The sequence below is a fragment of the Paroedura picta genome, chromosome 5 (assembly GCF_049243985.1).
Source record: "Paroedura picta isolate Pp20150507F chromosome 5, Ppicta_v3.0, whole genome shotgun sequence".
Lineage (NCBI taxonomy): Eukaryota > Metazoa > Chordata > Lepidosauria > Squamata > Gekkonidae > Paroedura > Paroedura picta.
This window is the reverse complement of record NC_135373.1, coordinates 16,394,835-16,536,315: the sequence shown is the minus strand read 5'-3', so window position 1 is coordinate 16,536,315 and position 141,481 is coordinate 16,394,835. Positions and strand designations below refer to the sequence as shown.

Sequence of the window (141,481 nt, the reverse complement as noted above, 5' to 3'; positions counted from 1 at the left end):
CACGGCGAGCCGGCTCCTGGGGCCAAGAGAACACTTTTTGTGTCTTCGGGGAGGGGGGGCCGCCTCAGGCCTTCTCTTGGCCCCGGGAGCTGCCTCGCCATGGCAAGGCGGCTCCTGGGGCCGAGAGAATGCTTTTTGCGTCTTCGGGGAGGGGGGGCGGGAGCTGGCCTTCTCTCGGCCCCAGGAGTTGCCTCGCTGCGCCGAGGCGGCTCCCAGGGCTGAGAAAACGCTTTTTGCGTCTTCAGGGACTTCTGCGTCTTTTTGCATCTTCCACCCTGTTGCCCCTGCATCTCACACCCCCAGGAAGCCTTTCCTCGGGGCTGGCCTCTAGCGTCCCTTTTATTTAATGATAAAAGGGGCTTTAATTCTAGTTCCAGAATAATTTATAGAATTATAACTACACACAAGCGTTCCAAGGTCCCAGGTTCAATCCCTGGCAGCATCTCCTGTTAAGAAGGACCAGGTAGGAGGTGATGGGAAAGACCTCTGCCAGAGACCCTGGAGAGCAGCTGCCAGTCAGAGCAGACAACACCTTGAGAGCTTTAAGCCCTTTGGGTTCAATTTTCTTTCCACAGCTAAAAATCTTCCACATATGATTAGTTCAAGCTACTGAGTGGGAGGGAAGGGGAGGAGCTGATCCCATGCCCAGTGAGGGCAGTTCTCCTGCCCACAGAAGAGGGTGTGGGATGCCCCATGCCTTTGTCCGAATGGTGGGATCCCTAATGCACTGCAGGAAATGTTGAGATTTGCAGGGGCCAGCAGTGGGGCCAAGCAGGAGGAGATATGAGCTGAGATAGTTCAGGTCACTCCTCAGCAATGAGACCAGAGTCAGCAGCTTCATAAGGTTGGGCGGGATCCCATTACCTTTGCAAGGCACTTGGCTCCCTCCCTGTAAGGCTGAAAGCTGCCATACCTCTGGCCTCTGGCCATTGCAGGGGTGGCAGTGCTGAGCAGCAGACACCTTTCCAGTGGGGCAGTGCCCCAGTGCCTGATGGGATTAGACACCTTTGACGCCTTTGGAGAGCCCAGTGACTGTATATAACCCTGGGGTTGTTTCCACACAGTGCTCACATCAGACCACACAAAGAGGAGTCAGGCTGCAAAGGAAAGAAGTAAGAAGGACTTGCCCAAAGGGGAAATGTGGGCAGAGTTTAGATATGGGAAGAGTTGTGAAGCACCAGGATGCCTAAAAGAAGAAAACAGTTTTATTATGAAGAAAAACACCTCTGAATAGAAAGAGCATGGGGGGGGGGGAGAGAGAGAAACCTGACTGTCTAACTGCTGTGTTGTCTTCATTCAGTCTATTGAGGAAGCAAGCAGAGAGGAACTGTGTTGGAATTTCAATCAGTGAGTAATTTGGTGGAGTCAGCCTTGAAGGGCTGTTGTTAAGCTCTCTAAGCCACTGAGCTGTACCTAAGTGCTCACTGGTGGCATCAAGTAGTCATTGGTGAAATTGCAGTGGAAATTCCCCAATAGATGTCTGGAGAGTCCTCTTCCTGCTTCTCCAGAAAGTGTTTTGCTTCTTCAGTGTTTGCTTTGGTTAAGCAAGCAAGCAGCCACCATTTTACACTCTCTGCTCTCTCTACCTGCTGATTTATAGGCATGTAGTCTGCTTGCGGCCCAGCCACAAAGGCTGGCAATGTGGGGGGTTTTGTAACTACTTTTTAACTTTTGTAAATAATCTTCCTTGTAAAGGTTACTCTCTTTTAAACCTCAAAACATTGTGAGTTTAGATCTATGCTTCGTCCACAAAGATAACTAATAACTGCATACTTTTAAACGCTCTGTTACTCTACAGCCCTATTTCTCTGGAGGGACACAGGACCAAGCCAAGTTCAAAAGTCCCAACAAGCTAATCTAACTCCACCCGCGCAAGTTTATATGTAGCTTAGGGTGACTTAAAACATCCATAATAATAGATCTAAAACGTTTGCACATTAAAATTTAAAAACAAACATTAAACATTAGAGCAGTTTATATTTAAAAACTTAGGAGTGTGCAGACTTCGTTTCCACGGGTTATGCCAGTGGGATTTGGGAATGTAGTGGCTAATGGGTTTGCCAACTGCACATCTCCTTCAGTGACTCCTGTAGGATTTTCATGATATACACAATGTTGCATGTTCAGCAGGAAGGAGGCCAGGCCGTCTGGCTCTGTGTAACCTTTAACCAATGGGAGGACGTGGAGGCTAATGAGAATCTCGAAGTTCAAGATTTTGCTCTTTGGCACAGAAACAAATTTGCCTCGGATTCCAGCTTGGAGCTCTGTGCAAAGCCTTTCCACCAGCCACGTACTGGGTGTCATCTTCTCCCCTCATGCAAAAGGCTTGCTGACATTGTTCCATGAGACAGAGATCATGCAGAACTCTTGAAAAATTACGGGGTGTCCTTTGAAGACATGTGATTGTATTGTCCCAGGTACCTTTAAATAAGAACTAGATGCATCCAAGGATAGGGCCACCAGCTCTGGGTTGGGAAACACCAGGAGAATATGGGGACGGAGCCCAAGCTGGGTTGGGTTTAAGAGGGGAAGGGACCTCAGTGGAGTCGGATGCTATGGAGTCCACCTTCCAAAGCAGGCATTTTCTCCAGGTCTTTGGCCCAACCCAGCAGAGAATCTTACATTTTGTATGATGCAGGTCGATGTTTCACTGGATTCTAATTCAAAGGTGAGGAAAGAGCTAGAGAGAGCACACATTCAAAGGACTAAGCCTGGACAGAAGACCACCAAGAGGTGATATGATCGCCACATAGAAGATGAAGCAGAGTTGTATTCTGTTGCCCCAGAGGGTTGAATGAGAACATATGGGCTGAAATTAGGGACGTGCGCCTTGGCAGATTGTGGGTGGGTGGGTGGGCAGGAAGGGAGTATGTACATTTTTGACTCTTGAGGCCCTTTCCTGCATTCTGGAGCTACATCCTGCAAGGGGCTTTCCTAGCCTCCAAGGAAAAGGTACTTAACCCCAGGTAACCCTATTGTTCTCTGAGCAGATTCAGGAACTCCCCTGTGTCTCTATTTCTTCTGCAGTAAAAATATTAAAAAATATTTTTCTCTCAGTGTGATTAATTGGGGGGCTAAGCTAATTAGGCCATTTGGCTATCGGGTTTGGTCCTGAGTGCCCTCTTAGGGAGGAATTGGGCTTGACATCTATGCACTGCTCAAGGCGCCCAGACATCATTTTGTCTGTAGCTGTGGTTTTTGGGTTCTGGACCAACTCCTCCCTGACCCAGGCAATGCTGTCCTTATGAAAAACATTTCAAGGCTTGAGCAGAAAAAAGTGGTCTCTGCTCCCATGGGTGAGTCCATTCGAGGGGCGGGGGGAGAAAGCAGGGCTGGCCAGTGCCATTGCTAGAAGGTGGCTTTATTAAGTCCCCCCAAAGGGTTCAGGGCAGGCAGAGTAGCGTCACCTGCCCTGTTCAGGAACTCTGAGGGGCTTTTTGCACGCCTTCAAAATAGCACAATGGTTGCCAATTGAAAACGCTACTGATTTGCTATTTTGCACAACGTCGTCGACAATCTACCACACACCTGAAACCAATCTGCAAAAAGCGCTTCCTTGTAGAGCTTTCAGGGAAATCCCCAAAAGTGGATTCACCCTCCGGAAAGCGATACAGTCCTGCAACCAATCTGCAACACTAGCGAAAAAGACCTGTGCGTTAACATTGTTGCGGTTTCTACAAAGTCCCTCCCCTTGGCTCTCTTCTCTGATCTTCCGGCGAAGCGATCGCCATTTTTTTTTCTCCGAGCGAGCGGGGATAAACGCACCAGCGAGCCTCTTTCTGTTTAGAGGCTTCCCTGGCTTCCGTCCCTCCCCTTTAGTCACTAAGCACAAACCACAGAAAAGCACGTTTGCTGAATTATTTTCCCTTTATTTTTTACACATTCATTCAGCCGAAAATCGGGCCCATGAGAGGGGGGGGGATTTTTTTTTTCACTCGGAGGAAGCGTGGCAACGATCAAACGATCAAACGACAGCTCAAACACACCAGGCAGCTGGATGGGTCTCTCCGTTGCAATGAATCTACACAGATTCGTTGCTATGGGTCTGTTTTTTTAAAAAAAAACCTTTCTTAAAGGGAAAGGGGCTGTTTGGGAGCATGCTAACGGCTGCCCATTGGCTGCTTGACGGCCAGGGGCGGGACGAGCTTGGCAATAGCGCTTCCTTTCTAGCGATTTCTGCCGAGACCGGAAGCCTGTGGGAAACGCTACAAAACGCAACTGATTCCACTACAAAGGCAGGTATGCATAACGACGAATTCCACTACTTTAAATGGCGATTTTTCATTCAGTGACCAATTTGCAACAAAGATCCCGGTGCGTAAAGCCCCCGAGACAGCACTGTTGGTGGGCAGGCCAATGGATAGTGCCAGCCGCCCACTGGGGAAGTGAATGCGTGTGTGAATCTGCTCTCCCTGTCTATGAGTGTGAGTTCTGTTCTTGAGTGAGTGTATGGGATAATATAAGGCTCTCCTTCTTGGAAGGGGGCAACAGCCACAGATACAAAGTGTGATATGAAAACGGGGCCCAGAGAAACACCCCTCCCCTAAGAGGAGGGAAAGAGGTCTGCTGATAAAAGATGGCAAGTTCTTTTGAAATTAAATTGGTGTTGAAACTGATGCTTTATGGTAAACAAAATTAAGAAATGAACTGATCAGTTATTGTCACTGGGAACTGGCCAAGTTTTCAGTTGTAATGTGTTCTTTTGATATGACTGCTGTTTTGTTGAAGGCATCTGAAAGGACCATCATCAACGGCGGAGCATTGAAAGCTGATATATGGGAGGTACCTTGCCAAGTTCACTCGCTGTAGGGGCAAGACTGATGTGCTTGGGTGACACGGCTGATGTGAGGGTGAAGGCCTGCAGGATGGTGGTGAAGAAGAGGAACAGCTCCATGCGGGCTAGCCCTTCGCCCAGGCAAACGCGCTTCCCTGGGGGGAGAGAAGCCAATCAAGAAAAATCATGGGCATTTTCAGAATGAGCACAGCTGCAGAGGGAGGGAAGAGGAGGCTGGCCTCTGTAGGGCAAGAAGATGGGACATAAGGGCATGAGAGAAGCCATGTTGGATCAGGCCAGTGGCCCTTCCAGGCCAATTTTCTGTGTTGCACAGTGACCAAGCCCAGAGGCCATTGGGAGGTTCGTCCAGCAGGGCCAGAACTCCAGAAGCCCTCCCAATGTGGGCCCCCAAGGACCAAAAATATACCTTGTTGCTAATAGCCACTGCTGGGCCTTTGCTTTATATGTTTAAGGGGCTGCAAGATGACCAGAAGAAAAGGGGTGAGAATCCTTGCTCCCTGCCCCCTCCCTCCTGCCCCCCACCCCCTCACCTGCTGGCATGAGTGCTGGTGGGGGCGGGGCCAGCTCAGCACGACACAGTGCTGTGCGTTGCTGGGCTGGGGTTGCCCCCACCATGCCTCCGAGGCCTCTCCTGCCCTCTGGAGAGCAGGGGCAGCCTCGGGAGACTGACGGGAGTGGCTCCAGCACAGCAATGCACAGCACTGTTTCATGCTGGGCAGGGCCAACCTCTGCCAGTCTCCGGAGAATGGCCCTGCTCTCCAGAGGGCAGGAGTGGCCTTGGAAAACTGGCAGCGGCGGTGACGACATCATGGCACCGCTGCCATGATCCATCTACTGGTGCAGTCCTTGGGGGCGGGACTATGGACGCCATGTCCGTAGACCTCCGTTGGAGGGAGCACGCCAGTAGATGTTCCACATCAAAATCATATTTGCCTTTTTAGTATTTTTAGTTACTGCTTGATTCCAAAGACACAGTTAAAAAGAGGCCGATGGAGCATTTAGCAAATTCTTCCTTTCTTCCACCTGTGCCAGTTGAGTGTCGTGATTAAGAGTGGTGGCCTCTAATCTGGCAAGCTGGGTTTGATTCCCCACTTCTCCTCCTCCACATGCAGCCAGATGGGTGACCTTGTGCTCACCACAGCCCTGATAAAGCTGTTCTGACTCTGCAGTAATATCAGGGCTCTCTCAGCCTCACCTGCCTCACAGGGTGTCTGTTGTGGGGAGAGGAAAGGGAAGGTGATTGTAAGCTGCCTTGAGACTCCTTCAGGTAGAGAAAATCAGAATACAATAAACCAGATCTGCGTTTTATTCTCCTTCCTTGTTAGGTGTGGCCTCAGTTATGACAACGGCTGCAGCACTGGCCCATGTGGGAAGAAGAGATGAGAGCCCCTCCTGCTGGCCTGCCTTTGGGGAACAGAAGTCCCCTCCTCACCTGCTGAGAACGGCATGAATGCATCCACCTTCTGAAAGCGGCCTCTGGCATCCAGGAACCTCCCGGGGTCAAAGTCGTGGGGGTTGGAGTGCTGCTCTGGGTCATAGTGCACAGTGGTGAGCAGCGGGTAGACAGATGTTCCCTGGAGAAGGCAGAGCAGCTGTTGGCAGCAGGAGGGGGCAGAGGGAAGCACAAAAAGCAAGGCACAGTGGGTGCCTGCATTCACCACCAAAGGCTGGTTAAACTGTCACCTATGGATGGAGCATCTCTGTGAACTGAGCTTCTAGGGAGTTATTTGGGATTTTCAGTGAATAACTTGCTTTCAGGGGAAAGTTGTGCTCAAGTCATGGTTGATTTACAGCGACCCTGTAGGGTTATCAAGACAAAGGTGGTCTTAGCATTGTCATCTCCATTTAGCAATGCTGGACATCCTTCGTGGTCTTCCTTCCAAGTGCCAACCCAGGCCCTAGAATCATAGAGTGGAAGAGACCTCCAGGGTCATCTAGTCCAAACCCTGCACAATGCAGGAACTCACAACTACCTGCCCACCCACAGTGACCCCAATTTCATGCCCAAGTGATCCCTCCACCAAAAATCTCCAGAATCCAGACTGGCCTGGAGGGAATTCATCTACCATCCCACAGTAGTGATCAGCAATTCCCTGGGCATGCAAGGAGGGGCCACAGGGGTTAAACACTGGCATATCCCTTCCTGCCCACCCACTCCCCCACAATCTGCCTAAGGTCATAAAATCAGCATTTCATCTGCTGAACTTCTGAGATTTGACAACATTGGGCTAGCCCGGGCCATTCAGGTCAGGGCAAGAGATGTTCATAGGTGATTTACTATTGCCTGCCTCTGTGCAATGAGTCTGGACCTCCTTGGTGGTCTCCGACCGAAAAACTAACCAAGGCTGGCCCAACTTACCTCCCAAGATATGATGAGTTCAACCTAGTCTGGGCCATTCCGATCAGGGCGACTGGCTTCAGGTGCTCTAAACTCCTGTGAGGCTCCAGGTACCACTTACCTGATAAAGAACTGAGGACAGGGAATGAAGGATTTGCCCACCAGACCATCCACTAAGTCCAGAACTGAGGGGGAGATGATTCCAACATGAGTTCCCACCTTTCCCCAACTGAAATGTAGGGAGCCTTGCAGAGGTTAAGCAGCTGGATTGTGACCTCCCTGTTCTTGAGGGGGACCCTCACCTTAGGGATGATGTATCCCCTGAAGTGGGTGTCACAGGTGACTCTGTGAGGAAGGCTCATGGGGAGGATATCGCCGAACCTCTGGATTTCGTGCAAGACGGCCTCCGTGTAAGGCATTTTGCTCCTGTCTTCGCCAGCTGGTGGCCGATCTCGTCCAACCACTCGCTCAATTTCCTCGTGGATCTTTTCTGGGGGAACCGACAGTCGTGGTTTAAGGATTCATGGAGCCCATATCACCAGAGCCAATTTAAGGATCTGTGGGGCCGTAGCAGAGCACAATTGGTGTTGTTTCTTGTGCTGCAACAGCAGGGAACCCTTACTAGGGATAGCTGGAAGAGACAGCTTCTTTCTTTGTTGTTGTTCTTGCATCTCGCAAGCCGCATAAGTATGAAACCCCCCCTGACAATCACAGTGTGAAGGCCTCCTAACCATACAGCACCGTGGAACCCCTGGTACTGCGGGGCCCGTAGGACGTGTTACAGATGTCAGAGATTAGAAAGGGAAGGTTGGTGCACTCAAAATCAGGAGTGGGCACCTGATTTTAGCACCTGTCTCCTGGGACTCTTGGAGTCAGTACAAAACAGGGATGTGCACCTCAACTTTGCTTGGTTGCCTCAGCAATTACCAAAGCCTGAGGCGGGGCATAGGAGGCCAGCACCACGGAGAGCAGATGCCACCCCCCCTCCTCTCCATGCCATGGTGCTGGCCTCCTATGCCCCTGGCTTGGGCTTCAGTGATCGCCGAGCTGGCCAAGCCGAGCCGAGGTGCACATCCCTAGAACAAAACACCTTTTATATTTGGTTTTAGCTTCTGAAAAACTGAGAAACAATACTTTTTGAAACTCTTTGCCTTAGCCCCCCCAGCCCCCCACATTGGCATGTGAGCATACACATCCTATGCAAAGTTTCATGCTATTTCTCAAAAACAACCAGTTCTCATGGACGAGACACAAGGACCTTTCATACTGCAGGAGGATGACTAAGCCACAAGGGGGCACCCCCAGATAGCAGAATGCAGTGTTTGGAAGGACAGACTAGAATCATAGAATCATAGAGTTGGAAGGGACCACACAGGCCATCTAGTCCAACCCCCTGCTCAACGCAGGATCAGCCCAAAGCATCCTAAAGCATCCAAGAAAAGTGTGTATCCAACCTAAAAACACCAGGCCCCTTCAAAGAAGACTACCTTCTTTCCACACTAGAATCTCTGTCTGGGACAAGACAACATGGGCAGGCTGCAAGAGTTGGCTCCACCCCTGATTAAAATTGCGGGTTGCAATGTGCTGTCAGCCAAATCTATAAACCACGGGAACTCAGAAGCCCTTTGAAGGGGCCCGGTGTTTTTAGTGGGGCGCAAATATCCCAAGCCCCATCGCCTGAAGTGACCCCATTAATCCATTTCAGGGAAAGTTCATTCCCACCACTTGGCACCAGAGGTCTTTTGGCCAGGAGAACGTGGGACTGAATCGAGGCTGCTTGGCATGTTACTGAGTCAGAGGGGTCCCCCAAAGTGCTTTCCCTTACCTTGTATGTGCGGGTATTTCAGCAAGACGAGGAACCCGTATCTCAGGGTGGTGCTGACCGTCTCCGTCCCAGCAAAGAATAAATTGAACGTGGACATCACCAAATTCTCCAGGCAGAATTCCGTCTTTGGATTATTTTTTTCCTGTCAAGAGTTAAATAAGGAGGGAGGGTCTGTGGCTCAGTGAAAGAGCCTCTGCTTTGGGTGCAGGTCCCAGGTTAAATCCCCAGCTTCACCAGTTTAAAATGCTGGTACTGGTGAAGGAGGCGCAGAAGTAAGATGTGGGAGCCAGCCAATCAATCTATCAATCATTTACCATCTCCATTGTGGGGAAAGAGCAACAGGGAAAGTGGGCTCCAGTGAGGTCTATAGATATTCCGCAGGGCCTGCAAAAGGGAACTCTTCCACCAGGCATTTGGTTGAGGCCAACCGGAATCAGCAACACCTGCTGGGCCCCTGAACCTGCCTCTCAGGAATCCATATACCTGAACTGAACCATGGACCTGATTGTTATTGTGGTAATCTGTTATCTGTTTTAGTTCTTGTTGTTAACATTGTTGTACTGTATTATATTTTATCTGATGTAGAAACAAAATTCAATGTATTGTTTATGTTCCATGTGCCTGAGCCTCTGGGGCGGGCGGTATATGAATGTAATAAAAATGTCAGCAGGCATTTGAACTTCTGGGACAGGCCACATAATCCCTGGGGACCTCTCATGGAACCCCAGGGTTCCCCACAACCCTGGTTGGGAATCTGCTTTGGTGGCTACAGAAGGAAGATGCCTTCTCCCGGCTTGCTTTGTAGAGGGCCATCAGATGTGTAGTCTCCGCTGTGTGCGGCTCGCAGTTGCTCTGGCGGGGACTCGGAGGGATCAATCAGCAGGCGCTTTGCGCCTGCCGATTGGTCCCTCCCGTAGTCTGTCCAGAGGAAGGGGCCAATCGGCACCCTTCCTCATCACAGACACATCCCGCCTCCCAAGCCCTTATCCTTTTATTTAGTCCGTGGCGCCCGTGGAGCTGCGGGCTGTATTAAGATGCTCCCTTCAAAGTGGGCTCAGAGCAGTTTACAATAAATAATATAAATACAGATAAAACCAATACCTCTCTCCCCACCGACTAGATATCCTCCATTGGGCTGATAAGACTGGAGGATCTAAAACAAGGGGGGGGCATGTCCTTACCATGTCCTGACCTCCGGCACAGGCCTAGCAGAAGAGGGCTGTTTTGCAGGCCTTGTGGAACTTTTGACAGCACTACCGGGTTCAAATGTTGACTGGCAACTCTGCCAGGTTGTAGCAAGGGCCGAAGAAGCCCTGGTTCTGGTTGTGGCCATGTATTTGGGGCATGTTTGTTGTTTGCAGAATGCAATGCTTTCTGGGGACATATTGGGAGAGGAGGTTCCTCAGGTATAGAAGGCCCAGTCTGCATAGGGCCTTTAAGGTCAATACCAAAACCTTGAACCTGATCTGGAATTTTACCAGAAGCCAATGCAGCTGCTGGAGGGCAGGCTGAGTAGATCCCTCCATGGGGTCCCTGTGAGGTCCCATGCAGCTGCATTCTGCACCCACTGCAATCTCTGGGTCAGGTCCAAGTATAGACCTGCATAGAGCGAGTTGCAGTAATCTAGCCTGGAGGTGACCGTTGCATAGAACACTGTGGTTAAATCTCCCAGGGCCAAAAAGGGCAATAGCAGCTTTGCCTGGTACAGATGGTAAAATGTCTGGCACGCTACGTTCTTGACCTATTCCCTCATCGATAAGGGGGAGGCAAAGGTCGCCCCCAAACTCTGAAGCTGATAATTGCAGTTCATCAAAGCAGGGGAGATGAGCGTCCTCCACTGGCTCCTTCTTCCCCAGCCACAGGACCTCCATCTTCAAAGAGGTTGGGCTTCAGGTGGCTCTGTTGGAGCCATCCTGCCACGGCCTCCAGACGGTAGCTGGCAGGATCCAATGGACCAAGTGATTTTTCTTTCAGTAGAGGCCAGACCACTGCCTCCTTTAGCCTCGCCAGGGACAGGTTTACAGTCTCTTGGGGAGGTCTACCGATCCTCTTGTTGCCCGTTTTCACAAGCCACAAGGGGTCTAGAGCAGGGGTAGTCAACCTGTGGTCCTCCAGATGTCCATGGGCTACAATTCCCATGAGCCCCTGCCAGCGTTTGCTGGCAGGGGCTCATGGGAATTGTAGTCCATGGACATCTGGAGGACCACAGGTTGGCTACCCTTGGTCTAGAGGACACGTGGTCGGCCTCATTGAAGCTTGCGCTCTGCCCTCTTCAGTCTGGGTGAGGCACCTGAAACTGTAGAAATCAAACCCCGGAGTTGTCTCAACATTTTGGGAAAGGTTGTAGTGGAACATGAAGATCTTATCCGCAAAAAAAAAATTGTGTCCATTTTGAATGACTCTCTTTTAGGGCTGTAAGCAATCAAATTCTTTGAAGCAGTTGAGCTGGGGAATGAGCTAGCGATTCTCCATGGCAGGACATTTTGGGAGGTTATTCGTTCATAGGGTCCCCATAAGTTGGAAGCAAATTGACGGCACATATCACACAAAGAGCTATCATTCTTTGACAAAATGGAGGGGGAATAGATACCTTGATGGCAGCACCAGAGGGACAAACACTAACCATGGGGCTCCAAGCACCGGGGGCGGGGGGGAGAGGAGGAGGGGAGTACATTATTTGATTTGCTATCCTCCTCCATTCATTTGCTGGTTAATGACTTACCTGCTCCATCTTCACCAAAAAGCAGTCGATGTAATTTTGGGGCATGCTGGGATCCAGCGAGGCCTTCTGGATCTCGATTCTTTCCAGAATGAAGTTGATAATTTCTTGGGAGCATTTGCTGCCCCTGTGGTGAATCCCTGGAATTTTCTCCATGAGCTCCGGGAACATGTTGTACAGCTGTGGGTGGGGAAAGATGGCAATGGGCCATCAGGGCTTCTTTGCGGAGTGGTCCCAGAAGGTTCCAATTCCCAAGAGAGGCCGGGACTGAAAGGCCTTCTGCACAAGCTCCCTGGAACAATTGTCTCCACTATTCCTTCCTGCAATCTCAGCTCAGCTCAAAACAGTTCCCGGAGTGACAGAGCTCCGCCAACCCACCTTTTCCTCCAGTCACTCCTATTTATGGATCCTGAGTTGGGCCCCCAGATCCAGCCAGTCTGTAGACAGACTGCAGGAGCTGCTAAGAACAGCAGAGTCAGCTGGTGGTTTGGGGTCAAACCCAGCCTTCCAGATCTCAGTTCTTTCTTTCCTACCCTTATGCATCATTCTGAGTGGCTTTGCTTGGGAGGGGGACCACTAATAAAAGCTCACAAACAACAGGGGACAGAAGTCCCTCTTCTTCCTCTCTCCCACCTCCACATCACCCTGAGCTACTGATTTGGCGGCCAGCATCACAGATGAAGGAGGGGGAGAGAGCTCTGGCCAGTTATGGGTACAGGAATAAGGAATCAGCTAAGCATTTCTGTGTTGGAGTGAGCAACTCCTATGACTGCGCACTGGGGGGGGGGGCGCATAGGTGTTGACTCCTCTATAGGTGTTGACTCCTTGAATGGGATGCCACTTGAATGTCAGTGCTTGCTTAAGTAGTTTGCTGTTAAGTTTAGGCTTCAGCTGTAGGCCAGGCTGAACAGCTCTGTTTTGCAAACCCTGCAGAATGACCTTAGGTTCTTCAGGGCTCTGATCTTGCAAGGTTGAGTGTTCCACCAGGCTGGGGCTGAAAAGTCCCCGGCCCTGGTTGAGGCCAGTTGTAATCATTGTCCTCTCTTTCCATGGCCTTCCATGGAGACACCTGTCTGCAAGTCTCTCCTGCACAGACAGTGCCCTTATACTCACGGTGCTGGACAAGCTGGCCATTTGTGAGAAGGATCAGGCTTCTCTCTCTCCTGTTGGCTGCAACTTGAATGTAATGGGGTCTGCTTGAATAAATGGAAGGTTTTGCCTTTTGGGGCATTATCCTTCCTGAGAGACTGATTTACTGCACTAAGGATCATGCCTCTGTGACTGCAGAGTGCCTGCTGCATTCACCAAACACTGATGATTCTGGCACAAATTAGTAGCAGGGAAAAGCAGGGTTTGGTTATGGGGGGCTGCCCCACCAGCCTCACCTGAGCCATGGGCGAGCTAGCCACACGGAACCGTTCTGTTATCAGCCTGTTCAATATGAGGAATTTCTCATCATCATATTCAAAGCGATCCCCAAACACTACAGAGCAGATGATGTTGGATACGGCGCGGCTAATGATGAAGATTGGGTCAAAGGGCCTCTCTGGTAGGGGGAGAAAGAAGCCATGTCCGCAGGAGGAAAGGCATGTCCGCTGCTACCATTATACCCCACCCTCAGTGCCATGGCTTTCCCCAAAGATTCTTGGGATTTGTTCTTTTGTCTCAGTGCTGCTGAGCATTCTCTGCTAGCTCCTTTCCCCAAACCACATTCCCTGTGCACAAAGAATGCTTCTGTCTGTGGAGTAGGTGTGTTCTAACAGTGCAATCCTGGGATCACTTTCCTATAAGCAAGCCCTGCTGCCCCACTAAATGCAGCTGCTTAGGATTGCCTTCTAAACCTTCCCCAGAGAGTGGGGGTGGGGAGAGAGGACATGGAGTTCCGCTTACCTTCAGTTTTATGGAGCTCCTCCACTAGGTATTGGGCTTCTGCCTGGATCTGCTCCTCGATAGATCGTTTCCCCATCCCAAAATTCCTCAGTGTGTGGAGAGAGAAGCGGCGGAGTTGTTTCCACCGGTCCCCATTGGCAAATACAACCCCTGGTAGGAAGAATCCACAACAACTTCAATCGTGGGGCCTCAAGTGGGAGCAGAGGGCCCCCAAAAACATCTCGGTTGTGAATCATTGTAAACTCAACATGATCAACTCATGAGATCCCAGAAGACTGCGAGGAAAACCTAGAATGTGTCCAGCAGGGGGGGACCTCTAGTATTTTTTCTGACCTTTCATAAAATTCACATAGTTAAACAGTATCCTTTAAATTCTTGCATTTAAATGTACAGAGAAATATGCTCCACCTCAATGTTTCATTTACTGTAATATTCTCTGCAGAATGATGGTTGGAAGAAGGGAGAGGGGTGCAGTCTGAACAAGACCTTGGGGTACAGGTGGACTGTGAGCTGAATATGAGCAGTCAGTGTGATGCAGCAACAAAAAAGGCTAATGTTGTTTTGGGATGTATCATCAGAGGCATAATCTCTGAATCAGACGATGCCAGAGTCGCACTGCAAACCTCACTGGTCAGGCTGAACTTGAAGTTTTATGTGCAGTTCTGGAGGCCTCATTTGAAAAAAGAATCTGGGCAGAAGGGAGCAAATGCAGAGGAGGACGATTAGGATGAACCAGGGCCGGGAGACCAAGAAGCCTTACCAGGAAAGGCTGAGGTATATGAGGATGATGTCCCACCTGGTGAAGAGGAGGCCGAGGGGGCACATGCTTGCTCTCTTGAAGTACATGAGTAGACAGTACAGACCTTGATGGACCAAGAGTCGGGTCCCATAAAAGGCAGCTTCATACACGTTTTCTTTTTTTTCTTTTTTTCTTTTTTTTTTTTGGGGGGGGGGTGTTTGGAGTCCTAATAGATTTTGTATGGATTTGAGTCTCATTCATCAGACACCTGAAATGCATCTTCTGCACAAAACATTTCCAAGCTATGGTTTAGTAGAATGAAGAGATCTGAAGTTAACGTTTTTCTAGTGCATGACATTTAAGGAAATCTTCCTAACAGGGAATCAGCCAGGCACTGAAGGCAGAAAGACCTTGAAGCAATCAAGCACCTTCCTTCTGAGGATTTCACTGTAACCTCCCCTTCTGCCCCCCCTCCCCGAATATCTGGGTGGGTGGGGCCCAGAGCCACAGAGCTCCCTCACCATGCTCCTTGAAATCCTTGGAGAAGGCGGGCAGCTGTGCACGCCCACTGAACTCCTCTGCCCGCTCCACCAGGGCCTCCTTCACCACTTGGTAGCTGCACAGGACCACGACACGCTGCGGTCCCAGATACACGGTGAACACCGGGCCATATTCCTCGCTCATCTGCCCAGAGAAAAGCATCAGTCCATAACAGGGATGCCCATGTTCAGGAATCCCCCACAAGTCCAGTTTCTCTCTAGACTACAGAGATCCGGTCCGCTGGAGGAAATGGCTGCTTGGGAGGGTGGGCTCTTTGACACTGCTTGGTCATTCTTGTGATGTTAGACCTGTCAGCCATGTTTGACATGGTCAACTACAAGCTCTTGGCCCACTGCCTCTCTGCAATGGGGATACATGGGACAGCCCTCCAGTAGCTGCTCTCCTTCCTGCAGAACCGGACATGGAGCATTGCAGTGGGGAGGCTGGCCCTAGGGAGGATCGCCTGGCCTCGACTAGGGCCAGGGCCTTTTTGGTTCTGGCCTTGACCTGGTGGAATGAACTCCTAGAAGAGCTGAGGGCCCTGCAGGAGCCTTTACTGTTCCGCATGGCCTGCAAGATGGAGCTCTTCCGCCAGGTCTTTGGTTGAGATCAGGGGGCGGGGGATCAGAGGGGCCCCTCCAAGCCAAGCTAGCATAGTCATCTATGTACCTGGATTGTGGCACCCCCTTAATTCTCCCCTAAAGCACAATGGGGGAGGGGGGCTTGGATTTGGGGGGGGTCGGGGTTGGGACTTTGCCACTGGATTGTTTAGTACTGAGGGGGCTGAGTAGAATTTTAACTTTTAACCTTATATTTGTGGGAGTTTATATGAACGCATAACATCATCTTATGAAACTCACTGTGAGATGACTGCTGATAGCGGCAGGCAATACATCCAGTAATAATAATAACAACAACAGCAACAACAACAGCAACAACTGTGCCCCACTGTGCCTCCCCAGGCTCCAACTCCAAACTCTCTGGGAATTTCCTGGTCTGGGTCTGGAAACTTGGGTTGGGCGCTTTGGTGCCTGAAGCGGCCGGTCGACCCCAGCATGGCAAGTGCCGTGCTGCGGGGGGGGGGGGGGGAGGGGGAGGCACAGGCATCAGCCGCACCGGGAGAGACTGGCTGCTTCGGGCGCCAAAGCGCCTAACCCTACTAGCAACCCTAGCCCCTAGGTGTCCTGAAGTTTCTACCTGTCTCAAAGGGCGAGACGCAGGGGTAGTCAAACTGCGGCCCTCCAGATGTCCATGGACTACAATCCCCATGAGCCCCTGCCCCTGCTGGCAAGGGCTCATGGGGATTGTATTCCATGGACACCTGGAGGGCCGCAGTTTGACTACCCCTGGGCAAGAGGCACAGCCACCCTGGACTCCCGTAATAAAAATTGAGTCCAGTGGCACTTGTGACAACCACAAAGATTTATTGAAGGTATGCATGCGCAAGAAAGCTCACACATAGAATAAATTTTTGTGGGTCTCAAATTTTGTTGTGGTACTTCAAGCTATCCACTTGAAGCTGGACTTCCTTGGTGGTCCCCCATTCAAATATTAACGGGGCTGACCAAATTTGGAATACATTTTAAAATTCCGGTTATAATTGCCAATGTACTTAGCACGCTGTGTATATTTATGGGAGGGAAGAGGTGAGATCAAAAATGGATGCTTAACAGCTTTCTGCTTTTTCAAGAGCCCCTCAAAATCAAAAAGTGGAAAAGTTCGAAACATTCATGTATGGATTTCAAATTTCCATCCCAAATTCATTCTTTCTTTCTTTCTTTCTTTCTTTCTTTCTTTCTTTCTTTCTTTCTTTCTTTCTTTCTTTCTTTCTTTCTACCCACCCACCCACTCACCCACCCACTAAGTCTTTATACTACAGACATCAGTTCCTCTTGAGAAAATGGCAGCTTGTACCCCACTGATGTCCTTCCTTAAACTCCCTTGACTCTACCTTCTTGAAAAAAATCTCCAGGCGTTTCCCAGACTGGAGTTGGCAACCTACCCTGGGCCCAGGAGCTTGCAGGCTCAGCGTTTGGCCTGGCAAAGGAAGGGGACAGACTCACCTTCATTAGGGACTTGATCACATTCTTGCGGCCCACTTGGAGGAAGTTCCCCAGGAGGGGGAGCGGGGTGGGCCCAGGGGGGAGGGGGAGGCCTTTGCTCCCAGCACCCTTCCTCCTCAAGATGAGAAGGGCACAGCAGACGATGAGGAGCAGCAACAAGACGAGCAGCGTCTCCATGGGGAGTGCCGGATGCTTCAGCGAGACTCTCGCGTGGGGCCAGAGAGGGAGGCTTTATAACGTCTGTGAGGTCTTACTTGTGGCATTCCTCACTACAGAGGGCAAGTTATCTGGTAACTTACAACTGGGCTGGGCTCCCAAACAATTCTCATGCTCTGCCGCTTTCTGGGGAAAAGGTGATCTGGATCCGGGCTGACAAAGTGTGGCCGCTTACAGGCCGTCCCTTTAGCTGTTAATGCGAATGTGAAGACTGGCGATCCTGCCAAGGAAAAAGAAGGCCCTGTGAAGAGACCAGACTGTGCCAAGGGGGTTAGGGAAGGAAGGGATCGTATGTCCATTCAAGGGGAGTAGGATTCCCAGTGGTCTGTCAACATGCGGACCTGTGATGAGATGGTCTCACGGTCAGGGATGAAGGTGAAAATCCAGCCATTTTGGAAGCAGAATCAAAACATGAGAGATGTTGAGGGAAGACATTTCAAATTATCATAAATGTGCCTTGTTAGGTACGGTCCCTAAATTCCTGGAAGCCAAATAGAGGAATTCATTCATTCATTCATTCATTCATTCATTCATTAATTCATTCATTCATTCATTCATTCATTCATTCATTCATTCACTTACTAGAGGCCAAGCCCATTGCATGCAGTAATATAACGGACGCTAGATTGGGGGGGGTGAGAACTCTGTGGATGGTTTCTGTCACCCCCCCCCCCCCAGGACCTGGAAAGGCTGCAGGCTGCAGGCCCCCAGGAAGGGAACTCATCAGCAGGGGCAGCTCTCATGCAGCAGAGATCTGAGGGAAGTTGAAAGAGAAGGGAATGGTCAGGGGTGGGGGACGGAAGGTGATTGGCTGGCCACTGGATAGACAGGCAAGCTGGTTGGAGGAGGAGGCACTCAGGGGCGGGACAGCTGCCCTGAGTGGGTGTTAAGTGCTGAGTGGCACTTAAGCCATGAGACCAGCTTCACCTCCAAGCCCTTACCAGAAATATATTATGTGGAACAGATTGTTTGATTTATAGACCAGTGGTCCCCAACCTTTTTTCGGCTGGGGACCGGCAGGGCAACTGCCCCACCGCGCAGCGCGGCCCTGATTCCCTCTCCCCCCCCTCCCGCAGTAAGAAGCTTCCCAGGCCGCAAGCTTGCGGCCTGGGAAGTTTTTTACTGCGGGGGGGGGGGGGGCGGGGAGAGGGAACCGCGGCCCGGTGCCATGGCCTTCATGGCCCGGCACCGGGCTGCGGACCGCAGGTTGGGGACCACTGTTATCGACTACCCCTCTCTACATGCAGGCTGGCGGCAGTTTACACTAGGAACTGAATTGGGGCTGCTAGAGCAATTTGGCCACAGAATCATTTTCTCAAGATGAACTCATCCCTGTTGCCCAGAGGTCAGTTACTTACTTACTTACTTACTTACTTACTTACTTACTTACTTACTTACTTACTTACTTACTTACTTACTTACTTACATATGTATGTACACCTTTATTGGCATTGCATGAGAGAGAAGATACATTCAATACAATTACAGGGCAATATGATCTGAGGAGGGCAGGATTCCTATGTTTAATGGAGAACCAGAGGTAGAATCATAGAATCATAGAATCTTAGAATCATAGAATCATAGAGTTGGAAGGGGCCATACAGGCCATCTAGTCCAACCCCCTGCTCAACGCAGGATTAGCCCTAAGCATCCTAAAGCATCCAAGAAAAGTGTGTATCCAACCTTTGCTTGAAGACTGCCAGTGAGGGGGAGCTCACCACCTCCTTAGGCAACCTATTCCACTGCTGAACTACTCTGACTGTGAAATTTTTTTCCCCTGAAATCTAGCCTACAACGTTGTACTTGTAGTTTAAACCAGTGGTCCCCAACCTTTTAATCACCGGGGACCGGTCAACGCTTGATAATTGTACTGAGGCCCGGGAGGGGGGGGATAGTCTTTTGCCGAGGGACGCCGCCACTGCCTGAGCCCCTGCTCCACTTGCTTTCTTGTTGGCGCCCCTGACTTCCCACTGCCCACTGGGGGGGGCGCTGCCAGCAGCAGCTGTGCAGTGCCACGCTGAGAGCACCAAAGGCGAGCTGGGGACAGAGTGGCAGGGCAGCCCCCCAGGCAGCAGCCAGGGAGGACAAGGAGCTGCGGCCTGCTACCAACTGATCTACGGACCGGTGCTGGTCCCTGGACTGGGGGTTGGAGACCACTGGTTTAAACCCATTGCTGCGTGTCCTTTCCTCTGCAGCCAACGGGAACAGCATCCTGCCCTCCTCCAAGTAACAACCTTTCAAATACTTAAAGAGGGCTATCATGTCCCCTCTCAACCTCCTTTTCTCCAGGCTGAACATTCCCAAGTCCCTCAACCTATCTTCATAGGGCTTGGTCCCTTGGCCCCAGATCATCCTCGTCGCTCTCCTCTGTACCCTTTCAATTTTATCTACGTCCTTCTTGAAGTGAGGCCTCCAGAACTGCACACAGTACTCCAGGTGGGGTCTGACCAGAGCCGTATACAATGGGACTATGGCATCTTGTGATTTTGATGTGATGCCCCTGTTGATACAGCCCCAAATGGCATTTGCCTTTTTTACCGCTGTATCACACTGCCTGCTCATGTTTAGCTTACAATCCACAAGTACCCCAAGGTCTCATTCAAACACAATGTTACCTAGAAGCGTATCCCCCATCCAGTAGGCATGCTTTTCATTTTTCTGACCCAGATGCAGAACTTTACACTTATCTTTATTAAATTGCATCTTATTCCCATTTGCCCATTTTTCCACTGTGTTCAGATCTCGTTGAACTCTGTCTCTATCTTCCGGAGTATTTGCCAGTCCTCCCAATTTGGTGTCATCTGCAAACTTGATGAGTAGTCCCTCCACCCCCTCATCTACATCATTAATAAATATGTTAAAAAGTACCGGGCCGAGCACCGAGCCCTGAGGTACCCCGCTACTCACCTCCCTCCAGTCTGATGAAACATCAGTTATCTTCCCAGAAGATCTCCTGTCACTACCAGGAGGCTGGCAACCAGGGTGGGAGTGGGTTGAATCCAGGACTCGTGAGCCTCTTTTGTAATGCCAGGGGCGTGGCAGCATGCCAAGGCTGGGATCAGGTGCCAGTCTCCACAGGGCAAGGGGAACCTGGCAGAGGAAGTCGATGTGCCAACTTTTAAGCAGGCAGAGCTGCAGGAAACCTTTCACACCTGCTCCCTGTCTCAACCCCTGAGAAGCAAAGCCAAACAGCCTGCAGGGAGAGTTGTGATTTTATGGCTTAATTAAAAGCACACTGCTCAGGAGCAAGCCACACCACCCGTGCATGTGCAATGGGGTCTGGAATTTTGGTGAGGAAGGCAGGTGATAGAGAAAGTAAATAAAGTGAAATAAAATAAACAAAATCTTACTAGGGGTAATTTGATTTCAAGGAGCAGCCCAAGAGAAGGCTCCCCGAACTAAAAGGGGGGTGCTTCTTTTCCTGGTGGAAACCACACAGACACACACACAGACACACAGATGCATACACCTGTGCAACTGGTTTAGCTTTTGCCAAGCAGCAGGCAGGCATGTGTATGACTCTTTGCTCGAGCTAAAGTGTGTGTGTGTGTGTGTGTGTGTGTGTGTGTGTGTGTGTGTGTGTGTGTGTGTGTGTGTGTGTGTGAGGGGGGTCAGAAGAGGGGGGTCAGAAGAATCAACCCGCCTTCCCCAATGCTGATCCTTTCACAGCTGAAAAATTCTGCTCTAGAGATCTCTTGCGAGGGAACAAGTAAGCGCAAGTCTTCCTGCTAGGGATGCTAGCCTTGAGACTGCAGAGATCAGCTCCCCCAGAGAGAAAATGGCTGCTTTGAAGGGTGGGCTCCATAGCATTACTTTCCCAGCACCATCCCCAAAGTCCCCCAGTATTTCCCAACCCAGAGCTGGCAACCCAGTTCTTTGACCCTTTACCACCTCAGTCTTGCCACCATGCGCAATATAGTTGTTCATTATGCTTGGGCATTTGCTCTGGCTCATATTAGCACTAACCCTACTGAAGAATTGCAAGGAGGGTTTTGTAACATCCCATATTCAGAATCTCTTTGTTCGTGTGGCCTGGGTAAAACTGATATGTTATCTCAGATAATTTTATATCAGGTGTGGCAGAACAGACATAGCATGTCTAAGATGGTGGAGGTTTAAGTGGTACAAAGAACCACCAGCAGCATCCAAAGTTATCAACTATTTATTAAAATAGGGTAGGAATCTGCTGGTTGTCCTGGGCCCCCGGGATATTCACTTGGCCCTGGCCCCAACCTGGTGGAAGAGCTAAGGGCCCTGACAGAGCTAACTAGGTTCCACGTTGCCTGCAAGACTGAGCTCTTCCACCAGGCATTTGGTTGAGGCCGGGGGGCAGGGGGTTGACAGGAGTTACGATCTGGGGGTCCTGCATTATCTAGACCCAGATTTACACCATTAAGATATTCATGATATTTGTCCTTTGTTGGAATCAACTGAGTTGGGTTGGGGAATATCGATTTATACCATCATCTTTATAGCTATTTTGATATTGTGATCAATGTTATCTATGTTTTAATGGGATTTTATGCTATATTGTTTTATTCTGTAAGCAGCCTCAAGGCAACATTGTTGTGAGAGGTGGGGTATAAATTTAAAATAAATAAATAAATAAATATTAAAAAGAAAATGTCCACAAGAATACTTTTAGCACAGCATCAGACTGAGCAACGGATCAAAAAATGGCTAAAATGGAATTCCTCCATCCTTCTCTCTCTACATGCCTTTCAAATTTTAGAATATAGGATACGCTCCTTAGCTTAGGAAATTACAGATTTCTACAGTTTTCTTTACTTTGAAGTTTTCATAAACTGTTCAGGTTGCCATATGGCTCTGGAAGATACAGACAGAGTTCAACGAGATCTGAACACAATGGGGAAATGGGCAAATGAGAACAAGATGCAATTTAATAAAGATAAGTGTAAAGTTCTGCATCTGGGTCAGATAAATGAAAAGCATGCCTACTGGATGGGGGATAAGCTTCTAGGTAACACTGTGTGTGAACGAGACCTTGGAGTACTTGTGGATTGTAAACTAAACATGAGCAGGCAGTGTGATGCAGCGGTAAAAAAGGCAAATGCCATTTGGGGCTGTATCAACAGGGGCATCACATCAAAGTCACAAGATGTCATAGTCCCATTGTATACGGCACTGGTCAGACCACACCTGGAGTACCCTCCTCCCTGGCCAGCAGGCCTCGACGTACAGCTGGGTTGGAATACGCAACATCTTTTTAGTAGCTAGTTGGTGTGCTCCTTTTCATATCAAACCGTACCATCCAGTTTTTCAGAAGTTTAGCCTCTGTATCATCAAAAGCAGTCCCGAGTGAAGAAAAAGCGTCTGTTCTGAAGAAAGGGAAACAAGATCAGTCCATGGCTTGTTTTGATGTCCCTTTGAACAGAAGGGGCATTTCAGAAAGCGGCTCCCTGACCTTCCTACCAGGGGTTTGATCAGGGCTTGGCCGGCTTATCCTGCACAGTCTGGCTCTATGGCCAAGCACTTGCTGCATGAGCGGAATAGGCCCCAATCCCTGCCACCTTTCTGGGGACTGATCTTTCTCTCCCCCAAGAATGTGGAGACTTTCTTCCTGGTAGAGTGGACAGCTCCTTGGGCCAAAGAACTGACTCCTTAGATTTCAGTTGCCCATTTCTGAGAAAAATATCTGAATCTTTCCAACTTTACAAAGCATTAATTCTCCAGGAGCAGCCCAGGAGCAGCCTTTCCAGCTGCTGAGCCCTTTTCCTCCCCTGCAGCACTGAGAAACGCCCAAAACTGGGATTGCTCTTCTTAGGACAGCCAGATGTGCACGTTCCAGGAAAGCAGATTTGATTTCTAAGAACTAGGCTGAGGGAGATTGGCTGAGCATCAAGAAATGCCTCTGCCTTGGATCTGAAGCTTTGACAGATAACAGTCAGTGCCTTTCCCACACCTGTGCGGCCATCTTTAGGGAAAAGAACAGAAGCGACCCTCAGGGATGAGGTTGGGGTGTGAGATCCCTGGAGTTCCCAGCCATGGTGGGGTTGGGGACAGAGGGTGGGGCGAGGGTTGACCGCTTCTGGGCAGGTTTGGATATTTCCAGAGTATGGGTGTGCGATTTGATTTGGATAAGATGAATCAATGCTGAATCAGAGGTGCCTAAATCAATTACCCCTCTGTTGAACAATCATCACACCAACTTGGAAAATGCCAAGCAGTTAATGGAAGGTGGAAACCCGCAATTTGCAGTGCTGGTAGTAAAGTTCCTTGCTATAGCTTGTAAAACCCACTGACTGATAGTGAATCCAGGGCTGGGATAAAAATGATATAATTTTAAACTTACCTAACAGTTGCATGGTTTTTATATTAAACAGAGTTTGCTATAGTTCTCTAACACTGTAATTTAAATCTTTGATTACTCGATCTTATTGGTCTATGACCATATTATAAATATCTATCTGTCTAATCACACATCCCATCAGTTTTAATCAGCCGATTCAAAGCTGCCTGGATCAATTCAGATGTGATTCAGCTGAAGAGCCACCAAGTAGCTTAGTTGTGACAGAAACTCAGCTGTTTTGTGTGTTCTTTAAATATCCCTGGACACCCTTCCTGGGTAGTGTAGAGTCAGTTCTGCACTAGGGTTGTGCGCCGCGTTGTCGGAATTGACTGCTCCAGGCCGCTGCAGCCAGAGCCTCACCGCGGGGAGGGGGGGGAGGGAGGGGGCCTGGCTGCGCACCCTCCCCCCCACGGTGAGGCGCTGGCTGCGGTGGCCCAGAGTGGCCAATTCGGACAACGTGGCGCAGAACCCTATTCTGCACTGCCCGGGTGGGGCCAAGGGAAGGAAGGGCATGCCAAACAGCTGCGTCTTTGGGCCTGCACAACAGAGCTGTTCCACCTGGCCTATGTTTGAGGCCAGAGAGAATATTGGGGAAACATGACCTCCCTGCTCAAAACCTCAGTCTGCTCAGGACATCATCAGAAGAGAGGGGGCTGCTTTAGAATGATCTATTTTAAATTGAATGTACAGTATTGGTGATATTAATGCTTAAATTGAATTATTGTTTATTGTATATGTTGCTACCCACCCTGAACCTTCAAGGTAGGGCGGGTTATAAATACAAAAATTATTTATTATTTTTGCTATTGTTGCTATTGTTATTTTTATGGTGCTGCTGGACTCCGATCTAGCCACTCTACTGAAAAGCAACATGGATTCCCATGACAGCAATTCCTAGGAGAAAATGGCTGCTTTGGAGGGTGGGCCAAAACAGCATCACAGCCCCATGGATCTCCCTCCCTAGCCCCCAGATCTCCATGAATTTCCCCAGTCCAGATTTGTTAACTCTAGTCTATGGGTCAATAATCCCAAAAATGGCAGGGGAGGAGTTAAATACTCCTCTCCATGCCAAATGGCCCCAATCCAGATCTGGTTCCCAGGTGGCTGCTGGGAGGACTCAGAGGTCCAATCCAGGCTGTGCTAGCAGTTGAAAGGTTAACCCTGAGTGGGAAAGATGGCCCTGCAGATATACCAAGATAGAGAATATCTCCCCACTGCTTGTTTGTTTATTTATTACTGAGATTTATAAGCCGCCCCTCTTGAGCCCGCCATCTTTGGGTGACATACAACGTTGTAGATATAAACCAATAAAAGAGAGCCAGTTTGGTGTCGTGGTTAGGAGTGCGGACTTCTAATCTGGCGAGCCAGGTTCGATTCTGCGCTCCCCCACATGCAGCCAGCTGGGTGACCTTGGGCTTGTCACAGCACTGATAAAACTGTTCTGACCGGGCAGTGATATCAGGGCTCTCTCAGCCTCACCCACCTCGCAGGATGTGTGTTGTGGGGAGTGGAAAGGGAAGGCAAATGTAAGCCACTTTGAGACTTCTTTGGGTAGAGAAAAGGGGCATATAAGAACCAACTCTTCTTCTTCTAAAATACATAAATGCAGTAAATAGCAAAAAAAGCTACTTAAGCTAACTGTAAATATTCTATTCTACGGTCTTATGTGTCCTCCATGGACACTGTCTTAATCCACAAAGTTATCACGTTTTTAAAAGATAGCGATTCCATTTTGAAAAAGGTATGTTTTGAAGATAGTTATGTTTTGAAGAACTTAACGCAGCACCTGGATGGATTCCACTGGGAAGAGCCAGGGGAGTGACCCTCCCTGTTCTTGTTGACCAGAACTTGCCCAAACAAATTTGGAAGAACTAGAAATCTTCAGACAGTTGGGTAGTGTAAAGTTCGCTAACAAAAAGAGATACGATGTTGCAAGGAGCTGGTATTTGACCAAGTAAAGTTATTTGCCAAACAAACTTGCAAAATAATCAAACAGCCTTGCAAAATTCTCTGCTTAGTCATTTCTGGGCTTTTTCAAATTGGTCCAAGACAGCCTGGAGATTCTGTTTCACAACAAAAGAGAGCAAAGATCAGCCCCATCTGTGCCCAACCCCCAATGGGGGGGGGGATTTCTGCCAATCTTGTGTTAGTTTTGTGAATCCTTTTTCCTTCATAACTCAAAGGTAGACCAAGAGTCCTGTTCCTCAAACTAAGGGTTTCCTGTGATCCTCATTGACAGTTCTAAGAAGGATTTTTTGTTTGGAGAAGTCGCAGGTGAAAGTCACCATCCATGATCGCACTGGAACTTTAAACACCAAAAGCAATTACTGGGAAGGTGGGGAGCAAAGGCCAGTCCAAAAATAAGACCTACCTGCTGCAGAGGTAAAAAGGCTGAAGTCCTTGGAAACCATCCTGGTGTTGGAACTTGTCTTGCTATGTTGGCATCCAGCCCAAAGTTCAAAGATCCAGCTGGAAATTATTACTGCAAGCCAAGTCATGTACTGTTCCTCTTCTACTTGGTGCAGTGGTTAAGAGCGGCAGCCTCTCATATGGAAAGCCAGGTTTGATTTCCCTGGTCCTCCTCCACATGCAGCCAGCCAGCTGGATGAACTCGAGCCAGTCCCAGTTCTCTCTGAACTCTCTCAGCCCTGCCTCACAGGGTGTCTGTGGTAGGGAGAGGAAAGATAGGCAGTTGTAAGCTGCTTTGAGACTCCTCCAAGTAGGGAAAAGCAGGATACAAAAATTTAGCTCCTCTTCTCTCCCCCCCCTCCCCCAAGACCTCAGGATGGTAGTCTCAGGACTTGGCTAAAACTGGCAGACAGACAGATTGGTGTCTGGCTCCTGTTGCGTTTTGGGACTGAAGGAGCAGGAAATTCTCATTCGTATAGAAATAGCTGCATCCCATATTTGCTGGCAGTCCAATGTGTTACTAAAAAGCCTGAGGTGCAGGTAAGCAGTTCCCTTGTCCCCGTCCCCCCACTTACAACTGGCCACCTTGCAAGGTGCTCGATAGTAAACCTTTTGTCTTACTCTGGCCAGAAGAAAAGATTCTGGAGAACAGTACAAATAACAACCAAAATAAGAACCTGTGTTGCCTCTAGACATCAACATGGAATAAAGTTCATGCAGAGAAGTTTGTGTAGTAAAGTGTCTTCTTCTATTCTGATAAGCCTCCGATGACTGGAGTACAAATGCATGCTGTGGGAAGTAAGACTCCCAAGGTCACATATTATTGGTAAAGATTGCTTTTGGAGAACAATTCACAAAATTAGGCTGTGTCTGAAGAAGAATTCGAAACAGAGACCCATTCTGTTTATTTTAGCTAGAGACATTTGTGTAACTCCTCTTCTCTTTATCCTTTAGCTCAAGGGTAGTCAAACTGCGGCCCTCCAGATGTCCATGGACTACAATTCCCAGGAGCCCCCTGCCAGCATTCGCTGGCAGGGGGCTCCTGGGAATTGTAGTCCATGGACATCTGGAGGGCCGCAGTTTGACTACCCCTGCTTTAGCTGGTGATTGGTGGAGCAGGCTATCCTCTCAGCCAATAGGCTTCTGTAGGTGCTACCAGATTTTTTTGCGTGTAACTAAGTGTTAGAGTGTTTGTTGTGTATGCGAGCACATGGGTGATCCTACTGAGGACCGAGCACATGGGCCGAGGGAGGGTCAGGTACACTTAGAGTGCGTCTGTACTCACATTTTTTCCACTGTAAATCTTGCCAAATTCTGGTTGATTTGAACCCATATCTACAGCCTTGCCCTTATGCATTTGCAGTGTCCCAATTTTCAGCCTCCTGCCTGCTTGATTGGAGGGTGGGGGGTTGGGTGAAGCTTCAGCCAGCATTAAAGGAGCACAAGGCTGGAGAATGCTTCATTTCCTGCCTTTTGACTCCCGACAATACAGCCAGAGGAAGCCAGCAGAGGGGTAAGTGGAGCATGAGGCTGCTTGTTCATCTTTCTTTTTCTGTAAGAGTGGGGGGAGGGGAGGCAGCAGCCTCACAGAGAACAAGAAGGGGAAAGTAAATCTCCGCTCAGAGAAGTGTGGACTGTTGGAGTGCAGTCACTTTAAAACAGATCCCAAAATGAGGACAAAAATAAGTCTTGTGATGGAATGGCAACCGGGAACCATGCAGTCTTTGAACTGATGCCCTGACCAATCAGCAGCAGACTGCTTTCCTACATCAGCATTGGAGTCACGGGACAGGAAGTTAATCTGGCAAAACACAGAACATCTACACTTAATACTGGGGCTCTCTGAGTGTTCCTCAAATGTTTTTTTTTTTTTTTACCAGAAATGCACTTACATACATATGCTGTGACACGAGAGGTGGTAAAGTAGCGAAATGGATCGTTTGACAATGTTTATGAGATGATAAAAAGCCCAGTGCAGACTCAGCCCTGTTCTCTAAGCATCGCAGCCACCATGACAGCCCATCGGTTTGAGTCACTCAAGGGGTCTGTGCCAATGGTTACCCACCCTGGTTCTTACAGTGTATATAAGTTGGGGTCTTCGGGGGAGGGTTAGCAGAGTGAAGTCTTGGTGCTGCTTGTATCATGTACGTTCACAATTAAAGACAGCTGCAATGATTCCAAAGTCATGTGGATCTGGAACCCACATATTTTCAGGGTACATGAAACACAAAAGTGGGGACTATAAGTGGGTTGGGGGTTTTTAGTTGATGCTTTAGGAATATTATCGTGATTATTTTTGTAATTTTAACCTGTGTTTAAATTGTTGTTAGCTGCCATGAGCTGGCCAGTCCAAGAGCGGTGTCATACAATTCATAAAAATACATAATAAATAAATGATGGGTATCCATTGATAGTTGGTGACTATGACCACATCCTGTGGCAATGAGTTCCACAAACTCACTATATGCTGTGAAGAAATACTGCCTTTTTTAGTTCCTGAATCTTCTGGTTCTAGACCTTCTTCCTTTGTCACTGCTATTTGACAAAGCTCCACATCCTCCCCGTCCTGAAAACATCCACTCAGGAAGAGGCGTTGGCCCTGTATCTTCAGGATAGCAAGAATTCAGTGAGCTTTTCAACAATCGCCTTATCGTCCTTTAGTGCTTCTTTAATTCCATTGTCATCCAGTGGTCCACCTCCTTCCCTAGCTGGTTTCCTGCTCTGAAAGTAAAGAATTGCCCATTGTTGGTCTCCATGCTGTTAGCGGCATATTTTATCAAAGCCCTGTTTTGTATCCCTGATTGTCAGCTTGCTTTTCCTTCGTGTCAGTTTGTGGTCATTTTTGTTTGTCTCCTTCCAGGTTACAAAGGAAGCTTTTTTTTTCCTGCTTGTTAATCATGCTGGTGACCCCTTCAACTCTGAACTATCTTTCCTGACCTGTGCTATACAGTATGAAGGTTTTGAGAACCCCCTAGGGCTTTTCAAGAGATTTGACACTCTTGTTCCTTTCAACTTCTTTTTTTACCAGATTTCTTATCTTGGAGAAGTTCCTTGCAGTTCAGCTTCCAGAAGAGACTGGAAAGGGAAATTGCTGAATTACAATTCTCAAAGCAATGGAATCCTTAGGACTCAACAGGGATATTGGTTTCTTATCTCACTACAAGCCACATCCAGCCCTTATATCTGCATTCCTCCCAGGAGGGCCATACATCCTCTTTATGTGATGTGGAGACAAGGCTCACAAAACGGAGTCCAAAGGATCGTGTCAATACCCACTTCAAATGGTCGATGATTGACCAAGCCTTCCATTCCTAGTGTTTAATTATTGACATCTCGATTTCCAGAACTGAAGAAGTAGAATTCTGGCAGCTGTTTGTACATTAATTCTGCTTCTTGCATTGATCCCAAGTTCCTTTAGGCCTCCTTCCAAGAGAAGCTGGAGATAGATTATTAAAGGTAAAGGTAAAGGTAAAGGTATCCCCTGTGCAAGCACCGAGTCATGTCTGACCCTTGGGGTGACGCCCTCTAGCGTTTTCATGGCAGACTCAATACGGGGTGGTTTGCCAGTGCCTTCCCCAGTCATTACCGTTTACCCCCCAGCAAGCTGGGTACTCATTTTACCGACCTCGGAAGGATGGGAGGCTGAGTCAACCTTGAGCCGGCGGCTGGGATTGAACTCCCAGCCTCATGAGCTGAGCTTTCAGACTGCATGTCTGCTGCCTTACCACTCTGTGCCACAAGAGGCTCTATTATTATAGATCAGGGGTAGTCAAACTGCGGCCCTCCAGATGTCCATGGACTACAATTCCTAGGAGCCCCTGCCAGCATTCGCTGGCAGGGGCTCCTGGGAATTGTAGTCCATGGACATCTGGAGGGCCGCAGTTTGACTACCCGTTATAGATTATTGGAGATAGACTATTCGTAGCCTCCATTACTCCCCCCCCCTGTTCCCCATCCCTCCCATACAAACTGGAGATTCAGAAACAGACAGAAAACATGTATCAGAACTGTTCTTGACCACGATCCCAGGAAATCAACAATTACAACAGGACACACATTTCCATCCAGGCATAATTTATGACCAAGGCACGGTCATAGTTTGTGATATTTACTTACCTTTCCCTTTCTTCATTTTTCTCAATGTTGCCTGTCAAAGGACAGAATTGTTTTTACCCCCAAAAGGGACATTCTGAAACATTTTTCTAAGGGGCCCTCTCGGACCTTGCGATCCCAAACCATCTGGTTCCATTCCAGCCTGTTCGGCAGCCAGTTTGGTGGCATTTTAGAAAATTAAGGAGGAATTTCTTCTTTTGGGGGTTCATGACTGTCTTGTTGCAGGGGTGGAGATGCCAGTTGTCACATCAATGGGAAAATACCCCTAGTCCAAAGTGGATTGGGTTCCCACTAAACTCTGAACATGACAATGTTGTCACCCACCCCATTTCATGGGTGGGCTCTTTTCCAGAGGTTTTGTTCTATCTATTCTATCTATTCCAAGGAGCACGTTGATGCCAATCCCCCTGGCAATAATTATTTTTCAGGACTATTGTAACAACAGCAACATGCTGGGTGTGTTGCCAGAGCGGGAAATGGATTGCCCTGGGGAGCCCCTCACCCTGTCTGACTCGTGGAACAAAATTGGCTGGATGCTCAGAAAAACAATTCTGCAGAAAGATTCTACCCCTGAACACAGGAATGGTCTTGTCCAAGCCCCAGAAGTCAAGTGGGGAGTTGCAAACGCTTGCCGCTGAGGTTGTTGGACGACAGTTCACATGATACCATTTGTTTGCCAAGTGGGTTGAGACAAGCTGGTGCCAGTTTATTTCCCTAGTCCTCTTAACTCTCTTTCTCTCTCTGTAGCTGCCTGTTCAGCAGAAGATCAGCAACTGCCCAGCAAGTCTTGTACCTGCTGCACGGAGACGGCGTTCCCCACCACGATGGACTTCAGTGGCTCCTTCACCCTTCTGTTGGCCACCGTCATCTCCTGCCTCTTCTTCCTCACCTTCTCTTCAAAGAAGAAGTTCCACAGCCTCCCCCCGGGGCCCACTCCACTCCCGTTCATTGGCAACATGCTCCAGGTGGACGTGAAGGAGCTGATCAACTCCCTGAGAGAAGTGAGGAGAGGCTCTAGGCCCCTGGGGCCCCGGCGGTGGGAGGTTTAGCTTGGGGGCCCGGATCGGGCTTGGAGGCGATGGAGTGTCAGATGGCATCTTGGAGCAAGGCTGGCTCACAGAATCTCCTCTTGAGATTCGTGGTCCACTTGGGAAAGGAGGGGAGAGTGATGGAGATCAAGAGTGCCTCTGTGCACATGCAGAATCTCGCAGCTTTACTACAGGACAATCAGACCCCCAACTCATCTGGCATTAGGGAGCAGGACTGACCTCCAGCACCTTTCTTTTCTTTCTCATTCATTTTTTTTTCGGCTTCAGGGACAAACAGAAGGAGACAGAGGGACTCCTCCTGTCCAAAGAGATCCCTGGAGGTCTCCTTCTCATGCTGCCAAGGACAGGTCACTGGGCTGAAATCCAAAGGGGGTCAGGTGGGGACAGAGATCTGTGTTGTCTGCCTCCAGGAGGAAGTCCAGAGTGGAGACTCTCTAGAACAGGGGTAGTCAACCTGTGGTCCTCCAGATGTCCATGGACTACAATTCCCATGAGCCCCTGCCAGCAAATGGTGGCAGGGGCTCATGGGAATTGTAGTCCATGCACATCTGGAGGACCACAGGTTGACTACCCCTGCTCTAGAACACAGCCTTCTTTTTGGCCCACTCGGCATGATTTTATTTATGCCACAGGCTGTCTTGGCATTAGTAAGCCATTTACAGGCAAGGGCCAAGGGCTGCAGAACTCTTGAGGAAAAAAAATCTCCTTTGCTTGAAGGGGAGTCGAGGGCACAGGCAGCCCCCACCCCCACCCCCACCCCCACCCCCACCCCCACAGAAGCAGCAGAAGCACAGGGCTTTCAATCTGAATGCTCTGAAGCCAGGCAGTTTAAGTATCTGAGCTGTTCATTACAGGTGGGAGGCAGTGTTGGTCTGAAGCTGCCCCACAAAGCTCAAATCCAGGGGGAACTGGAAGACCAACCAAGTTTTATTCTGGGTACAAACCAGTAGCCTCTATGGGAACAGTTATTATATCGCCATCTTTGTAAATCAGCATTGTTTTATGGGGTTTTAATGGGGGATTTTTATGGTTTTAATGTATTGATTTATATTTGAAATGTTGTAAACCGCCAAGAGCCGGTTCTCTGAGAGCGGCAGTCATACAATTTTAATTAATAACAATAATAACAATAATAATAAAGTAATTAGAAGCCACTGCCCTTAAATGCTATACTACAAGAGCCAGCATAGCGGCTTCTAATCTGGTGAGCCAAGTTTGATTCCCTGGTCCTCCTCCGCATGGTCTAGTCCCAGTCCTGTTAGAGCTGTTTTCACAAAGCAGCCTCCCTCAGAGCTCTCTCAGCCCCACATACTTCCCCCTCCTCCTCCTCCTCCCTCCTCCTCCTCCTCCTCTCCTTCTTCTTCTTCTTCTTCTTCTTCTTCTTCTTCTTCTTCTTCTTCTTCTTCTTCTTCTTCTTCTTCTTCTTCTTCTTCTTCTTCTTCTTCTTCGGGGTGCCACAGAGTCTACCCTCCACAGCAGCCATTTTTTCCAGGAGATCTCCATAACCTGGAGATTGGTAGTAATTCTGGGAAATCTCCAGGCCCTACCTGAAGATTGGTAGTAATTCTGGGAAATCTCCAGGCCCTACCTGAAGGTTGGCAGCCCTAAGCTGCTCACATTTATTTGCTTTTCAATCTGTTTTGTGCAGTCAACTGCACTTGTGTGTTCTTACACGCTAAGCCTGCCAGCCTCCAGGTAGGACAGAGAGATCTCCTGGAATTGCAACTCATTTCCGGGGCACAAAGCTCCCTGGAAGGGCTACTTTGGAGTGTGGACGGTATTCCCCACTGAGAACCCTGCCTTGCCCCAAACCGGGAAGGTCCTAACCTGAAGCTGATAACTGCAGCACACATACACACAGACAGACACACACATAAAAACCCTTCCAAAATCCTGATTTATGGAAAACCTGCCTTTCCTTCCTTCCAGCTCAGCAAGACATATGGCCCGATGTACACGTTCTACCTGGGCTCCCGGCCCTGCGTGGTCCTCTCTGGCTACCAGGTGCTGAAGGAGGCTTTGATTGACAAGGCAGAAGAATTCAGCGGCCGCGGAGACTTCCCTGCAGTCCAGATGTGGAGCAAAGGCAACGGTGAGCCGTACACAGAATCAGACGCTCGGGCCATCAGAATCTGTATCACCTACTGAGGCTGGCAGCTGCTCTACGGGGTCTCAGGAAGAGAGAGGCATTTCCCACCACCTGCTCCCTGAGACTTGAACTGGAAATGCCGGGGATTGAACCTGGAACCTTCTGCCTACCAAGTGCATGACACAGTGGGCCACAGCCCCTCCTGAAGGCTGCTGGGGAAAGACACACATTCCACACCCTCTGCCCCAGTTTCATAAGAGTTGTGTGTAGCAGCTCAGTCGGGAAGGAAGGGCACTCTGTGTATGTTCAAGGGAAATCTCCACTGTGTTCCTGGAGCTGAGCCTCAGCACAGAACAGCAGGTGGAGGGAGGAACCTACAGAAGCCTTGCCAACCTCCAGGCAGGACCTGGAACTCTCATGAAATGACACTAGACTAAAGTGATCAGTTCCTTTGTTGAAAATACCTGATTTGGAGGGTGGCTGGGGCATTGTTCTCTATTGAGATCCCTCCCCTACATCTTCAGGAATTTCCCAGCCCAAAGTTGGCAGTCCTAGCCTGGGGGAGGGGACACTGGAGCTGGCCTGGCCGAGCTTGTCCACACTCTAGCACAGGGGTAGTCAAACTGCGGCCCTCCAGATGTCCATGGACTACAATTCCCAGGAGCCCCCTGCCAGCGAACGCTGGCAGGGGGCTCCTGGGAATCGTAGTCCATGGACATCTGGAGGGCCGCAGTTTGACTACCCCTGCTCTAGCAGCAGTTGGGGGGGAGGGTTGGTGCTTCTTGAATTGTACAGGAATTGGGTCATTTGGGCTTAGAGTTGGCAGGTTGATTTGAGCAGCCCACAGGGAATTGTGTGTGTGTGGGGGGGGGGAGGTTGCTTTCCAAGGTGCTGATATCAGGGGAAGTGACATAGGGAGAGATACTTTGGGGCAAAACTCTCTGGTAGAATTTCTTCAAACCATGTAGTCTACTCTGTCCCCAACAATCCCAGCTTGCTGGCATTTGGGTGATATCAGCTCATCTGTTAAGGAGCAACATTCTTCTGAATTTGGGTGAGTTCTGGGAGGAGTAAGGGGGGGGCAAGGTGCATCTTGAAAGCAGAGGACCCCTCCCCAGTCCAGTCAATCTGGCAACACTCTTAGGCCTGTTTGGGGTTGTGCAATGTGGGTGAAATAGAGTCCTAGATGCAGCTGCACATGCATCAGAGGCCTCCTGGCGAGCTTCTGTCCAGAGCCATTCTCCAGACGGACCCTTGTCTCCCGTGGCCCCCAGGCTCTTGCCAGGGCCGTGGCTGCTGGCTACAGCTGACCCTTGGCCTCCCCTTGCTCTCTCCCCAGGGATTGTCTACGGCACAGGGGAGTGTTGGAGGCAGCTGCGCCGATTTGCCATCACCACCTTCAAGAACTTTGGCATGGGGAAGCGGTCCATTGAGGAGCGGATCAAAGAGGAGGCCCAGATCCTGGTGGAGGAGCTCCGCAAGACCCAAGGTTGGCCTGGGGCGGGGCTGGGGAGATTTAGACTACCCACATTCCTCCGTGTCCTCTTCTCCTGATGGACCAAGCACTCCTGCACAGGGAGAACTGCCTGCCTGCAGAATTGCCTTCATGGGTGGGGCTGCTGCCTCTGTTTATTACTCCAGATCAGTGATCACAGGAAAGATTCACTTGCTGAATTCAAAGCTGTTGGTCGAGACATTGAAGCCAGGCCAGAAAACCGGGCAGCTGCTCTGACAGACCAGCCTTCAGAGGCTTTGCCAGACAGGAAGAAGTGCTCTCTGTGCCTCTCGTATGAACTGGGAGGCCTCAAAAGAGGAGGAAGTAATGGCTTCTCCTTCCAGCCAGGCCCCAGGTGCTCACTCGGTGGAGGCAGTCCAGGGAAGGGCCTTCTCAGTCATGGCACCAATGCTCTGAAATACAGATGGGGGGAACCTTTGGAAAATGTCCCCCCCTGTTGGTTTGGAGTTTGGTTAATATTGAGCAGAGACAGCTTGTCCAGAAATGTATCCACCATGAACAACAACGAAGTTCATGGAAAATTTGTCCTGGTTCACCTGCTACAAACTTCACTTCATGAACCACAAACAAGACAGAGTTCATTATGAATTGCCAATTCTTGCCCATCCCTCCTCTGGGACTTCATCTGTCCCCTTCTATAGCCCCCTTCTGCCAGTGAGTGCTTCATTTTGCTTTCCCCCAATGATCCCTGTGGTGTTTTCATTGCTTTACCTTTTTTGAATTGTTTGAATGAAGCATGTTTTGGTGGGCCTTGACTTGATCATGCATGATTTAAATGTTTAGGTGCCTAGCAAGGGTGGAAAGGCAGGATACAAATATTGTAATTATACTGATAATCCCTGCATGAGGATCATCTCCCCCCCCCCTCTGCTGCCTCTTGGTGTGTTCACAGGCAAGCCCTTTGACCCCACCTTCTTCCTGAGTTGCGCCGGCTCCAACATCATCTGCTCCCTGGTTTTCGGAAGCCGCTTTGAATACACGGACAAGAAATTCCTCATGTTGATGGACCTCATCAATAAAAACTGGAAGCTCATGAGCTCCACCTGGGGGCAAGTGAGTCCAAGATGGGGAGGGTGGGGACTTGGGGCTCCCACCTCCAGGAATGCCTCTATAGAAGAACTGCAATGGAGGGAAACACAATCTCTGCCACTTCTTGCCTCCCTGCAGTGCTGGACATTCAGCAGAATGGCGCAACCCAGATGCTGTGGGAAATGCATTCTCAAGTATGCAATAACTAGTAGAACCACAGTGTTCAGGGGCAGTGTGTCTCTGAATACCACTGGGGGCAAACAAACAGTAGGGGAGGCTTGTTACCTGTTACCAGTTACCTGCAGCCATTGAGTTGCCTGCTGGGTGAACAAAAGGCCTCAGCTGTCCTACTTGGTCAGATCCAGGGGGAGCTTGTCTAGCTGCCTTGAGACTCAAACACTCAGACTGGGAATGGTCCCTAATTAGGGTTGCCAACTTTGGGTTGGGAGTGGGGGTGGTTTGGGGAGCGGTGGGGAGGGGTCTCAGCAGGGTCTAGTATCATATCGTCCACCCTCCAAAGCAGCAACTGATCCCTGTAGTAAAGCTTCTTAAACTGTGGATCACAGCACCATTCAGGGTTGCGTAACTGAATGTGGGGGTTGTGAATCCTGTTGACTTCTAGCCAGTATGCAACTCCCACAAGGGAGTAACAGTGACTGTTGCCCTTGTGTGTCTGCTTCTTGCCCACTGCTTCCCATGTTCTGCCACCTGATTTGGTTCCTGAGCTGGCTGCAGACTTCCCTCCTTGCTCCTGAGCTGTTTTGTGCTAGCTTCTTCTCAAGCCCCCAGGCTTCTGTGCCACACTTGAATGCATCGTCTTGTAAATAGAGTGCTTGTGGTAGTGGGGAGGGGGGGGGAGAGGCAGGGAATATATTGAGGGAAGATACTCTGGAGAGCCTGCAGGAGTTTGCCTTCATCTCCTTCTCCCCTTGGGCTTGCCACGACACTGATAAAGCTGTTCTGACCAAGCAGTAATATCAGGGCTCTCTCAGCCTCACCTCCCACCCAGGATGTGTGTTGTGGGGAGAGGAAAGGGAAGGTGAATGTAAGCCGCTTTGAGACTCCTCTGGGTAGAGAAAAGTGGCATACAAGAAACCAATTCTTCTTCTTGTTCTTCTTCAGTAATATCAGGGCTCTCTCAGCCCCACCTCCCTCACAGGGTGTCTGTTGTGGGGACAGGAAAGGGAAGGCAAATGTAAGCTGTTTTGAGACTTCTTTGTAGAGAGAAAAACGGCATATAAGAACCAACTCTTCTTCTTCTTCCCCCTCCTCCTTCTCCTCCTATTTTTTAAAAGGGTGTACACCAACCTGTGCTGCACTGCATATTCCTCTATAAACTCTTTTCTAGTTCCTGGTTGAGAATTAGAGATCCCAGGTGGGACCTGAGGATCCCTTGGAATGTTAGCTCATCTCCTGACTAAAGCATTCGGTTTGATTGGTATGCCTATTTTACATGCTTATATACTTGGGGTCATGAAAAAATTTCTCAGGCAAGAAGGGGTCCTGAGAAGGAAAAGTTTAAGAACCCCTTGTCTAGAGATCTGTAGAAACAGTGGAAGACTTTTCCTGTGACCCATGACTTCCTCCCCCTTCTGCTGCAGATGCTCTTCACCTTCCCTGAGATCATGAAGTACATCCCAGGGCCCCACCGCCAGATCTACCAGAACTACCTGAAGCTGGCAGAGTTTGTGGGTGAGCGGCTGGAGATGAACAGGCAGACGCTGGACCCAAACAACCTGAGAGACTTCATTGACTGCTTCCTCATCAAAATCCAGCAGGTACCCTTCTGCTGCACCAAGCTCAGACGCATCCCTGACAGTGGACTTTTGCTCCTCATGAGTAGATCTGGGAAGGGGCCATGAGAGCCAAAGCAAGAAGGTGAGATTGCCCAGCATCTCAACCAGCCTCCAGTTCCCAAGATCCTTTGTGGGGTCAAGCCATGGCAGTGAGACTGGTATAAAACCAGGGGGGAATGTGGCCTACATCTGTCCGGGTGCCAAGAGCTGTAAAATTTGCAGTGCTTCCCAGCACATCAGTATTTGAGGGGCCGTCAGGAAGCAAGTCAAGACCCTAAAGGAGTGCTCCCCCAACAAGGAATGGTGGTCCCCGCCCCAGGTTATATTACAGTTCAGTTTGAGCCTGTCTTGCACCAGAAATCGGGTAGGTCCCTAAAATTCCAGAGACCAGGTAACTGGGTTGCAGTGCGCAGAGTACTAGATCTGAATCTCCTTGCACAACCCCCACCCCCCATGATCATTTTGTCAGCCTTGGCAAGACTGGCTTCCCAGCATGGATAAGCAGAGTTCCACATCTGTGTTTCATCCCCTTTTCAGGAGAAGAACAATCCCAACACCTATTTCAATGAGGACACCATGTCCAAGACCACAGTGAACCTCTTCTTTGCCGGAACGGAGACTGTCAGCTCCACCCTGAAGTACGGGCTCCGAATCCTCCTGAGGCACCCTGAAGTGGAAGGTGACTGGGGATGGGGTGGTGGTGACTGCCCTTGGAGAGTGAGGGGCCGGTTCTTCTGTGATGTTTGGTAGCTGAGGGGCAATGTGGGAAAAAGGGAATGGGGAGGGGGCAAATGAGCTGTGTGCAGCATCAAGGGATGGAACATGTTGCATGCTGTTGGTAGAAAGCACTTTCAAGTCGGAGCTGATTTACGGCAACCCCTTGTGAGATCTTCAAGGCAAGAAATGTTCAGAGGTGGTTTTGTCATTGCATGTCTTCATGTTGTGACCCTCAACTTATTTGGTGGTCTAGCATCCAAGTACTAAGCAGGGTAGGCCCTGCTTAGCTTCTGAGATCTGATGGGTTAAGTCTAGCTAGGGTGTTTTCTGCATTCACAGTTTAATTTTGATTCTTACTGAATTGAAGCGGTATCTCCTTAAACCGCATGCTGTTCACATCTGTTCCTGTACTCTGCGCCTATTTTATTGCTTGAATTTTCTCCTACAAATCTCAGAGTTTAAATCTGCACACTAATAAGAAAAAAGGATTGCCAGGATTTCCCCCCCCCTTTTTTTTTTGTATGAGCTGTTGATGGGTCTCTCTTGCTTGGTTTCCAGCAAGAGCAGGGCTTCACCTTCAGGCTTTGCATTTTAATACATTTTAGTGCTTCCTTTATTTTATATCAACTTTTATGCTGTAGAAGCATTTGTTTCTGCTTTACCAACCCCCTTATGTGATAAGCATTAATATCAGAAGAAGTAAAGACGAGCTGTCCTTGCACGTGCTTTACATAGTGTGTGTGTGGGGGGGGGGGGGAGAAACACTTGCCAGGGCTCTTTTCTTCTGCCATTCCCCACAGCAGGTCCAGTTGGTGTGGTCCCTCCAGGGTCACTGCCACCTGTTCCTGGCCACCCCTGCATCCTCCAGCCCTTGACAGCCTCTCTTCTTTGTTACAGAAAAACTCCATGAGGAAATTGACCAGGTCATCGGGCTGAACCGCAGCCCCTGCATGGAGGACAGGCAGAAGATGCCCTACACGGATGCTGTCATCCATGAGATCCAGCGCTTTGCTGACATCGTCCCCATGGGGGTGCCCCACACGGTCACACGGGACATCGAATTCCGTGGATATGTCCTCCCCAAGGTCGCTATAAATTTGGAGCTCATTCACAGATTCAGGACAGTAGTGTTCAGATCATAGGACTCCCCATGCTAATCCCAGCTGCCCACTTCTTGGCCCACCCCAGGAAGGACATGGAAGGGGTATTTTTTAAAAAGCAAATCATGCTGGTCATCTCTGGGGGTTTTGTAGGATTTGGTTGACCCCCCATGGGAGGGGGTGGTTTGACCCCCATGGGCCTTTGGGCAGAGCCTCTGTACTGACCGCCTTGCTCTTATCCCAGGACCTGAACATAATCCCGCTGCTCTGCACATCTCAGTTTGACCCAACACAGTTCAAGAATCCAAACTCCTTTGACCCGACTCACTTCCTGGATGAGAACGGACGGTTCAAGAAGAATGACGCCTTCATGGCTTTCTCGGCAGGTAGGAACAAAGGGAGGTGGGGTAGACCACTGCCAGAGGGGCTAGAGTATGTTCGGGGCTCCTGGACTGTGCTGATCTGCCTCCCCTTCTGCCAGCCATTCACTCAACGCCAGTCCAGGACAATTTTCTCAAGCCAAGTAAGGCCCACCCTTTGCCTCCTGGGCTGACCCTTTTGCTTGCCAGCCCCAAACCCATGGGAAGAGGTTATTGCTCAGGGGAAGAGCCTCTCTTGGCATGCAGAAGGTCCCAGGTTCAATCCCCAGCAGCATCTCCAGTAGAAAGGAGAGGGCAGGAGGGGATGGGAAAGACCTCAGCCTGATACCTTGGAGAGCGGCTTCCAGTCTGAGTAGACAGAGCTGACCTTGATGGACATTGCAGGTTCATGTGTGTTCCTGTTTTTGGAGGGTCAATGGCTCTGTCCCTCTCCTTCCCCTGCAGGAAAACGGGTCTGCCTGGGAGAAGGCCTGGCGCTCATGGAGCTCTTCATCTTCCTCACCACCATCTTGCAGAACTTCAAGCTGAAGCCCCTGATGGCCCCCAAGGACATCGACATCACCCCAGAATCTACAGGACTGGGGAGCATCCCTCGACCCTACCAGTTCTGCCTCCTCCCCCGGTGAAACCGGGCCTGGCCACCCACCACCCCTCACTGGGGCATGACAAAGCCTGGCCCACACTGTGGGAATGAAGGGGTGGGGGGTGAGGAGGGAGAAGGCAGCTGGGGGGTCCACACAGAACAGGCTCCAGGCCAGCTTGGCAGGGAGGCAGTTTTCTAACCAAGCACTCGGCTGGCTGCGCTGATCATCTGTGGACATGCCACTGTGATCTGGCACCTGCAGCCTAAAGGGACATCCTGCCTCCTCCACACTCTGTCCTCTCCTTCGGTGGCCATGCGCTCTGGTTACTCTGACCCCAGAACCTCCTTGCCCCCACGCCCATGTTAATCCCACACATTTCTGCTCCTCCTGGCTTTTCCACCGTGCTGAGGGAGGAGTCCTCCCCATTAACCTCTCCTTTCTTTTTTGAAAAATATTTATCAAGAGCCCTTTGTAGAGAAAAATAATAAAAGCTAAGATAAAGAAATAAAAGAGGGGTGGGGGGGGTACAAAACCAAAAAGACAGGGGGAAAAAGAAATATACAAAAATATGAAGAAAAGGCTTCCAGTTTTCTCTACAACAAATACAAATAAATACAAATAAAGTTATGAACTTAGATTCATTATAGTGGAAAGGGGCCATGCAGGCCATCTAGTCCCACCCCCTGCTCTGTACAGGATTAGCCTGAAGCACCCAGCATCTTGAAGGCTGCCAGTGAGGGGGAGCTCCCCACCTTCTTACGCAATCCATTCCATGGCTGAACTACTCTGACTGGAAAATTTTTTCCTGATATCTAGCTGATATAATTCTCCACGTAGCTTAAAGCCATTGCTGCAGGTCCTGCCCACAGGAACCTTTCCCTGCTCTCCTCCAAGTGACAACCCTTCAAATATTTAAAAACAGCAACTCTGTCCCCTCTCAGCCTCCTCTTCTCCAGGCTGAACATTCCCAAGTCCCTCAGCCTTTCCTCACAGGGCTCGGACCCCAGGCTCCAGATCAGTGGTAGCCAAACTGCGGCCCTCCAGATGTCCATGGACTACAATTCCCATGAGCCCCTGCCAGCATTCGCTGGCAGGGGCTCATGGGAATTGTAGTCCATGGACATCTGGAGGGCCGCAGTTTGACTACCCCTGGTCCAGATCATCCTCATCGCTCTCCTCTGAACCCCCTCAGTTCTGTCCACATCGTTTTGGAATGACTTGTCACTGTCTTTTTAATTACAGAAGGAGAAAGGGATCTCTTTTTTCCTGTTATCAAATCCCGCCCCGCATAATCATCAACCCCCCAGGTCATCCGTTCACGTTTGGTTTCCTTTTTGTGCAAAAAGTCTATAAGGGCTCTCCAAGTTGCAATGAAAGTAGATATTCTCTTTTCTCTGATCAAAGAAGTAAGTTGAGCCAGCTCTGCAAGTTCCATCATGTTTGCCAGCCGCTCCCCTGTTGTGGGGAATGTTGGACTTTTCCACGTTTGAGCACAGAATAACCTTGCTGCAGTTGTCCGGCTCTTTTTCCTGGTTGTCTGCCCATTGATCCCAAAAGAACAGCCTCTGGATTCATTTATCCATTAGTCTTTAGAATCTTCTGGATTAATGCTTGGGCCAATTTTGAGTCCAGGGGCACCTTTAAGACCAACAAAGTTTTATTCAAGGTATGAGCTTCCATGTGCATGCATGCTTCCTTGGATTAATGAATGCATTTGCATTTTAAAAATGGCTTTATTACATGGCCATCATAAATGGTAAAATGTCCCTTTGTGTGGCCTGCCTGCTCCTTCCCACGTCCCTGGCCTGCTCTATGGCGGTCTTCTCTGTCCTGCAAGAGGATGGTGTGCGGAGGAGCCAGAGTACCCCTTTAGGCTGGGGGGGGGGGTCGCTGCAACGAAGCCTGCCCCTCCGCCCCATACCAGATCACAGGCAATCAGTACAGCCCCACAGACAGTGCAGCCAGCAGAGAATTTCAAGATTCCCCCCCCCCGGATCCTGTCTTACTACTTTCCCATCAGTGCCTCTTGCATCCCCCTCAACTATGGCCTTAGATGCCCTGCAGCCCCCTCCCCCCACCAGCTCCCCTGCCTTCAGGCTCCAGGAGGTATCTACTGCTGCTTCTTATCTCCAGGTTGTGCGGTGCTCCCCCCTCCCAGAATGCCTCTGTGATGCCACCCACCCCTTTCCATTTCTTCCTGAAAGCCCACCTTCTCCATGTAGTTTTGGCCTCGTCCCCTGATCTGCAACTCCAGCCAAGGTTTAAGGATGTATGAATGTGGTCCCCTTCTCTTTCCACTTCCCTCAGGTCCCCTTCTCTTCCTTCCTGACATACATGTTGTTGGTATTTGTTTGCAAGTGCCTTGGGGCAGAGACTTCACTGTTTTTGCCGTCACTCTGTTCAGCCCCGATGTACTCTTATGGTACTGTACGAGTAATGCAAAAATCATACCTGTTTGCACGGGATGCTTCACTCCAGCATGGGTTTGCCTGCCTGAGGATAACGTCTGTTCAGAGTCCATTGAGGATTTTTTGGAGGGTCCGACTTCAGAGCAGCCCCCAGCAGGGGGTAATGTATACCCCTGATGCAAGGTCACTAGAAATTCAAAGGAGCTGCCAATGCATGCAGTGTCCAGAAGGGGGCACCAGAGGACCACTTGGTTCAGCCTATTGGAAGATGCTCAGAATTGCCCGCACCCGCCAGCTAGGGATGCCAGCATCCAGGTGAGATCTGGAGATCCCCCAGACTTACTGCTTATCCCCAGACTACAAATGCTAGTTCCCCTGGAGAAAACTGATGCTTTAGAGTGTGGACTCTATGATATGGAACCCCATTGCGATCCCTGCCCTCCCCAGGGTTCATTCCCAAATCTCCAAGGGTTTCCTAACCTGAATCTGACCCCAAACCCCTCCCCACCCCCCATTGCTGTCGGGGGTGGTGGTGGTCTAGCAACCTTACTGCTGGGGAGTTTCCTACAAAGTCAGGGCTGGATCCAGCACCATTCCCTGGCTGCAAACCTGCTCTCTGCAGTGTTGGGATTAGGGATGTGCACCTTGGCTCGGCCACCTCGGCAATCTCCGAAGCAGGGCGTAGGAGGCCAACTCCATGGTGCAGAGAGGAGGGGCAGTGGTGGCATGCCAGCCGGCGGCAGCACACAGACGCAGATGTGCCTGCATGTAGTCAGCAGCTGATGCGCTGTTGCCACCGCTTCCCCTGATCTAAGCGCCATGGCACTGGCCTCCAACATGCCGCCTTGGGCTTTGGTGTTTGCTGAGGTGGCCGAGCTGAGAGGAGGCGCACATCCCTAGTTGGGAAAGGCAGTGCCTGGTGTGCAAAGAAGGGAAGAAGGCCCTGCAGGAAGCTGCAAGAAGACCACGAGGCAGGATAGTGAGGACAGCACCTTCCCCCTCTTGTTAAGTTTCCTTCCTTGTCTGTCTCCAGCTTGCTCCTCGTGCGGCAATAGCCTGGAAGTCTCTCTCTCCCAGCTTTTGATGAAGCTAGGGCCTTATCTCTGTCTGTTCTTCACTATCAAGGATGTTAGTTCCTGAATAAAGTGGTATCTATGATTTAATCACGTTGTGCACCTTTGCTGTATTAATTACTCAGCCAACCAATGGCCCAAGGACACCTTGAGCAAAAGATACTGGAGAACGCAGTACAGCAAGCAACTGGAACAAGAACCTGTGTGGGCTCTAAACATCAACATGAAATAAAGTTCGTGCGGAGAAACTTGTGTAAGATGTCTCACCCACCCCTATCACTAGCTTCTGTCTCAGTCTGGGTTTTCTGCGTCCACTCCCAGGTAAGAGAAAGGGAATCACATCTCATCATTTTGGGGAGGTTCATAGAACTGGAAATGACACCAGTGGTCATCTAGCCCAACCCCCTGCATAACAGAGGAAGTTCACAGCTAAATACACACACTGCCCCTTTGACCGCCCACTGTCCCCAGTGGAAGGCAAGAAAACCACCAGGATCCTGGTCCAATTTGGCCTGGAGAAAAGTCTCTTTGTCCCCAAAGTGGCATGGAAGAAAGTGCCATGAGAGCCGAGTGTTGGCTCACCCCTTCCTGCCCTTCTCTCATGACTGGCCCAAGTTCACAGAATTGGCAGGGCTCTCAGACAGGCCATGTGGTTACAGCTTAGAAACCTCAAAAGAAAGACACCCACCATCTTTTACAGAAGGTTGCTCTGCAGCCAATCCAGATAAATCAGTTCTACAAGATAACACGTTTCACAATAGAGAACAAGCATGCAAGTCAACCTGCAAGTAATCCCACATGTCCTTCCTGGAAAGGGAATCTGAAAGCCTGTTCTTGCACCCGGCAGCATGGTCAAACTTGATGTTGAACGCCTGTATCTTGTAAGGCCAGGAGCAGAGTTGTCCTCTCTTGCCCCAGAGGGTTGGTCCAGAACCAATGAGTTGAAATTAACTCAAAAGAATTTTCGCCTAAACATCCGGGAGAAGTTTCTACAGTTAGAGCGGTTCCTCAGTGGAACAGGCTTCCTCGGGAGGTGGTGGGTTCTCCTTCTTTGAAAGGTTTTAAGCATTCGCTGGCAGGGGCTCCTGGGAATTGTAGTCCACGGGCATCTGGAGGGCCGCAGTTTGACTACCCCTGGACAAGAGAGTCATCTGACAGAAGTGCTGATTTTATGAACTTAGGCAGATTGTGAGTGGGTGGGCAGGTAGTTGTGAGTTCCTGCATTGTGCAAGGGGTTGGACTAGCTGACCCTGGAGGTCCCTTCCAACTCTATGGTTCTATGATTTTAACCATCTTGGAAGGTTGCTGTTTATGTTCTTTGCAGTTTACAGGCATAGCAGAGAAGTGTAGTCAACTAAGAGGGTGAACTCTTGCCCCCACATAGAAAGAAGAGGAGGAAGAGAAGAAGACAAAATACACAAAAGAGTCCCAAAGTGACTTGCAAACAACTTTCCCTTTCTCCTTGCACAGCAGGCACCTTGGGAGATAGAATTGGCCAGAAGGGCGAAGCTTACAAGTCTAATGAACAGGCGCCCTGCAGGGAAATTCCAGGAACTCTGGAGCTATTACACTGATTATTTAGGTCAGGGGTGGTCAAACTGTGGCCCTCCAGATGTCCATGAACTACAATTCCCATGAGCCTCTGCCAGCGTTCGCTGGCTTCCTCGGGAGGTGGTGGGTTCTCCTTCTTTGAAAGGTTTTAAGCATTCGCTGGCAGGGGCTCATGGGAATTGTAGTTCATGGACATCTGGAGGGCCACAGTTTGACTATCCCTGATTTAGGTAGTTAGTTACTAAATGCATTAAAGGAAGGCAAGGCGTAATTGTAAACTATGTTATATGTATCTTTGTTTTCAGTTCTTTCCTTTTATATGTAAACCTCAATGAATGCTGGTTCACCATCACTTAAAAAAATAAAAAGAAAACCTACAGGGTCGCTGTCAGTCAGCTGTGACTTGCCTGTATACCAGTAACACCACCCCTGCAAGGTCAGCTCAAGCCAAGCCCTGCCGGGGCACGGGGGAAGCCCACCAACGCATCCGGAGCTTCCTGCAGCTTGGTTTTATTTTCCATAGAGAAACTCAGAGGGGGACAAAAGAATGATCAACATGTAAAAAAATGCAAATCGATTCACACTGGGGAGGAGGAGCAGCTCCTCGGGACAAGTCGTGGGCGGAATGACATGCAGCCTCATGGATGAGTGGCCCATGGGTCCCGGACGGGCGTGCTCTCTGCATGCCATCCCCAGCCACCCATTGCCACCCAATCTTCTGGAGCCAGGCAAGCCCTTGCCAAGTTCTTGAGCAACATGCACAGGCTGCTCTGCCAGGGAGCAGCTACTGGGCTGGCACCAGAGGCGTTGGCATGAAGGAGCACAGATCTCCTCTTTGGGAGAAAGTATTTACAAAGCGGCCCCTTCGGTTTACAAAAGCTCATGTTTATGTGGGGCGAGGCAATGCTCCAGCCAAGAATGCTGCTGGGAAGGAGAGGGGAGGCTGGGGGCAAACAGCACCTGGAATGACACCAACTTCTGGGCAAGAGCCTTGTGTGCTCAAAGCCAGCACAGGCATCCGGCTGCCTCCAAGGCCTTCCGGGCATCATTTGAGGGTTTGTTTTGCTTACTTTGTTAAAAATATTTCCATGCTTCCCTGAGGCAGATTAGAAACCCAAGAAGGGAATATCACAACTGAAAACAACGTAAAAGTTACAAATCAAACCCCCAAACCTCCCAGCAAACAGATCACCCAACAGAGAAGGCCTGGACTCTCTGGGCTGTTAGAGATCAGAGGAAGCAATACAGAGAAACCTTCTGAAAGGAGAAGTTCTGAGCTGGTTGGGAAACTGAATCTGCTGAGGATCTTTTGATGCTGGCATCTTATATGTTTATTTTACTTGGGCAATCCCTGGTCTGCCTCCACAGAGCACCTGTGGCCTCACCATTGGGAGTTTCTCTGGAGCAGATGAGGCTGGTGGCTTTGGAGGCTGAGCCCCCTGGAATGACCGTGTGAGCACTGTCAACTCTCATGGGCAGCTCTTCTCCAGCTCTTCTGGAGCCAAGAAAGCGACCTCCTCACCTGGCTCCTGTGCTGCACTGAACCCAAGGCCTCCCACGCCACTGGGTGTGCTATGGCCATGACTCCCCCTCTGGCCTCCTTCGTTCTTTTTTAAATTATTATTTGCTGGAAATACCAGCATTTATCAATTTTAATTTGAACTCTGGAGCTGGAGAAGACTCTTGCGAGTCCCTTGGACTGCAAGGCGAACAAACCGGTCAGTCCTAGAGGAGATCAGCCCTGACTGCTCCTTAGAAGGCCAGATCCTGAAGATGAAACTCAAATACTTTGGCCACCTCATGAGAAGGAAGGACTCCCTGGAGAAGAGCCTAATGCTGGGAGCGACTGAGGGCAAAAGAAGAAGGGGACGACAGAGAATGAGGTGGCTGGATGCAGTCACAGAAGCAGTTGGTGAAAACTTAAATGGACTTCGAGGAATGGTAGAGGACAGGAGGGCCTGGAGGATCATTGCCCATGGGGTCGTGATGGGTCGGACACGACTTCGCAACTAACAACAACAACAACATCAATTTTAAAACATGATAGGAAGGAAGGAAGAAAATAATAGGATACAAAAATAGTGAACTTCCATAGAGTTATATCAGGGCCTTATTCAAATAATACATATATTTACTAACTACTTATATGGTCTGTATAATAATACCATATCTCTTTGCATTCTTCTTCTTCTGGTCTGCCATTGACTAGGTTGGTTAGCTTTGCCATTTTAGATAGCAATGGCAGAATGGCCTCTGTCATTCTGAGCCTGCATGGCGTGGCCTTCCATTCTCCCCTTTGCTTAGCACAGGGGTAGTCAAACTGCGGCCCTCCAGATGTCCATGGACTACAATTCCCAGGAACCCCTGCCAGCGCTGGCAGGGGTTCCTGGGAATTGTAGTCCATGGACATCTGGAGGGCCGCAGTTTGACTACCCCAGGCTTAGCACATTCGCCTTGAATTCTCATCCCTGAGTTTCCCAACATCGTATCTGTACAAAATCCCAGAGTGCAACGTTATCTAGAGGAAGGAACTATCAGGCTGAAGCACAAGTTATTAAAATAATTTATCGGTTTACTTTGCAGTTTTCCTGTGTATGTTTTGGAGCTGATTCATGCAGAAAACTCCAAGGGAATTTCTGGCCCTCCTCCTAGAACACAAAACTGCTCAAGGCGCACTTAAGCTATCACCTTTTGCAGCCAAAGAGAGCTCTAAAATAACAAGCAAAACTGGATTCACTTTAATCCCATTAAATATAAAAGACAAACTCTAGCAGCCCCTTTATCAGAGAAGTCTGCATTTTTACTATCCAGGGAGAGATGAGGTAGTAGGTAGGTAGTTAGATGGGTAGAGGGATAGATGGGTAGATGACAGACAAAGAGAAAGACGGATGGACAGATGGACAGATAGATGGAGGGAGGGAGGGAGGGATATGCATGCTAACCTTATTTAGCTTGTGTATACACATTCCTCACAATTTATTTTATTTGGGACCATAAGGTGAGGTTAGTGATATGTAATGAAATTTGGGTTTAATTCCCTGGTCTCGGGATGAGATAGTTTCCAGGGCAGCATCTCATTTGCAGGAATGTTTCACACTTGGATGGAGACAGATGGGGCCGGCAGCAAATGGTGGGGTGGGAGCCGTTGATCACTGGCATAGACAGGTTTATTTCTCCTATGTTTTTGTGAACTAGAACTGAATTGGGGGGTGGGGGTGGCAGTGCTCCAGCTCCTCGCCTCTCTCCCAGCCAGGAGGATGGGATGCCTTCCGCCATAGAATCTCCTGGGAGGTGACTCTAGGGGGACTCAATGGGCGTCCGCCTCCATTGGTGTCCTCTGGCCACTTGGCCCTGGGCCCTTGGCCTCCTAGCAGGGTAGGCCATGTCCAGTTAATGGCCGGTCTCATTAGTGAGACCCCCTACCCCAGGGAGTCCCATTCGCAGACGGGCTTCCTGCCAACAGGCTCCCTACCTGGCATAACCTGTGACTACGACGAAGAAAAATTTTCAACAAGGGGGGGAAGGGAGGGTAGCTGTCTGGGCAGTGTGGAGAGGAGAAAAGGGGTGGGTTACTCGTACTTGGCCTATTTAAGCCCAGCCGCACCACCCCTGTCCGACGAGCCATGCTGCTCCCGGTCGCTCCTGCGGCATCAACAGCGGCCACACTTAGACATCCCAGTTGGCTCCTCGCCAACAGGCTCCCTACCTGGCATAACCCACCACTGAACAGGAACCGGTGGTCCCTGTTCCCGCCAACCCTCGGACAAAACTTGTAACAAACCCACCTGAACAGGTGGACCCCATCAGGCCGGAAAAGGAACAGTGAGCAAAAAGTAATGTTGGTAATGTGCAAAATAACCGCACCCCGCAGTGACAACACCGTCTTCTTGGCGGCCTTGTTCGCGTTTTGCTTGGCCCAGTTCACCCTGTCGGGTCGCCTAGCATTCCACCAAGAAAGTCTGTCCAACATCTCGGACCATAGCAAGATGGTGTTTGGAAGGCATTGTCACAAGATAGTCAAGTCCTCTGCTATGGAGGCACTCAGCTGTCTTCCGGTCATTGTCAGCCAATCATTCTTCCACAGATGGATCAACAGGAAGTCCGGGACGCGTGAAGATGGATGTCATCGGCCACTACATGTAGCAAGGATGACCAGAGTAGTCCCCATCGTCCGGACCAGGTAATCCTGCAGACAGCATCCAATCCAATGTCCGACCCCCAACTGGTTGATGCGGCATGCCTTCCAGCCCAAAAAGGTATGCTGTGTCCCACAACGGCAACAGCCACAGCCGATGGTCCTCCACCTGAAAGAACCATATGTTGAGCAGCGTGTTGAAGGCAAATGTACAAATGTACAACATGGCCACCTCCTCACCCCTCCACCTCCCAGGCCTCCAGAACATTGAACAGGTAGGAACTTTCGGGGTAGGAACTGCAAATCAGGGCAAGGTATTCAGTGAACCCATTCAGCTAATTGAGCATTGTGGATGGAACTGTCTCCCTCGACCTACGATGACGACTCACCAGAGGGAAGGCTGTGTTGCAATGAGCGCCACCGTTTGTGCGCCTTCCGCCGCCTTCCGCTGTGACCCGCCATACAGAGTTGGTGCTCCCCGTCAGACTGACCGAGAATGAGGCGTTGGAATGAGCTGGATTGCGCCGACGGGGTCGGCTGCCCTTGATTAGGGCCATGGCCTTGCGACCGGGGGACCCAGTCTCTGTGGTGGGGCGAGGCCCCACCAAGCCCAACCGCCCGCCTCCCCTCCGTGGTGGGGTATGGTCCATGGCCTCGGTCTGGCCCGCCCCCACCCTGTCCCTCGATGAGGCCACCACCCCGGGGCCCTCCCCGCTGCTTGGAGCACCCTTTTGCCGCCACATGACCTGGCTATTTTGTGGGTGTTGGTCCCTCCTGGCTACCTACCTCCCCCTCTCTCTCCTCCTTTTTTTTTTTATACCAGGTGAAGTGAGCTCCCGAAGCACCATGGGCCTCCCTGGCTCCCAGATCCTACCTAGCTGCACAGCCCGATCAGCAAGCTGTCCGGGCGGCATGGAGAGGAGAAAAGGGGCACGTTGCTCGTGCTCGGCCTATTTAAGGCCAGCCGCCCTGCCACTCTCCGACGAACCGCGGCGTGGCCCGATGACGAGGCTGGGTTCTGCACCGCTCCCGGGCATCCCCATGGCATCAATGGCAGCCGCGCTTATTCGCGGCCACTATATCTCTTCAGGGAGCTCGTTCCACCAGGTGCGGGCCAGGACAGAGAAATCTCTGGTCCTGGGTGATGTCTGACATGCTTCTTTGGGGCCAGGGATCACTAGCCAGTTGGAGGTGGCAGAGGACAGGGCTCTCTGGGGGGGGGGGGGTAGGCAGTGAGGCGGTCTCTCAGGTACACTGGGGCCAGCCCACATATGGCCTTGAAGTTGATAACCAAAACCTTAAGATTGATCCAGAATTCAACTGGAGACCCATTGCAGAGCCATTGCAGTTGTTGGAGACTGGACTGGATGTGGTGATCCCATGAGGATTTTGCCTGCAGCATTCTGGACCAGCTGCAGTTTCTGGATCAGGGTTAAAGGTAGGCCTGCGTAGAGCAAGTTGCAGTTTTCATAAGGTGAAAGCCAAGATGCTTCCCTTGTCAGATTCCCCGTTGACTCTCCCAATAAAAACATTTGGCATAGTAGGGCTCCCAACCCATATAGCCTAAACATACCCCAGTTAAAGAAGGCAAATCTTCTGTTTTTCCCCAAGCAAAAGGCAGGCTCCTCTGGTCATGTGAAAAGCACGCAGAGCATCTTGCACCCAGGTGTATATTACATCATTCACATCTGGCCAACCAAAGCCTGTATAATTTCACCTCCCCCTTTCTCATGAGTTCATCCTCTGGGAAAGAATGTACTAATTAGACTACACCATACAGAAAGAAAAAAAACTGGTTGCAAACAGTTACACAATCACCTTCCCTTCCTCTCCCCACAATAGACACCCTATTAGGTTGATGAGGCTGAGAGAGAGCTCTGATAGTACTGTTTGGCCAGAATAACACTATCAGGGCTGTGACAAGCTCAAAGTCACCCAGGTGGCTGCAGGTGGAGGAGTAGGGATTCAAAACTGGCTCACCCTATTAGAAGCCGCACGGCTACTCACTTGAATCTACTCAATTTAGAACCTAAAAGTAGCTGTTGTATTACAAAGAAACTTCAAAAACAGGCTAGAAAGGGAGATTGCAGAAATCCAAGTTATCACAACACTCAATACTCAACAAGGACCAAGGTTTTTTATCTCACTATGCAGGCTAACCTTATGTAACTTGTGTATCCACATTCCTCACAATTTATTTTAATTGGGATTATGTGACTGTTATTACAAAACTCAATACTATGACATACCCAGGACTCAATAGAGACAAAGGCTTTTTTTATTCATGCTAACCTTGTTCAACTTGTGTATCCATATTCCTCACTATGTATTTTATTTGTGACTAGCAAGAAAGCCCATTGCAACCAGGAATGCAATGGGCGCTAGGACCCAGGGGACACCAGGAGGTGCTTTTTTTTTCTGCTGCTTGGAGCTGGGAAAGGCTCCTACAGGGTTTTGTTTTCTGCTGCTTGGATCTGCGAAAGGCTCCTACAGGGTTTTTTTTTCTGCTGCTTGGAGCTGTGAAAGGCTCCTGCAGGGTTTTTTTTTTCTGCTAGCTCTCGTGGGCGTGCCGGCTTGGAGCTCCTACAGGGGTTTTTTTTCCTGCTGCTTGGAGCTGGGAAAGGCTCCTTCAGGGTTTTGTTTTCTGCTGCTTGGATCTGCGAAAGGCTCCTACAGGGTTTTTTTTTTCTGCTGCTTGGATCTGCGAAAGGCTCCTACAGGGTTTTTTTTCCTGCTGCTTGGAGCTGTGAAAGGCTCCTGCAGGGTTTTTTTTTTCTGCTAGCTCTCGTGGGCGTGCCGGCTTGGAGCTCCTACAGGGGTTTTTTTTTCTGCTGCTTGGAGCTGGGAAAGGCTCCTTCAGGGTTTTGTTTGTGCTGCTTGGATCTGCGAAAGGCTCCTACAGGGTTTTTTTTTTCCTGCTGCCTCTCGTCGGCGCGGCGGCTTGGAGCTCCTACAGGGTTTTTTTTTTCTGCTGCCTCTCGTCGCGCTAGCGGCGAAAGGCTCCTCCGGGGGTGTTTCTTTTTTTTCTGCAGCTTCTCGGCGGCTGGAGTCTTGTGTTGTGTTTGCGGCGGGGGCTTCCTTGGGGCCGGCCTGACGCGGTGAGAGACGCTTCGCGCCTCTCACCGCGTCAGGCCGGGAGCAACTGCAAGCCGCGCTGAGCGCGGCTCGCAGTTGCTGGGGCTGGGAATCGGAGGGACCAATCGGCAGGCGCTTCGCGCCTGCCGTTTGGTCCCTCCGGTTGTCTGTCATGAGGAAGGGTCCAATCCGGACCCTTCCTCATCCCGGACACATCCCGCCCCAGAACCCCTTACTGTTTTATTTAGTCCGTGGCGCCCGCGGCGCCACGGGCGGTGTACAGATAATACGACTGTAAGATATGGCATTGTAATGGAATTTTGAGTTGGACTCCCTGGCCTTGGGAAGTGACCAACAATTCCCGGGGAGGAATGTCTCACAGTTGTATGGAGCAAGCAACATATGGAGTGGTGATAGCCTTTGATCTCTAATATAAAGTGACCAGAACCTAGGGAACCTAAAGCGGGACGTGCCGCCGCCGCCGGAAAAGCCTCTTGGGTGTCAAAGTGGGCGTTTTCTCCCCCGAAAAGAGGCGTCCTCAAGCCCCTCCCAAACATGCGCTTCTTCCTCACCAGGCCTTGCCGCAATGGGGGCGAGCAGATGCGGCGTCTCCGCCCCCTCCTTCCCCCCAGCAGCGCCCTGTCTGCTTAGGCCGCAACCCCCACACACACACACACACACCGCCCAACATCCACGTGGGTCATTTCAGCTGTGCGGGTGATAATACTGCCTGGCCCTGGATGACGAGGCAGAGGCGGAAGTGGCGGTGCCACTCCACTGAGACCCTGGGGCTCTGTGGCTCATTACCTTGCCCGAGCCAGCATGGCTGACCGGGGAACGCGGGGCCCAGTGAGCAACGAAGGGAGAGGAGGGAGGCGGGAAAGCACGATGGGTGGGGAGAAGCAGCGGGCACGAGCGCGCTCCCCCTCAGTTGGCAGCAACGGCGACTTCTTGTCTGCCTCCTCAGGCAAAGCAGCGGCGGCTCTTGCTTTCTCACATGGGGGGAGCCTGGCGACAACAGCGGCAGCCCTGCCTGTGCGGAACCTGCCTCCCCCCCTCCCTGACTGGCCTCAAGAAGGGCAGCGACAGTGGCGGACCCTCCCTTCCCCTGAGTCAGGTTGGCGGCGGTGGCGGCCCGGGAAGAACCCAGCGGATGAATCCATGGGAAGGGAAGGCGCGAGCAGGCAGCAGCAGAACAGCGGGCCCCGGCAGTAATGGCTGCGCTGCGCAAGCCCCGCCCCAGAGCCCGGCTGTCAGGATCAGTCCCTGTTCTCTGCCATGATTTCTGTCCAGTGATCCTGTCTGACTCCATCTTGGTTGTTGTATGTGTTCTGTCCTTGTCTCCTATTTAGCCACAAAGTTCCCATGTAACCAAAACCTCTGCTTGTAGTTTTCCCTTTGATTCCTCTGCTTTGATCCCTGCCTTTTGGTTATTCCCCCCCTACTGTGAAACATTGTTGCAAGGTTCCTGCGGTTCCTGTAAACAGCTTATCAGCTAGCCTGAGGCGCCGGCTTGACCAAGGCAGCGCTAACTTCAACACCTTTGGCAGGAAGCCTGGGATGGCACCTGGGTGAGGTTTCCCCCCCTCCCTTGGGAACGCTCAAGCTTTGGGCAGGAGAAAAGTATTGATAAGTGCCTGCTTTTCTTGCATTGAACAGATTTGACTTCTAACGTTTTAGTGACTTGATCTACTTCCAATTAAAGCTTTCTTATTACAGAAGTTTTGTTGTGAGTTTTGTCAGTGCTTGACACCGGCCCGACTACTTGGCTCCTAAGCCAGGCCTGACTACTCGGCTGCCTGCTCAGCTGCCTGCTCGGCTGCCGCGCGGCAAAAATATATTTTTCCTTTTTCTCTCTATATAAAAATTAAAAAATTATATATATTTTAAAAATTAACTAAAAAAAATTGGAACGCTGCGGGACAACAGGAAAATGCTGAGGGACATGGGGGAAATGCCCCCCAAATGCGGGACTGTCCCACCAAAAGCGGAACATCTGGTCACCTTAGTCCAATAGCAACATTTTGGTTTCTCTTTGTAAAGTACACTGAATTCTAAGGGATTGATTGTGTGTTTTGACAAAGGATTATCATTGGCTGTATTTGGTTGTGACACAGATGTAACGTACTGATTTTTGCTGTATATTGTGATGTAAGAAGATCATAGTCTGATGAACGGTGCTTGCACTCAAAAGCTCACGCCTTGAATAAATCTTTGTTGGTCTTAAAGGTGCTACTGGACTCTGATTTTATTATGACTGGATTAGGTGCAAGATGCAGAGGGGTAGAAGAAATCAGCATTTGCCATGAGACAATTCAGTCCAGGAGGATACATGGTTTTTGCCGTTGGAGACACCAGGTGAGAGAGAGAGAGAGAGAGAGAGAGAGACATGGCTTTGTTCATAGTGTATCCCTGGGACCTAAGCCAGGTGTGGTTCTATGTGGATACCAGACTGTGAAGGAGGCCCTGGTGGACCAAGGAGAAGATTTCAGTAGGTCTGGGGACTTCCCAGCAATAACTCAATTTGTTCAAGGGGTGTGTAACAGGATCTACCTGTTTGTCAGCTTTCTGTCATGGCCATTTGGTACTATTTTTTGTAAGGTATTGATGAGTTGCAAATTGTAGCCTGTTGGTGCCAATTGTCACTGGTTCATGGGGGGGGGGGGAAGTAGGCCTGAGAATGTGAGCCACTGAGACTCCTTCTGGCAGTGAAAAGTGAGGGGGAAACCAACTCTTCTTTTTCTAATGTCATTTAGCACCACTTCTGAACCTGTTACTTCTTCATCTTTAAATAAAAGCTGTTCATTTTGAGTGGGACATCTGCAATCCCATGACCACTATTTCTAGCCCATTTAAGGCCAAAAGCTTACACAGGTGATGTTGCAGGCAGGTGTGAGGGGCCTCAACCCTCTCCCCACTTCTCTCACTCTCCTCACTTATTGGTGTAGCCATTTCTCTGACCCCTCCTCCTAAAAATGTAGGCAGCTGTGGCTGACCTCCATCGTCTGCAGGGAATGGGGCCTTCATGCCAATGTGGAGTGTATGTGATGCTCCCTCTGTCAACTGTCAATGGATTTCCAAAGAAACAACAGATGGCAGCAGCTTCCCATTTACACTGGATCCTTCAGCTCAGCATTGCAGAGAGAAACAGACTGCTGGGGGTATATTTATTTCTACTCTGAGAGGCATTTAATAATATAAAATATGTTGCCAAGTAAGTACAACAGTTACTGATGGGAAACGATTCAGGTATGGGGAGGGTTTGTATGGTTTATTGGTTAATATGGCAAGAGTAAGGTTTTGTTTTCCACATGCGTAGTTATGGATACAAAAAACAGAAAACTCCCACACCATTCTTGCTCCTGCTTCCAATCAAAGAGCTGAAAAACAGGACTTTCAAACTGCTAAATGGTGCACAGCTAGGTCCTTATTCCAACTTCGCATTACTGGAATCTGTACAATCCAAATTCCTAAGAGCAGCCATCAAAGTCCCGAGATGTGTTTCCAATGCCACCTTGCGACTTGAGACCGGCCTTGTGAAGGTGGAGGCAAGAGTATGGTTAAGCATTCTCTATTACTGGCTTAAGATCTCCTTTTTTCCCTGTGGATTAGCTTCTTTGATATTGAAGGATGACTTCCAGTCTTCAGGGAAACTATCTGCGAGGGGGGAAATTGCAGCCTTGGGATTTTCTCCAGAATTTCTGGTTCAGATGGCCTATGACCAAGCTAAAGAGGTTATCAAACAGCGAGTAGTGGATATAGAATGCCAACATGACCAAGCAAATACCTCTGCCTTCATTGTTAGTGAAGGCAATTGGTATGTCACAGCTCCCTTGGCTTATTTGACGAATCTTGAAGTGCCTAATCACCAGAGGGCCTTCCCTTTAGCTCGCTGCAATGCCCTTCCCTCAGCTGTCCTTGAAGGGTGACACAAGAAAATTCCCTATGGTGAAAGGAAGTGCCCCTGTGGAAACATTGAAACATATCCTTTTGCATTGTCACTTATAGACCCATTATGCACGGGGGTTTTAGCGCACATTCGGGGTGGAATGGCGGCGACTAAAATCACCGATAACGCACGGAGCCGGCTGCAACTGGCCACAGCTTCGGTGCATGCCGCCGAAAAAGCCGCGTCAGTGAAACGCGGAAGAAAGCGCAGCTTCCGGGTGACCGGGGCGCAACCAGAAGCGGCGCCCGGATCGCCGCGTGCATAATCGGTTACTCTGGGTTTTGCCGCCGTCGCGCCCCGCCCCATACATAACCGGTATGCGTCGCGTCTTCCCCCTCCGCGTTTTCCATGTGACCCGAAATCGCCGTTTCGGCGGCCGTGCATAATGGGCCTATATGACATTTGTTCCATATTTATCACACCATGGTTACATAGAATCCCAGGGCGTTCAGGACAATCCTATATCTCCCTGCTGCTCACAGACACAAACTGCTCCATCACATAGAGTGTCACCAGGGTGTAAACTGCACGGAGCTTTTATTCCAACCCCAGGTCGATTCAGTCCCTGCCCTCTACACAGAATGCGATTTCTGTTTTGATTTGGGGCGATTTAAAATTTCCTTCTGCAGCAAGAAGGATAGATCCGGAGTGACCCTACCTTTAGTTTGCGATATCTTAGAGTGCTTTTAATCCTGAATATATTATAAAATCGCATTGTTTTGAATCTGGGCTCTCCTCCGTGGTAGAGGACCCGTGATTGGCTACAGGTGGTCATGTGACAAATCTGCCTTAAAGGAGCCCCTAATTTCTCTCAACTTCTGTCTTTTTTTTCTGCCTTCTTCGATCTTTCCCCTCACCCCGCCCTTCAAGAAAAGAAAGTATTTTTTTCCTCCCTCCTCTGACTTCTTCGATCCCCTCCTTCAAGAAAACAAAGAAAGAGTCTCCATTTGCCTCCCCCCCCTCTTCGGAGCCTCCCTAACCACGTGCAGAAGACTTTCCTGTTTCAACGGGGAGGAGGGGGGGAGAGGAAGACTCGAGTTCAAAGCGATCTGGGCCTAGTCTGCATACAATAGATAATGCACTTTCAATGTGCTTTCACGGCTGGATTTTCCTGTGCGGAACAGGAAAATCTACTTCTAAAGTGTATTGAAAGTGCATTCTCTCTTGCATGCAGACTAGGCCCTGAATTCAACAGGATTGACAATGGAATAAACAAAGTGCAGACTCTGCCCAGGTTTTGTGGTGCAGCCATAAATAGGCGGTGGAAGTTGACTAAAACTTAACAGACCCTGAGAACAATTAGAAAAACTTACCTATATTTCCATTTCCATTTAGTTTTAAATTGTATTTTAGCAGACTCATAGTCTAAGTAACATAATGCTATTCTATGAGTAAAACCATGTTTTAGCCATATTATTTCTGTAACCGTGAAATAGTTTTGATTTTGCTGGTCTATGACCATAATAAAGATATATGTATATGGACTTTCAAAGAATGCTTTGAGTTCTCACCTTTTGCAGCTGAAGAGAAATATAAAACAATCAAAGCAGAATCCTCATTGTCTATGATCTGTGTCCGAAATGAAGATAAGTTTGACTCTGGCATTGCAGAATAATAAAGCTTCTTTTTATTCATATAATTTTATTTTCAATCAGCTAGTAAAGCCAAAACAGGTTGCAGTTATACAATATCCCACTTTCTATTTCTTCCTCAGTGGCTTATACTTAATTATCAAACATAGAATCAATGAATATCATGTGATTCAATCAAAACTAGAACTTTCAAAATTAAACATACAAAGTATCAGATATAAAATGTAAAATCCCCACCTTCATAATATTTCATTAAGTTCCAACTCTGTTCAATCTATCTCTGCTTTTCTAAAATAAAAATACAGATAAACCAATCTTATACATTTCCCTCTCATCTTACTTTTTTCTTAATAACAAACTAGCAAAGTCTATTTCTTTATAATATTTATAGTTACCTTAGAATATACCTTGGCACTTTAAGTGGAGGATCCGTCAAAAATTCTGTTATTGGGTCCTCATTAACAGCTAGCAAAATTCAGAATAAATATTTTCTTGACCGAAAGTTCCATGAAAGACAGGTAAAGAGAATTTAACATGTAATTAAAGGGCCAGTTCATAGGAAACATGATAAATCCCAAAAAGTGTTCAAACAAGGGTTGTGTGATTTGGCCGCTGTAGTGGCTGTTCCTGCCTGTCACAGCCAGCACCACTGCGTGGGGGGGGGGGGAGAAGGTGCCGGTGCACCAGCACGCCGGCGTCCACGCCTCTCCCTCTGCGGTGTGGGGCGGGAATGGCCGCTTCGGTGGCCGCATCGCACAATCCTAGATCAAACCATGTTTGCCTATAGTATTAAGTGCAAAAATATAAAAACTCTACCTCTGTAGTTGTAATCTATTCATCTCTATTCTTTGATGTGTCTGTTTATTCAATTGTTCTATTCCAAAAAACCACAAATCTCCTGGGCTATGTCTGTGGCAATCAAAGTTATTCATAAGTGGGGCGTCGCTCACTGAATTTTGTAAGCAGGACAAGTGCTCACACTCACTCTGGATGAAATACCTACATAAATGAGCTGACATGGTCATATTACACAATACATTACATTTCTTGACAAACAGCTTATAAAGCTGTTAACTTGGTCCATAAATCCATTCTTGGGGTTAATAAGCCTCTTCATGTGGGTAATGGAGCCCCCAGTGGGGATTGGGATCATTTTGCATTTTTAAATGGAAAGAAATCGAAAGTGCATCTCCACGCAGCCTATATAAACGAATATATTAAGAATGACCGCATTCCAATAGAGCTGCATATACTAAAATATGCGATCTGAAGAGAAACCAGAGTATTAGAAGGGACATTTGCCAAGATTCTTTTCGAAAATAGACTATGTCCCTGTGAATTAAACACTCCTGACACCACGCAACGTATTTTACTGGTTTGTCCCTTGTTTATTGTCCAGCAAAGGCATATTATACCTTTTATAATATGCCAATTCAAAAGACCTGATCTGCCAATTTTTACTGAGTGATAAGGATGCCAATGTCATCTTTATTATGGCTGAATTTCTGTCTTCAGTTTTTAAACTTAAACTGACTGATGTATCCTCGCTATCTCTATTTATTTTGCTAATCTGCTTTATGCCGATAAAGGTATTGTGTGTGAGTGTATTCAAAAATATCCGACTTTGTTCACTGATAACAAAATATTTAAACAAAAGTAGACAGTGATATTCTTCGTTTCGGCTTTCTCCAGATTGACAGACTTTCTGTTATTTCACTATGATCTGTGTCCATTAGTCTCTTCATCCTGATAAAGGAATAGCTGGAGGAATTCGGGAAGTTGGGAAAAGACCATTTCAGAGGCATTTGAAGCTCTCAGTCAAGGAGAGAAGAGATGGGGAAGAATGACAGGACCAAGTCTTTTCCTGACACAGGAGAAATAGCTAACTAAAGGACAGGATTCTGCATTGTTTGAGTTACCAGCTAAGAACTAGATGCTGGCCATGGCATCTCTGCCTTCAGACATCAGGTGGTAGTTGCTGTATTACACACATGCAAAGGAACACGTTCCCCATGCCATGATTATTCCCTCCCCCATGGAATATGACCCCAGTTCCCAAGGATAAACTAGGCTGGGAAGAATAGACAGTTGTGGACAAGAAAGGCACCCCTTCACCTTCTCTATCCCATTTTCGCAAATGATATCTTCAGCGGGGGATGGCACGGAATTTAAATGGGTGTGGGATCGCTATTAAGCCAATCGAGATTGGTGAGAGGTCGATTTCCTCAGGTGGAACCACGGGCTGGAGGATGAAATGCTGCACAAGAATGGTGAGGAAGAGGAAAATCTCCATGCGAGCCAAGGGCTCTCCAAGACACACACGTTTCCCTGTGAAGTGCAGGAGAAGGAAGAAACATTTTAGGAGGGAGAGCCATTGAACCTCCTTACTCTCTCCAGTTCTCTGTGCCTGGATTATGTGAAGTCCATTCCACAGTACTCCACAAAAAAAGTACTTCCTTTTCTACGTGGTCATTTCTTGCTTCAAATGAGCTTTACACGACAGTTGGAAGAAAAATATATGAACAGTACTTTGAACAGTGGTAAGGTCTTTATTAACCCAGCCATATACCTCAGCACGTCGGGCCCAAGCCCACATAAATGTGGAGGATTAAAGAAAGTCCTGGCAACCTACCTTGTAAAATAAATTGCCAACAAAATCCTATGTTACAGCTCTCAAATGATTTTGATATGGTGCCCAGTGGTGAACCCTTCAGACCCTAAGGGCTTGCAGCAAGTAGTCCTGGATTTTATGATGTGCCTGGGGCAAATCCAGCAGGAAGCCCAGGTGCTGATGCTGCCAATGGTGAAAGCAAGGGTCTGTGCTTTGTGAAGATGAACCAATGTTAGAGGACTGGCTCAAGAAAAAATGGAAATTGTCAAAAGAGAAATGGTCAGGTTGAACATTGACCTCCTTGGCATCAGTGAATTACATTGCACAGATTATGGCTTCATTCAATTCAAGAATTTTACTATCTACTATTCAAGACACAATGCCATAAAAAGGGACGCCATGGCTACACTGAAAGCCAAACATTTCTTGGGCAGTGGAAAGTTTTTCAATGATCAATGATTGCATCATGACAATTTGAATATGTGCCAAGCCAATATTTATGTATTTATTTATTGAATTTCTATACCACCCACCCATAAGGCTCAGCATGGTTTTCATAAAACATCATGAATATACATAGAAATCTAGTGGCAGCAACATAACTGTGGTTCCAAAACTGAACATAACAAATTATAACAAAATACTATAACAGACTCACTCTCAACTTTTAACATGAACACGCATGGGTCATATCATGGAGGGGGTGTTTGGGGGACCAACAGATGTTGTTGAGTCGGCCAGCCTCAACCAATTGCCTGGTGGAGGAGCTCCCTTTTACATGCCCTTCAGAATTGTGGTGGTTCTGTCAGGTTTGTTAGAAAACCCTGTCATAAATTAGCCTGAGTTTCTCCATGACAGTTAGATTGACCTTTGCCGCTTGGTGCCTGGGAGCTCCAGGCCCCTATATCATGCATGCTTGTTAAAAGTGAAACTATGTTTATGTAGCCATTATCTCTGGAAGCTATGAATGTTCTTTTCTTTGAAACCTCTCGGCTGGGCCTGCTTCTGGTAACCATAACACCTTATCTAAGCCTGAAGACAGCCAAGGACATGTGAAAGTAACACTGTTTTTTAATTGTATCTGTCTCCTCTTTCTTCCTCCCCTCCCTTGGGAACTTTCAAGTTTTGGGCGGGAGAACTGTATTGATAAGGTGAAGCAAATCTGTCCTCAGGCAGATTTGACTTCTCTAGTCTAGGTGTATGAAGTACTTCTCAATAAAACTTTCTATTTCTAAGAAGTTGGTTGTGAGTCCTTGCAACGTCTGACATTAAGTCAAATCTCACAACACCTTTCGCCTGCCAATATGCAGGACGAAGGTAATATCTATACTGAGCAGGAAGAGGGTCTGGATTGGGACTACTCTCAGGGCGAAGTGGCTGTAGCGGGCTCATTTAGCTCAGGAATGGCCAAAGCCCTGGGGGAAGCGACTCCGGGCCACTCCGAGTTCCTGGAAAGGCACATCACCGAACGCAGGCATCTGTCAAAGTATGACCACCTGACAGGTGATTAGCTGTGGCCTGAGCAACTGCCCGCGGGGGTCTCAAGTCGAGGATTGGCGACCACCCTCGAGGTGCAGGTGTTGCAGCAGAGGATCAGCAGGGTGACCAACTGGTTGCATGCGGTATCGGGAGAACTGGCTCCGGAGTCGCAGCGCGAGGCAAGGCGCCTGCTGCGAGAACTGCAAGCGGACTTCCACGAACCAGGCGGCCAGCGTGCGGGAGACCTCCCAACCTTGAGGGAGCGCGAGGTGGCGGCGATGGATGCCGCGGCCGAGGCCGAAGCCGCCGCCCTGGTGGCGGCGAGGGCAGCAGCTCATTCGTCGGGCGAAGAAGAAGACGACCTTGGGGCGGCTGCTGCCGGGAGAAGAGCGGAACCCCTGGTGCCGGTTCAGGCTGTGGTCCAGGCAGGTGCAGATGGAGCCAGAGCCGTTGGAGTGCAAGTAGCAGCAGCAGCAGCAGCAGCCGACGGAGCGGCGGCGGCTGGTGGCGCAGCGGCGGCGGCTGGAGCAGCGGCAGGAGTCGGTCGCGGGGTGCGCCCACGACCCCGAGGAGCGCGGGTTCCGGTGGATTGGGGCCCAGGTCGCCTGCCTCCCCATCTGAGGGGGGTCGAGATGCGGAGCACCTACAAGTTTAAGGCCCGTTTCTCGGGTGACTCGTCGGCTTTTCCTTCTTTCCTGGTCCACCTCCAAGCTTACATGATGGACATGGGTTTTACTTTCCATGATGATGCCGAGCGCATTCGTTTCGTGGGAGAGTGCCTAGATGGAGAGGCGGGGAAGTGGTTCATGGATCTCTACCGTTACAACCCGAGAGCCATTCGAAACTACAATCACTTCCTGAGAACCATGCGCCTGATGTACGTGGAGCCCTTTGAGAAGGAGACGGCGGAAAAGCAACTCAAGGCCCTGAAACAAGGGACAATGACTGTGGCCGAGTACGCCCGAGAATTCAAAAAATTATCGGCGGCCGTTCCGGATTGGACGGAACCCCAGAGGGTGCATGCCTTCGTGGGGGGCCTCTCCGGAAACCTGTCCAGCAAGTGCCTCCTCCTAGACGACCCGTTGACTGTGCTGCGCTGGGTACAGCTGGCGGGAGAAATGGAAAGCCGTCTTGAACGGGCCGCTGAGTACAGTGGAATCAAGGAAAAGGTGGGGGGAAAGACCTCCACCCCGAAGAAACCCAAACCCAAAGCTAAACTGGATCCCAGCGAGCGCACTCGCCGCATGGAGAAAGGATTATGTTTGGGCTGCGGCCAGACCGGCCACTTCCTTGCCCAGTGTCCAGCAAAAGCTGGGGCGGGAAGTTCAGCGAGCACCAAACCAACGGGTGGAGCACCAGCCAAGGCATCGACAATGAAGAAAGCGGCCCCAAAGAAGACCGCCAAGTCCCTGCTCGCCCCGGCTGGGGCAGCGACTGTGGTGGAGGAATATAGTGGCAGTAGCCAGGAGGAGGAACTGCAATCCGGAGAGCAGTCGGGAAACGACGACGACCTCCTGTAAAGGCGCCCTGCCAGCAGGTCTCCGGCAGGGGCAAACGAGCAGTGAGTGACTCTTCCCTGGTTCTCTTACCCGCTACTCTCACAGAACCCAGCTCAGGGAAAAAATTGGGAGTACGATGCATAGTGGACTCGGGCTGTACCAAAACTCTGGTGAGCCCAGCACTGGCTGAGACTTTGGGGGTAGGGAAGGTGCCTCTGAGGAAGCCCCTACCCATCACTCAGTTGGATGGGAAATGTGTCCCGGGGGGGGAGGCGACAGTGAAAACGCTCCCTATGGACTTGGACATTGATAAACATTGGGAGCAGATCCAACCCCTGGTGGCACCTCATTCCACGTTCCCGTGTGTGTTGGGGCTGGACTGGCTGCGCGAACACGACCCCACGGTGAAGTGGAAAAAGGGGACAGTAAAGTTTTCGTCCCCGGGTTGCAAGCAGCACTTACGACCCCTATCCGCCTCGGGCTGCCAGACGATGGCCACGGTGGCGGAGGCGGGGACACTAGCCCTCCCATGGGAGTATCGTGAGTTTGAGGATGTGTTTGCTGAGACCGAATGCAATCAGTTGCCTCCCCATCGAAAGACAGACTGTGCAATTGAACTGAAAAAGGGAGAGCTGCTTCCTAAAGCCAAATTGTACTCTATGAGCCCGAGGGAAATGAAGGAGCTCCGGGAGTTCCTGGACAAAAATTTAGCCAGGGGATTTATTAGACCGGCCACTTCTCCCCTGGCCGCCCCAGTACTCTTCGTGAAAAAGAAGGATGGGTCCCTTCGCCTCTGCACGGATTACCGGGGGCTGAATGCTGTTTCCACTTGTAATGCCTACCCTTTGTCGTTGATTAAGGATCTGTTGGGGCATTTGGGGAGGGCCCGGATTTTTACAAAACTGGACTTGAGGGAAGCTTACTACAGGGTCCGCATAAAAAGGGGGCACGAGTATGATTTTTCATCTGCCCATTCCTCCAGCTTAATCAGTAAGTACTTACTGTACAGTTTTGCTGCTATGTCCAACAAACTAATAGGCCTATAGTTATTTGGAGCTGATTTGTCCCCTTTTTTGTAAATGGGCACAACAATGCTAAGTTTCCATCCAGGGGGGATTTGGCCTGTATTGTTAATTTGCGAGAAGGTTTTTGCTAATATAGGAGACCACCATGATGGAAAGGCTTTATAAAGATCTGTAGGGATCAGATCTTCCCCTGGGGACTTACCAGATGTCAATGAGGAGATCAGGCCTTTGATTTCAGCCCCTGAAACTGTGGGCCAAACTGGAAGATCTGTTAGATCAGGAGGGATATGTTGTAAATGTGACATGGCTGTTGGGGGTGAAGCCAAATGGGCTCCAAAGACCTTGCTAAAATGCAGGGCCCAATCTTTACCTGGTATTCGAGCCTCCAGATGATGGGACCAGGTGTTTAAACTATTGGAGACTAGTGCCCAAAAGCGTGAGTCATTTTTCTCAGAAACCGCCCGATCTAATTCTTTCCATAAGGATTTGGCAAGTTCAAGCTTTTTTTGTTTAATTAATTTTTTGTATTGTGATCTTAAATACAAAAGTTGGGGCATCCAGAACTCATTAGTATTACTCCTTGCTTTCCTCATGGTGTGGGTTATATATTTTTTGAGAGTTTTACACTCTTGGTCAAACCAACCATTATTTGAATATGGTGAAGGTTTGATTGGTCTGTTATTAACAAGAAACGGCTTTAGAAGAGTAGTAATAGCTTCCCAGATTTGGATAGCATCATTATCTGACTGAAGGATAGCATGCCTCAAAGATTCTGTTTCTGGGTTTGCAAAAAATTGGAAGAATTTGGATTGAAGCTGGTCAGACCATTTGAGTCTCCTAGAACATGGTAAACCTGCTAATTCAGAAACTGGTTTCAAGATTTTACTGCCAGTAGTTTTAAGTGTTAGTCTTAGAATAGGCTCTGGGGGCACGAGTACCTGACGGCATTCAACACCCCCTTGGGCCAGTTTGAATACATTGTCATGCTGTTCGGCCTCGCCGGCGCTCCGGGCGTGTTCATGAACATGATTAATGAAATTATGCATGATTTATTGTATCAGGGGGTATCAGGGGGTGCCGGTCTACATTGATGATATTTTGGTGTATTCTGACAACCTGGAGGAACACGCGAAGTTAGTCCAGGAGGTGCTCAGCCGGCTGCGGAAGCACCAACTGTTTGCCAAGCTATCGAAATGCGAGTTCCACCGGGAGGCGGTGGAGTTTCTCGGATTCCGGGTGTCCAGGGCTGGGATTGAAATGGACCCGGGCAAAGTCCAGGACTTGTTGGCCTGGGAACCGCCCAGGACAAGGAGGCAACTTCAAAGTTTCTTAGGCTTCGCAAACTTTTATAGAACTTTCATTCCCAATTTTGCCAAGGTGGCATTGCCCTTGACGGACTTGTTAAAAACAAAAGATGGGGGTAAAGCGGCGAATCGGCCGGGCACCCCGCTCCAGTGGTCCCCCCTTTGCCAGGAGGCTTTTGAGCGTTTAAAACGCCTTTTTACGTCTGAACCGGTGTTGGCGCATGCTGACCCATCCAAGCAATTCACAGTGCAAGTAGATTCGTCGGATGTGGCAATGGGGGCCGTGATCCTGCAAGAGGGGGAAGACGGGAAGCTGCACCCCCTAGCCTACCTGTCTAAAAAGTTTTCGGGGGCAGAGCGTAACTGGGCAATTTGGGAAAAGGAGGCAGCTGCAGTGAAATTGGCTCTTGCTACATGGAGGCATTGGCTAGAAGGGTCTTCCGTCCCGTTTGTGGTTTGGACGGACCATAAAAATCTCCAAGCACTCAAGCAGCCTCGCTCCTTGTCAGCCAAGCAAATGCGGTGGGCGGAGTTTTTCTCCCGGTTCAACTTTTCTCTAAAGCATCTGCCAGGCAAAATGAATTTTTTGGCGGACGCCCTTTCTCGCTTGCCCCAGTACAACAGCAAACGAGACCCATTGGTGGACACGGTGTTCACGCCCACCCAGCTGGGATTGGCTGCCGTGACGCGTAGTCAAACAAAAGGGGGGAGCCCGGTCCCCGGTGGGTGGGTTCAGAAGGAGGTCCTACAAGACACTGAATTTGTTTCCCTTCGCCCCGCCCTGGTCGACAAGGGGGGCCTGTTTTTCAAAGACGAGCGCCTCTACGTTCTGGCAGCGGGGCGCGGAGAAGTTTTGAAATTGTGCCACTATGCAAAGACTGCAGGGCATTTCGGCTTTGTAAAAACCCTGCACCTGATCAGAAGACACTACTGGTGGCCAACGTTGAGAGGGGATGTGGAGAAATATGTGCAAGGCTGTCCCACCTGCCTTGTTTCCAAACCTCCAGGGGGAAAGAAACGAGGGTTACTGCAGCCCCTGCCCACCCCTTCCTGCCCCTGGTCCGATGTGACAATGGACTTTTTCACTGACTTGCCTCCCAGCCAGGGTAAAACTGTGGTTTGGGTGGTAGTGGATGCGTTTTCAAAGCAAGCTCATTTCATCCCCTGCGTGGGTCTGCCCTCGGCGGCCAAACTGGCCTCTATGTTCGTGACTCACATAGTCCGACTACATGGTATCCCTAGGAGACTGCTCACGGATCGTGGCCCCCAGTTCATTGCCAAGTTCTGGTGGGAGTTTTTGAAGCTGCTGGGGGTGGAACAAGCCCTGACCTCTGGCTATCACCCTGAGTCCAATGGACAAACGGAACGGGTGAACCAAATTCTTGAACAATATCTACGTTGTTTTATTAACCACCAACAAACTGATTGGGTCGCCCTCTTGCCCCTGGCTGAGTTTGCTTACAACAACGGGGTGCATGCTTCCACTGGGGTATCTCCCTTTAAGGTGGTGTATGGAACTGACCTTATTGCTGCACCTACCTGGGAACTGGTTTCCACTGAAGCTCCTGATGTCACTAAATGGGCTAAGAATATTAGTGCAGCTTGGCCAGCCATTGTCTCTAGCCTCGAGGAAGCAAAACAAGCGTATAAGGCCCAGGCAGACAAAAAACGTGCGCCTGCACCAACCTGGAAGTTGGGAGACCTCGCCTATCTCTCCACAAAAAACCTACGTTGTCAGCAAAAGTCTAAAAAATTGGGTCCCAAATTTGTGGGAATTACCCCATTGTAAAAGTGATCAATGATGTAACTGTTGAATTGGGTTTGCCGAAAACTTACAGGAATGTGCATCCGGTTTTTCATTCCAGCCTGCTGAGGCGCTCCCCCTTGCCGGATGTGTGGCACCCTCCGCTCTCAACGCCAGTGCCAGTCTTTATTGACAAGGACACCCACTACGAAGTCAACCAAATCTTAGACTCTCGTTTGCACAAAGGCCGGCTCCAGTACTTGGTGGATTGGAAAGATTTCCCTTCGGGGGAAAGGGAGTGGGTTGATGCGGGGAATGTGAAAGCCCCTCGCCTTCTCCGTGCATTCCATCGAGCTTTCCCATTGTGCCCAGGGCCGGTGGATGCGGGGTAATGGAGGGAAGTCTGTTTTAATGCGGAGGGATGTCAGGTTTGTTAGAAAACCCTGTCATAAATTAGCCTGAGTTTCTCCATGACAGTTAGATTGACCTTTGCCGCTTGGTGCCTGGGAGCTCCAGGCCCCTATATCATGCATGCTTGTTAAAAGTGAAACTATGTTTATGTAGCCATTATCTCTGGAAGCTATGAATGTTCCTTTCTTTGAAGCCTCTTGGCTGGGCCTGCTTCTGGTAACCATAACACCTTATCTAAGCCTGAAGACAGCCAAGGACATGTGAAAGTAACACTGTTTTTTAATTGTATCTGTCTCCTCTTTCTTCCTCCCCTCCCTTGGGAACTTTCAAGTTTTGGGCGGGAGAACTGTATTGATAAGGTGAAGCAAATCTGTCCTCAGGCTGATTTGACTTCTCTAGTCTAGGTGTATGAAGTACTTCTCAATAAAACTTTCTATTTCTAAGAAGTTGGTTGTGAGTCCTTGCAACGTCTGACAGGTTCCAGAAAAGCCCTGATATCTTTGGGGAGCTCGTTCCACCAGGAGGGAGCCAGGACTGAGAAGGCTCTGGCCCTGGTTGAGTTCTGGTGTGCTTCTTTGGGGCCAGGGATCACCACCCAATTGACGGTGGCAGAGCATAGGGCTCTTTGGGGGGTATAGGCAGGGAGATGGTCTCTCAAGTACACTGGGCCCACAGATGGCCTTGAATGTGGTTACCAAAACCTTAAGCCTGATCCAGAATTCAACTGGGAGCCTAAGGGGTTGTTGAAGTGCAGGCTGGATTTGGGATCTCCATGGTGTGTTTGTGAGGATGTTGGCCACAGCATTTTAGACCAGTTACAATTTCTGGACCAAGGCTAAGGGCAGGCCTGCATAGAGCAAGTTGCAGAAGTCCAGTCTAGAGGTGACTGTTGCATGGATCACTGTGGCTAGGTCTTCTGGGGCAAAGTAGGGTGGTAGAAGACCTGCCATGCTACTCTCATGATGTGCTTCCTCGCTTAATCCATTCCTACCCTGCCACAGGACCTCTGTCTTTGAAAGGTTGAGCTTCAGAAGACTTTGTTTGAGACACCTCATCATTCCCTCTAGGCATCTGGCTAAGGATTCTGGGGGAGAACCAGGATGGTAATCCATCAGGAGGAAGAGCTGGGTGTCATCTGTGGATTGGTGGCAAGCCACCCCAAACCTCTATACCAGCTGAGCAAGAAGGTGCATGACAGTGTTAAATAAGTATAGGAGAGAGGACTGCTCCCTGTGGGACTCCACGTGTGAGCTGATGACAGCTAGATACTCTCTCTCCTGTTGCTATCCTCTGTCTGTGACCCCGGAGGAAGGAAGTCAGCCATTTGAGGGCTGTCCCGTTTCCTAGAGTTGGCAAGGTGGTTAGCTCAGAGCTCATGATTGATTGTGCCAAACGCTGCTGACAGATTTAATAGTACAGGTGGCGCCGACCCACCTCGGTCCAGCTGGCGGCATAGAGCATCTATCAGGGTGACTAGTGCTGTCTCTACCCCACGGCCAGGCCGGAAACCTGACTGAAGTGCCTGAAGTTTCCTCCTGGAATTCTGATACTTGGTCTGCAGCAGCCCTTTGAACCAACTTCCCCAGAAATGCTAAGTGAGAGAGGGGGGGGGGGTGTTGTCAGGCCCCTGTAGGTCCAGAGATAATTTTTTCAGCAATGGGCATGCTACTGCACCTTTTAATCCAACCAGGAATCCTCCCATTGGGGGGAGAGGTTGATTACTTCCTTGAGGGGGGGCCCTATTCTTATGTCCATTGATTTTAGTAGTCATGATGGGCATGGGTCTAGTGGGCAAGTGGTTGACCTCACTGATATAAGCATCCTGTCCATTTCAGCTAATGAGAGTCATCTGAAGTAACTCAGTGTTCTCTCCAGAGATGGCCAAGGGGCCTGTAGTTCACTTTCAGTGTCCAAGGCAGGAGGGAGGGTGCAGCGGAGAGTCCAGATTTTGTTTGAGAAATTACTTGCAAAACCCTCACAGCTAATATCTAATTAGCTATTGTTTTGGTGCTCTTCATTGAGAGAAGTGAGGGACTGAACTATCTTTTCCCTCTTAATAAAACAGTAAGGGGTGTTGGGGTGGGCTCAGTCCGTGATGAGGAAGGGCAACAATTGGTCCCATGGCCGTGGACTGACAAGCGGAGGGGCCAATCGGAAGGCGCGAAGCACCTTCCAATTGGCCCCTTACCAGGACAAACCAAAATTCTATCCAGCCAGGGGCAATCTGGAGAAAGGGCTGCCAGTTTTCTCTTGACCACCAAAGGGAGAGGAGGTCAGTAGGCCTGCCAAGGGGAATGAGAACAGAGGCTGCACCAGCCCTTTTCACTCCAAGGCTGTCCTAACTGTCATGTCCAACTGCAAATTGCCTCAGAACCCTGACAGAGCTGGCTGGAGGCTACAGAGTGCTCCCCCTCCCCTCCCTCCCTTCAGGCCTGCTGCGAAGGAGCCTCTGACAGCCCCTGACTGAGGGGAGGGAAGTATTTCCAAGAGCAATGCAGGGGAGCCTGAGGGCCTTCCTTTTGAGGGGGGGGACTATCCCCTTCTGCCAAACAGTTGGCTGACAGGGAGGCCACAGAAAAGCCCCTTCTCACTTAAAATACTGCTCTGGCCGGGGGTTAGACACAGCCAAGCCATGTGTCTTTCTTCTTTGCAACTCTCTGCAGGTTTGAGGCCACTGCACAGCGTTATTCTGCAGATGAAACTGGGTTTTTTTTGTCTCCTGTTTCATCTGCACAACAACCCTGTGCAGTAGCCCTCAAGACTTTCAATTCAACAACAACCTGTGTGGGAAGCCTTAAATGTTTCTTCTCTACCACAACCCTCTCCAAAGTAGCCCTTTCTGCTTGGTGAGCTGATCTTTATACTCTGCGGGTGAGCTGTAATTCCAGGAGCTCTCCAGGCCCCACCTGGAGGTTGGCTACCCCAGGGTTAGAAATATTCCTGGAGGTTTGGAGGTGGGACTTCAAAATCGTACAATGCCTCAGAGTCCAGCCTTCAAATGAGCCAATTTTGCCTGCAGTTGGGAGGGAGTGGTGCAGGGGTGTCCCTCCTGGGCTATGGGCTATGGCCAGCCCTTATCAGCAACTGTTTGTATTCTGGGGCGCAGACAGGCAGACCAGCATCAGTCCTGTGAGTCTGGAAAGTGCAGGAAGATCTAAATAAATACTTACAGCCTGAAACTGTAAATAGTGAGAGGGAGAGGAAGGAAAGATGATTGGAAAATGCTTTGAGACACCTGAGGCCTGCTGGGTCACTGCGGCCCATTCCCAGTTCTCTCAGACCTCTCACAACCCTACATACCTCACAGGTTGACTATTGTGGAGAGACGAATGGAAAAGGTGTTTGTGAACCGCTTTGAGACTCCTTCGGGTAGTAAGCAAGAGGGTACAAAAATCCGTTCTTCTAAGGAGCAACCATGAAAGAAGCATGTGGGCACATAACATTTTATCAACAGTGAAAAAATGGAAAAGTAGGAACAGGGTGGACACCTGTGTACTGTCACTACCCCATGTGTATTAGGGCAGAGGGGCATTTCAGTGTCTGTGGCCTAATTCACACAAGAAGGGAAATGACACAGAACTGGGGGGAATTGGATGCCATGTAATCTTCCCCTAAGAAGAGTCTCCAGTCTGATTTTCCCTTCACATGTCTGAGGACATGGCTCTGGAAGGCTCATCTGTAACCACTATGCCACAATTCCCAAAGGTCAGTCCTCTCCCACACTCAACGAACATTTCACACCACAGGTTCTTGACACCCACATCTCCACACCCATGCCCTCATTTGCCACCACGCCACCACAACCTCCCACACAACACACACATTCAACCGCATGCCCTTACAGACTGGACAACTCCTCCCCTTCCTCTTCCCACTGCCAAGCTCTAGCACCCATTGTATTCTTGGATACAACGGGCTTTGCCCCTAGTCCTAAATAATTGTGCTGGGCATGAGTGCACAGATGCAATGGAAGTCGAGTAAAATTTTATTCCACTGACTTCACCGCCGTGTCATAGGCTTTCAACTTAATTCTATGAGATTTTCTCGATTCTTCATCACAAGTCTTCCTTGAAACTCTCTCTAGTCATCTCAGTTTCCATTTCTTCTTGCGGAGGTCCTCAGTATACCAAGGGGCCTGTTTGAGATGGGGGCAGAGAGGATGCCTGGGAGCTATCTCATCAATGGTGTCTAGCATTCTGTCATGCCAGTCGGTGACCAGACCATTTAGAGAAGTAGCAGAAGGCATTGGGTTCCACAGAGCACTCAAGAATCCAGTTGGATCCATGAGTCTTTGCGGGTGAGCTAAAATTTCCTTGGTGCCCAACTGAGGGGGTGGTGGCAGACTTAGCCAAGCCTTCAGGGCTTAGTGGTCTGGCCATGGCATGGCATAAGCTGTGACCAGATCCACATTCAGCACTGCTCTGAAAATGAGGTCTAGGGTATGGCCTGCTTGGTGGGTAGGGTCAACAACAAATTGTGAGAATCCTAGTGTCACTGTAGCTGACACTACCTCCAGACTATTTCCGGAGGGTGGCAGCTCTGCATGGACATTAAAGTCCCCCAGGATATCACAGTTGTTCAACAATTATGACAACTGATGCAACAGGGACAAAAATTGAAGACTTTTATACCACCATTCAAGAGACTTTAAAACAAGTACCCTAGAAAGTTATCATTTACATAATGGGTCACTATAATGTAAAAGATGGCAAACATGCTAAGAGAGACATTTCTGGCAAATTTTGACCTGGAGAAAGGAATGATACAGGTGATCATCTGGCACAATTCTCTCATCAAAATTGGTTTTGCACCATGATCACTTGATTCAAACAGCATAAATGCCATGGGACATGATCAGAGTGGACACCATCCACAAGTCTGCACAGCTGAGGGAGGTGTTGCAGGATTGGGGATCATGGCAACAGCTGTGCCATGGGATGGCCAGGAGTCAGACACAACTGAATGGCTGACAACAAGTACAAAATCTTTAATTCCCTGCCCCACCACCCCAAAACTCCAGCACACCCTGAGCGATTTTATTTACGAGCACCCTTCAAACAACTTCAGACTCACCAACACCAAAGGGCATAAAAGCTTCATTGCGGATGAAGCTTCCCTTCTTGTCCAGGAAATTGTTAGGATCAAACACTTCTAGGTCTTTGAACTTGGTGATGTCTCTATGCACCGAAGATAGAAAAGAAATGACACCGGTACCCTGGTTGGAAGGGAAAGTGAGTAGAATGCTGATTAGCAGAGGATTGCCGTCATGTTTGGAGGGCTCATCTGGAATCTTTGAAAACCGTGTTGCCTTTTCATCTTCTATCCATAGGCCTGAGATAGGCCCCAATTCTAACCCTAGCTATGGTAAAATGGTACAGCCATAGGCAGCCTCTTGGCCCCACAGTATGCTAGCTAGCATCCTTATGAGTGACTTGGAAAAACACTAGCTAAACTCCTACACATTCACACAAACTTTTTATATACTGATATACTTGTGATATACTGATGACCACTGTCTGGACACATGGTAATAAGCCCTGGACATAACCCACCAATTATTCAATAACTTTCACCCCATCGTTACCCTGATAATGAATGTGAAATTATGGATTGATTTGATTTTTAGCCTGCCTCTTTCAAACAACTCAAAGCAGATTATATCAGAATAAAACGCAGTAAATCTCCTTCCCCATAAAACAAAAAACAACTAGAAGGCCAAAAACTGTCCCTTACCCCACAGGGTGGTCACAAGATGGGACAGCACAATTTGAGGGGTGGCCCCTACATCTTAGTCAGGCCACAACCAAGGACCTGACAGAAGAGCTCCATTTCACAGGCCCTCAGGCTCTTTGACATCTGGGCCTTCAACTCTCCCAGGAGCTCATTCCACCTGGTCAGAGCCAGGACTGAAAAGGCTCTAACCCTGTTCAAAGACAGGTGTATTTCTCTGGGGCCAGATTAGCTCCTGCAGATCGAAGTGCCCTGTGGGGAGCTTAAGCAGATAAGCGGCACCAGCTGTAGTTTCCAGCTCAAGGACAGGGTAGGCCAGCGTAGAGTAAGTTACAGAAGTCCAGTCTAGAGGTGACTGTCACATGGATCACTATGGCTAGATAGTCCTGAGGCAGGAAATGTGCAAGTAGCCTTGCCTGGTGAAGATGGTAAAACAGCATGCAAGCTACTCCTGTGACCTGGGTCTCCATAGAAAGGGAGGCATCCAGAATCACCCCCAAGTTCCTTGTTGTGGGCGCAATGGTAAGCTGTGCTCCAGCAAAGGAGGGAAGACACGCTTCCTCTCCTGCCCTTTTCCTGCTCAGCCACGGGACCTCCATCTTGGAGGGGTGAGTTTCAGGCAACTCTGCTCTAACCATTCAACAATGGCTTCCAAACATCTGGCAAATCTTTCTGGGGGGGGAGAGGTTAGGGGAATCATCCACGAGGAGATAGAGCTGGGTGTCATCTGCATATTAATGTCGCCCCAGCCCGTAACTCCATCTGTCCAAGGGGCACATAAAGATGTTAAATAATGTGGGGGAGAGTACCACCCCCTGCGGGATCCCACAAAGAAGTCAATAGAGGTGCGATAAAATCTCCTCCACAGCCACCCTCTGTATCCAGTTCTGGAAGAAGGAGCACAGGAATTGAAGGACTGTCCCCTGAATCTCAGCCCTGGAGAAGTGGTGGGCCAATAACCCATGGGTGACCACATCAAATGCAGTCAACAGATTGAGCATCATAAGTATGACCAAACTGCCTTGATACAGCTGGTGTGAAAGATCATCCACCAAGGTGACCAACATGGTCTCCACCCCATTGACAGGGTTGCCACATTGAACATAATTCCCCTCAGAAGAGGAGGAGAAGTAGGAATTGAGCAGTTTCCCACTACTTGTGGTCCAGCCTGTATGTGTAACTACGTACAGCTTTTCTCTTCCCCAAGATCATAAAGTCCAAAATCACATGGTCACTACTACCAAGCATGCCCACAACTTTTACCTCGTCTACCAGTTCTTCCCTATTGGTAAGAATGAAGTATAAAATAGCATACCCCCTGGTTGCCTCTTCTACTTTCTGGGAAATAGATTTGTCAGCAAGCCAAGTAAAGCATTTTTCCACAAAAAAAACTCCATTGTAAACAAATCGCAAAACTTCTGCCAACCTCCAGCAACAATCGGAATTTTATAATGCTTAGGGGGAAATCCAGAAAAGTAGATTCCCCCCGAAAAAAACACTACACTTCTGAGCACAAGCCACAACATATCAGCGAAAGACATGTGCATTCTCAAAATAGGGGTAGAAAGGATGTCCCTCCTGAGCTCTCGCGCCCGAGTTTCAAGAAACTTGATCACAATTTTTTCCCCTTAAACGGGCGAAAGTAATAAATAAGCGAGGCTTCTTCGGCTGAAGTCCCTCCACAGAAGTGCTTAACAGTAAAACAAAGCTCCCTTCTGCAATTGTCTTTAAAGTTTCTGAGCACAATACAGCCCCCTGTTCGACACTGCCCGTAATTTCGGCCAGAAATTGCACACATCAGGGGGGATTTTTTTTTTACTTGAAGAGCGTGTAAACGATTAAGCGCCAGCTCCTACGCCAGCGAAAAAGGTCTTTCTGAGACACTGAAAGAACAAATATTCGTTGCTACTGGTGTTTTCAGGTTAAAAAAAACAGTTTTTAAAGGGAAAGGGGCTTTTCTGGAGCATGAACACAACAGTTCATTGGCCGTTCTGTTTGACTGATGAGCAGAAAAATATCGGCTCCTTCATTGCAATTCCGGTGAGACCAGAAACCTGTGGGGAATGAATAGACCGCTACTGGGACTTCAATATTCCGCTAGAATTGAAGGTGTGCGGAATGATGAAATTCCACTATTAAATATAGCGTCTCTGCATACTGCAAACATCTAGCAACATTGGTCCCAATTTATACTTATTACAAGTATAATTATTCCTCTGGCAGGAAGACAAATATTCCACAACTGTTACATGTGGCTGCAGCATCTCCTTCTCTATCCAGTTGGCAAAGTTTTCATGCAACTCTGCTGCGGTAAAGGACTTCCCAGGAGCCCAGGAAGATCCCCAGGCTAGGAGGCACAGAGTAATCCCCCTTCAGCCCGCACCAAAGGCTCATGCCTCTGGCAAGGAGGAGCCCTTCGGCAGAAAGAGACACCGCACAGCAGGGGCGGGGCTTGCACTCACCCCCAGGCAATCCCTCCCACGATCAGCCCCAATCCAGATAACAAGAGGCAAACCAGAGACCAACAGTCCCAAACAGAACTCAACAGAAACCATTCTCTGGCAGACTACAAAAAACCCTCTCCACTCTCCAACACTTCCCCCCCCCCATGCACACACACAGCTTCTCATGAGTTAGGAAAGGTCAGCAGCAGCTCACCTATGTGCTCCTTCCCTCTGCCCAGCTGACTCAGGCATCAAGAATGACAAAACTGAGAAACCTATGGGGCTGGTTTCACACCAATGGTGCCACTCTATGCCACCACCAGTGTGTTGGAGTGAAGCAACATGCTCCATCAATTTTTGTGTCCCCATGAGCACACTTTTGAGCAGCAGACCCGGTCTTCTCCCAAAATGTGTCCCCATGAGGGATATAGATGCAGCAGAAAGTTTCTGCCCCGGGAGTGGGGGGGTGCATGACAATGGGATTATGTGAGAACTAGATTAAAAGCCCATTGTATCTGTGAATACAATGTGTGCTAGCATCCCCTCTCCTCCCCCCAGTCCCCGGGCAGCCGTCCTGGCAGGCCCCCCCACCCCAAAAAGGCTTGCTGCTGTATCGCGTGGCCCAAGGAGCAGGGCCGTCGTATCTCACCCGCGGAGGGCCTGCTCCTTTGCCCGTGCCGAAGACTCCCCCTCCCCGGCCGCCTCCTCCCTGACTCCCCACCCTCACCACGGCACAAGGAGCAGGGCCGCTGCATCTCTGACGCGGCGGGCCTGCTCCTTGGCCTACACCGAAGCCTCCCCCCATCCCTCCTCCCGAGTCCTCAGCCTTGGCGGGCCCAAGGAGCAGGGCCTGCTGCTTTGGCCACGCCGAATCTTCCCCCCTGCCCCCTTCCCCCCGGGGCCAAGGGGCCAATTGGGAGCAGCGCACTTCACAGCTCCCGTTTGGTCCCTTCGAGTTTTTATCCCGGACTTGCCCCACCCCTTTCTCCTCCCACCGACCCCTTATGGCTTTATTTTTACCGCTCCCAGAGCAATCCCACCTTTCTTAAAAAAAAAAAAAAAGCCGCAGTCCACCCCACGGTGCCAAGAAGCATTGCAAACCCAACTGGGCCCCCCCCCCGCCTTCTTGCCTTCCCATTTATACAGGCCTCTGCCAGGCTAGGCCCCATTGGCTGCTGCAGTGAAAAGGGGAATGCAGGTTCTTCTGTGTTCCCTTCATGCAGGGAAACTGAGGGTCTGATCTGTGCCAGGCCTGGAAGGGGTCCAGCCCATTGGTGACATCATGTGGAAGCAGCGATTAGTCCAATTACATATAAATGCCCTCTCAGCTTTTTCTGCCTATGCAGAATCAGCCTTGGAGAATAAAAAACTACATCCCAGGGCACTCAACGGGGGAATTCAAAGCAGCTGTTTTATTTCAAAGAAATTTCAGAAACAGAGAGGAGTGGGAGATGGCTGAATAAAAGTGTTACTAAGTTTCTCAATTCTCACTTTTACCCAGGAATAAACTTTGCTGAACTTAGAGGGCCATCTGCATTCTGACTCTCATTAGCCCTTTCTGGCTAACTGATCCCCCCAACACACACCTGTATGGAAGACATGAGGCAGCATATTTGAATCTATCTGAAGAAGTGTATATGCACTTAATAGCTTATACTTTTTAGGTCTTAAAAGTGCCTGACAACACAAACTTGGTTCTGTAATCCTTTTGAACTTTCCTAGCAATTTGTCCACCCTAACAATCTTTTATGGCATTTCTGCACATCAACAAAAATGGTGATATGCCAGCTGAATGTCATAGCCCTAAAGATTATTGTGTCTCCAATCCCCTGCTCACCTTTTTGCTATCTGACTTTCATCTGCAGCCTTTTCACCATTCTCCTGCTCCACTAGTGCTGATGGAAATGGCGGAAGAGAGCAACGTGCTTTACACACGGCTCTCTGCTGCCTGTCAATCAATCCAGGCAGCCAATCCTCTTTCTCCATGTTTTAAAGGTCCTGTGATACATGCTAATCTTTTTTTGAAATTCATAGTTCTCCGTATAAACGCCTATGCATATAACTTAAAAATTAAACTTATTCCTGAAATGGGGGAGGGGGACTTTAGAGATACATGCTTTGCGTTACAATTTGGGGGAGGGAATTATTTCTGGCATTGGCTGCACACTTGTCTGCCTATTTGTTACTCAAGGATGTTAGACCTTTAAAAAAAATTCCCATGTCCAGGAACAAGGGAGAGGGAGGCAGAACAAGAGCAGGATGAGGCAGGCACCTTTAGCATGTTTGAACCTCCATACCTTCCCTATGCTGGTTGCTCTCCCTTAGCTTACGCTAAATAGGTTGGTGTATCCACTTTATGTTATTCCCCAACTAGCACTTTAAAATGGAGGATGTAGCAAGTTGGTTACTGCCCAGTCGCTGGATGTTGGCGAAGTCATATGGAGGGGCCAGAATATAATGACTACATAAGGTAAGCATTTCACTACATTTAACGGGTCTGGAAATGCCCTTAGTTTTTCTACCAACCATTCATCCACCCAAAACAGGGCACTTAATTTGGTTCTGGGTCTTTGTCCCCAAACTTTATGTCTAAAAACCAGAGAGATTTCTTTTTCCTGCTCTTCTGTAGAGAGGAAGCTGTAATTCTCTTCCCGGAGCACACAGACATGCTAGGATGTGCAGCACACTGTAAACAGAGAGAGCTTTAAAAAGACAAGGTGTGATTTCCTGGTTTCTTCTTTTAATCAAATGCATACCTTTACAGGGACCCCAGTTGAAACTGGACAATGAACTGGTTCAGCTGAAATTGTCAACAATATTTGAAATTGTAACTTCATACGTTCTGAGTATGCAGATACAACCTACAAGATTTGTGACACTGAAACCAGGACTAGGGCTGGTCCATTGCTGAAGGGATAAGACTGCGTGACCATGACAATTAGGAAGGGGTCTGCAAAAATTTAACAACCAATAATGCTATGCAAGTTTAACAGCTGCCAGTTCTCCATCTGCTCTTTCCTGAGACCTTGCCAAAAAAAGTGCTTGTTTGGGGGGTTAAGATGCCCAATCCTCATGTACCTTAGGGATCATGTAGCCACGGTAGTGAGTATCAGTTGTAACAGCACGGGGGAGCCCCATAGGCACGATATCACTGAACCGCTGGATCTCGTGGATCAAGGCGTTAGTGTAAGGCATCTGCATCCGATCCTCAAACAATGGACTACGATGAGGGCCAACAACCCGGTTGATCTCTTCATAGACCTTGGCTGTGTACAAGCAGAGGACAGAGTGTCAATGGAACATGGTAGAGTACAACAATATCTAGAGTTGGTCCACATCATGGCCCGCACGAGAGAGGTCATGATTCGGGACAGAGAAAGATAAATCTTGAGATTGTGATATGACCAATATTTGAGAGTTACAACTAGCTTGCAGAGAAAATGTCCAGCACAATTCCTTCCTCAAAACCCTTTGCAATCCTTTGAATTTGTACTGTCCACGTATCACACTTTACTGGAGAATATTAAATTTGGAGCAAATTCTTGCAAAACCCCAAGAGTGCAATTTGGAAATTTTCAGTGGGGGGTGGTCTCAAAGTACCTTTCCACCCCCAAAACAGCTGAGAGGCAGGGTTCTGACCCACCCCATAAAACACTTACATGAGCCAAAGAGGAGCCAGGACCTGTCATGGGGAGGCCCACTTGGTTCCACACCAAATTCCTTATGATCGTTGAATTGTTTAAATAGTGAAGTCCAACCTAGGGTTGTGTGATTTGGCCACCAAAGCAGACGTTCCCACCTGTAGCAGCCAGTGCCGTGCTGCATGCAGGGAGACGCTCACACACAGGCACAGAACTCCATGCATGCATGTGTGTATTGCCCGGTGCGCCAGCGCCCGCACCTCCCCCTCCCTGGAGGGGGGGCTCCAGCACAGCGCTGGCTGCTACAGGTGAGAACAGCCACTTTGGTGGCTGGATTCCACAACCGTAGTCCAACCATTCTCTGATGAGCAATTGATGAATATGAAGAAAAAAGCCATCAGTCACCTGAGAGTGTGATTGATGCCCCATAATTCTTTTGTCATCACAAGGTCATGGCTCAGTAGGAGAGGACTGCCTTTTAATGAAAAACGATGTAGGGTCCATCTCCAACCCCTCCTGTTAGGATGTAGGGTCCATCTCCAACCCCTCCCGTTAGGAAACGTTTCATAGATTTATGCTGGAAAAGACTTCCATGGAGAGTCAGAAGGTCAAGAACTCAGATAGAGGGATCAATGGCACATAACTGAACCTTCACACACACAAATAAACAACATTCCCATCTCACCCTGCACTTCAGGGTACTTCATGAGGATGAGGATCCCATAGAGGAGAGTGGTGGTACTTGTCTCAGACCCTCCAAGGAAAAGCATGTGAGCGGTCTTCAGAAGAGAGTTCATGTGGAAGTAAGTGAAGGGATCCTCCTTTTCCTGTGAGACCAGAGGAAGAGAGAACAACCTTTACCTGTGCAGTGAGATGGAGGCTGCAACATGCCTCCAGGAATACGCATTCAGGACCATATATGCCACTGGGTTCTAGAAACACATCAAGCATTTGACCCTCAGGTATGACTTTGGGAAGAACCCTTTGCATTCCTGTGTGAAAATCAAGTTCACACTAGCAAAGCAGCAATTAAAACTGAAGCATAGGCAAATGTCACATAAAAACAGATATGTTCAGTTCCTGCCTTGTCTGCAAGGGTGACAGCAGAGATCACTCATTATCAAAGCAGTGGAAACCAATGTTGGAAGGGACTCAGACCCCCTCCCTTTAGACCCACCTGGGGATTCCAGCCTTCACTCATTCCTGCCAATCTGAAATTATTCAGAAAATATTCATTAACCTGAAAGGGGAGTTCAGTCCTTGAACATAACCTGATCCCCTCTCTGCACCTGCTGCATTTTCAGAAGGAAGCAGTCGATGAAATCGCGAGGGAAGTCGGGGTCCAGGGTCTCCTGGTGCATCTTGACCATCTCCAGAATTAATAAGTTCATCTCCTCATAATTCTTGAACAATCTGTTGTGAGGTCCAGGCAGATAAGACATGATACCATGGAACATATTATATACCTGTAAAGAGGAACAAACCATCTTGCTCCATACCATATGGATACCAGAAGTCATGTGGATGCTCTCTACACTGTGATAGAACCCATGGGCCAGGAGGAGGGAAGGTGAAGTACCACCCCCATGGCTATCAGGTTCCCACTCCTTGTTACTGAGAGGGCACTTTCTCAACACGTGTGAGCAAAAAAAGAGCAATCTAAGCAAGAACTAGTGTCTTCAATCTACATCCCTCAGACATCCTTCTCCGCCTGTGTTGTTCAACATATTTATAACAGAGGCCCCAGGCCAGATCCTTGGGGTACTCCACTTGTCACTCTTTTCCAAGAAGATGCTGAACCATTAACAAGTACCCTCTGGGTACAATTTGTCAACCAGTTATTGATCCACCTGACCGCATTTTACCAACTTGTGAACAAGAATATCATGTGGAACCTTATCAAAAGCTTTACTGAAATCCAGATAAACTATGTCCACGGCATTCTTCTGATCCAGCAAGGTAGTCACTTTCTCGAAAAAAGAAATAAGTTTGGTCTGATATGACTTGTTCTTGTGAAACCCATGCTGAGTCTTAGAAATCACAGCTCTAAGTTCCAGCTGCTCAAGGACCGAGTGCTTGATTATTTGTCCCAAAATTTTGCCAGCTACCGATGTCAAGCTGATGGTTGATAATTACCCGGATACTCTTTTTCCCCTTTCTTGAAGATGGGGACAACATTAGCCCACCTCCAATTGTCTGGCCCGCCTCCAATTGTCTAATCTCCTTTAGAAAACTTTGACTGAGCAGGTGCAGAGGCCCCTTCTTTTCCTGCATTCAGCCAGTCTTATTTCAAAGGGTGTTTTGGTTTAGAGCAAGCTGCTCTGCAGAGCTTGCTGCATTGTTTTTGTCTTACTGATGATTTGTTTTACTGTACTGTATGGCTGTGCAGCCTGTAGACTGGTTAGTTACTGTGAATCTTAGAAGCTAAAGCAAGATAGAAACATTTTCAACAAATATGTACATGAGACTCCTATGATAGTTGTTTGCTGTTCTAACTTTCTGCTTTTTCAAGTTATCCTCACCCAACATTCACACACCCTTTGTGGGGTCCAGGCAGGTAAGACATGATACCAGAGAACATGTTATATACCTGTAAAGAGGAACAAGTCATCTTGCTCCATACCGCTGTGTTGTGGATACAAAAAATATGGATGCTTTCTGCAGTGTGAGGGAACCCTTGGGCCAGGAGGAGGGAACATGAAGTATTGTCCCATGGCCATCAGTTACCCACTCCTTGTTACTTTCTCTTCACATGTGAGCAACAAAATGTTATCTAAGACAGGAACCAGCCTCTGAACATTAGCATTCCATTTTGAGCTTGAGGGGTCTCTTGTCCAAGCAATTGTCTAATCTCCAGTTCATACCATCTCATCATTACTCACGTGTATCCATGAGCTGCTTAAGTGGTGGAACTCATTATTCAACAGGCCAACCAAAGAAAGGAATTTGTTGTCCTTGTAATCAAACCGATCCCCCAAAATGATGGAACAAATGATGTTGGTGACTGCACAGCCAATGAGGAAAGTGGGGTCAATGGGGGTCGCTGGGGAAGCACCAAAAGACACAGAGTAGGTGAGGAAGCCCATGCAATGGTTCAGCGAGAACTTTACTTGTCAAGACTGAAGCAGTCATAAAGTTGCCCAAATTGTGAAGGATGTTAAGCATTTTAAGTTATCCTGGTTGGCTATGAAAGCACTAGTTAATTTATTAAATCAACTAAGCAATCTGCTTAGAATGTCCTTAAAGACCGATTAAGGGAGGTCATCTAGACTCTACAAAGGAAACAATGTACCTGACAGAAAAATCCTGCCCATTGTATGAGGGAAAGAATCTATCAATGATGTCTTAGGTTAACTTGAAAAAAGAGCTTTTTCCTATGATGTGCAGGACTCAAGGTAACCCCCTGGCTGCTGGATTCTGATCCTATAGAGTTTTCAAGCAGCTTCCAAAACAACCCAGTATCCCATGGAGAATTCTGGTATGACTTGTCCAGCCAAAAAGGTGGTAAGATTGGAGTACTGATATGCACTCTGTGTGGGGATATCCTTGAAGACTGAAGGAACTGAGAATGAAGGAATCAAATTAAACAAATGCCTGTGAAAAATAATAGATATTCTTGTGACATTGCTATATGTTTGATAGAAAGTAGCCTCTGAGAGATACTGTGTTAGGTGATTCACCTCTTGAGCAGCCCCCCCCCCTCTCACACACACATCCTCTCTGTGTCTAAGTAAGAGACTTAGGTAAACATGAGCCCCAGGGGGCTGGAGTCTTTCACTGATAAGATAGTGGTTCATTAAACAGATCTTAACTCAAACAGAAGATGTCAGAATGATATGCAGGTAGATTAATGATATTATATTGTTGTTGTTAGGTGCGAAGTCGTGTCCGACTCATCGTGACCCCATGAACAATGATCCTCCAGGCCTTCCTGTCCTATACCATTCCCCGGAGTCTCTTTAAGTTTGCACCTACTGCTTCAGTAACTCCATCCAGCCACCTCATTCTCTTCTTCTTTTGTCCCCTTCTTCTTTTGCCCTCAATCTCTCCCAGCATTAGGCTCTTCTCCAAGGAGTCCTTCCTTCTCATGAGGTGGCCAAAGTATTTGAGTTTCATCTTCAGGATCTGGCCTTCTAAGGAGCAGTCAGGGCTGATATCCTCTAAGACTGACCGGTTTGTTCACCTTCCAGTCCAAGGGACTCACAAGAGCACCAAAGTTCAAAAGCCTCAATTCTTTGACGCTCGGCCTTCCTTATGGTCCAACTTACGGGCCACACATTGCAACTGGGAAGACCATAGCCTTGACTAAACACACTTTTGTTGGCAGGGTGATGTTTCTGCTTTTTAGGATGCTGTCTAGATTTGCCATAGCTTTCCTCCCCAGGAGCAAGCGTCTTTTAATTTCTTAGCTGCAGTCCCCATCTGCAGTGATCTTGGAGCCCAGGAAAATAAAATCTGTCACTATCTCCATTTCTTTCCCATCTATTTGCCAAGAATTGAGAGGGACAGATGCCATGATCTTTGTTTTCTTGATGTTGAGTTTCAAGCCAACTTTTGCACTCTCCTCCTTCACCCGCATCAACAGGCTCTTTAGTTCCTCTTCACTAGAGTGAAGATACCACTAGAGTGGTATCATCTGCATATCTGAGGTTGTTGATATTTCTCCCTGCAATCTTGATCCCAATTTGTGACTCCTCTAATCCCACCTTCCTCATGATGTGCTCCGCATACAAGTTAAATAGGCAAGGTGACAGTATACAGACTTGCCGAACTCCTTTCTCAATTTTGAACCAATCAGTGTTTCCATGCTCGGTTCTCACTGTTGCTGATATTATATTTTACTAGTAAAAAAAGCCCATTTTATTTCTTAATAAAATGGGCGCTAGACTGACCTTGTGGCGGCTCCGCGGGAGTGGGAGCGGATGTCTTCTGGGCTTGTCGGCGCCCAGGAGAAGGCTTGCAAGCCTCCCCGCCCCCCGAGGCTCTCTCGAGCCGTCTCCCAAGCGGCGGAGCGGCCTCGCTGCGTCTACGACGCTGCGAGGCCACTCCGCCGGCCGACAGAAGGCTTCCTGTCCCCCCCCCACCTGAGGCTCTCTGGAGCCTTCTGCGGCCGACAGAAGGCTTCCCGTCCCCCCCCCACCCGAGGCTCTCTGGAGCCTTCTGCTGGCCGGCGGAGCGGCCTCGCAGTGTCTATGACGCTGCGAGGCCGCTCCACCGGCCAAGAGAAGGCTTCCCGGGCCACCCCCCAGCCGAGGCTCTCACCAGCCGCTCCGCCATTTTCCCTGAGCGAGTGAAGCAGGCAATGAGGAGCCGCGATTCGCACGGCTCCCCATTGGCTGCTTGGGGCGGGATTGACACTCGGAGGGGCCAATCAGGAGCCGCTTCGCGGCTCCTGATTGGCCCTCCTAGTTTTTATCCTGGACCGGTCCCGCCCTAACTCCTCCCCACTACCCCTTACTCTTTTATTCAGTCCGTGGCGCCTGTGGCGCCACGGGCTGTGTACAGATAGTAAATAGTAATGTTAGGAAAAGATTGATAATGTCATAGGTTATAATAAAATAAATGCTTGTACCAGTAGAAGATAGATGATGTAAATATATTACCAGAAAAGCAGTGAAAGATCTGGTTTATGTCAGGACTCATGTTATGCTTTATGGTGTATGTTCTAATCCTGTTTGACTCATGTTATGATTATATATATATGCTATATATGCTATATAAGCTGTATAGGTATAGGTAAAGGTCAAGGTATCCCCTGTACAGGCACCGGGTCATGTCTGACCCTTGGGGTGATGCCCTCTAGTGTTTTCATGGCAAACTCAATACGGGGTGGTTTGCCAGTGCCTTCATTACTGTTTACCCCCCCCCCCAGCAAGTGGGTACTCATTTTACTGACCTTGGAAGGATGGAAGGCTGAGTCAACCTTGAGCCAGCTGCTGGGATTGAACTCCCAGCCTCATGGTCAGAGCTTCAGACTGCATGTATGCTGCCTTAGCACTCTGCGCCACAAGAGGCTCATATAGAGACAGGGGCAACTGAGAATGGTCTGCCCACATTCTCTCCAATCTCTTGATGAAAGAATGTCTCCTTTATAGTTCTTGGCCAATAAACCATATTGCTTTTCTGAGACCTTCCCTCCTTCCTGATTGGGATTTGGGAAGACAGAGGGGCACAACAAGACCTTGGTGTAAACTGCACGGAGCTTTTATTCCAGCCCCAGATCGATTCAGTCCCTGCCCTCTACACAGAATGCGATTTCCGTTTGGATTTGGGGCGATTTTAATTTTCCTTCTGCAGCAAGAAGGATTGATTCGGAGTGACTCTACCTTTAGCGTGCCATATCTCAGAGTGCTGAAAATCCTCAATATTCATTTGGGAAAGAAAGCTCCGTGGTAGAGAACCTCTGATAGGCCACACCTGGTCTTGTGACATGCTTGCCTTAAAGGAGAAGCCCCTAATTTCTCTCAACTTCTGTCGGTCCTGGATTTTTCCTCCCTCCTCTGCCTTTTTCGATCCTCTCCCCACCCCTCCAAGAACAGGAAGAGGCTCCGTGCCTGGCTCCTCTTCCCCCCCCCCTTCAAGAAAAGAAAGAAAGAGGCTTGGCTTCCTCCCCCCTTCTGAGCCTCTCTAACCACGTGCAGAAGACTTTCCTGTTTCAATGGGGGGGGGGAGAAAGAATCGAGTTCAAAGCGATCTGAATTCAACAGGATTGACAATGGAATAAAGAAAGTAAGTGCAGACTCTGCCCTTGTTTCATTCTGGGCTCCATTCAACAAACTGGCTGTCCCCTTTAAAGCCTGAGTGTCTCTTGTCATGTATTCCAATTACTGTAAAGTGCCATGCACCCAAGCTGCATTCCTCAGACGGCCTTCTCCTTATAATGCCCTCTCTCAGGATGGCTTATCTGGCTGCAGTCAGGTTGTGGCCCTCTTCTGTGGCCAGGCCAATCCTTTGGAACATTTTGACCGAGCAAGTGGGGAGGCCCCTTCCTTTCCTGCATTCATTGCATTGTATGAGTTTGCAGCCTGAAGACTGGATAGTTGCCGTGAAGCTTAGAAGCCAAGGCGAGATCAAAACATTTTCAACAAATATGTACATGAGACACCTATGATAATCATTTGCTGTTCTAACTTGCTGCTACTTCAAGTTATCCCCACCCAACATGCACACACCCTTGGTCTTGGCAAGCTCTTCCACCATGCATAGGGCCTCCTCTTGGATCCGTTCCTCAATGCTGCGCCGGCCCATCCCAAATTCACGCAACGTCTGCACAGCAAAACACCGCAACTTCTTCCATTTTTCACCATTCGAAAAAGCAGTCCCTGTGAGGACACAAAATGGAGGCTTTGGACGAATTATGTTAAAAGGAAATTCGAACCTCACAGGACCATGAGAGGATCCTAGGGAGACAAACAGATCTTCTCTCTTCCAGGGAGGAAGCCAAGATGCTCACCATCCCCTTGAGTGAAGTCAGTCAATGCTGGATACTCCATACGTCCACAGAATTCCTCGCCGTGGTCCACCAGGGCCTCCTTCACAACCTGGTATCCGCACAACACGACAACAGGCTGGGAACCCAGATATATGGTGTAAATGGAGCCATATCTCTCTCTCAGCTGGAGATACATAAGGAAATGGATGTTGTCCATCCCTTCTCTAACCATGATGTTCAGACTTATGCAAAACAACATGCACGGCCAGAAATCATTAAATAGTACAAGACACCCCAGAGGAACAATTTCCATCAGGCCCTCTTCAGAATAGATTTTCCTTAGCATCTTCCTACAACATATTCTATCTCCTGATTCTTGCTAGGAAAACACATTATGACCCCACCTCCAGAGTGTGTCTCTTCCCTTTTTGCCCCCTCCCCAACATACATCCACAAAGCCATTTCATGCAAAGGCCCATCTTACCGCCATCAGGGACTTGGGCAGATTCTTACGATCCAGCTGTAACAAGTTGCCCACGATGGGGAGCGGGTGAGGTCCGGGGGGCAAGCGCCCCTTTGTGCCCTGTTCCTTCCAATTCCAAAAGAGGATTAAGCAAGAAATGCAGATGACCAGAAGGGCTGCTGTAACCACACTCCACTCCATGCCAGCTACCCTGAAGAGCTCCCAGTTAAATCCTCCAACATCAGCCTCTCTCACTTCTTCCCTGTCAGGATTAAGGAATGGTAATCAGGCTGTGCTTGCTTCCCAGCCAGAAATGGATACAATCCAGAAGCAAGTCCTAGAAACAGGGCAGAGCCAAGTATCTGGTGATGAAAGAGGAGCCTTCATGAAAGGAGGAGCTGGGATGGTCCCGCACCCTTTTTATGAAATGTGCTTTCTCCTGGGTTGTTATCTACTCCATGTACCAAACAGAAGTCATCCCCCTGAGGCTGATTTCAGAGCTGAGCAGGGAAGCAGGGAGTTGTGGAGGAGGCTGGACATCAGTTCCTGACAGGCCTGGGGTGGGAAATCCTGCTGCAGCTGCATGAACCTGAGCCATCCATCTCAGAGGGAGACCAGTGCACTCCTAGGACCTTGACAGCAGTAGCCTTCAAGGGAATGCTGAGAACAATGGCTGCTCGATCTGGCCCAACAGCACCTAGAACCTCCATATCTTAATCGGGACAAAATGCCACCAGAGCTGGAGGTCCTAGTTGAGCCCATGAATGGGATCGTGCAAGGGGAGCCACATATCAAAAAACCTCAGCGCTCAAATAACTCAAGTAACATATTTGTTAGACAGGCATAATAAGTTAATGAGAGCAGTGGTTGAAGGGCTGCACAAAGATATTCTAGATATTTAAAAAGAAGTAATAGATTCTAAGAAAGAGCTTTCAGACATAATTGATGATGTTAAGAAATCAGTGGACTCTAATATGAAGCGAATTGAAGAAGATCATATTAAAGTGCAAAAAGTGGAAACAGAAATAACTGAATTCGGGGATTGGAAATTGGCAGCTGAAGAGAAATTTGAGATTTAGGAGATCCAAACAAGAGCAAGAAATATTAGGATCAGTGGGGCTTCAGAGAAATCTGGCAAACTTAGCCTTTTCATCCCTGGCTCCTACCTGATGGAATGAGCTCCCAGAAGAGCTGCGGGCCCTGCGGGAGCTTTCAACATTCTGCAGGACCTGTAAAATGGAGCTTTTTCACCAGTACGGACAGGGAGATCTGTATGGACCCCCTTTCAGGAGGTTTTGTGATGGTTTGCAAGTGACATCTGCACCCTCCTCCCTCCCACTCCACTTTGAGATGCTACTGGGGGGAACTGAGAATAGTGAGAGGTTTTGTTTTTCTACTGTACCTCCTCTTTTTTGATTTTGTTTAATGATTGTGATTTTATGCCTGGGGTTTTAATTGTGGGTTCTTTGGGGTTTTTACTCAGATGTTTGTAACCTGCCACGAGCCATCAGGGAGTGGTGAGCAATAAATCAAATTATTATTACTACTACTACTACTACTAATAATAATAATAAGAAGAAGAATGTTTCTATCTACCTTTTTCAACATAATGTAGTATTTCTTTAAAGTTGGTTCCTACAAGGATACTAACAAAATTAGTCTTCAGCAAGCAGCCTATATATGAAAACAGATATATACATTTTATATTTTAAAAATTTAACATCAAAAAAGTAATTTGTTAAAGAACATATACAAAATCTCCATACCTTATATTCAAATTCTCTTTTATATTTAATATTTACTACAGGGGTAGTCAAACTGCGGCCCTCCAGATGTCCATGGACTACAATTCCCAGAAGCCCCTGCCAGCATTCGCCGGCAGGGGCTTCTGGGAATTGTAGTCCATGGACATCTGTAGGGCCGCAGTTTGACTACTCCTGATTTACTATTTCACAGCAATGGGTCTACTAATATAAATGGTCCAACAAGGTAACCATCCTATAGGAAATCTTATGAGTGCCCCAAAAGCATCTAGGCACCCACTATATTTATAAAACAACAGGTTAACTCATTAAGGACATTATTAAACTGTCTACATCAATCCTGATACATATCTTTATTTATGACTCATTAGGTACATTGTTTAATTAGTTACACTGGGAACACATACCATTTTACTATGACTCATAGGTCCATTGTTTAATAAACTGCAGCTGCTCTCTGTCAGGATCAACAGATTACTGCCATGATTTAATATGCTTAGCCTTTGTGTAGCCATATCTGTCTGTCTGCATTTTAGCCCTGACCTGTCTGCTACCAATTTATCATGGAACAGGGATAGACAACTTGTGGTCCTCCAGACATCCATGGACTACAATTCCCATGAGCCCCTGCCAGCAAATTGGCAGGGGCTCATGGGAATTGTAGTCCATGGACGTCTGGAGGACCACAGGTTGACTACCCCTGTCATAGAAGTAGTAACACTGGGCGCTCCAAAGCCAATGCTAGGCATGTTATCATTTATTGGATGCTTTCCCGGATGGCACCTGGACTTAACTGTCTATTATGTCTTTATGTGTGAGAATCTGGGTTGGGCGGGAAAGTTGAGGGGAATAAGAGCTGCATTTTTGAATTGTCACGTCAGATTTGGCTTTGTTTCCTCCTGGATAGATCTGCTGAAATAAACTCTTTCTTTATTAAGAAGCTGCTTGATTTCAAGTCTGTCATCCTGATACTCTCATAGAAATTCCTCTCAAAGTCTTTTAAAGGAGTATTCTCCACTTAATTCTAATTATAAACAAAAATCAACTATAAAAAACATGTTTGTTCCAACAAATGATTTAGTTCCTCAGGTTGTAAAGTTTTTAAATTAAAGATCCATTCAGCTTCCTTCTGGAAAAGAAATCTAGTAATATTAGAACACCCTAATCCCTGATCCTATATATGTCCAATTGCTATGTATCTCAAATCATTCTTTGAATGGTTCATCCTTATTCACTGTTGTTCCTCTATATATTTATGAAACAGCCTAGGGGTGGGACGTGTCCGGCTGTCCAAGCTGGAATAGGGCCAATCAGGGTGCAGCCAGCTTTGCCCTGATTGGCCCTGCCCTTGCAGCTCCTGCCCTCCATCCTTGGACTGTAACCTCTTTGATCCAGAAGCAGGTAAGGGGAGAGGCCCTGGGCAAACAATCGTGGTGAAGGGCCTCCTAACAAGGGCCTCTTGTCCTGCTAGGCTGGGCCTGCTTCGCGCCTTCCGATTGGCCCCTCCGCTTGTCAGTCCACGGCCATGGGACCAATTGTTGCCCTTCCTCATCACGGACTGAGCCCACCCCAACACCCCTTACTGTTTTATTAAGAGGGAAAAGATAGTTCAGTCCCTCACTTCTATCAATGAAGAGCACCAAAACAATAGCTAATTAGATATTTGCTGTGAGGGTTTTGCAAGTAATTTCTCAAACAAAATCTGGACTCTCCGCTGCACCCTCCCTCCTGCCTTGGACACTGAAAGTGAACTACAGGCCCCTTGGCCATCTCTGGAGAGAACACTGAGGGCCATTTCGCACGGCTTCAAAGTAGCAGGATGGTTGCCAATTGGAAACGCTACAAATTTGCCATAACCCACGACGTCGTACACAATCTGCAACAGTCCTGCAACCGACCCGCAAAAAGCGCTTCGTTGTAGCGCTTCTAGGGGAATCCAGAAAAGTGGATTCACCCTCCGGATAGCGATACACTCCTGCAACCAATCTGCGACAATAGCGCCACAGACTTGTGCGTTACCATTGTTGCGGTTTCTTCAAAGTCCCTCCTCCCGAGCCTTTCCTCCTAACTTCCGGCGAACTGTCCGCCATTTTTTTTTCTCCGAGCGAGCGGGGATCTACAAGGCAACGAGACAGCGACTGGCTTTCAAGCACGATCACTTTCTGAAATTCTGCACGGACACCACAAGAGTTTTTCAAAAGCACAGTGGCACACACCGTCACGTTCCAAACATTTGCCCTAAGCTTAAAACCCCGTCTACCTTCGGCCAGTACTAGCGGAGTCAACGTACGGGGAGCATTTAAAAAAACTTTCCTCTGAGCGTGCCAACGAACGTTCGCTGCTCGCAGTCTCCTGTTTAGATTAGTGGGGTTCAATAGATATGATTCGAGGTGATACCATGAGGGGCGGTTTATGTGTAGTGGGTCTTTGTGTGGTTCCGGGTGCGTGGTTGTGCTTGGGTGCGGACAACCCCTTCCATCGGCGGCTAGACCTCCGGCAAGCGGAGTCGCCGTCCGCCGTTCATTTTTAAAAACTTTCCGCTGAGCGTGCCAACGAACGTTCACCGCTCGCAGTCTCCAGTTTAGCTTAGAGGGGTTCAATACAAATGATTCTAGCATGACGGGCGGTTTATGTGTAGTGGGTCTTTGTGTGGTTCCGGGTGCGTGGTTGTGCTTGGGTGCGGACAACCCCTTCCATCGGCGGCTAGACCTCCGGCAAGCGGAGTCGCCGTCCGCCGTTCATTTTAAAAAACTGTCCGCTGAGCGTGACAACGAACGTTCGGCAGTTACATGTCATTGATTTATGCTTTGGTTGGTGAATATTATTGGGGAACTGTCGCGTACCGCTGCAATTGCTCTCGGTTTTACACCGGCATGCGTTTTTGTAATGGCGGACCTTTCACTAAAATGGCTCCCGCTGCATGTTCAAACTGCTCTTCCCGCGTGTGGACGAATCAGCGCATGCGAGAAGTCAAACAAAAGGCGCTAATCTGGCCATTAGGAGCAGATCCTGTTCCCGCGCGAGGAGTTTTGAACGTGACATGTGACCTAATGTGGCCAATGTGCGTGTCCCCTACTGCCCTCTACCAATCAGGAGCCGGCTAGTCCCTTTGTCTTTGTGTGCGGGAAGGTATATGATCCGTTGCACCCTGCACCTCGCACCACCATTTTGCTCAGCTACTAGCGAAAGCACCATGGAATCCTCTTCGCAAGCCTCGTCCGTCCCTGCAACCGGCCGTGGCCCAACTTGGAGGGACGCGGAGATCAGGGACCTGATCGCGATTTTCTCGGAAGAGAAAATCCAGGACGCCTTCCAGTCCTCTCACAGGAATAGGGAGGTCTTCGAGCAAGTGGCCATAAAGATGCGTGCCCTGGGCCACAACAGGACCGGCCTTGAATGCCGGTCCAAAACTAAAACAATGAGGGCGGAGTACATGCGTGCCGTGAACCATAATAAGGGTTCCGGCAACGAAAAGGTGACCTGCCCCTACTTCGAGGAGCAGCGCCAGCTGTACGGCGACGGGGAAGGAGCCGGCAGGCCGAAGCGCGTCGGGAGGAGCCTTAAGGTGGTTCGGAAGCCGGCTGCCCCGGTCGAGGAACCACCCGCTGAGGAGGATCCCGGCGAGGGCACCTCGTCCAGCTTTCGGCCTCCACCCCCCGTCCAGCAACGACCAGCGGAATTGGTAACGGTGGACCTGATGGCCATCGCTCCTGGGGAGCCAGAGGAGGTTCCTGAGCAAACGCCCCTTGCCTCCGGTAAGTAATTTTCTTTTTATTTTATATTTCATTTTGAGCAAATGTTTGTTCTGACGTTTAGGCATCGTTTTCTCGTGTGTTCGTTGCAACGCATAATATGCTAGGATGTTTGTGGATTGCTTTGGGTGGCTTTTTAAAACGGTTGTGTTTAACCAACAACCCAAACAGTTTTGCAGCATGCCTCAGCCATAGGCCTTCTGCAGCGCTCTAGCCACTACTTTGGGACCTTGATGTGTGGTTCAGGTTGTATGCTTGCTCCTTTTTCACTATTGTATGCCTTGTGTTCGTTGCAACGCATGCTATGCTTGGATGTTTGTGGATTGCTTTGGGTGGCTTTTTAAAACGGTTGTGTTTAACCAACAACCCAAACAGTTTTGCTGCATGCCTCAGCCATAGGCCTTCTGCAGTGCTTTAGCCACTACTTTGGGACCTTGATGTGTGGTTCAGGTTGTATGCTTGCTCCTTTCTCACTATTTTCTGCTCTTGTCCACAGAGACACAGATGCCTGGGACGGTGGTCCTCGAGTCCCCTGCAGCGGTGGCAGAGGACAGTGATTCTGGGGCGTCCACAAATGTTGGTAAGTATCAGTTGCAATAAGGGGGGGGGGGTTAACTGCTTTGTGCTTTTCTGTTTGTGCAGGGCAGCAGCACTGCCAAGAGACAGAAGAGAGTCCCTCAACGTTGCTGCTTTAGGGTTTGAAGCTTGCTTTGCCACACTTTGGTCCTAAATCATGTTCTTTTTTCCCTTTTTTCAGATTTCATACCCGGGACGCAGGAGGAGGAGGAGCGTGGGGTGGCTGGACCTCCTGCCGTGCGCAGGCGTATACAGATACAAGATGGTGAGCGTGCATGAACTGTTCCTTTCGAGCCATGGCTGCAGGGCAATGTCTGTGTGCAATAACTGTGTGCTTCCTTTTCATTTTTGTGCTCCCCTGGCATTGTTCTGAGTCTTGGTTTAACATGTAACCAAGAAAGGCCACCATGGGCAAACAAACAATAACCATGTGCTCCCCTGGCATAGTTTTGAGTCTTGGTTTAACAATATGTAACCAAGAAAGGCCACCATGTGCACCAGGGTGGGTTTTGACTGTCTCGATGTTACTAACAGTTCTGTTTCTCTTTTTTTGCCAACAGAGGTCCTTTCAGAAGACGACGAGCCAGCTGGCTCACCACCCAGGGGTGCTCTCCAAGCTGAGGAGAGGCTGGCCAGGGAACGCGGCAGGCTGCGGCGCGTCTCCGTCCTGACTAGTGTGGGAGAAAGGATCCTGGAGCACTGCCAGGAGGAGTCCAGGCGTGCCGCTGCCGCAGACCAGGCGATGCTCTCCCTCGTGGCCCAGGAGGGCAAAAAATTCCGTGCCATCCTTAGAGACTCGAACAACTCACTACGCGAAAGCGTGGAGGAGGTTCGACTGATAAGGAGGCTGATGGAGAGGGCGGTCGCGGTTATGGAGGCGGCCACCCCTCCTCAGATTACAGTGCACGTCCCCCCCCCACCCACACCCCCCCCACCACCTCCAGCACCCACCCCACCCACCCCCTCTCAGAATGCCTCGACCCAAACGAGAAGGAGGACTGTTCTCGGGAAGAGAGTCGTTAAACCCGCGGACAAGTTCTCCCCCTCCTAGTTTGGGCCAGTTTGTCTAGTTATCTGTGTTTGCTGTTGTCTGTTAAATAAAGTTTATGTTTTTGACTCTGTCTCTGTGTACCCTCTCTAGTGATTGTGCCTATTCTGGCACCGTTGTGTGGGTTGGAGGTTGGAGGGTGTTTTAAAGGTTAAAGGTGTTTTAGGAGTTTGGGGTGAAAGGTGTGCGAGTGTAAGGAGTCACACTGGAGTCTTTTTCAGGAAATTTACAATAACATTTTATTTTCAGAAACAGTTCAACAGGGGAAAAAAACAAGGGAATGTAACTTGGACCCCCCCCCCCACCACCACCACCCTCCAAGAAAGCCAACTTTTTTTTAACAAATTCAAATATTTAACAGGGATAGAAAAATGGGCAAAGTAACTGGGAACCCCCCCAACACCCCCCACCCCAAAACACAAAAAGAAAACAAAACTTAGGTCCCACTGCTCCCCTCCCCAGCCCCTTCCATCTCCCTCACTCTCCTGCACAACCGTCCCATGGTCCCCCTAACTTTGCGGCGGAAGAGGTCTTCGTCCTCCTTCTTCTTAACTGTGTGGGGAGGGAGAAAAAGTACACATTAGTGCCACACATATTTTCCAATTTTTTTAGTTTACATGCATACACTTTTGAGTGGCCTTAGCCACTGTGTGAGAAGAGTTGGGCAGTGGGGAACATAACCTACGTTCTTCCGCCTCCCTCCGCTGCCTTTGCTGCTCAATCTCCCCTTTCAGCTCTGCCACTTCTGCCTCCAAGGAAGTCACCCTGGCCTCCATGGCACGCAGCCTTGCCTCCATAGTTTCTGCTATAGAAACCAAAAAAGAATTTGATCACACTTCAAATGGAAGCATCACATCAGGCTCCCATATGGCTCCATGGGGGTACACACACATGGGTCTCCCTCACAGACATAAAACTCTCACCTGCAGCCTGTCCTGAGGTGGAAGGTCCCTCTTCCTCCCCCTCCTCACGCTCAGGTGCTTTTGCCATCTTGGATGGTGATTGTGTGGCTGGGCAAAGAAAAAGAGAAATCATAAGTAAAAGCACACAAACCAGAGATGAAACACAGCTGGTGGACACACCACAGTTAGAGTCAAAGCGCATAACCAAAGTGGTTCTACACAGTACTGGCGGGCTAAGTCAGAGGGGGTTGACAGCATCTAAATACTTTCTCGAATTTCATTGGGGACAGTAGGGGAAAGAGGCAGCTAGTCATGCCATGCATGTTTAAGGGCAAAACACAACGAGGGCAGCACTTACCCATATGCCTCCTCATTTCCAGGGGGGGCTTCCCAGCCTTCTCCCATATTTTCACCATCTGGTCGTGGAAGACCGTCCTCCCACTTGGCTGCGGGACCCCCCCCCCACTGTTCCAGACTGTTGAGGAAGTCCAGCTTCACCCTCTTAAATTTTGTCCGGACCTGCTCCCAGGTCCGGACATAGCCCCTCTCCCTCAGCTTTGATGCCAACACCAGGTAAGCACCCTTGGTGTGGCAGTGGGTGCTGGCCATAAGGCGGCCAACACTTTTCGATTGGAGCACCAGCTCCAGAAGTGCCTCAGCCTCGGCGCGCTGCCAGAAGGAGCCCTTCCGTGGCTTCGGCATCTTCGGAATGACGGTTAGGGAACGAACGTGCGTTGCTCCGATCGACCACCCCTCTATTTTAAATGTATCAAAGCTGCCCACCAATAAAATTATTCCTTGGAACATAAGTGGATTGATCCTCCGGTTTGACAGGGGTCGCCAATACTTCCTGGCTACCCGCCTCCCCGAACTTTCCCCGTTCAGCGCTTCCGTATTGTGTGTGTCAATTTCAGTGGGGAGTTAGCATTTAGCGCTGTCAAAGTGCTTTTGGACCAGAGAATCCCCGTTTTTTTGCTGGCTAAGTACACAAACCGCACAAGACAAGGTTAAACAAAGAACACAAAACTTTATTCAACAACAGAGTAGGAAAAACAATTAAACACGCCTCCTGTTTCTGTAGATGTGGGTGGCTATGGCGTCCCGAACCTTGCACCCCTCCGCATAGATCCTTTTTCTCCTTGCTTCAGGGATGTCTTGAGTGTCCTCAAGGACTACAGGATCAGGTTCATCCACAGGGAAGGGGATGTTATGTCCCTTGTCCTCGCATATGTTGTGCAAAATGACACACGCGATGATCAGCGGAGTCACATTGTCTATATGCACATGGAGTCGGGACATCAGGCAACGGAACCGGGACTTCAGACGTCCAAAGGCACGCTCCACTACATTCCTTGCCCGGGAGTGACTGAGGTTGTAGTGGCTCTGCACGTCTGTCCTTGGCCGCTTGTAGGGAGTCATGAGCCAGCGTCGTAATGGGTAGGCTCCGTCACCGAGCACCAACGCCGGCACACGCACGCCCTCAATGGTGGCGGTGGGGTTTCCTGGAACAAAGACCCCTTCGTCCATGGCTTTCCTGAGGTTCGATTCCCTGAAAACAAGGGCATCATGCCTCCTGCCACTCCACCCCACCTCGGCATCGATAAACCGGCCGGAGAAGTCCACAGTTCCTTGCAGGAGAACAGAACAAAAGTCCTTCCTGTTCCCGTACTCCTTTATGCTTCCCCCGGGGGCACGGAGAGGGATGTGGCTTCCATCGACGGCCGCAAAACAATGCGGGAATCCAAGCCTGGCAAACCCGTCCATACTCTGGAATAAGGGAAAGAAAAGAATATAAGCCATGGCATGTCAGCGTGGGGTGTATCGCGTCTTCGTTGCTGACCTGTCAAACAAGAAAAAAAATTTAAAGGGCAAAGGGGATCGAATGACACTCACCGCTCCAAGCCGGTCTCCGAGGCACACGACTTTGCTGAACAATTCCGCCTCCATGGCGAGGCAGAACTCCTTAAGGATATCGCCAACCGTTGTGACTCCGAGTCCGAATTGCTGGGCTACTGTCCGGAAGTACTGAGGGGTGGCCAAGTACCACAATGCGACCGCCACCCTTTTTTCCACTGGCACGGGGCGCCGCATGCCAGTGACTTGCCTCTCCATGCGTCCACGTAGAGCCTCCACGAGTTCAAAAAATGTCCCCCTAGACATTCTAAAGTTGGCAATCCAGTGGTCATCATCCCAGCGAGCCCACACAAAATTTTCCCACCAGTCAGAGGATCTTTCGTCCGCCCAGAACCGGGGGGGGAACCGGACCTCTGCCAGAGCTTGCCAGTGCCTCTTTGCCGCCATGGTTGCCCGTTGAGAACGTCTTGTACTGCTGGTCATCGCTCTGGCAATACGTTCTCGGTATTCCTCTGAAGCAGCCCTCCTATGCTGCACAGTGGTGCGGATACGCTGGACCACCGCAAGCATCTGAGCCAACAATTGAACAATAATCCTCTCCATTTCAACGTTAACCTGTGCTGCGGGCAGTAGGCTACGCAAACAAAGAGAGGCCGACCGCGTGTCTGCCCAGGTGCATATAAGCAGGTAACCTGTGGGCGTGTACTGTGGGCGGGGATTAACCTATCAAACATATCAATGCATCAACCTCTGGTTCATAGAAAACAATAGAAAACACGTTCCAAGGGCGCCAATGATTTGACGATAACGCGTTGCTACGGGTTTCCCTGGGTTTTTTTTAAAAAAAGGGAACCCTGACAAGTCCGGCTTTAGGGTCGAGGTCAAAGGTGTGCCCGCAGTTTGATTGACGGGCACGGGAGGCCAGAAGCGCTAAAAAGGGACCTCCTTTGTAGCGAAAAGACGGAGAACCGGAAGCCTGTGGGTTACGAAAGTGACGAGAAGTGAAAGTGCTAAATTCCGCAAAAACCGCAGCTGTGCGTTACGGGCACAGCTAGTTACATTTCGCTAGTTGAAGTAGCGATTTCGCTAACAGCAACCAAATAGCAACTTTGAGCTCTGTGCGAAATGGCCCTGAGTTACTTCAGATGACTCTCATTAGCTGAAATGGACAGGATGCTTACATCAGTGAGGTCAACCACTTGCCCACTAGACCCATGCCCATCATGACTACTAAAATCAAAGGACATAAGAATAGGGCCCCCCCTCAAGGAAGTAATCAACCTCTCCCCCCAATGGGAGGATTCCTGGTTGGATTAAAAGGTGCAGTGGCATGCCCATTGCTGAAAAAATTATCTCTGGACCTACAGGGGCCTGACAACCCTCCCCCCCTCTCACTTAGCATTTCTGGGGAAGTTGGTTCAAAGGGCTGCTGAAGACCAAGTATCAGAATTCCAGGAGGAAACTTCAGGCACTTCAGTCAGGTTTCCGGCCTGGCCATGGGGTAGAGACAGCACTAGTCACCCTGATAGATGCTCTCTGCCGCCAGCTGGACCGAGGTGGGTCGGCGCCACCTGTACTATTAAATCTGTCAGCAGCGTTTGACACAATCAATCATGAGCTCTGAGCTAACCACCTTGCCAACTCTAGGAAACGGGACAGCCCTCAAATGGCTGACTTCCTTCCCCTGGGGTCACAGACAGAGGATAGCAACAGGAGAGAGAGTATCTAGCTGTCATCAGCTCACACGTGGAGTCCCACAGGGAGCAGTCCTCTCTCCTTATTTAACACTGTCATGCACCTTCTTGCTCAGCTGGTATAGAGGTTTGGGGTGGCTTGCCACCAATCCGCAGATGACACCCAGCTCTTCCTCCTGATGGATTACCATCCTGGTTCTCCCCCAGAATCCTTAGCCAGATGCCTGGAAGGAATGATGAGGTGTCTCAAACAAAGTCGTCTGAAGCTCAACCTTTCAAAGACAGAGGTCCTGTGGCAGGGTAGGAATGGATTAAGCGAGGAAGCACATCTACCCAACCTGGATGGAGTTCAGATTTTGATAGCTCACTCTGCCTGAAACCTGGGTGTGATCCTTGATGCCTCCCTTTCCATGGAGGCACAGGTCATGAGAGTAGCATGGCAGGTCTTCTACCACCTACAGCAAGCCAAGCTACTAGCACCCTACTTTGCCCCAGAAGACTTAGCCACAGTGATCCATGCAACAGTCACCTCTAGACTGGACTTCTGCAACTTGCTCTATGCAGGCCTGCCCTTAACCTTGATCCAGAAATTGTAACTGGTCTAAAATGCTGGTCTAAAACACACCAATGGTGATCCCAAATCCAGCCTGCACTTCAACAACCCCTTAGGCTTCCAGTTGAATTCTGGATCAGACTTAAGGTTTTGGTAACCACATTCAAGGCCATCTGTGGGCCCAGTGTACTTGAGAGACCATCTCCCTGCCTATACCCCCCAAAGAGCCCTATGCTCTGCCACCGCCAATTGGGTGGTGATACCTGGCCCCAAAGAAGCACACCGGAACTCAACCAGGGCCAGAGCCTTCTCAGTCCTGGCTCCCTCCTGGTGGAACGAGCTCCCCAAAGAGATCAGGGCTTTTCTGGTACCACCACAATTCTGAAGGGCATGTAAAAGGGAGCTCCTCCACCAGGCAATTGGTTGAGGCTGGCCGACTCAACAACATCTGTTGGTCCCCCAAACACCCCCTCCATGATATGACCCATGCGTGTTCATGTTAAAAGTTGAGAGTGAGTCTGTTATAGTATTTTGTTATAATTTGTTATGTTCAGTTTTGGAACCACAGTTATGTTGCTGCCACTAGATTTCTATGTATATTCATGATGTTTTATGAAAACCATGCTGAGCCTTATGGGTGGGTGGTATAGAAATTCAATAAATAAATACATCAATATTGGCTTGGCACAAATTCAAATTGTCATGATGCAATCATTGATCATTGAAAAACTTTCCACTGCCCAAGAAATGTTTGGCTTTCAGTGTAGCCATGGCGTTCCTTTATATGGCATTGTGTCTTGAATAGTAGATAGTAAAATTCTTGAATTGAATGAAGCCATAATCTGTGCAATGTAATTCACTGATGCCAAGGAGGTCAATGTTCAACCTGACCATTTCTCTTTTGACAATTTCCATTTTTTCTTGAGCCAGTCCTCTACCATTGGTTCATCTTCACAAAGCACAGACCCTTGCTTTCACCATTGGCAGCATCAGCACCTGGGCTTCCTGCTGGATTTGCCCCAGGCACATCATAAAATCCAGGACTACTTGCTGCAGGCCCTTAGGGTCTGAAGGGTTCACCATTGGGCACCATATCAAAATCATTTGAGAGCTGTAACATAGGATTTTGTTGGCAATTTAAGGACTGCTAAGAAGCTGACTAGCTGACTGCTAAGGAGCTCTGTCCCACCCCTGCTAATGAGCTGCCCAGCCCCCACCCGCCCCACTTGATCTGGCTGCAAGCTGCTGCCCAAAGCCACCTTAAGCTGCCTGGCCAGGGGTCAGGGGAGGGGGCCCTTTCAAGGCCCGTTCTTAGGAATGGGCTTTGAAGCTAGTTTCCTCATAATGTTGTTTGAAGGGAGCTGTCATGATGCTGTGTTTTAATCTTGACACATGGTCAAGGGCGTCTTCAAGGGATGTGAAGACATAACCACATAACATTTAAAACATGTGCATCTGATCAAATAGATCAGTGGTTCTCAACCTTCCTAATGCCAAGACCCTTTAATACAGTTCCTCATGTTGCGGTGACCCCCAACCATAAAATTATGCAAGTGTTCATTCACAGAAATTAAACCAAAACTGACCAATGGCATTAAGATTCATTTTTCATGATGGTATATAAATTGTTTTTTCCCCTCTTGTCCCACCATGCTGATCTCACTCTTTTCCACTGCTCTAGACAGATGAATGCTCTATCTTGATCTACCCCACAAGTCTGCTGTGTGGATGGTGCCCACCCCAGCCAAGCTGCTTGCCCTGCCACGATGCCTCTGAAATAATCATTCGACCCCCAAAGGGGTGCTGACACCCAGGTTGAGAACCAGTGAAATAGATGATTTGGGATGTATTACAGTTCATGAATCTATTAAGGTTAATTTCAAAATAATTTATATGAATAGTATTACTTTTGACTTCCTCCATAAAATTAAGTTTGGCATGAACCACATTTAGAACTACCTACTGGCAAACCACAATCTTTAACCACTCCTGCGGTTAAATAAAAGGGTAAGGCCACCTGGGGAGGAGTTAGGGCGGGCCCTGTCCAGGATAAAAACTCAGAGGGCCCAATCAGGAGCCGCAAAGCAGCTCCTGATTGGGCTCTCCGAGTGTCCATCCAGGGCCAAGCAGCCAATGGGGAGGCGCGTCAAGCGCCTTCCTATTGGCCCCTCACCAGGACAGACCAAAATTCCATTCACTCAGCCCAGTCCGGCTGCCAGTCTGCTCCTGACCACCGCAGGGAGAGAAGGTCAGCAGGGCTGTCAAGGGGGATGAGAACAGAGGCTTGGACAGGCTGCACCAGCCCTTTTCGCCCCAAGGCTGTCCTAACTGTCATGTCCAACTGTAAATTGCCTCAGAACTCTGACAGAGCTGGCTGGAGGCTGCAGAGTGCTCTCCCCCCCCCCTTCGGGCCTGCTGCAAAGGAACTTCTGACAGACCCTGACTGAGGGGAGGGAGGCCTTTCCAAGATCAATGCAGGGGAGCCTGAGGGCATTCATTTTGACGTTGGGGAACTTTCCCCTTCTGCCAAACAGTTGGCTGACAGGGAGGCCATAGAAAAGCGCCTTCTCACTTAAAATACTGCTCTGGCCAGGGGTTAGATACAGCCAAGCCATGTGTCTTTCTTCTTTGCAACTCTCTGCAGATTTGAGGCCACTGCACAGCATTATTCTGCAGAGGAAACTGGCTCTTTTGTCTCCTGTTTCATCTGCACAACAACCCTGTACAGTAGGCCTCAAGTCTTTCAATTCTACAACAACCTTTGTGGGAAGCCTCAATTCAACAACAACCTGTGTGGGAAGCCTTCTTCTCTACCACAACCCTGTCCAAAGTAGCCCTTTCTGCCTGGGGAGCTGATCTTTATACTCTGCAGGTGAGCTGTAATTCCAGGAGCTCTCCAGGCCACACCTGTGGGTTGGCTACCCCTGGGTTGGAAATATTCCTGGAGGTTTGGAGGTAGGACTTCAAAATCATACAATGCCTTCAAATGAGCCATTTTTGTCTGCAGTTGGTAGGGAGTGGTGCAGGAGTGTCCCTCCTGGCCTATGGGTTATGGTCAGCCCTTACCAGCAACTGTTTGTATTCTGGGGCGCAGACAAGCAGACCATAGTAACTGAAATGACTTATTGGCCTGGCAAATAAAAAAAAAACAGTATAAAAAAACTTACTAAGGTCAAGACTGCTAAGGTCAAGACTGCTGTGCACAGAGAGTCTTCCTCTTAGGGTTGCAAGCTTCCCTGTTAAGCTCGCTACCCCACCTCCCTCATGTGGAATCTGCTATGGGGGGAGAAAGGGAAGACAATTGGAAATTACTTTCGGACACCTGAGGTCTGCTGGGTCACTGTGGCCCATTCCCAGTTCTCTCAGATCTCTCACAACCCCACATACCTCACAGGTTGACTATTGTGGAGAGACGAATGGAAACCACTTTGAGACTCCTTTGGGTAGTAAGCAATAGGGTACAAAAATCCGTTCTTCTAAGGAGCAACCATGAAAGAAGCATGTGGGCACATAACATTTTACCAACAGTGAAAACATGGGAGACAGAAGGAACAGGGTGGACACCTGTGTACTGTGACTACCCCATGTGTATTAGGGCAGAGGGGCATTTCGGTGAATGTGGCCTAATTCACACAAGAAGGGAAATGACACAGAACTTGGGGGAATTGGTTGCCATGTAATCTTCCCCTAAGAAGAGTCTCCAGTCTGATTTTCCCTTCACATATCTGAAGACATGGCTCTGGAAAGCTCATCTGTAACCACTATGCCACAATCCCCAAAGGTCAGTCCTCTCCCACACTCAACGAACATTCCAAACCACAGGTTCTTGACACCCACATCTCCACACCCATGCCCTCATTTGCCACCACGCCACCACAACCTCCCACACAACACACACATTCAACCACATGCCCTTACAGACTGGACAACTCCTCCCCTTCCTCTTCCCACTGCCTAGCTGTAGCGCCCGTTGTATTCTTGGAGACAACGGGTTTTGCCCCTAGTTATTAATAAGCTGGGTGACCTTGGGCTTGCCACAGCACTGATAAAGCTGTTCAGACCAAGCAGTCATATCATGCTCTCTCTCAGCCTCACCTAACTCACAGGGTGTCTGTTGTGGGGAGAGGAAAGGGAAGGCGAATGTAAGCCACTTTGAGACTCCTAAAAGTCAAGAAAAGCAGCACATAAGAGCCAACTCTTCTTCTTCTTCTTAATGGCAGGGCTCTCTCAGCCTCCCCTGCCTTACAGGGTGTCTGTTGTGGGGAGAGGAAAGGGAAGGCAAATGAAAGCTGCTTGGAGATTCCACCAGGGGGTCCTGCTCCCAAAGAGGGTCCCACAATTCCCTCTTTGGGAGCCCCTAGGATGGGACCCGGTGCAATCTTCTTGAAACCTGCAGGGCAGCTCAGGGAGGCATTAAAAGCACTCTAAGATATTGCACAATAAAGGTAGGGTCACTCCGGATCAATCCTTCTTGCTGCAGAAGGAAAATTTAAATCACCCCAAATCGAAACGGAAATCGCATTCTGTGTAGAGGGAAGGGACTGAATTGACCTGGGGTTGGAATAAAAGCTCCGTGCAGTTTATTATTATTGTTGTTGTTGTTGTTGTTGTTGTTGTTGTTGTTAATATTATTTTGATTTATTTCCCGCCACTCCCAATTGGCTCGTGGCGGGTTACAGTGTCTTAAAACCCCATTAAAACTCCCATTAAAAGACTTTAAAATGTCACAACATGGAGGCACAATAATAAGATCCCCTTCCTACCCCCCTTCCTAAAAAAGGAGGGGTGGAGGAGAAGGAGGTCAACGATGTTCAAGAAGAAGCCCGGGGGAGAGCAGTCGATGTACCCCAGCAGCCCCAGCCTCAACCATAGACCTGGCGGAAGAGCTCCGTCTTGCAGGCCCTGCGGAACGTTGAAAGGTCCCGCAGGGCCCGCAGCTATCCCGGGAGCTCATTCCACCAGGTGGGGGCCAGGACCGAAAAGGCCCTGGCCCTGGTCGAGGCTAGGCGTGCTTCCCTAGGGCTGGGAACGACCAGAAGATTCTCACTCGCAGAGCGCAGAGTCCCTGCGGGGGGCATAGGACGCTAGGCGGTCCCTCAGGTATGTGGGCCCCAGCCCGCGTAAAGCCTTAAAGGTTAGAACCAGAACCTTGAAACGGATCCGGACAGCAATTGGTAGCCAGTGCAGCTGCCTCAGCACAGGCTGGATGTGGGCCCTCCAAGGTGTGCCGGTGAGGACCCTAGCAGCTGCATTTTGTACTAGCTGGAGTTTCCGGATCAGAAACAGGGGTAGGCCCGCGTAGAGCGAGTTACAGAAATCTAATCTGGAGGTGACCATTGCATGGATCACAGTGGCAAGGTGTTCGGGGGACAGGTAGGGCGCTAGTAGCCGAGTTTGGCGAAGATGGAAAAATGCCTGGCCGGCTACTTTCCTGACCTGCGCCTCCATAGTCAGGGAGGCATCAATGGTCACACCCAAGTTTCTGGCCTGGGACGCGATGGTAAGATGCGCCCCTGCCAGGGTGGGTAAATGCGCTTCCTCTTCCCGCCCCCTACTTCCCAGCCACAGGACCTCCATCTTGGAGGGGTTGAGTTTCAGGCGACTCTGCTCAAACCATTCTGTCACCGCTTCCAAACATCTGGCGAATGGTTCCGGGGGAGAGTCCGGGCTATACCCCATATCCCCGTACCAGCAAGGCGGTGGACCAATATCTCATGGTTCACGATGTCGAAAGCAGCCGACAGATCCAGAAGGACCAGCACGGCTGACCCGCCTCTATCCAGCTGGCGACGGAGATCATCCAGCAGGGCGACCAACACCGTTTCCACCCTGTGGCGAGAGCGGAAGCCAGACTGATATGGATCGAGTGCCAAAGTTTCATCCAAGAAAGCTAGGAGCTGGTCCACCACAGCCCTTTCCACCACCTTGCCCAGGAACGCTAGGTGCGACACCGGGCAGTAGTTGGCAGGGTCCTGCGGGTCCAGCGTTGGGTTTTTCAGGAGAGGGCGAACCACTGCCTCCTTCAGCCGCTCAGGGAATTCCCTGGAACTCAGGGAAAGGTTGATAATATCCCTGAGTTGGCCTCCTATCCCCTCTCCGCTCCTCTTGAGAAGCCAAGAGGGACAGGGATCAAGGGGGCAGGTGGTCGCTCTGACCGACCCCAGCAACTTGTCCACTTCGGAAGAAGAGAGCCGTCTGAAGCCATCAAACCTCGCTGCCAAAGACGGCCAACAGGTCTCCAGTTCATTTACTGTATTAATTGTGACAGGAAGTTCACGGCGAAGCGACAAGACTTTATCTGCAAAAAAGCTCGCTAATGCCTCGCAGCCAAGTGCCAATTGACTAATATTTTGGCGCCCCTGAAGGGCGGTGAGGGATCTAACTACCCTAAATAATTGGGCCGGGTGAGAGCTTGCGGACGCGATTTCCGTGGCGAAGAAATCTTGCTTCGCCACTTTCACCACCATCTCATACGCCCTCATAAGCGTGCAATAAGATGTTCTTGCAGCTTCGTCACGAGTCTTCCGCCACACTCGCTCTAGTTGTCTCACCTCCCTCTTCTTTTCCCGGAGCTTTACAGAGTTTACACCCTGGTTAGCCAGCAAGGGGCCCAGGTTTCACCCGCCATGACCTCAACCAAAGACCTCATGGAAGAGCTTCGTCTTGTAGCTCCTGCAGAACTGAGAAAGCTCCATCAGGGCCCTGAGCTCTCCCAGGATCCCATTCTATCATGTCGGGGCCAGGACCAAAAAGGCCTTGGTCTTGTTTGAGGCCAGGTGAACTTCCTTCAGGCTGGTGACCTCTAACAAGTTCATACCCGCAGAGTGAAGAGCTCTGCAAGGGGCATAAAGAGACAGGCTGTCCCATAATTACAAGGGGTCCTGACCATGGTTTGTCCTGGTTGAGGGCAACCGAACTTCCTTGGGGCCCAGAATCACCAACAAGTTACTACCTGCAGATCACAAAGACTATATTATGAGAAGGTCCCCCCCCTTAGCAATGGGGGTAGGAAAGGGATTTTTTGCTTCTGCCATGTTGTGATGGATTTTAAGTCTTTTAATGGGAGTTTTAATGGTGTTTTAAGACATTGTGACCGGCCATGAGCTGCTTAGGGAATGGCGGGAAATAAACTGAAAAATAAAAGGTCTGTGTCCCTTTCTCATTTTTCCTTTCAGATAGCACAGACTAGGTGCGGAACACTGGAATGTGGACTTCCTCTTCAGGTTATCCCAAGGGTTGTCCAGACACCCCTGTCCCAAGGGGGGGAGGGGTGTCCAGGGATGAGTGGGGCAACTGGCATGGTGGGGAAGTGGGGCAAGGCATCCCCAGACTCAGGGTTGAGAACTGCACAGGGCAAAGCCTCATGTTAGTCGGGAGAAAGCCAGTGCAGCCGAGGATAGGTAGGCCTGGGCAGCCCACATGGAGAAACGAATAAGCATATAAACGCCTGCTACCCATCAGAGGTTCAGGCAGCCTAACCCGCAGCCCAGGCACTCCATGCTTACCTGAAGTTGGGATAGTTGGGCAATGGAGACTGGCTTCTTTCCCCTGTAGGATCACAATGAGGTTCAGGGTGACATCTCAGTCCACTCCGGATCATCATGGATCCTCAGGCAAGACCTGGGATCGTCCGGAGGCTGCTGTCTTCTCTCCTCCATCGCATGTTCTCTCTTTGTTATTTTTAGGCTATGAGCAACCCTTGGGGGCCAACCGTCACCATCACCCTCCATGCGACATCATCTGCGACCTCCCTGCGACCCAGTGGGTCGTGATATTTAAGGTCGTGAATACACTTTTTGCAATTCCTGAAATATATGTTGTTACCTGCCACAAGCCTTAGGGTAGTGATCCCCAACCTGTGGGTCGCAGACCACATGTGGTCCGTTGACTAATTGGAGGTGGGCCGCGAAGGACGCCTTCTCTCCCCCCCCCCGGCCCTTTATTTCATCCCCCCCGGCCCTTTACAACACACTTCGGGTGTCATTGTCTCCCATCACTCCCAGATGGGACTATCTCGTTGCAGAGAAACAAGCTCAGGGTTCCCATTGATTTGTCATTGTCATAAGTTAAAATTTCCATGAAAATAAAATGTTTCTTATGTTCATTGTTGTGACATGTCTGTATCTTATTTTGAAGGGATGTTTAAACATTTCCATAGCAACCAGAGTCAGAGAGCGTTAGGGCAGTGGTTGAGAGTAGAGGAGTAAACTACCCCCCCCCACCGGGCCTCAGTAAAATTGTCAAGCGTTGAGTGGTCCCCGGTGATAAAAAAGTTGGGGACCACTGCCTTAGGGGAGTGGTGGGCTATAAACTGAAATAATAATAATAATAATAATAATAATAATAATAATAATAATAATAATAATAATAATAATAATAATAATAATAATAATAATAATAATAATAATAATAATAGATGCTCCTTTGAATGTCAAAATAGGGGCAGGTTACCGGAGCCACTCCTGATTGCCAGTTCTGGTTCAGGCAGTGGAAATATTCCGCCAACATGGTCTTGGTCTTAGACCAACACTCCAGCCCAGTCCTATTGTGGTCAAGAGTCCGTATCCTCATTGCCACTGCCTCAAAAGCCTCCCGGTTTCTGTGGGAGGCATTAAGGGCATTTTGAACATTGGTCTGATTGGGGTCATGAGTTCACTTGAATTCTTTCCAGCAACGTTTCCTCCAGCTACCTTTCTTTGTCTTTACATGATCGCTGCCATTTATTTTGTAGGCGTGTAAACGAACACGCGTTTAAACATATTGTGAATAGAAAAAAATAAAATTGCATTTGAGACAACACAAAATATTTCACTGGCAAGGGTATGGTGATGATCAGCAATGAAACCAGTGTATGTTACAAAACGTGCACATTTGGTCACGGCAAGACAGTCATAAAAGGTAAATGTAAAGGTATCCCCTGTGCAAGCACCGAGTCATGTCTGACCCTTGGGGTGACACCCTCTAGCGTTTTCATGGCAGACTCAATACGGGGTGGTTTGCCAGTGCCTTCCCCAGTCATTACCGTTTACCCCCCAGCAAGCTGGGTGCTCATTTTACTGACCTCGGAAGGATGGAAGGCTGAGTCAACCTTGAGCCGGCTGCTGGGATTGAACTCCCATGGGCAAAGCTTTCAGACAGCTGCCTTACCACTCTGTGCCACAAGAGGCTCTTAACAAAGGCAGTCATAGTTTTGGACAATCAGACATTTTTGGTGGGTTTTGCCAGGGTTCAACAAAAAACACATTGCTTTCACAATGCCTTGATTTCACAAAACAACATTGATAAGCAAGCTTTCTGCACGTCACTGAATAAAATTTGCTTTCATTTCTCGGTAGCAATTCCCACATGAGTATATGTGTATTTGTTGCTCCAGGTGCGTTGTCATTTTTAAAAAGAGAAAACTTCCCATTCCTGGGAAGAGGGAGGTGGGTGTGAGGGTGGGACATTGCAGGGCTAACTACGGCACGATTGAGCCTCCATACGTTTCTACTGCTGGTTGCCTGCTGGTTCTCAGCCAGTGGGTCGTGCTATTTAGGTTCGTGAATCCACTTTTTGCAATTCCCGAAATCGTGCTATCAAATGGAGAATGTAGTGAGCTGGATACTGCTCAAACACTGGATGTTGGCGACATTATATGGAGGGGCTGGAATATAGTGACTTCTATATTAAACACTACATTTAACAGGTGTGGAAAAGCCCTTTATTTTAGCTTTGACAATATAACTTTGCAGTAGTGCTGCAATGCGGACCATGCCATTTAAAACAAAAATACTCAGAGGAGGGTGCAAGGGAGGGAAAGTCTGAGGTATTTTCTCACCTCCATAGGGGTCCCAGGCCTGGAAAGACGGCCATCTAGAGCTGCCTTTCTCTATTTTTTTTACTGTTGGGAAATCCCTGAGACATCCTTCAGGCTTCAAGAAACCCCAGAAGTGGTGCGATCCCACCCTCTTCAGGCCCATCACTGGCTATTTTGGGAGGGGAGGCAGATTAATATGACTATATATGGACATATCACCCAATAAATGCACAAAATTAATTAACTCCCACCTATTCAGGAAACCCTCCCAGGGCTGTCAAGAAACCCCAGGGTTTGAGAAACCCCTGGTTGAGAAAGCCTGCTCTAGAGGGAGGTGATTTCTACTGAGAGGCTGAGGAGTGGTTGCCTGGCAACAGGACAGGAGAAGGAGGGGAAAGCTGAGGGGAGACGTTCCTGAGGAGAAAAGCTTGTAAAGACAGAGAAGGGCAGCCGGAGGAAGAGCGGCCATCTTCTGGGGCGCCCCCTCAACCCTGAGTGTTTGTGGAAATTCTCCTGCCATGACTGTTTATTTTGAATGGAACATCAGCAAGCAATCCCATGACCACTATGCTAGGCCTTTTAAGACCAAAACATTATACAGATGATGTCGCAGGGAGGTGTGAGGTCCTGAACCCTTCTGCACTTCTCTCACTCTCCTCACCTTACCAATTGGTGAAGCCTGGCTGTAGCCATTTCTCTGACCCCTCCTCCTAAAAATGTAGGCAGCTGTGGCTGACCATGATCTGTGGGGAATGGGGCCTTCATGCCTATGTGGTGTGTTGGTGATGCTCCCTTTGTCAACTGTCAATGGATTTCCAAAGAAACAACAAATGGCAGCAGCTTCCCATTTATACTGGATCCCTCAGCTCAGCATTCCAGAGTGAAACAGATTACCAGACTGCTGGGAATATATTTATTTCTCCTATGACTGAGTTAGACACAGAAGGCATTTAATAATAAGAAATAGGTAGCTAAGAAAGTACAACAGTTAGTGACAGGAAAAGATTCAGGCACAGGGCGGGTTAATATGGCAAGATTAAGGTTTTCTTTTCCACAAGTGTAGTCATGGCATACAAAAAAGCCAGAAAACTCCCACAGCATTTTTGCTTCTACTTCCAATCAAAGAGCTAAGAAAAGGCACTTTCAAAGAACCCTTTGAGTTCTCACTTGAAGAGAAATATAAAACAATCAAAGCAGAATCCTGATTGTCTACAATCTGTGTCCAGCAGCCTCTTCCCACCCCACTGCAACTCCTCTTTAGCCTCACAAAGGAATACCTGGAGGAACGCGGGAAGTTCTGACCAGACCTTCTCAGAGAAGACTGAAGATCTCAGTCAAGGAGAGAAGAGGTGGGGAAGAATAACAGGACAAGGTCTTTTCCTGACACAGGAGAAATAGCTAACTAAAGGACAGGATTCTGCATTGTTTGAGTTACCAGCTAAGAACTAGATGCTGGCCATGGCACCTCTGCCTTCAGACATCAGGTAGTAATTACTGTATTTGCTGTATTTCACACATGTAAAAGAACAGGTTCCCCATGCCAAGATTACTCCCTCCCATGCAATATTACCCCAGTTCCCAAGAATAAACTAGGCTGGGAAGAATAGACAGTTATGGACAAGAAAGGCCCCCCTTCACCTTCTCTATACTGTTCTCCCAAATGATATCTTCAGCGGGGGATGGCACGGAATTTAAATGGATGGGGGATTGCTACTAAAGCAGTCGAGATTGGTGAGAGGACAATTTCCTCAGGTGGAACCACGGGCTGGAGGGTGAAATGCTGCACAAGAGTGGTGAGGAAGAGGAAAATCTCCATGCGAGCCAAGGGCTCTCCAAGACACACACGTTTCCCTGTGAAGTGCAGGAGAAGGAAGAAACATTTTAGGAGGGAGAGCCATTGAACCTCCTTACTCTCTCCAGTTCTCTGTGCCTGGATTATGTGAAGTCCATTCCACAGTACTCCACAAAAAAAGTACTTCCTTTTCTACGTGGTCATTTCTTGCTTCAAATGAGCTTTACACGACAGTTGGAAGAAAAATATATCAACAGTACTTTGAACAGTGGTAAGGTCTTTATTAACCCAGCCATATACCTCAGCACGTCGGGCCCAAGCCCACATAAATGTGGAGGATTAAAGAAAGACCTGGCAACCTACCTTGTAAAATAAATTGCCTCTGTAGGTCCAGAGATAATTTTTTCAGCAATGGGCATGCCACTGCACCTTTTAATCCAACCAGGAATCCTCCCATTGGGGGGAGAGGTTGATTACTTCCTTGAGGGGGGGCCCTATTCTTATGTCCATTGATTTTAGTAGTCATGATGGGCATGGGTCTAGTGGGCAAGTGATGTAAGCATCCTGTCCATTTCAGCTAATGAGAGTCATCTGAAGTAACTCAGTGTTCTCTCCAGAGATGGCCAAGGTGCCTGTAGTTCACTTTCAGTGTCCAAGGCAGGAGGGAGGGTGCAGCGGAGAGTCCAGATTTTGTTTGAGAAATTACTTGCAAAACCCTCACAGCTAATATCTAATTAGCTATTGTTTTGGTGCTCTTCATTGAGAGAAGTGAGGGACTGAACTATCTTTTCCCTCTTAATAAAACAGTAAGGGGTGTTGGGGTGGGCTCAGTCCGTGATGAGGAAGGGCAACAATTGGTCCCATGGCCGTGGACTGACAAGCGGAGGGGCCAATCAGAAGGCGCGAAGCGCCTTCCAATTGGCCCCTTACCAGGACAAACCAAAATTCTATCCAGCCAGGGGCAATCTGGAGAAAGGGCTGCCAGTTTTCTCTTGACCACCAAAGGGAGAGGAGGTCAGTAGGCCTGCCAAGGGGAATGAGAACAGAGGCTGCGCCTGCCCTTTTCACTCCAAGGCTGTCCTAACTGTCATGTCCAACTGCAAATTGCCTCAGAACCCTGACAGAGCTGGCTGGAGGCTGGAGAGTGCTCCCCCTCCCCTCCCTCCCTCCCTTCAGGCCTGCTGTGAAGGAGCCTCTGACAGGCCCTGACTGAGGGGAGGGAGGCATTTTCCTTCAGAGAGCAACGCAGGGGAGCCTGAGGGCATTCCTTTTCTGGGGGGGGGGGAACTTTCCTGCCAAACAGTTGGCTGACAGGGAGGCCACAGAAAAGCCCCTTCTCACTTAAAATACTGCTCTGGCCAGGGGTTAGACACAGCGAAGCCATGTGTCTTTCTTCTTTGCAACTCTCTGCAGGTTTGAGGCCACTGCACAGCGTTATTCTGCAGATGAAACTGGTTTTTTTGTCTCCTGTTTCATCTGTACAACAACCCTGTGCAGTAGCCCTCAAGACTTTCAATTCAACAACAACCTGTGTGGGAAGCCTTAAATGTTTCTTCTCTACCACAACCCTCTCCAAAGTAGCCCTTTCTGCTTGGTGACCTGATCTTTATACTCTGCGGGTGATCTGTAATTCCAGGAGCTCTCCAGGCCCCACCTGGAGGTTGGCTACCCCAGGGTTAGAAATATTCCTGGAGGTTTGGAGGTGGGACTTCAAAATCGTACAATGCCTCAGAGTCCAGCCTTCAAAGGAGCCATTTTTGCCTGCAGTTGGGAGGGAGTGGTGCAGGGGTGTCCCTCCTGGGCTATGGGCTATGGCCAGCCCTTACCAGCAACTGTTTGTATTCTGGGGCACAGACAGGCAGACCAGCATCAGTCCTGTGAGTCTGGAAAGTGCAGGAAGATCTAAATAAATACTTACAGCCTGAAACTGTAAATAGTGAGAAGGAGAGGAAGGAAAAATGATTGGAAAATGCTTTGAGACACCTGAGGCCTGCTGGGTCACTGCGGCCCATTCCCAGTTCTCTCAGACCTCTCACAACCCCACATACCTCACAGGTTGACTATTGTGGAGAGACGAATGGAAAAGGTGTTTGTGAACCGCTTTGAGACTCCTTTGGGTAGTAAGCAAGAGGGTACAAAAATCCGTTCTTCTAAGGAGCAACCATGAAAGAAGCATGTGGGCACATAAAATTTTATCAACAGTGAAAAAATGGAAAAGAAGGAACAGGGTGGACACCTGTGTACTCTGACTACCCTATGTGTATTAGGGCAGAGGGGCATTTCAGTGAATGTGGCCTAATTCACACAAGAAGGGAAATGATGCAGAACTGGGGGGAATTGGATGCCATGTAATCTTCCCCTAAGAAGAGTCTCCAGTCTGATTTTCCCTTCACATGTCTGAGGACATGGCTCTGGAAAGCTCATCTGTAACCACTATGCCACAATTCCCAAAGATCAGTCCTCTCCCACACTCAACGAACATTTCACACCACAGGTTCTTGACATCCATATCTCCACACCCATGCCCTCATTTGCCACCACGCCACCATAACCTCCCACACAACACACACATTCAACCGCATGCCCTTACAGACTGGACAACTCCTCCCCTTCCTCTTCCCACTGCCAAGCTCTAGCACCCATTGTATTCTTGGATACAACGGGCTTTGCCCCTAGTCCTAAATAATTGTGCTGGGCATGAGTGCACAGATGCAATGGAAGTCGAGTAAAATTTTATTCCACTGACTTCACCGCCGTGTCATAGGCTTTCAACTTAATTCTATGAGATTTTCTCGATTCTTCATCACAAGTCTTCCTTGAAACTCTCTCTAGTCATCTCAGTTTCCATTTCTTCTTGCGGAGGTCCTCAGTATACCAAGGGGCCTGTTTGAGATGGGGGCAGAGAGGATGCCCGGGAGCTATCTCATCAATGGTGTCCAGCATTCTGTCATGCCAGTCGGTGACCAGACCATTTAGAGAAGTAGCAGAAGGCATTGGGTTCCACAGAGCACTCAAGAATCCAGTTGGATCCATGAGTCTTTGCGGGTGAGCTAAAATTTCCTTGGTGCCCAACTGAGGGGGTGGTGGCAGACTTAGCCAAGCCTTCAGGGCTTAGTGGTCTGACCATGGCATGGCATAAGCTGTGACCAGATCCACATTCAGCACTGCTCTGAAAATGAGGTCTAGGGCTTGGTGGGTAGGGTCAACAACAAATTGTGAGAATCCTAGTGTCACTGTAGCTGACACTACCTCCAGACTATTTCTGGAGGGTGGCAGCTCTGCATGGACATTAAAGTCCCCCACGATATCACAGTTGTTCAACAATTATGACAACTGATGCAACAGGGACAAAAATTGAAGACTTTTATACCACCATTCAAGAGACTTTAAAACAAGTACCCTAGAAAGTTATCATTTACATAATGGGTCACTATAATGTAAAAGATGGCAAACATGCTGAGAGAGACATTTCTGGCAAATTTGGACCTGGAGAAAGGAATGATACAGGTGATCATCTGGCACAATTCTCTCATCAAAATTAGTTTTGCATCATGAACACTTGATTCAAACAGCATAAATGTCATGGGACATGATCAGAGTGGACACCATCCACAAGTCTGCACAGCTGAGGGAGGTGTTGCAGGATTGGGGATCATGGCACCAGCTGTGCCATGGGATGGCCAGGAGTCAGACACAACTGAATGGCTGACAACAAGTACAAAATCTTTAATTCCCTGCCCCACCACCCCAAAACTCCAGCACACCATGAGCGATTTTATTTACCAGCACCATTCAAACAACTTCAGACTCACCAACACCAAAGGGCATAAAAGCTTCATTGCGGATGAAGCTTCCCTTCTTGTCCAGGAAATTGTTAGGATCAAACACTTCTGGGTCTTTGAACTTGGTGATGTCTCTATGCACCGAAGATAGAAAAGAAATGACACCGGTACCCTGGTTGGAAGGGAAAGTGAGTAGAATGCTGATTAGCAGAGGATTGCCGTCATGTTTGGAGGGCTCATCTGGAATCTTTGAAAACCGTGCTGCCTTTTCATCTTCTATCCATAGGCCTGAGATAGGCCCCAATTCTAACCCTAGCTATGGTAAAATGGTACAGCCATAGGCAGCCTCTTGGCCCCACAGTATGCTAGCTAGCATCCTTATGAGTGACTTGGAAAAACACTAGCTAAACTCCTACACATTCACACAAACTTTTAATATACTGATATACTTGTGATATGAGCCTCTTGTGGCGCAGAGTGGTAAGGCAGCCGTCTGAAAGCTTTGCCCATGAGGCTGGGAGTTCAATCCCAGCAGCCGGCTCAAGGTTGACTCAGCCTTCCATCCTTCTGAGGTCGGTAAAATGAGGACCCAGCTTGCTGGGGGGTAAACGGTAATGACTGGGGAAGGCACTGGCAAACCACCCCGTATTGAGTCTGCCATGAAAACGCTGGAGGGCGTCACCCCAAGGGTCAGACATGACTCGGTGCTTGCACAGGGGATACCTTTACCTTTACCTTTATACTTGTGATATACTGATGACCACTGTCTGGACACATGGTAAAAAGCCCTGGACATAACCCACCAATTATTCAATAACTTTCACCCCATCGTTACCCTGATAATGAATGTGAAATTATGGATTGATTTGATTTTTAGCCTGCCTCTTTCAAACAACTCAAGGCAGATTATATCAGAATAAAACGCAGTAAATCTCCTTCCCCATAAAACAAAAAACAACTAGAAGGCCAAAAACTGTCCCTTACCCCACAGGGTGGTCACAAGATGGGACAGCACAATTTGAGGGGTGGCCCCTACCTCTTAGTCAGGCCACAACCAAGGACCTGACAGAAGAGCTCCATTTCACAGGCCCTCAGGCTCTTTGACATCTGGGCCTTCAACTCTCCCAGGAGCTCATTCCACCTGGTCAGAGCCAGGACTGAAAAGGCTCTAACCCTGTTCAAAGACAGGTGTATTTCTCTGGAGCCAGATTAGCTCCTGCAGATCGAAATGCCCTGTGGGGAGCTTAAGCAGATAAGCGGCACCAGCTGTAGTTTCCAGCTCAAGGACAGGGTAGGCCAGCGTAGAGTAAGTTACAGAAGTCCAGTCTAGAGATGACTGTCACATGGACCACTATGGCTAGATAGTCCTGAGGCAGGAAAAGTGCAAGTAGCCTTGCCTGGTGAAGATGGTAAAACAGCATGAAAGCTACTCTTGTGACCTGGGTCTCCATAGAAAGGGAGGCATCCAGAATCACCCCCAAGTTCCTTGTTGTGGGCGCAATGGTAAGCTGTGCTCCAGCAAAGGAGGGAAGACACGCTTCCTCTCCTGCCCTTTTCCTGCTCAGCCACGGGACCTCCATCTTGGAGGGGTGAGTTTCAGGCAACTCTGCTCTAACCATTCAACAATGGCTTCCAAACATCCAGCAAATGTTTCATGGGGGGGGGGGGAGAGAGGTTAGGGGAATCATCCACGAGGAGATAGAGCTGGGTGTCATCTGCATATTAATGATACCCCAGCCCGTAACTCCATCTGTCCAAGGGGCACATAAAGGTAAAGGTAAAGGTATCCCCTGTGCAAGCACCGAGTCATGTCTGACCCTTGGGGTGACGCCCTCCAGCGTTTTCATGGCAGACTCTATACGGGGTGGTTTGCCAGTGCCTTCCCCACTCATGACCGTTTACCCCCCAGCAAGCTGGGTACTCATTTTGCCAACCTCGGAAGGATGGAAGGCTGAGTCAACCTTGAGCTGGCTGCTGGGATTGAACTCCCAGCCTCATGGGCAAAGCTTTCAGATGGCTGCCTTACCACTCTGCGCCACAAGAGGCTCTTAAGGGGCACATAAAGATGTTAAATAATGTGGGGGAGAGTACCACCCCCTGCGGGATCCCACAAAGAAGTCAATAGAGGTGCGATAAAACCTCCTCCACAGCCACCCTCTGTGTCCAGTTCTGGAAGAAGGAGCACAGGAATGGAAGGACTGTCCCCTGAATCTCAGCCCTGGAGAAGTGGTGGGCCAATAACCCATGGTTGACCACATCAAATGCAGTCAACAGATTGAGCATCATAAGTATGACCAAACTGCCTTGATACAGCTGGTGTGAAAGATCATCCACCAAGGTGACCAACATGGTCTCCACCCCATTGACAGGGTTGCCACATTGAACATAATTCCCCTCAGAAGAGGAGGAGAAGTAGGAATTGAGCAGTTTCCCACTACTTGTGGTCCAGCCTGAATGTGTAACTACGTACAGCTTTTCTCTTCCCCAAGATCATAAAGTCCAAAATCACATGGTCACTACTACCAAGCATGCCCACAACTTTTACCTCGTCTACCAGTTCTTCCCTATTGGTAAGAATGAAGTATAAAATAGCATACCCTCTGGTTGCCTCTTCCACTTTCTGGGAAATAGATTTGTCAGCAAGCCAAGTAAAGAATTTTTCCACAAAAAAAAAAAATCCATTGTAAACAAATCGCAAAACTTCTGCCAAACTCCAGCAACAATCGGAATTTTATCATGCTTAGGGGGAAATCCAGAAAAGTGGATTCCCCCTGAAAAAAACACTACACTTCTGAGCACAAGCCGCAACATATCAGCGAAAGACATGTGCATTCTCAAAATAGTGGTAGAAAGAATGTCCCTCCTGAGCTCTCGCGCCCGAGTTTCAAGAAACTTGATCACAATTTTTTCCCCTTAAACGGGCGAAAGTAATAAATAAGCGAGGCTTCTTCGGCTGAAGTCCCTCCACAGAAGTGCTTAACAGTAAAACAAAGCTCCCTTCTGCAATTGTCTTTAAAGTTTCTGAGCACAATACAGCCCCCTGTTCGACACTGCCCGTAATTTCGGCCAGAAATTGCACACATCAGGGGGGATTTTTTTTTTTACTTGAAGAGCGTGTAAACGATTAAGCGCCAGATCCTACGCCAGCGAAAAAGGTCTTTCTGAGACACTGAAAGAACAAATATTCGTTGCTACTGGTGTTTTCAGGTTAAAAAAAACAGTTTTTAAAGGGAAAGGGGCTTTTCTGGAGCATGAACACAACAGTTCATTGGCCGTTCTGTTTGACTGATGAGCAGAAAAATATCGGCTCCTTCATTGCAATTCCGGCGAGACCAGAAACCTGTGGGGAATGAATAGACCGCTACTGGGACTTCAATATTCCGCTAGAATTGAAGGTGTGCGGAATGATGAAATTCCACTATTAAATATAGCGTCTCTGCATACTGCAAACATCTAGCAACATTGGTCCCAATTTATACTTATTACAAGTATAATTATTCCTCTGGCAGGAAGACAAATATTCCACAACTGTTACATGTGGCTGCAGCATCTCCTTCTCTATCCAGTTGGCAAAGTTTTCATGCAACTCTGCTGCGGTAAAGGACTTCCCAGGAGCCCAGGAAGATCCCCAGGCTAGGAGGCACAGAGTAATCCCCCTTCAGCCCGCACCAAAGGCTCATGCCTCTGGCAAGGAGGAGCCCTTCGGCAGAAAGAGATACCGCACAGCAGGGGCGGGGCTTGCACTCACCCCCAGGCAATCCCTCCCACGATCAGCCCCAATCCAGATAACAAGAGGCAAACCAGAGACCAACAGTCCCAAACAGAACTCAACAGAAACCATTCTCTGGCAGACTACAAAAAACCCTCTCCACTTTCCAACACTGCTCCCCCCCCCATGCACACACACAGCTTCTCATGAGTTAGGAAAGGTCAGCAGCAGCTCACCTATGTGCTCCTTCCCTCTGCCCAGCTGATTCAGGCATCAAGAATGACAAAACTGAGAAACCTATGGGGCTGGTTTCACACCAATGGTGCCACTCTATGCCACCACCAGTGTGTTGGAGTGAAGCAACATGCTCCATCAATTTTTGTGTCCCCATGAGCACACTTTTGAGCAGCAGACCCGGTCTTCTCCCAAAATGTGTCCCCATGAGGGATATAGATGCAGCAGAAAGTTTCTGCCCCGGGAGTGGGGGGTGCATGACAATGGGATTATGTGAGAACTAGATTAAAAGCCCATTGTATCTGTGAATACAATGTGTGCTAGCATCCCCTCTCCTCCCCCCAGTCCCCGGGCAGCCGTCCTGGCAGGCCCCCCCACCCCAAAAAGGCTTGCTGCGGTATCGCGTGGCCCAAGGAGCAGGGCCACCGTATCTCACCCACGGCAGGCCTGCTCCTTTGCCCGTGTTGAAGACTCCCCCTCCCCGGCCGCCTCCTCCCTGACTCCCCACCCTCACCACGGCACAAGGAGCAGGGCCGCTGCATCTCTGACGCGGCGGGCCTGCTCCTTGGCCTGCACTGAAGCCTCCCCCCATCCCTCCTCCCGAGTCCTCAGCCTTGGCGGGTCCAAGGAGCAGGGCCTGCTGCTTTGGCCACGCCGAATCTTCCCCCCTGCCCCCTTCCCCCTGGGGCCAAGGGGCCAATCGGGAGCAGCGCACTTCACGGCTCCCGTTTGGTCCCTTCGAGTTTTTATCCCGGACTTGCCCCACCCCTTTCTCCTCCCACCGACCCCTCATGGCTTTATTTTTACCGCTCCCAGAGCAATCCCACCTTTCTTTAAAAAAAAAAAAAAAAAAAGCCCCAATCCATCCCACGGTGCCAAGAAGCATTGCAAACCCAACTGGGTCCCCCCCCCCGCCTTCTTGCCTTCCCATTTATACAGGCCTCTGCCAGGCTAGGCCCCATTGGCTGCTGCAGTGAAAAGGGGAATGCAGGTTCTTCTGTGTTCCCTTCATGCAGGGAAACTGAGGGCCTGATCCGTGCCAGGCCTGGAAGGGGTCCAGCCCATTGGTGACATCATGTGGAAGCAGCGATTAGTCCAATTACATATAAATGCCCTCTCAGCTTTTTCTCCCTATGCAGAATCAGCCTTGGAGAATAAAAAACTACATCCCAGGGCACTCAGCGGGGGAATTCAAAGCAGCTGTTTTATTTCAAAGAAATTTCAGAAACAGAGAGGAGTGGGAGATGGCTGAATAAAAGTGTTACTAAGTTTCTCAATTCTCACTTTTACCCAGGAATAAACTTTGCTGAACTTAGAGGGCCATCTGCATTCTGACTCTCATTAGCCCTTTCTGGCTAACTGATCCCCCTAACACACACCTGTATGGAAGACATGAGGCAGCGTATTTGAATCTATCTGAAGAAGTGTATATGCACTTAATAGCTTATACTTTTTAGGTCTTAAAAGTACCTGACAACACAAACTTGGTTCTGTAATCCTTTTGACCTTTCCTAGCAATTTGTCCACCCTAACAATCTTTTATGGCATTTCCGCACATCAACAAAAATGGTGTTATGCCAGCTGAATGTCATAGCCCTAAAAATTATTGTGTCTCCAATCCCCTGCTTACCATTTTGCTGTCTGACTTTCATCTGCTGCCTTTTCGCCCTTCTCCCCCTCCACTAGTGCTGATGGAAATGGCGGAAGAGAGCAACGTGCTTTACACACGGCTCTCTGCTGCCTGTCAATCAATCCAGGCAGCCAATCCCCTTTCTCCATGTTTTAAAGGTCCTGTGATACATGCTAATCTTTTTTTTTAATTCATAGTTCTCCGTATAAACGCCTATACATATAACTTAAAAATTAAACTCATTCCTGAAATGGGGGAGGGGGACTAGAGATACATGCTTTGCGTTACAATTTGGGGGAGGGAATTATTTCTGGCATTGGCTGCACACTTGTCCGCCTATTTGTTACTCGAGGATGTTAGACCTTTAAAAAAAAATTCCCATGTCCAGGAACAAGGGAGAGGGAGGCGGAACAAGAGCAGGTTGAGGTAGGCATCTTTAGCATGTTTGAACCTCCATACCTTCCCTATGCTGGTTGCTCTCCCATTAGCTTACGCTAAATAGGTTGGTGTATCCACTTTATGTTATTCCCCAACTAGCACTTTAAAATGGAGGATGTAGCAAGTTGGTTACTGCCCAGTCGCTGGATGTTGGCGAAGTCATATGGAGGGGCCAGAATATAATGACTACATAAGGTAAGCATTTCACTACATTTAACAGGTCTGGAAATGCCCTTAGTCTTTCTACCAACCATTCATCCACCCAAAACAAGGCACTTAATTTACTTCTGGGTCTTTGTCCCCAAACTTTATGTCTAAAAACCAGAGAGATTTCTTTTTCCTGCTCTTCTGTAGAGAGGAAGCTGTAATTCTCTTCCCGGAGCACACAGACATGCTAGGATGTGCAGCACACTGTAAACAGAGAGAGCTTTAAAAAGACAAGGTGTGATTTCCTGGTTTCTTCTTTTAATCAAATGCATACCTTTACAGGGACCCCAGTTGAAACTGGACAATGAACTGGTTCAGCTGAAATTGTCAACAATATTTGAAATTGTAACTTCATACGTTCTGAGTATGCAGATACAACCTACAAGATTTGTGACACTGAAACCAGGACTAGGGCTGGTCCATTGCTGAAGGGCTAAGACAGACTGCGTGACCATGACAATTAGGAAGGGGTCTGCAAAAATTTAACAACCAATAATGCTATGCAAGTTTAACAGCTGCCAGTTCTCCATCTGCTCTTTCCTGAGACCTTGCCAAAAAAAGTGCTTGTTTGGGGGGTTAAGATGCCCAGTCCTCATGTACCTTAGGGATCATGTAGCCACGGTAGTGGGTATCAGTTGTAACAGCGCGAGGGACCCCCATAGGCAAGATATCACTGAACCGCTGGATCTCGTGGATCAAGGCGTTAGTGTAAGGCATCTGCACCCGATCCTCAAACAATGGACTACGATGAGGGCCAACAACCCGGTTGATCTCTTCATAGACCTTGGCTGTGTACAAGCAGAGGACAGAGTGACAATGGAACATGGCAGAGTACAACAATACCTAGAGTTGGGCCACATCATGGCCCGCACAAGAGAGGTCATGATTCAGGACAGAGAAAGATAAATCTTGAGATTGTGATATGACCAATATTTGAGAGTTACAACTAGCTTGCAGAGAAAATGTCCAGCACAATTCCTTCCTCAAAACCCTTTGCAATCCTTTGAATTTGTACTGTCCACGTATCACACTTTACTGGAGAATATTAAATTTGGAACAAATTCTTGCAAAACCCCAAGAGTGCAATTTGGAAATTTTCAGTGTGGGGGGGGGTGGTTTCAAAGTACCTTTCCACCCCCAAAACAGCTGAGAGGCAGGGTTCTGACCCACCCCATAAAACACTTACATGAGCCAAAGAGGAGCCAGGACCTGTCATGGGGAGGCCCACTTGGTTCCACACCAAATTCCTTATGATCGTTGAATTGTTTAAATAGTGAAGTCCAACCTAGGGTTGTGTGATTTGGCCACCAAAGCAGACGTTCCCACCTGTAGCAGCCAGTGCCGTGCTGCATGCAGGGAGACGCTCACACACAGGCACAGAACTCCATGCATGCATGTGTGTATTGCCCGGTGCGCCAGCGCCCGCACCTCCCCCTCCCTGGAGGGGGGGCTCCAGCACAGCGCTGGCTGCTACAGGTGAGAACAGCCACTTTGGTGGCTGGATTCCACAACCGTAGTCCAACCATTCTCTGATGAGCAATTGATGAATATGAAGAAAAAAGCCATCCGTCGCCTGAGAGTGTGATTGATGCCACATAATGCTTTTGTCATCACAAGGCCATGAGGAAAGGGTCCATGGCTCAGTAGGAGAAGACTGCCTTTTAATGAAAAACGATGTAGGGTCCATCTCCAACCCCTCCTGTTAGGATGTAGGGTCCATCTCCAACCCCTCCCGTTAGGAAACGTTTCATAGATTTAGGCTGGAAAAGACTTCCATGGAGAGTCAGAAGGTCAAGAACTCAGCTAGAGGGATCAATGGCACATAACTGATCCTTCACATACACAAATAAACAACATTCCCATCTCACCCTGCACTTCAGGGTACTTCATGAGGATGAGGATCCCATAGAGGAGAGTGGTGGTACTTGTCTCAGACCCTCCAAGGAAAAGGATGTGAGCGGTCTTCAGAAGAGAGTTCATGTGGAAGTAAGTGAAGGGATCCTCCTTTTCCTGTGGGCCCAGAGGAAGAGAGAACAACCTTTACCTGTGCAGTGAGATGGAGGCTGCAACACGCCTCCAGGAATACGCATTCAGGACCACATGTGCCCCTGGGTTCTAGAAACACATCAAGCACTTGACCCTCAGGTATGACTTTGGAAAGAACTCTTTGCATTCCTGTGTGAAAATCAAGTTCACACTAGCAAAGCAGCAATTAAAACTGAAGCATAGGCAAATGTCACAAAAACAGATATGTTCAGCTCCTGCCTTGTCTGCAAGGGTGACAGCAGAGATCACTCATTATCAAAGCAGTGGAAACCAGGCTGAAATGTTGGAAGGGACTCAGACCCCCTCCCTTTAGACCCACCTGGGGATTCCAGCCTTAACTCATTCCTCCCAATCTGAAAATATTCAGAAAATATTCATTAACCGGAAAGGGGAGTTCAGTCCTTGAACATAACCTGATCCCCTCTCTGTACCTGCTGCATTTTCAGAAGGAAGCAGTCGATGAAATCGCGAGGGAAGTCGGGGTCCAGGGTCTCCTGGTGCATCTTGACCATCTCCAGAATTAATAATTTCATCTCCTCATAATTCTTGAACAATCTGTTGTGAGGTCCAGGCAGATAAGACATGATACCATGGAACATATTATATACCTGTAAAGAGGAACAAACCATCTTGCTCCTTACCATTGCGATATGGATACCAGAAGTCATGTGGATGCTCTCTACACTGTGATAGAACCCATGGGCCAGGAGGAGGGAAGGTGAGAGGGCACTTTCTCAACACGTGTGAGCAAAAAAAGACCTATCTAAGCAAGAACTAGTGTCTCCAATCTACATCCCTCAGACATCCTTCTCCTTATAAGGCCCTCACTCAGGAAGGCTTATCTGGCTGCAGTCAGGTTGTGGCCTTCTTCTGTTGCCAGGCCAATCATAGAATCATAGAATCGTGGAATCATGGAGTTGGAAGGGACTTCATGGGTCATCTAGTCCAACCCCCTGCACTATGCAGGACACTCACATCTTAATTGCTCATCTACTGTAACCTGCCACCCCTTTGCCTTCACAGATCAGCCTCTCCGTCAGATGGCTGTTTAAAAATTTCCAAAGATGGAGAACCCACCACCTCCCGAGGAAGCCTGTTCCACTGAGAAACCGCTCTAACTGTCAGGAACTTCTTCTGGGTGTTTAGATGGAATTTCTTTTGAATTAATTTCATAGAATCATAGAATCATAGAGTTGGAAGGGGCCATACAGGCCATCTAGTCCAACCCCCTGCTCAACGCAGGATCAGCCCTAAGCATCCTAAAGCATCCAAGAAAAGTGTGTATCCAACCTTTGCTTGAAGACTTCCAGTGAGGTGGAGCTCACCACCCCCTTAGGCAGCCTACTCCACTGCTGAACTACTCTGACTGTGAAAAACTTTTTCCTGATATCTAGCCTATATCGTTGTACTTGAAGTTTAAACCCATTACTGCGTGTCCGCTCCTCTGCAGCCAGCAGAAACAGCATCCTGCCCTCCTCCAAGTGACAACCTTTCAAATACTTAAAGAGGGCTATCATGTCCCCTCTCAACCTCCTTTTCTCCAGGCTGAACATTCCCAAGTCCCTCAACCTATCTTCATAGGGCTTGGTCCCTTGGCCCCAGATCATCTTCGTTGCTCTCCTCTGTACCCTTTCAATTTTATCAACGTCCTTCTTGAAGTGAGGCCTCCAGAACTGCACACAGTACTCCAGGTGTGGTCTGACCAGTGCCGTATACAATGGGACTATGACATCTTGTGATTTTGATGTGATGCCCCTGTTGATACAGCCCAAAATGGCATTTGCCTTTTTTACCGCTGCATCACACTGCCTGCTCATGTTTAGTTTACAATCCACAAGTACCCCAAGGTCTCGTTCACACACAGTGCTACCTAGAAGCGTATCCCCCATCCAGTAGGCATGCTTTTCATTTTTCTGACCCAGATGCAGAACTTTACACTTATCTTTATTAAATTGCATCTTGTTCTCATTTGCCCATTTTTCCATTGTGTTCAGATCTTGTTGAACTCTGTCTCTATCTTCCGGAGTATTTGCCAGTCCTCCCAATTTGGTGTCATCTGCAAACTTGATGAGTAGTCCCTCTACCCCCTCATCTAGATCATTAATAAATATGTTAAAAAGTACCAGGCCGAGCACCGAGCCCTGAGGTACCCCACTACTCACCTCTCTCCAGTCTGATGAAACACCATTGACAACAACAATTTCATCCGATTCATTCTGGTCCGTCCCTCTGGGGCGACAGAGAACAATTGTGCTCCATCCTCTATATGGCACCCTTTTAAGTACTTGAAGATGGATATCCAATCCCCTTTCAGTCATCTCCTCTCTAGGCTAAACAGACCAAGCTCCCCCAACCTTTCTTCATACGTCTTGGTCTCCAAACCCCTCACCATCTTTGTTGCCCTCCTCTGGAAACGTTCTAATTTGTCAACATCCCTCTTCAATTGGGGTGACCAAAACTGAACACAGTACTCCAAGTAAGGCCGAACCAGAGTAAAGTGGTTCCATCACCTCCCGTGATCTGGACATGATACTCCATTTGATACAGCCAAAAATCCCATTTGCCTTTTTAGCCACTGAATCACATTGCTGACTCATGTTCAATGTATGGTCTACTAAGACTCCTAGATCCTTTTCACACATGCTACTGCCAAGACAAGTCTCCCCCATCCTATATTGGTGTATTTGGTTTTTCCTACCTAAATGAAGAACTTTACATATGTCCCTATTGAACTTCATTTTATTCAGTTTAGCCCACTTTGCGAGCCTATCAAGATCATCCTGTATTCTGATTCTGTTTTCTGTTGTGTTTGCTACCCCTCCCAGTTTACTATCATCTGCAAATTTAATAAGTACCCCCTCTAATCCCTCATCCAAATCATTATAAGTGGAGTACCCCAAGTGGAGTACCGCAAGGATCTGTCCTGGGGCCTGTGTTGTTCAACATATTTTTAACACAGGCCCCAGGACAGATCCTTGGGGTACTCCACTTGTCACTCTTTTCCAAGAAGATGCTGAACCATTAACAAGTACCCTCTGGGTACAATTTGTCAACCAGTTATTGATCCACTTGACAGAATTAGGATCCATACCGCATTTTACCAATTTGTGAACAAGAATATCATGTGGAACCTTATCAAAAGCTTTACTGAAATCCAGATAAACTATGTCCACGGCATTCTTCTGATCCAGCAAGGTAGTCACTTTCTCGAAAAAAGAGATAAGTTTGGTCTGATATGACTTGTTCTTGTGAAACCCATGCTGAGTCTTAGAAATCACAGCTCTAAGTTCCAGCTGCTCAAGGACCGAGTGCTTGATTATTTGTCCCAAAATGTTGCCAGCTACCGATGTCAAGCTGACGGTTGATAATTACCTGGATACTCTTTTTCCCCTTTCTTGAAGATGGGGACAACATTAGCCCACCTCCAATTGTCTGGCCCGCCTCCAATTGTCTAATCTCCTTTAGAAAACTTTGACTGAGCAGGTGCAGAGGCCCCTTCTTTTCCTGCATTCAGCCAGTCTTATTTCAAAGGGTGTTTTGGTTTAGAGCAAACTGCTCTGCAGAGGCGGCTGCATTGTTTTTGTCTTACTGATGATTTGTTTTACTGCACTGTATGGCTGTGCAGCCTGAAGACTGGTTAGTTACTGTGAATCTTAGAAGCTAAAGCAAGATAGAAACATTTTCAATAAATATGTACATGAGACTCCTATGATAGTTGTTTGCTGTTCTAACTTTCTGCTTTTTCAAGTTATCCTCACCCAACATTCACACACCCTTTGTGGGGTCCAGGCAGGTAAGACATGATATCAGAGAACATGTTATATACCTGTAAAGAGGAACAAGCCATCTTGCTCCATACTGCTGTGATGTGGATATCAAAAATATGGATGCTTTCTGCAGTGTGAGGGAACCCTTGGGCCAGGAGGAGGGAATGTGAAGTATTGTCCCATGGCCATCAGTTACCCACTCCTTGTTACTTTCTCTTCACATGTGAGCAACAAAATGTTATCTAAGACAGGAACCAGCCTCTGAACATTAGCATTCCATTTTGAGCTTGAGGGGTCTCTTGTCCAAGCAATTGTCTAATCTCCAGTTCATACCATCTCATCATTACTCACGTGTATCCATGAGCTGCTTAAGTAGTGGAACTCATTATTCAACAGGCCAACCAAAGAAAGGAATTTGTTGTCCTTGTAATCAAACCGATCCCCAAAAATGATGGAACAAATGATGTTGGTGACAGCACAGCCAATGAGGAAAGTGGGGTCAATGGGGGTCGCTGGGGAAGCACCAAAAGACACAGAGTAGGTGAGGAAGCCCATGCAATGGTTCAGCGAGAACTTTACTTGTCAAGACTGAAGCAGTCATAAAGTTGCCCAAATTGTGAAGGATGTTAAGCATTTTAAGTTATCCTGGTTGGCTATGAAAGCACTAGTTAATTTATTAAATCAACTAAGCAATCTGCTTAGAATGTCCTTAAAGACCGATTAAGGGAGGTCATCTAGACTTTACAAAGGAAACAATGTACCTGACAGAAAAATCCTGCCCATTGTATGAGGGAAAGAATCTATCAATGATATCTTAGGTTAACTTGAAAAAAGAGCTTTTTCCTATGACGAGAGATGTTCAGATGTGCAGGACTCAAGGTAACCCCCTGGCTGTTGGATTCTGATCCTATAGAGTTTTCAAGCAGCTTCCAAAACAACCCAGTATGCCACATGCAGAGCATGGAGAATTCTGGTATGACTTGTCCAGCCAAAAAGGTGGTAAGGTTGGAGTACTGATATGCACTCTGTGTGGGGATACCCTTGAAGACTGAAGGAACTGAAAATGAAGGAATCAAATTAAACAAATGCCTGTGAAAAATAATAGATATTCTTGTGACATTGCTATATGTTTGATAGAAAGTAGCCTCTGAGAGATACTGTGTTAGGTGATTCACCTCTTGAGCAGCCCCCCCCCTCACACACACACATCCTCTCTGTGTCTAAGTAAGAGACTTAGGTAAACATGAGCCCCAGGGGGCTGGAGTCTTTCACTGATAAGATAGTGGTTCATTAAACAGATCTTAACTCAAACAGAAGATGTCAGAATGATATGCAGGTAGATTAATGATATTATATTGTTGTTGTTAGGTGCGAAGTCGTGTCCAACTCATCGTGACCCCATGGACAATGATCCTCCAGACCTTCCTGTCCTCTAACATTCCCCAGAGTCCATTTAAGTTTGCACCGACTGCTTCAGTGACTCCATCCAGCCACCTCATTCTCTTCTTCTTTTGTCCCCTTCTTCTTTTGCCCTCAATCTCTCCCAGCATTAGGCTCTTCTCCAAGGAGTCCTTCCTTCTCATGAGGTGGCCGAAGTATTTGAGTTTCATCTTCAGGATCTGGCCTTCTAAGGAGCAGTCAGGGCTGATATCCTCTAGGACTGACCGGTTTATTCACCTTCCAGTCCAAGGGACTCACAAGAGCACCAAAGTTCAAAAGCCTCAATTCTTTGACGCTCGGCCTTCCTTATGGTCCAACTTACGGGCCATACATTGCAACTGGGAAGAACATAGCCTTGACTAAACACACTTTTGTTGGCAGAGTGATGTTTCTGCTTTTTAGGATGCTGTCTAGATTTGCCATAGCTTTCCTCCCCAGGAGCAAGCGTCTTTTAATTTCTTAGCTGCAGTCCCCATCTGCAGTGATCTTGGAGCCCAGGAAAATAAAATCTGTCACTATCTCCATTTCTTTCCCATCTATTTGCCAAGAATTGAGAGGGACAGATGCCATGATCTTTGTTTTCTTGATGTTGAGTTTCAAGCCAACTTTTGCACTCTCCTCCTTCACCCGCATCAACAGGCTCTTTAGTTCCTCTTCACTTTCTGCCATTAGAGTGGTATCATCTGCATATCTGAGGTTGTTGATATTTCTCCCTGCAATCTTGATCCCAACTTGTGACTCCTCTAATCCTGCCTTTCTCATGATGTGCTCCGCATACAAGTTAAACAGGCAAGGTGACAGTATACAGCCTTGCCGAACTCCTTTCTCAATTTTGGACCAATCAGTGATTCCATGCTCGGTTCTCACTGTTGCTGATATTTTATAGTAAATAGTAATGTTAGGAAAAGATTGATAATAATAAAATAAATGCTTGTACCAGTAGAAGATAGATGATGTAAATATATTACCAGAAAAGCAGTGAAAGATCTGGTTTATGTCAGGACTCATGTTATGCTTTATGGTGTAGGTTCTAATCCTGTTTGACTCATGTTATGATTATATATATATGCTATATATGCTATATAAGCTGTATATGTACAGGTATAGGTATAGGTATAGGTATAGGTAAAGGTATCCCCTGTGCAAGCACCGGGTCATGCCTGACCCTTGGGGTGACGACCTCTAGCGTTTTCATGGCAGACTCAATACGGGGTGGTTTGACAGTGCCTTCCCCAGTCATTACCGTTTACCCCCCCCCCCTGCAAGTGGGTACTCATTTTACCGACCTCGGAAGGATGGAAGGCTGAGTCAACCTTGAGCCAGCTGCTGGGATTGAACTCCCAGCCTCATGGTCAGAGCTTCAGACTGCATGTATGCTGCCTTACCACTCTGCACCACAAGAGGCTCATATATACAGAGAGAGACAGGGGCAACTGAGAATGGTCTGCCCACATTCTCTCCAATCTCTTGATGAAAGAATGTCTCCTTTATAGTTCTTGGCCAATAAACCATATTGCTTTTCTGAGACCTTCCCTCCTTCCTGATTGGGATTTGGGAAGACAGAGGGGCACAACAAGACCTTGGTGTAAACTGCACGGAGCTTTTATTCCAGCCCCAGATCGATTCAGTCCCTGCCCTCTACACAGAATGCGATTTCCGTTTGGATTTGGGGCGATTTTTAATTTTCCTTCTGCAGCAAGAAGGATTGATTCGGAGTGACTCTACCTTTAGTGTGCCATATCTCAGAGTGCTGAAAATCCTCAATATTCATTTGGGAAAGAAAGCTCCGTGGTACAGAACCTCTGATAGGCCACACCTGGTCATGTGACACGCTTGCCTTAAAGGAGAAGCCCCTAATTTCTCTCAACTTCTGTCAGTCCTGGATTTTTCCTCCCTCCTCTGCCTTTTTCGATCCTCTCCCCACCCCTCCAAGAACAGGAAGAGGCTCCGTGCCTGGCTCCTCTTCCCCCCCCCCTTCAAGAAAAGAAAGAAAGAGGCTTGGCTTCCTCCCCCCTTCTGAGCCTCTCTAACCACGTGCAGAAGACTTTCCTGTTTCAATGGGGGGGGGGAGAAAGAATCGAGTTCAAAGCGATCTGAATTCAACAGGATGGACAATGGAATAAAGAAAGTAAGTGCAGACTCTGCCCTTGTTTCATTCTGGGCTCCATTCAACAAACTGGCTGTCCCCTTTAAAGCCTGAGTGTCTTTTGTCACATATTCCAATTACTGTAAAGTGCCATGCACCCAAGCTGCATTCCTCAGACACCCTTCTCCTTATAATGCCCTCTCTCAGGATGGCTTATCTGGCTGCAGTCAGGTTGTGGCCCTCTTCTGTGGCCAGGCCAATCCTTTGGAACATTTTGACCGAGCAAGTGGGGAGGCCCCTTCCTTTCCTGCATTCAGCCAGTCTTATTTCAAAGGGCGTTTTGGTTAAGAACAAACTGCTATGCAGAGTTGGCTGCATTGTTTTTGACTTATTTCATTGTCTGACTTTGCAGCCTGAAGACTGGATAGTTGCCTTGAAGCTTAGAAGCCAAGGCGAGATCAAAACATTTTCAACAAATATGTACGTGAGACACCTATGATAATCATTTGCTGTTCTAACTTGCTGCTTCTTCAAGTTATCCCCACCCAACATGCACACACCCTTGGTCTTGGCAAGCTCTTCCACCATGCATCGGGCCTCCTCTTGGATCCGTTCCTCAATGCTGCGCCGTCCCATCCCAAATTCACGCAACGTCTGTACAGCAAAACATCGCAACACCTTCCATTTGTTGCCATTAGAAAAAGAAATCCCTGCAGAGACACAAAATGGAGGCTTTGGACAAATTATGTTAAGAGGAAATTCGAACCTCACAGGACCATGAGAGGATCCTAGGGAGACAAACAGATCCTCTCTCTTCCAAGGAGGAAGCCAAGATGCTCACCATCCCCTTGAGTGAAGTCAGTCAATGCTGGATACTCCATACGTCCACAGAATTCCTCGCCGTGGTCCACCAGGGCCTCCTTCACAACCTGGTATCCGCACAACACGACAACAGGCTGGGAACCCAGATATATGGTGTAAATGGAGCCATATCTCTCTCTCAGCTGGAGATACATAAGGAAATGGATGTTGCACACTCCACAACATACATCCACAAAGCCATTTTATGCAAAGGCCCATCTTACCGCCATCAGGGACTTGGGCAGATTCTTACGATCCAGCTGGAACAAGTTGCCCACGATGGGGAGTGGGCGAGGTCCGGGGGGCAAGCGCCCCTTTGTGCCCTGTTCCTTCCAATTCCAAAAGAGGATTAAGCAAGAAATGCAGATGACCAGAAGGGCTGCTGTAACCACACTCCACTCCATGCCAGCTACCCTGAAGAGCTCCCAGTTAAATCCTCCAACATTAGCCTCTCTCACTTCTTCCCTGTCAGGATTAAGGAATGGTAATCAGGCTGTGCTTGCTTCCCAGGCAGAAATGGATACAATCCAGAAGCAAGTCCTAGAAACAGGGCAGAGTCAAGTATCTGGTGATGAAAGAGGAGCCTTCATGGAAGGAGGAGCTGGGATGGTCCCGCACCCTTTTTATGAAATGTGCTTTCTCCTGGGTTGTCATCTACTCCATGTACCAAATAGAAGTCATCCCCCTTGAGGCTGATTTCAGAGCTGAGCAGGGAAGCAGGGAGTTGTGGAGGAGGCTGGACATCAGTTCCTGACAGGCCTGGGGTGGGAAATCCTGCTGCAGCTGCATGAACCTGAGCCATCCATCTCAGAGGGAGACCAGTGCACTCCTAGGACCTTGACAGCAGTAGCCTGCAAGGGAATGCTGAGAACAATGGCTGCTCGATCTGGCCCAACAGCACCTAGAACCTCCATATCTTAATCGGGACAAACTGCCACCAGAGCTGGAGGTCCTAGTTGAGCCCATGAATGAGATCGTACAGGGGGAGCCATATATCAAAAAACCTCAGCGCTCAAATAACTCAAATAACATATTTGTTAGACAGGCATAATAAGTTAATGAGAGCAGTGGTTGAAGGGCTGCACAAAGAGATTCTAGGGCCCATTCCGCAACAGGATCCATGTTGCAAATTGGTTTCGGTAAAAAAAAACGGCATTTTAAATTGTGGAATTCGTCGTTATGCATACCTGCCTTTGTAGTGGTATCCAGTTGCGTTTCAATCGTTGCCCACAGGTTTCCGGTCTCGGCAAAAATCTCTATCCAGGAAGCGATATTGCCGAGCTTTGTCCCGCCCCTGGCCGTCAATCAAACGAGCAGCCAATGGGCGGCCGTTATCATGCTCCTGAAAAGCCCCTTTCCCTTTAAGGCAGGTTTTTAAAAAAAACACACGTTGCAATGAATCTGCGTTGATTCGTTGCAACGGAGAGACCCATCTAGCTAGCAGGTGGCATGTGAGCTGCCGTTTCGGCCAAAAATAAAGGGAACCAGCAAATGGGGCTGTGTGGTGCTTGGTGACTTAAAACTGCAGCCGGGGAAGCCTCGCTGGGTGAATGAAGGCTCGCTGGTTCGTTGCTTTCCGCTAGCTCCGAGAAAAAAAAATGGCGATCGCTTCGCCGGAAGATCAGAGGAGAGAGCTAGGGGGAGGGACTTTGCTGAAACCCCAACAATGGTAACGCACAGAACTTTTCCGCTAGTGTTGCAGATTGGTTGCAAGAGTGTAGGGCTTTCCAGAGGGTGAATCCACTTTTGGGGATTTCCCTGGAAGCGCTACAACGAAGCGCTTTTTGCGGATTGGTTTCAGGAGTGTGGCAGAGTGTCTACAACGTTGTGCATAACTGCATTTTAGTAGCGATTACAATTTGCCACACTCCTGCTACAATGAATCTGTGCGGAATGGCCCTTTCTATTAAAAAAGAATAGATTCTAAGAAAAGAAAGCCGGACTTACCCGAGGCTGCCCATTGACGGGCGGAGCTGCTGGCGCCGTGGAAGAGGCGCGAAGAAATGACGTGCCGGCCGGCACGTCCAGGAGCGGCAGGACGCTGCGCGTGCGGGGCGGAGGCAATGAGGCGGGCTATAAAAGGCGCCACGTGCGCCAGCCCGGCCTCATTTGCCGCTCTGGAGCCGGGAGCAAGGAGGCTTTCGTCGCTTCGGAGCTCAGCGGCCCTCCTGCTTTCTCTCCCCCCCCCCTTTTTGTCCGGAGCGAGTGCTCGCTCTTGGGCAAGGTGCACCGCGGGACGTCGGAGAACTGGTGCAGGGGACGGGAGAGGAATTTCTACGCGGGCGGGGCGGACGACTCCCCCCCCACCACCCCCATTCAAAAACAAAAACAAAAAAAAACCCTGGCACGAGTTCCCTCAAGTGCGGGGTGGGATGGCTCCAAGGAAGCGGAGCCGGAGGGAAGCCTCCAGGAAGGCGGACGGGGGTGATGAGGCCCCGAGGCAGAGCGGCAGCACGGGGGGAGCGGGGAGGGATGGGCCTACGCGGAGGGCGAGTGCCCTGCGGGCCCAAGCGGCATGGGCGGCGGCTGTACCCTCTAGAAGGCGGGCGGTACAGCAAGCGGACGCTCCCGGCGAGGGGAGTTGTGACTTGCCCACAGGGCGGGGCCGCCCAGGCGTTCGGGCAGAGAGGCGCCCGAGGGATAAAGGGGATGGGGCACCAGCCAGGAGGGAAAGCAGCTCCCTTTCCCCTCAACGGAGGAGGCAGCGCAGGGCAAGGGGCTCCAGCAGCTCATCTGAGCGAGTTCCTGCTCCTGCAAGGGGGGAGGTGAGCCCTGGCTGCAGCCATGGGCGGCACCTGGAACGGGCGGGCCCTTCAGGGGCAGCCACTCGGCAGGATGGTGGAGCGCCAAGGGGCAAGGGGCGCAGGGCGGCGCGGCCACACAGGAGCTCTCAGGCAGGGTCGGTCAGGCAGGCCTACCCGAGCGGCGCGGCTTCCAGCTCAGCCAATGAGAGCAGGCGAGAGGTGTCCCCTACGCCGAACCCGGCAGCCTTTTGGCAGGGATATGCCCAGGCCATGGCCCAGCAGTCGGCTGGAGCCAGGAGCAGGGCGGGGCCACCTGGCAGCAGCTCTTCAGGGGAGCGCAGTGGGGCGCATGGTTCCAGGCATAGCCCACATTCTTCAGCTTCGAGGGCCAGGTCGAGGCGTCACCGGAAGCGCCCCAGCTGTCGCCATGCGCGCAGTTGCGCTAGGCTGAGTTCAACAACCTCGGGTGAGTCCTCAACCGAGGGGGAAGGTCACGAAGCTCGTAGGGACGGTTGGCATTGGCTAGAAGGTGCCTTCGTGCCAGGCCTGCCCATATGGCTTCATAGAAGGCGGGAAGTAGCCAGGCAGTTGCTGCAGGTTAAGAGGGAAGGGGGCATGGCAACGGAGCCTCCCAGGCAATACAATGATGCAGAGGCCCCTCCGGGCATTCACCTTCCAAGTAAGCTGCGGCGGAGAGCTCTGGAGGGGTATTACGTGGATGTTTTTGCCTTCATTAGGCAAACAGCCAAGAAAGGGGACACAGGTAGGAGCCGGGATGCCAAAAAGAAGGTGGCCCCGCACTTTGAGCGGTCATTTTCCAACTGGCTCAGGGGCTTCACTGAATATTCGGCCCTGATCAGTGCAGCTTACCCAGAGCGCGGTTGGCACCTGGATAGGTACCTAGCTCAGGTCCTGGAGGCCCGGGAGCTCGGGGGGGATGAGGCAGCCATAGAGTACGATCGGTGCTTCAGAGAAATGGCTTCTCACAACCCTCGGGCTCGGTGGGACCTAAAACACCAGGACACATGGCTGGTATGGGTTGGCCCACATATGCGTTTCCCTCGGGAGAGGGAGCGGAGAGCAGTCCCAGCCAGGCGGGATGTGGGAACGGTGTGCTGGGATTTTAACCGCACAGTTTGCAACCGGAAGCCATGTCGCTATGCGCACGCTTGCGAGCGATGCGGTGGCGGGCACACTGCGCTGAGCTGCATCAAGGAGGGTGGCAGCCAGCAGCCCTTTCGAGGGGCCCGATCCTTCCCGAGGAAGGAGGGAGGGTCGGGTGCCCCAGGACCTTCCGCAACTGCAAAAAACGCATGAGGCCGGGGGTGCAGGTGCACTTACCATGGCCCCCACTCCTGTGAAGCTGGAGGCTTTGCGGCCTTGGCTGCGGAGGTACCCAGATAAAGAGGCGGCAGCTTACCTGCTGGCTGGCTTCGAGGTAGGTTTCCGCATTCCTTTCACAGGGCCTCGGGTGGCCACATGTAGCGGGAATCTTAAGTCAGCGGCACATATGCCAGAAGTAGTGAGGGAGAAGTTGGACAAGGAGTGCCAGGCGGGCAGGATCGCGGGTCCGTTCGCCTCAGCACCTCTCCCAAATCTTAGGATTTCCCCCATAGGGGTGGTGCCAAAGAAGGCCAGGGATCAGTACCGTCTTATCCACCACCTGTCATACCCCAGGGGGACATCAGTCAATGATCACATTGACCCAGCCTTATGCGCGGTGAAGTATTCATCACTTGACCATGCAGTGGCGATTGTCAGAGCTTGTGGTAAGGGGGCATTGATGGCAAAGTGCGACGTGCAATCGGCATTTCGCCTCTTGCCGGTCCACCCATCTGATTTCTGCCTGCTGGGAATGAAATTTCAAGGAGCCTGGTACGTTGACAAGGCCATGCCCATGGGCTGCGCCATTGCGTGCGCAGCCTTTGAGGCATTCAGCACTTTCCTGGAGTGGGCAGTTAAGGAGAAGGGGCAGTTTGCAGAGGGGACCCACTACCTGGATGATTTTTTCTTTGTGGGGCCCCAGGGCTCCGGGGAGTGCATACAGCGGCTCCGTGCCTTCCAGGAGCTGGCTACAGAATTGGGCGTGCCCTTGGCAGCTGACAAAACGGAGGGTCCGGCCACAAGATTGACCTATTTGGGTATATTGCTGGACTCCGAGCGGGGCACATCCCAGTTGCCACCGGAAAAGCTGGCCACACTCGCCCAGCTCTTGGGGGAAATGGCTTGCCGCCGAAAATGCCAGTTGAGGGAAATGCAAGTGCTGTTAGGGCACTTGAATTTTGCCTGCAAGGTCGTTGCCCCGGGCAGGGCCTTCTGCGCCAGGATGGCTAGATCCATGGCGGGGGTGCAGGCACGGCACCATAACATCAGGGTCACGGCCGCCATGAAAGCTGACTTGGCTGTCTGGCAAGAATTCCTGAGAAACTTCAACGGGGTAGCCATCTGGCAATCCCCGTTGAATTTGCAGGATGCACTGCAAGTGCACTCGGACGCCGCAGGCAGCATGGGCTTTGGGGTGATTTATGAGGACCGATGGTGCGCAGGTAAGTGGCCTGATATGTGGGGTGCGGAGGTGAGGAGAGACCTCACATTTTTAGAGCTTTTCCCCATAGTTTTGGCGGCGGTCCTGTGGCAGGACAGCTTTGCCAACAAGAAGGTGACGTTTTGGTGTGACAACCAGGCAGTGGTACGCATCATTAACAGGCAATCCTCCAGGTCTGAGCGGGTCATGGGTTTGGTTCGCAAGCTGGTACTCACTTGCCTTGAGGCAAACATCTCATTTGTAGCCAGGCACGTGGCGGGGGTCCGCAATGAAGCCGCGGATGCTTTGTCTCGTTCGCAGATCACCCGATTTCGTCGGATCGTCCCGCGGGCAAGGCTGGCACCGGAAGCGTTTCCACCTGGGCTATGGAACCTTGGTGTCGAGCCATAACGCAGGGGGTCCTGGGCTCCCTGGCGGCGTCGACACGACGGGCGTACAGAGGGGCGGCTGGGGCCTTCGTGCAGTTTGCCTGGCAAATGGGTGCCCGGTCCTTATGGCCGATGGAGGAACGCTTGGTCCTGCAGTACCTGGTTCAGCAGAGGGAAGCGGGCATGGCCCCTGGGACGTTGAGGGTGCAACTGGCCGGGCTCTCGTTTTTCAGCAAAGTCTTTGGGGGGTGGGATCCAGGCTCCTCCTTCATGGCCCGGAGGGCCATACAGGGCTGGCGACGGGCCAACCCGGGTGCTGGGGATGCCAGGCGCCCCATCACCAGACATCTGCTAAAGCTGCTGCTGGGGGAGCTTGGGCGATTCTGTTACTCACCCTATGAGACAATTTTGTTGCAGGCTGCCTTCACCTTAGCCCATTATGGGGCCTTCAGGTGCGGAGAGCTGCTGGCCTCATCCAAGGCCGCTCAAGGGAGCATGGCACTAGCGCGCACAGATGTGGTCCAGATGGGGGATGCAGTCAGGGTCCACCTGCGACGGTCAAAAACGGATCAGATAGGAAAAGGGGCATGGATAACGCTGCACATGGTGGCCGATGGGGACCCATGTCCCGTACAGGCCATGAGGGCATATTTGGCCATCAGGCCGGGTATCGGGGGGGCCCTCTTCATCCATCGTGATGGGTCATGCCTCTCCAGATATCAATTTGCAGCCATACTCAAATCCTGCGTGAAGCGGTTGGGGCTGGACCCCGGGCATTATGGGGCACATTCCTTCCGCATTGGGGCGGCAACACAGGCGTTTCAGGATGGGGCCTCCCCGGAGGAAATAATGGAATTGGGGAGGTGGAGGTCCAAGGCATATAGACAGTACGTGCGTCCAGTGTCTCGTGTATGACCTCTCCATTGTTCCAGGGCACCCTGCATCTCCCTTGGAAGTCCTCTTCGTGGGCCACAGCTACGTATATCGTGCCAGTCTGTATGCTGCGTGCTCCGGATGGGGACCTCACCTGGGACTCGATGGCCGCATTCACCTTCGCTGGGCTGGCTGCAGGGGGATGAAATGGAGGGCCCTACTGGAAATGGTGGCAACACAGGTGTACCAGAGCAGGGCACCTGCAGCCCTTGTGATCCATCTTGGGGGAAACGATATTCCTAAAACAAAAGGGCTACAGTTAGTTAATGTTATGACAGCTGATTTGGCTGTGTTGCGGCAACGTTTGCCCAATACAAAAATATTTTGGTCTGCCATAGTTGAGCGGCGCAGGTGGAAACATGCCCTGTCACCAAAAGGGGTGAACCTGACAGCTCGCAAAGTTAACAAAATGGTTACAAGGTTTATTAACAGTTGGGGGGGGTCGGTGATTTTGCACCCAGATGTTGATAGGGAGCTTGAGGCTCTTTACCGCCCCGATGGCATACATTTGTCGGATTGGGGCACCGACCTCTGGCTGCAGGATATCCGGGCAGCCTTAGCCGCATGGCTGGAGGGCCAGGAGTGTTTGGCGGGAGCAGGGCTTTAAAACCCTGCTCTAGTGGCGGGGGGCATAGGGGGAGCCTGAGATTTGGGGGAGGACGGCTTGCGGCCCGACTCCCAAATTTGGGACCTCCTAAGAGGTGGCTGGGCGTGAAGGATGACCTCTGCGGAAGAGGCCAGGGATTCACGCAGCCGGGTGGCCCGAGGTTGGACCAATGGAGGTGTGCGCCCCCTGCGGTACCTCGGGTGATACACTTCCCAATGTAAGGATTCCGGTGGCCCAGGAACCTTGACTCCCGGCTGGGAGAAGAGGAGGGATTCCTGACGGGGCCGCCAGAATATTTAGGCGCGGATGTGGTCGGCTGACCAAAGGGCAGGCTCTCCCCTATTCCCCATCCAACACTCCTTGTATGCAATAAAAGCTGTGGCCGGTTTTGCCAGTTAATCAAGGTTTAAGCGTCTTCACTCGGGGCCAACAATGCACTCCTGCCTGTCAAAAGAAAGCCGGACTTACCTGAGGCTGCCCATTGACGGGCGGAGCTGCTGGCGCCGTGGAAGAGGCGCGAAGAAATGACGTGCCAGCCGGCACGTCCAGGAGCGGCAGGACGCTGCGCGCGCGGGGCGGAGGCAATGAGGCGGGCTATAAAAGGCGCCACGTGCGCCAGCCCGGCCTCATTTGCCGCTCCGGAGCCGGGAGCAAGGAGGCTTTCCCTCCCACCCTCCCTGCCTTTTGGTTTGTTGTTAATCAGTACTCGAATATGTTGTGTTTTGCTATTTTGTCACAGCTGGGCGGGGGGCATAGGGGGAGCCTGAGATTTGGGGGAGGACGGCTTGCGGCCCGACTCCCAAATTTGGGACCTCCTAAGAGGTGGCTGGGCGTGAAGGATGACCTCTGCGGAAGAGGCCAGGGATTCACGCAGCCGGGTGGCCCGAGGTTGGACCAATGGAGGTGTGCGCCCCCTGCGGTACCTCGGGTGATACACTTCCCAATGTAAGGATTCCGGTGGCCCAGGAACCTTGACTCCCGGCTGGGAGAAGAGGAGGGATTCCTGACGGGGCCGCCAGAATATTTAGGCGCGGATGTGGTCGGCTGACCACAGGGCAGGCTCTCCCCTATTCCCCATCCAACACTCCTTGTATGCAATAAAAGCTGTGGCCGGTTTTGCCAGTTAATCAAGGTTTAAGCGTCTTCACTCGGGGCCAACAATGCACTCCTGCCTGTCAAAGAGCTTTCAGACATAATTGATGATGTTAAGAAATCAGTGGACTCTAATATGAAGCGAATTGAGGATGGCCATATTAAAGTGCAAAAAGTGGAAACAGAAATAACTGAATTCAAGGATTGGAAATTGGCAGCTGAAGAGAAATTTGAGATTTAGGAGATCCAAACAAGGGCAAGAAATTTTAGGATCAATGGGGCTTCATAGAAATCTGGCAAACTTAGCCTTTTCATCCCTGGCTCCTACCTGATGGAATGAGCTCCCAGAAGAGCTGTGGGCCCTAAGGGGTTTTCAGCATTCTTCAGGGCCTGTAAAATGGAGCTTTTTCACCAGTACGGACAGGGAGATCTGTATGGACCCCCTTTCAGGAAATTTTGTGATGTTTTGCAAGTGATATCTGCACCCTCCTCCCTCCCACTCCACTTTGAGATGCTACTGGGGGGAACTGAGAATAGTGAGAGGTTTTGTTTTTCTACTGTACCTTCTCTTTTTTGATTTTGTTTAATGATTGTGATTTTATGCCTGGGGTTTTAATTGTGGGTTCTTTGGGGTTTTTACTCAGATGTTTGTAACCCGCCACGAGCCATCAGGGAGTGGTGAGCAATAAATCAAATTATTATTATTATTACTACGAATAATAATAATAATAAGAAGAATGTTTCTATCTACCTTTTTCAACATAATGTAGTATTTAAAGTTGGTTCCTACAAGGATACTAACAAAATTAGTCTTCAGCAAGCAGCCTATATATGAAAATAGATATATACATTTTATATTTAAAAAATTTAACATCAAAAAAGCAATTTGTTAAAGAACATATACAAAATCTCCATACCTTATATTCAAATTCTCTTTTATATTTAATATTTACTTACTATTTCACAGCAATGGGTCTACTAATATAAATGGTCCAACAAGGTAACCATCCTATAGGAAAGGAATCTAGGCACCCACTATATTTATAAAACAACAGGTTAACTCATTAGGGACATTATTAAATTGTCTACATAGAATCATAGAATCATAGAATCATAGAGTTGGAAGGGGCCATACAGGCCATCTAGTCCAACCCCCTGCTCAACGCAGGATTAGCCCTAAGCATCCTAAAGCATCCAAGAAAAGTGTGTATCCAACCTTTGCTTGAAGACTGCCAGTGAGGGGGAGCTCACCACCTCCTTAGGCAGCCTATTCCACTGCTGAACTACTCTGACTGTGAAATTTTTTTTCCTGATATCTAGCCTATATCGTTGTACTTGAAGTTTAAACCCATTACTGCTTGTCCTCTCCTCTGCAGCCAGCAGAAACAGCATCCTACCCTCCTCCAAGTGACAACCTTTCAAATACTTAAAGAGGGCTATCATGTCCCCTCTCAACCTCCTTTTCCCCAGGCTGAACAT

The 141,481-nt window shown here is 49.2% G+C and overlaps 4 protein-coding genes and 2 long non-coding RNA genes across 7 annotated transcripts; 1 reads left to right on the top strand and 5 right to left on the bottom strand.

The window, feature by feature from the left end:
- Positions 1-3,848: 3,848 nt before the first annotated feature.
- LOC143837152 (cytochrome P450 2G1-like) lies at positions 3,849-17,139 on the bottom strand. Of its 2 annotated transcripts, none has more exons than XM_077336677.1 (9): positions 16,910-17,139; positions 14,828-14,990; positions 13,568-13,717; positions 13,063-13,223; positions 11,681-11,857; positions 8,959-9,100; positions 7,436-7,623; positions 6,228-6,387; positions 3,849-4,929 (listed from the first exon to the last, which is right to left on the bottom strand). In XM_077336677.1, the coding sequence occupies exons 1-9, from the start codon at positions 17,084-17,086 to the stop codon at positions 4,748-4,750; spliced, it is 1,500 nt and encodes a 499-aa protein (XP_077192792.1). In that variant the 5' UTR covers positions 17,087-17,139; the 3' UTR covers positions 3,849-4,747. The 2 variants fall into 2 exon arrangements, with proteins under 2 accessions (XP_077192792.1, XP_077192793.1); XM_077336678.1 differs by having other exon boundaries at positions 6,228-6,369; positions 16,910-17,138.
- An 8,180-nt stretch (positions 17,140-25,319) lies between these two features.
- On the bottom strand, positions 25,320-30,549 carry LOC143837159 (uncharacterized). Its single transcript, XR_013230927.1, has 3 exons — positions 29,961-30,549; positions 28,491-28,565; positions 25,320-26,099 (listed from the first exon to the last, which is right to left on the bottom strand). It is a non-coding gene; the product is annotated as an uncharacterized LOC143837159 (long non-coding RNA).
- Positions 30,550-30,669: 120 nt separating this feature from the next.
- LOC143837157 (cytochrome P450 2F3-like) lies at positions 30,670-41,261 on the top strand. The gene is made up of 9 exons (XM_077336684.1): positions 30,670-30,958; positions 32,936-33,098; positions 34,435-34,584; positions 35,504-35,664; positions 37,242-37,418; positions 37,974-38,115; positions 39,051-39,238; positions 39,498-39,639; positions 40,078-41,261. The coding sequence occupies exons 1-9, from the start codon at positions 30,782-30,784 to the stop codon at positions 40,257-40,259; spliced, it is 1,482 nt and encodes a 493-aa protein (XP_077192799.1). The 5' UTR covers positions 30,670-30,781; the 3' UTR covers positions 40,260-41,261.
- A 16,772-nt stretch (positions 41,262-58,033) lies between these two features.
- On the bottom strand, positions 58,034-88,039 carry LOC143837155 (cytochrome P450 2F2-like). Its single transcript, XM_077336682.1, has 9 exons — positions 87,805-88,039; positions 87,342-87,504; positions 87,061-87,210; positions 82,771-82,931; positions 81,178-81,354; positions 80,574-80,715; positions 79,326-79,513; positions 73,147-73,288; positions 58,034-60,328 (listed from the first exon to the last, which is right to left on the bottom strand). The coding sequence occupies exons 1-9, from the start codon at positions 87,982-87,984 to the stop codon at positions 60,147-60,149; spliced, it is 1,485 nt and encodes a 494-aa protein (XP_077192797.1). The 5' UTR covers positions 87,985-88,039; the 3' UTR covers positions 58,034-60,146.
- Positions 88,040-95,362: 7,323 nt separating this feature from the next.
- Positions 95,363-96,016, bottom strand: LOC143838959 (uncharacterized). The gene is made up of 3 exons (XR_013231496.1): positions 95,846-96,016; positions 95,608-95,727; positions 95,363-95,474 (listed from the first exon to the last, which is right to left on the bottom strand). It is a non-coding gene; the product is annotated as an uncharacterized LOC143838959 (long non-coding RNA).
- A 15,164-nt stretch (positions 96,017-111,180) lies between these two features.
- LOC143837151 (cytochrome P450 2F2-like) lies at positions 111,181-132,117 on the bottom strand. Its single transcript, XM_077336676.1, has 9 exons — positions 131,938-132,117; positions 131,694-131,856; positions 131,413-131,562; positions 127,678-127,838; positions 123,991-124,167; positions 123,382-123,523; positions 122,114-122,301; positions 115,326-115,467; positions 111,181-111,572 (listed from the first exon to the last, which is right to left on the bottom strand). The coding sequence occupies exons 1-9, from the start codon at positions 132,115-132,117 to the stop codon at positions 111,391-111,393; spliced, it is 1,485 nt and encodes a 494-aa protein (XP_077192791.1). The 3' UTR covers positions 111,181-111,390.
- Positions 132,118-141,481: the final 9,364 nt, after the last annotated feature.

Bases quoted from the DNA above. Each gene is read 5' to 3' on its own strand.
- LOC143837152 (XM_077336677.1), bottom strand. From the start codon at position 17,086: ATGGAGACGCTGCTCGTCTTGTTGCTGCTCCTCATCGTCTGCTGTGCC. The intron at 13,224-13,567 runs GTAAGCGGAACT...TCCCCCTACCAG, and splicing joins GGAGCTCCATAAAACTGAAG to AGAGGCCCTTTGACCCAATC. The intron at 6,388-7,435 runs GTGAGGGTCCCC...TGCTGCCAACAG, and splicing joins GGGGATACATCATCCCTAAG to CTGCTCTGCCTTCTCCAGGG.
- LOC143837157 (XM_077336684.1), top strand. From the start codon at position 30,782: ATGGACTTCAGTGGCTCCTTCACCCTTCTGTTGGCCACCGTCATCTCC. The intron at 34,585-35,503 runs GTTGGCCTGGGG...GTGTGTTCACAG, and splicing joins GGAGCTCCGCAAGACCCAAG to GCAAGCCCTTTGACCCCACC. The intron at 38,116-39,050 runs GTGACTGGGGAT...TCTTTGTTACAG, and splicing joins GAGGCACCCTGAAGTGGAAG to AAAAACTCCATGAGGAAATT.
- LOC143837155 (XM_077336682.1), bottom strand. From the start codon at position 87,984: ATGGAGTGGAGTGTGGTTACAGCAGCCCTTCTGGTCATCTGCATTTCT. The intron at 87,211-87,341 runs GTGAGCATCTTG...GTGTCCTCACAG, and splicing joins TGACTTCACTCAAGGGGATG to GGACTGCTTTTTCGAATGGT. The intron at 81,355-82,770 runs GTGAGTAATGAT...TCCTCTTTACAG, and splicing joins TAAGCAGCTCATGGATACAC to GTATATAATATGTTCCATGG.
- LOC143837151 (XM_077336676.1), bottom strand. From the start codon at position 132,117: ATGGAGTGGAGTGTGGTTACAGCAGCCCTTCTGGTCATCTGCATTTCT. The intron at 127,839-131,412 runs GTGTGTGCATGT...GTGCTTCCCCAG, and splicing joins AGAGCTTGCCAAGACCAAGG to CGACCCCCATTGACCCCACT. The intron at 123,524-123,990 runs GTACAGAGAGGG...CTGGGCCCACAG, and splicing joins TCCTTCTGAAAATGCAGCAG to GAAAAGGAGGATCCCTTCAC.